This window comes from Mustela nivalis (assembly GCF_964662115.1).
Source record: "Mustela nivalis genome assembly, chromosome: 17".
NCBI lineage: Eukaryota > Metazoa > Chordata > Mammalia > Carnivora > Mustelidae > Mustela > Mustela nivalis.
In genome coordinates, this window is record NC_139036.1 from 22,982,379 (window position 1) to 23,124,890 (window position 142,512).

At 45.1% G+C, this 142,512-nt stretch overlaps 3 protein-coding genes across 11 annotated transcripts; 2 read left to right on the forward strand and 1 right to left on the reverse strand.

The window, feature by feature from the left end:
* Positions 1–7,225: 7,225 nt before the first annotated feature.
* RHBDL3 (rhomboid like 3) lies at positions 7,226–59,425 on the forward strand. 4 transcript variants are annotated; one of them, XR_014304889.1, is made up of 10 exons: positions 7,227–7,775; positions 9,294–9,317; positions 24,347–24,505; positions 28,689–28,913; positions 33,166–33,314; positions 36,834–36,946; positions 43,004–43,104; positions 51,944–52,004; positions 55,281–56,438; positions 56,477–59,425. XR_014304889.1 is itself a non-coding variant. In XM_082707357.1 (9 exons), exons 1-9 carry the CDS (start codon positions 7,665–7,667, stop codon positions 55,550–55,552), a joined length of 1,215 nt encoding a protein of 404 aa, XP_082563483.1. In that variant the 5' UTR covers positions 7,227–7,664; the 3' UTR covers positions 55,553–59,425. The 4 variants fall into 4 exon arrangements, 3 of the variants coding, with proteins under 3 accessions (XP_082563484.1, XP_082563483.1, XP_082563485.1); XM_082707357.1 differs by having other exon boundaries at positions 55,281–59,425; XM_082707358.1 differs by lacking the exon at positions 9,294–9,317 and having other exon boundaries at positions 7,226–7,775; positions 55,281–59,425.
* A 1,516-nt stretch (positions 59,426–60,941) lies between these two features.
* LOC309851727 (protein Njmu-R1) lies at positions 60,942–72,038 on the reverse strand. The gene is made up of 10 exons (XM_082707371.1): positions 71,706–72,038; positions 70,896–70,976; positions 69,926–70,051; positions 68,617–68,760; positions 68,310–68,367; positions 66,690–66,809; positions 65,708–65,772; positions 65,223–65,359; positions 63,644–63,747; positions 60,942–63,098 (listed from the first exon to the last, which is right to left on the reverse strand). The coding sequence occupies exons 1-10, from the start codon at positions 71,843–71,845 to the stop codon at positions 62,883–62,885; spliced, it is 1,191 nt and encodes a 396-aa protein (XP_082563497.1). The 5' UTR covers positions 71,846–72,038; the 3' UTR covers positions 60,942–62,882.
* A 4,445-nt stretch (positions 72,039–76,483) lies between these two features.
* On the forward strand, positions 76,484–92,969 carry ZNF207 (zinc finger protein 207). Of its 6 annotated transcripts, XM_082707347.1 has the most exons (12): positions 76,484–76,640; positions 78,140–78,267; positions 82,581–82,719; positions 84,092–84,259; positions 84,394–84,469; positions 84,975–85,022; positions 86,110–86,180; positions 88,661–88,818; positions 89,989–90,081; positions 91,072–91,314; positions 91,906–92,065; positions 92,227–92,969. In XM_082707347.1, exons 1-12 carry the CDS (start codon positions 76,601–76,603, stop codon positions 92,385–92,387), a joined length of 1,485 nt encoding a protein of 494 aa, XP_082563473.1. In that variant the 5' UTR covers positions 76,484–76,600; the 3' UTR covers positions 92,388–92,969. The 6 variants fall into 6 exon arrangements, with proteins under 6 accessions (XP_082563473.1, XP_082563474.1, XP_082563475.1 ...); XM_082707348.1 differs by lacking the exon at positions 84,975–85,022; XM_082707349.1 differs by lacking the exon at positions 89,989–90,081 and having other exon boundaries at positions 76,485–76,640; positions 84,089–84,259.
* The last annotated feature ends 49,543 nt before the right edge of the window (positions 92,970–142,512 follow it).

Sequence of the window (142,512 nt, forward strand, 5' to 3'; positions counted from 1 at the left end):
CCATCCAGCCTGGGTGGAAGGGGTGATGGGAAGTGAACGGGCTTCTGGGCAAGCAGCAGGAGGGAGAAGGGTCCAGGGGACCCAGCTGTATTTCAGGGCTGGGGGAGAGGTCACAGTCCATCTAGTCTGACGTCCATGCTCATGGATGAGACAATGGAGGCCCATGGGGTTGAGGTGTTTGGTCAAGGTCACACAGCAAGCTGATGGCAGAGGAAGGAAGAGAGTGCATGCCTCCGAATCCCCGGAAGAGTTGAGATGGCCAAGCCCTCCTGACCAGCCACTCTCCGAGGGGCAGGTCCCTGGAGTCCTCGACTCTTCTGGGCTTTTCTTTCCCTCTTCTGGTGGCACAGCACTTAAGTAGGGTGCATTCTGCATAAATAATAAAGAACACTTTCCTTCCAGGGAGGAAGGCTGCGTCTGGGCAGGCACAGTGACAGATGGTATTTACAATGTGCGCGGAGAAGTTCTCACACCGCCTCACTTGGGCCGCGGCTAAGAGATGGAAGAAACAGATCCGAGTGCCCACCGTCTCACTCCCCTGCCCGCCGTTCCCAGGCGGTGGCGGCTGTGGCTGCTGCCATGTCCCCATCATCAGAAAGCTTGCCTCATGAGCCCTAAGGCATTCTTCACTGCAGCCCCTCACCGGAGTAGGTGTGGGATTTACAACACTCCTTCCCAGAGGAGGCCCAGAAAGCCCTCTGAGGCCAGAGGCTGGGCAGACTTCCCAGGAATTCTGACCTCTGGGATGCCTGCCTTCGGCCTGGAGAAGTAGCAATGGGGCAGGCTTATTCCTTGAGCAACACTTTCGGAGAGCTTTCTAGGTGCCAGGAATTGTTCTAGGAGTCACAGCCACTGCTGTAAGTGAACAGAACCAAGTCCTTGCCCTCCTGGAGCGTACCCAGTGAGAAGGCTGACCCTGGGCCTTGGGCCCGGGTTCTGTCCGCACAGCCGGCTGGACACCCTCATGGGAGGCCGGCACTGTGCTGAGGCGAATGAAGGCAAACCGTCCCCCTCCTTCTGGCAGGAGATTGCACAGGCAGCTTAAGAGAAACAAAGCAGAGAAACAGACCGATGGCTTTTTCCCTAAAGCCGAAGCCACCCCCTGATGCATACTGGCCTGTGACAACAACGTGACAAGCCGTGCTTGGGCACCCCGGTTGAGCCCTGCCTGGCTGCCCTGGGGGAGGATCAGTAGTTGGGGCCAAGGACACTCACCATGTCGGCTTCCCCTCACCTCCTTTCACTCTTGAAATAAGAAGTTTGGTGAGAGGAATGGAGACCCAGACCTCCTCTGGCCCAGGGGTTTTTATGTCCCTGTTTGTAAAATGGAGGCAGTTGTACCAATTCTGCTTACCTCAAAAAAGCCAGCTTTGGGGGGACGAAATGAAATGACAGACCTAGGGGCACCCGGGTGGCTCAGTCAGTTAAGCGTCTGCCTTCGGCTCAGGTCACGATCCCGGAGTCCTGGGATTGAGCCCCGCATCAGGCTCCCTGCTCAGTGGGAAGCCTGCTTCTCCCTCTCCCACTCCCCCTGCTTGTGTGCCTTCTCTCGCTGTGTCTCTATCAAATAAATAAATAAAATCTTAAAAAAAAAATAAAAGAATGACAGACCTAGAAGTGCTTTGACATAAAGGCAGCAGGCATACGACTGTATCTTTATTATGCAGAAGGATCTTTTCTCCGGAACATCAGACTCCTTGCTTGTTGGGGGCTGAGAGTAATAACTCTGTAATTAGACTTCATGTCCTATCAACAGACATGCTCTGTTTTTCATTAAACAGACATTTGTTCGGCTCCTACGGTGCGCAATGTTGCATATTGTGATGGATGCAAAGCCGAACGGGCCATAAGAGCCTCTCCTTCAAGGAACAGACACTCTTGGAGAACGAAGATAAAACTTGGCTGGAGGAAGGAGTGGTCCCTTTGGGCCAGAGGGTAAAGGAAAGGTTTTAGGAAGGAGGGACGTGCCTCAGAGAGGGGCATGTGAACCAATGAGGAGATAGGACCTACCTCTCGCATAAACCAAAGGTCCCACAGAGCGTCAGAGGCCCAGAGAGAGTCCAGGGGTGGCACCCTGGGGACGAGCCATGCCCCAAGGAGACAACAGAGAAGGAAGCCAAGAGCCAGCAAAGCAGCAGACAGTTGCCCTGAACGTGCGGCTGGCTACCTTTTGGAGCTGGGAGAGTCTCCTCTGTGCCCTTCCGAGCTTTGCTTTTGGGAGCCCACGCCTCTCTTTGAAAGAGCTTGGTGTCTGTGAACCTAGACATCCTTCCGCAATGATTTAAGTGTCTCGGCAAATTGGGGGCCCCGGAGGGAGTGAGAAAGGAAGAGACGAAAGCAAAGCCGCGTCGTGCCTTGTGCTGTTTGATCTCCAAGACAGCGGGCAATAATGGAAGAATGGGGGAGCTAGGATGGAGGGCGGCTGGGCTCCAAGCGGCGGTCTCCTCCCTGAGCGGCGTCTGCTGTTCGGACTTGCAGGCTTCAAACATGACTGGGGGATTCCTGGAAGACAAAAGAATTCAGGGCTGGGGCTTGGATCTCAGTCAAAAATAACTCATGTCTTCATCTCAGGCAGGCAAGGGGCGGCCGCTCGGGGCTGTTTGCAGGTTTCTCAGAAGATCGGAGCGCCAAGTCATGAGAGGGGCCTGTAAGGGTCAGCTGGGGTTTGCTTTAGGGAGAGAAAGGGCCTTGAGGGCACCATGCCCCACTGAGGGAGACCTGAGAATGGGAAACTGCTGTGGGGGAGAAGAGACCCAGGCCAGAGAAGTTCTGGAGAAAATCACACCCTCTCTTCGCGCCCCCCCCCCCCCCCCCCCCCCCCGCCCCACTGCTCTGCATAAGCCATTGCTTTGGGCGGTAATTACAGCCCTTAATGTTCCTTCCCCGGCTTCTCATTAGCTCCTGTGGTCCACAAACTCCTTGGCTCCCCTCACCCTGTTTCCCCCTCCCAATGGCTCCCCCTGGCTTTCTGGGATCACCACTGGCAACCCATTGTTCTAGCCCCCGGGTTCAGAGCATCAGATCCTTAAAACCCACTCTGCCCTCCCTGGGTGGGTCCACTTCAGAGACTCAGCCCCCAAACAGCTCTTTCTCTTCTCTCCTTCCTTTTCTCCCCCAGCTGTCATTAGAAGATTATCTGATTTTTCTCCTGGGAGGCCAGGGCCTGGGTCTTCCTCCCTTTGTGTTCTCAGCACCTCGGCCAGGGTCTGGCAAATAACAGATTCTTGCAATGCCTTGGTGAATTGCACCCTTGAGCTGCAGCCAACTTAATCTTCCTAAAACGCTGCTGCTCCAGTCGGGAGCCATCCCTGCTTCTCCCATCGCCTGCTGAGCGAGGTCCCACCTCCTCAGCCTGGCACTCAAGGACTTTCAGGACTTGGTTCTCACCACCTGGCCACTTGGCGCTCACCCTTGGAGCTGTTCTCGACGCTGTCAGTGGCTTTCCTACCTCTGTGCCTTTGCTGCGGTGGTTTCCCTCCACCTAGAAATCCTTCCACACGGTCTCCCCTAAAGCTGCCCCATCTTTCGAGGCCCATCTCTGAACGGAGTTTGACTCTTCGGAGCTCAAACCACTCTTCCCCAGACTCTCATCCTGTGCTGCAGCCGCCTAACGAGACACGGTTCGGACCCGTAAGAGAGGTCACACGTGTGGAGCACTGACAAAATGAAGGGTAGGGTATGAATCAAAGCCAGTCAGCCCTGGTTTGCTGTCACCGCCCAGCAGACCTAGGGTTCTCTGAGAGCCAGGCCCGGAGACAGTCATCTGCCTGCCCCATGGCAGCCGCTGCAGCCGCTCAGTGAAAGTGGGCAGGCACCAACGGCCATTCCCTCCTCTGTCCCCAGTGTGACACTGACTGCACTAGTCCTCAGATCATCCCCATCTGGGGTGGCCCAAAAGCTGTCAGACAGCCTGGCCACTCCCATCCCTCTAAGGAGTCCCATTGGCTGCTGGGGAGCAGGGTGTCCTGAGCAGATTGCCTGGGCCCCAGGGGTGAAACAGACTGGCTGGAGAGGTGGAGACTACACCGAAGGCTAACGGAGGTTCACGGAGGAGGCTGGGTGTTCCAGCTCATCTCCAAGTCCATTCTCCTTCCAGCGAGGGCCAGGGAAAGGGGAACCATGTCCGGAAAGGAAGTTTCGGTTAGTGGTGCAGAATTCTTTCCCAGGATGCTTTCGTTGTGGGTGCAATGTTCCTAGGGCAGACAGAGAAACAAGACATCTTCCTGGAGACTTCTTGGATCCTCCCTCTCCTCTAATTGCGGCTGTGCTTGTGACCTCTTCCTTGGATGGCATCTCCCATCTTCCTATGCTCAAGCCAGCCTCTTCCTGTCTATCTTCATATTACAGCTGAAGATTTTTTTTTTTTGAAGATTTATTTATTTATTTGAGAGAGAGCGTGTGCGTGCGCAAGAGTGAGCATGCAGGGGGGAGGGGCAGAGGGAGAGACAGAATGTTAAGCTGTCTCCCAGCTGAGCCCGGAGGCCAACTCGGGGCTGATCCCAGGCCCCTGAGATCTTGACCTGAGCAGAAACCAAGAGCTGGTTGCTCAACTGACTGTGCCACCCATGTGCCTCTGAAAGGATCTTCCTTTCTTTCTTGGAGAGATAGGGAGAGAGACTGCATGTGCATATGAGCACAGTGGGAGCAGGAGAGAGGGTCCTTTTTTTTTTCTTTTTTAAAGATTTTATTTATTCATTAGAGAGAGAGAGCACACAAGCAGAGGAGAGAGAGAAGCAGACTCCCTGCTGAACAGGGAGCTGGATGCCGATGGTGAGCTTGATCCAAGGACCCCAGGATCACGACCTGAGTCCAAGGCAGACACCTAACCATCTCAGCCACCCTAGTGCCCCAGGGGGAGAGGGTCTTAATCAGATGCTGTGTTGGGTGCTGAGCCCCACGCAAGGCTCAATCCCAAGACCCTGAGACCATGACCTGATCTGAAACCAAGAGTCAGAGGCTCAACCGACTGTGCCACCCAGGCACCCCTGGAAGGATCATCTTGTATTTATTTCTGAGAGAGACTGAGAGAGCACCTGTGCTCCTGTGGGGGATGGGCAGAAAGAGAGGAAGAGGTGGGGGGGGACACCTCTTTTTTTTTAAGATTTTATTTATTTATTTGCCAGAGACAGAGGGAGAGAGAGCGAGCGAGCACAGGCAGACAAAGAGGCAGGGAGAGGCAGAGGGAGAAGCAGGCTCCCCGCCGAGCAAGGAGCCGGATGTGGGACTCGATTTCAGGACCCTGGGATCATGACCTGAGCTGAAGGCAGCTGCATAACCAACTGAGCCACCCAGGCGTCCCTAGGGGGGACACCTCTTAAGCAGGCTCCATGCCCAGCCCGGAGCCCAATGTGGGGCAGGGCCTGATGACATTGAGAACAGACCTGAGCCACATGCAAGAGCCAGAGGACTAACTGACTGAGCTCCCCACATGCCCCCCACGGGCTTGTCACACTAAGGCACCTGCTATCATGGACTGCCATGCCAGGTTGCTCCTACTAGCTCCCAGCCATACTATACTGCTTCCCAGGCCCCTAAAATGCCTTCTCTTCAGGTTTCTCACTTTCCTGGGTTCTGGGGACATATCCTTTAGGAAGCCTTCTTGGAACCTCAAGAACCCCATCCCCCCGGACTTCCTTTTCTCCAGTTGAACAGTTTCTGAAATGCAGGGTTCAGATCCTCTTTATCTCTGTATTCCCGAAGCTCTCTCACGGGCACTCAGAGGAGCGCCGTCCGTGTTCAGAGAACTGAGCCTGCCAAGGTCTCTTCCACCTGGGGGATGACAGAGTTGGATCTGTTGATAAGAGATGCCTTCTTCCCCTCACCCCACCCCAGGCTTTCTGGACAGCTGGTCCAGTCCCAGAGATCTGAGTCTTCCACAGCCAGCACCCACACAGGTCATGTAAATGGTATTCCAGAGCGTGGGGAGGAGGCATTGACATTGACCTCAGGGCTCCATGCTTCCTTTTGTCCTTCCAGACCCGCGTCTTTTCACAAAGAAGTAGACCTCTCTTCTGTCCCCCTGAAGGCTGTTTTCAAAATCACACCCTATGCAGACAGTTTTATTTACAAGGAAATCTTGGCAGGATCTTGACTTGTTAGTAGAGTAGGAATGGGGGAGGGTGGTGAGAAACAAAAATAGTTGAAATGATCACACTTTCTGAAGCCGAGATGAAAATCGGTGTCTGTAGCAAACTCACCTAATTAGAACGGAGTTAATTTCCTCCTCTGTGTTTAAGGGGAATAGTCATTGTTGGGTGAGATGGTCACAGGTTGGATTCTGGGGCTGGGTTGGGTGTCTGCTCTATGGTGATGAGAATATTAATTGCAACTTTCACTGTTGGAAAAGAGTCTCCTTTTCTGACAGGGAGAGAGAGGAGCAAAGACCAGTGAGTGGGTGGGTGTTGGGTGGTGGGAGAAGGACTGGTAGGGGACTGACTGACCAGGACTGAGCCCCTGCCCTCTTGGGAGAGGTGGCATTTGTCCTAGCTGACCACTGGACCAGTTTGCAAGCAGAGCTTCTGCTTCTGGTAGACAGTCTCCTGGGAGGGCTTTCCCACAGGGAATCAACACCCTTTTTTTTTTTTTTTTTAATAAGATCCCCTCTTTCTCTGATCTAACTTCAGTACTACTTGCTTTAGGTTCTTTACCTCCCTTCTCCCAGTTGGGGCACCTCTCTGGGCTTGCCTTTGTCAACCTGGTCAAATGAAGCCAGGGCACGGTCAGGTCACATAACTCTCTTGTAGAGAGGGAAAGATTTAGGATTTGGGGTCCCGACTGTCCCTATCTCCTGAGTTCTCCCATCCCTGAATTACTGGGCATATCTGGACCTCCCAGAATCTGAGACTGCGGGCAGGCGGAGAGATAGAAGGGTGTCAGGATCCCGTCCTCCCAGCACCCCGCCCCCAATTCACTCCCAGTTAACCCCGACGTTGCCAACTTAGGAAAAGCTTCACCCCTGCCTCCTTCGCGTTTCTGCAGCCTCCGAAGGGATCATTAACCCGGTGGGTTTGGGAAGTGGGCGTTGCACCCCACCCCGACCCCGAGGCCAACGCGGTCCCGGGGTGGAGGCTGGCGGTAATGGGGCCACCGACAGCGCAGCACTCCCCTCCGCAACCCCCCGCCCGGGGCGGTGCGGCCACTTACCCGCCAACCCAGCCGCAGCTCTGCCCCCTCCCCTCCCGGGGCCGCGCCGCTCTGACCGATTTGGCTCTGGTGGTGGCGCCCGGGGGCGGGGGACGGCGGTCCCCGGGAGCAGCCCCGCCCCCGCCCGCGCGCCGCCCCCGAGGAGTCCGCGGGGAGGAGGAGACTCCGGCGCAGAGCGGGGGCCGCGGGAAGCGGGAAGGGAGCGCGGGGAGCTGCGGGGCCGGGGCTGGCCCAAGGGCGCCCTCGCCTCGGAGCCGGGCGTGGGGGCTGGGGCGCAGGCGGAGGCCGGCGGGGCCGCAAGCGCGGAGAAGTTTGGCGGTGAGGGCCCAGGCGTCCCGGGGTGGCGAAGCGGCGGCGCGGGGGCCGGGGCCATGGGGGCGGGCGCGGGCGGCGGGGCCGGCGCGGAGGCGGCGCGGCGCGCACAGAGCCCCTGGAGCTGCGCGGCCGGCGCGGCGCAAAGTTAGCCCGGCGCCCCGGGACGAGCCCCGCAGCCGCCCGCTGGCCCTGGACCCCGCGTCGACATGGGCGAGCACCCCAGCCCGGGCCCCGCAGTGGCCGCCTGCGCCGAGGCGGAGCGCATCGAGGAGCTGGAACCCGAGGCCGAGGAGCGGCCGCCCGCGGCGCCGGAGGACGTGAGTGCCCCCTCCCCCGCCCGGGCAAACTTTCTGGGGGGCTTTACGGGGGAGCTGCCCCCGTCTCGCCCCCGCGGGGCAACTTAGAGGTTTCAAGGTGACGCGGGAGCGCCCCGGATTGGCCGGGTCCCCGCGGGCGGGAGGGGGCGGAGGGACCGGTCTCCCCCAAACGCGCGCGCGCCACCCCCCGCTCGGGCTCCGCGGCTTCCCTGCGGGACGCAGCCCAGCCGCTGCGCTGGGGACTGGTCGGCCGCGGGAGCCCCCACTCCGCGGCTGGTGCAGTGCCCGGGACACGGCGTTTTCCCGCAGAGGCGGCCGCGTCACAGCAGTGACTCCCCCTTCCCTCCCACTCGCGACCTGCGGGCTCTCTGAGCCCGGGGAAGGAGCGGGCGCCGCAGAGTCCCCGGAACCCGGCAGCGCTGACCGGTCTGGCGACCCCCTCCTTCGCTTCCGGATTAGCTCCCTCCCTGCACCTGCCCTGTCGCGACACTGATTGAAATTCAAGCCGGCCCGGTCCCTGAACCGGGCCGGAGGAGGGAGGGGAAGAGCGCTGGGAGCGGTGTTGCTTCCAGAAGAGAGCCTAGGAGTCCCAGACCGTGTCGATGCCAGCGATGGTCCCCCGGGCGAGGATGGGGAGGGGCTGCCCCAGAGGGCTTCCCTGCCATCTGCTGCTGGAGTCTCCTTCCCTTTGGTCCGGGGAGCCATCGGCGGAGCGGGCACTGGGGAGTCCTGGGAACTGGGATTGCTTAAGCTACTCCCTCCTGAGGTTAACCTGCATATAGAGGTGAAAAACTGGAGAGACACTCTGCCCTGCCCTAGCCCTCTCTCAGGCTAGGGAAATGGAGAAGCCAGGACCCTTAACCTACCAGTGAATGTACCCCAGGGGCGCTTAACCTCTTGCCTCCCCGCTGGCCCCCTTGGTTAAACCTCTCACCTGCTTCTGGCTCCGAAGCTCTGTACTCACCAGGCTTGTGCACTCAGCACTTAGATTCAGCCTTGGAGAGACTGTTTAGATTTCAGTGCATTTCGGAGACCCCTCCTCCCAAACTGCAGGCAAAGGTTTAGTGTTCATTCAGGGCTGAGTTTTCCTGAGTAGAGGGTCTCTGGCCCCCAGCAGGTCTAGACTGTTGCAGCAGGGTGGGTTCCCAGGTGTGGGAGTAGACGTGGACACGAGCTTTAGGCAGAAGTTATTAGAGGCCCTTGGATAGATTTGGATGCCTTTATTTAGTAATTGCTGAGAATCACCCTTGTTCCGCTTAGCTTATCCCTCCTCCTGCCTGCTGGTCTCCAAGAGAGGGATATCTCCCCCTCCCCAACCTGAGTTCCTTCACTTTGCTTAGTGCAGACTGATTTGGGGAGCTCTTCCCGGGTTCCACTGGTGTCCTGCGGCGGGTTCCTGAGTCTGGGCAGCAGCTGGGAAGCTATGTCAGGAATATCAGGGGGCTAGAGAGTCCGTGGTGATGTGTGTTTCTTTCTCTCTCTCCTCTTCCTCTTCTGCATGGCCTCCCTCTCTACCAGCACTGGAAAGTCCTGTTTGATCAGGTATGTGAGCGGTTAAATCCCCCCACTTCCTTCCACCCCTCCCCTCAATCAGTCTCCCTGCTTGCGTGGGCTTCCCTAGCTCTGCACTCCTGAGACGGTGACGTGTGGTGGGGGCGTGGCTTAGTGCATCTCTAAGAGTGATCGACAGTGCTCTCCACTGCTCTCCAGGTTTCAGGAGTAGGCGGTGGGCTCCCCTGAGAGATCCTTCGATCCCTCCTCCTCCCAACTCTGCCTCACCAGAGCTGGGTTTATAACATGTAGAAATTGCACAACGCATATCGAAAGCCTGGGATATTCCCTATACGCAGGCAGGGGGGTGTGTTGCAGCCCGGACTGGGGATGTGGGGGAAGGGCTTAAGTTACTCTTCCTCTCCTTTTTTACCTCCACGTTCAAAGATCCGTGGCCACTACTGAAGTCTACTCCGTGCTGTCCTTGGAGGGTGACTCACAGTATGGGCTCTTTTGCAGGCTGACTCTAACTTTGCGGCAGGGATGAGAGAGTTATGGGAGATGCATGTTATTGTTTGCAACTCCTAGCGTCTAGGTGTGGGGAGTGGAGGTGGGAATACCAACTTTGGAATCTGTTGATGGACATTTGACCTTCAGCAAGGAAACAGGTTCTTTGTTGCTTCCTGCCTGAGAGTTTTTGTGTATTCCCCCCTCTCTTTCCATTCCTCTAGCAGGGGAGAGGAGGCAAGGGATGTCCCAGCGTGGGGAGGGGAGTAGTGATGCGGTGGTCCTGCAGTAGGCATGATCGCTCTGTGAACTTTGGACAACTTTAAGTGCCCAGGCTGCTTGGGCCAGAGGGAACCTGTTGGGTTGAGCAAGGAGATGAAGCTGACAAAGTAGCTTTGGCCAGACGGATCCTGCTGTAGGCAGGGAAAGCCTTTGAAAGTCTTTTCAACAGGGATCCAAGCAATGCTTTGGAAAGGTCCTGTGTGCCAGTGGGATGGAGGTAGGGTGGATTGCAGGAATGAGACCGGGACCTGCTGCAGTGAATGGACGTGGAGGACGACAAGAGTGGGAAGGAAGAGGGCTGTGGCGATGGGCAAACGGGAAGATCTCCCTGGACCCGTGTGGATGGGCGAAAGGCACAGACAACTTTGAGATGCTGAACCTGGACGGCAAAAGGGAAAATCAGGGTGGGGTGAGCTGTTGGCAGAAATGACAGCTTTGGCGACAGACCAGTTCGATTCCAAGAACCCCCCCCCCCAAATGCAGGGACTCGAGTGGGACTGAGACCCAGAATTACAGCTGGAAAGTCATGGCAGGAGGGGGTGGGGAGGATTGGGGAGCTGCTTGCCGATGTCAACCGCGTTAGCAGGAGGCCTGGCTGTGGTTTGGGGAACATCCACAGGCTCCCGGCTCCCACCCCAGCGGGGCAGCGCAGCGCTCCCTCCGCTCCCACTCGCCACCCACTCTGCCTCCAGTTCCCGGGAGCGAAGCAGCTGCTGGCCTGCAGCCCTGAGGCAGGAGGGGCCGCCTGCTGCCACCGACACCAGGACCAGCAGGCTGCCAGCCCTTCACACCTCCCGCCAGATTTAGAAGCAGGACCTAGAACAAAGTGTATCCTTCTTTTTCCCTCTGTGTCTGTCTTTCTCATTTGATTAATTTTCTGTGTATGTTTACATTTTAAAAGGAGCTATTTGGGTGAATGGAGGAAAATTTTAACCCACTGAGCCACTCAGGCGCCGCCGGAGGAAAATTTTAGTAGGAAGAATTTGGAGCAGAGAGAGGAGAGAGTGTGTGGAGAGAACGTGTAGCAACTAATATTCGCAGGTGGTCTGTGAAGTCCACTTTCCTCTACCAAAGGGAGGTCCTTCGTGTCACAGGGAGCATCCCCCTGGTTCCGCGAAGGCCCGGCGGGAAACTGTGCTAGACACAAAATTAATTCTAGGAAAGAAACTCACAACATACTCTGGGCAAACCATTTTCTTTCACAGTAAGTTCTGCCTTATGTCTGTCTATTCCCCGCCCATCATGTGGTGTTAGAAGTCCATTTCTGGGGGCACCTAAGGGGCGCCGTTGCATATGTGCCTTATTCTAGGTTTGGGCTGAGGTCATGATCTCAGGGGGCATGGGATCAAGCCCCACGTCTGACTCGGCACTCAGCAAGGATTCCGCATGTCGCTCTCCATCTAAAATAATAAATCTTAAAAAAAAAAAAGAAGAAGGAGAAGCCTATTTCTGGCACTTTCCTTCCTATGGGTGATTTGTGTTTAAGGAGAGCTGCTCCTGAGCAGGGCTTGACCTCTGGCAGAGATCCAGTCCCTCTGTGTTCCTTGCCCCTACATTGTGAAGCTGTCCCCGGGACCATTCCCCAGAGGCACTAACTGGAGAGTAGCTATGAAGCTTCACAAAGGTGTATGCAAGTTCACGGGCAAGGGTGTTCAGAATTAGGAAGGGTTTTCCCCTTGCCTCTTCCCATGGGCCTACTTAACGGTAGGACTTGAGGATTGGGGACCTTGGGGCACTTAGGAAAGAACATTCGACTGGAGGTTGAGGCAGTCCCCTCAACCACCTTATCCAGAAATAGCCCTGACCAGTCCAACTGTGGTCAGTGGGATGGGGTTCATGACACCTGTTGGAGTCCCTGTGAGCTGATGTGTTCACCTTCCAGAGGTCGATGGGATGAGAAGCTGGCCCCAGTAGGTCCTCTTTTCCTTCCTCGGTCAAGGGAACCCCAGTGATTATCCAGTTTCCAACTGGGATCTGCTGGGACTTCTCCCCCAGGATTTAGAGAAGGTATTGCACCGTTTCCCTCTGTGCTGTCTGGTTCTTCAGCACATGGAGTAGCTTTGACGTAGTAGGAGGCTAATTAAAGCCCAAGAACTAGAAGTCATGACCTTGGCCTGTTGGTCCTGTATGGTCACCCCTCAACTAAATGGTCAGGATGCCTTTTGTGGGAGTTGGAAGCGAAAACAGGTGACCCCAGTCCCTTGGAGGCTCCCCACCCAATATTCTGGGAATTAGGCTGGCCTGCTCAAGCAGGAGAGTAGCGTGGCAGCCCTCCTTACCCCGCCTCAGACTTCATCCCCATCCCCGTGGTTCCTGGGACTTACCGTAGGCAGGAAACCTGGAGGTCATCACTTCAACCCCCAGATGGTCCATTATACATTTTGTTTCCTATTTCCACATCTGCTTGAAGGGATTATCTTTTCATGAGCTTGGGATCTGAATGGTTTTCCTAAATAATAGATTTTATTTGATCATTTTTTAAAAGATTATTTATTTATTTATTTGACAGGGAGAGAGAGAGAGAGAGTAAGTGAGCACAACAAGCAGGGGGAGCGGCAGAGGGAGAAGCAGGCTCCCCCTGAGCAGGGAGCCCGACACGAGGCTCTATCCCAGCACCCTGAGATCATGACCTGAGCCCAAGGCAAACGTTTAACCAACGGAACCACCCAGGCGCCCCGTATTAGATTTTAGAGTTACCCAAATACGAATCTGTTGTCAAAGTGTACTATCGTGGTACAAAATGTCTGATTATTCCGTAGTTGAATCTGTTGAGCTTTTCCGTCGTGATTCCTCCTGTTGCTTTGGATCTGAGACAGTTTTCATCCCTCTTTATTTTGTTTAGAGTTTATTGATTCATGTAAGCAATTTCTACACCCCACATGGGGCTCAAACACACAACCCTGAGACCAAGAGTCACATTCTCTTCCAACGGAGCCAGCCAGGCGCCCCAGTCTGCATCCCTCTTTAGATCTTATAAATATGCACTTCTATTTCTTACTACATTTTCTGTGGCTAAAGAAATCATCTAACCCTTTACTCCAACCAGACCTTGTTCCAATCCAGTTATGCCAGCACTTACTTTTTTTTAATATTTTTAAAAGATTTTATTTATTTATTTGACAGACAGAGATCACAAGTAGACAGAGAGGCAGACAGAGAGAGATGGAGAAGCAGGCTCCCTGTTGAGCAGAGAGCCCGATGAGGGGCTCCATCCCAGGATCCTGGGATCAGGACCTGAGCGGAAGGCAGAGGCTTTAACCCGCTGAGCCACCCTGGTGCCCTAGTGGTGCCAGCACTTATTAAGAAACATTACCTTAATGTGTTTGGAAAATTTAACACTTGGTAAAAATTTTTTTTGGGTGGGTCAGTTTATTCTTTATGTCTCATCTATCACACTGATGTTTGTAATTTCGCACAATGTGCCCTTCAGTCCTTGCTTTATGAAGTTCCATAGGATCCTCTTTTTCTGGCTATGTTTTGATAGTCTCAGTCCCTTCCCGAACTTCAGGGAGGGGCCAGCAGGGATCCAAGGTCAAGATCTAGGTTAAGCGCTTAACCCATCAAGGGCTTCCAGGGTGGGAAAGCCATTTCCAGGTTCACCCTTAAAATACCTTCAAGATCTGCCAATGTTTTTTTTTTTTTTTTTTTTTTTTAAAGATTTTATTTATTTATTTGACAGAGAGAAATCACAAGTAGTCAGAGAGGCAGGCAGAGAGAGAGAGAGGGAAGCAGGCTCCCCGCTGAGCAGAGAGCCCGATGCGGGACTCGATCCCAGGACCCTGAGATCATGACCTGAGCCGAAGGCAGCGGCTTAACCCACTGAGCCACCCAGGCGCCCTCTGCCAATGTTTAATAAGCAAAAGTGTTTGGAGCAGAGTTCTCTTAACAAAGCCCAGTTGCTTTCGAGCTCAGGTGAGGGAGAAGGAAAAGAAAGGATTAGAACTAATTTGTTGTTGTTGTTTTTTTCTCCCTCCCACTGGGAGTATGCATTTCTCAGGGCCCCCCATAACAGCCCCAACTTTGCTAATCTCCCAGCAGAGCAGACAAATTTTGACTGTCCCACCTCTGAAATTATAAACGTGCTACAGCCAGGACGTAGAGCAACTGAGAGGGCCTGCTGGGTACCGAACCCTGGATTTGGAGTCGGATGGACCTGGCTCCAAGCCTGACTGCCTTTGTGACTGGGGCCAAGTGGCATTAGCTCTCTGAGCCTTAATTTCCTTGTTGGTCAAACAAGGACAGTGCTCTAGAACTCTAGGAACAATGGTGGGAATTAAGTGGAAGTAGAGACTCTTTCCAGTGTCAGATACCAGTGGACATTCGACAGCCTCTTAACTGGGAATCAGAATTTGCTGGAAGACGCACAGGGCAGCTTTTGAGATCCAGGCCCCCCCGGGAAAGCAGCGGCCTCTCTAAACCAGCTCCTTCCCAGGGCAGGCTCCCGGAAAGAGAGCCACTTCCGAAACCAGAGGGTTTTCCTGCTGGCTTTCCCCCCAAGTGTCTCCCCTGCTCCGCCCCCTTCTTTCCAGCCGAGGTTTTCCCTCGACCTGACCCCGAAACCTACCTCATTTGCAGTTCTCCCGCAAGCTGGCTTAAGTTCTGGGAGCTGAAAAGAGGCTCACACGGGGCCATTGAATGGATTAGTGAGGGGCCACAGAGAAAACACCTGCCTGGGAGACAGGGCATTGACAGCGGGCCCCCTGGAACACATGATTAGCCAGCAGAAAGAGGTTCCCAGAGAAGGACAAAGCCACAGGTTTGACTGGAGCCCTTGCTCAGGCTCTGCCCTCAAGCTCTGCCCTCCAGGGCCCGTGGGCTGTGGATGTCCCTCCACCACAAAGCCAGCTTTCCTATCCTGCTCCTGCCCCAGTGACCTTGGCAGTCATGCTGAATTAACCCTTTTATCCCTGACCACTATGGATGGCAGTTGAGCGCTGGGCCAAGGGAGCCGAGATTATATGCCGCTTGCCCCATAATGGGCACACACGTGTTCAAGCAGAAGGCACGTCAGACGACAGTCTGGGGTTCCAACGTCTTTTCCGCATGCAGGCCCTGACCGTGGGGCCACCTCGCTCATGCTCGCCCCTCTGGGGCTGCTCCCACCTCGAAGACCCTAGGTTAGGAGAAGGCTGGTGGAAGCCTCCAGTCCAATCTGCTCATCTTGCAAACGGGGAAGCAAAGGCCAGCGGCCTTCTGAGGTCACTCGGTGCAGTCGTATCAGAGCTGGGACTAGAGCCCAGTTCTGTTTCCCTCTGACCTGTGTTCCCGCCACCAGGCCTTGCAGCCTTCCATTTGCTTACTTGGCGTCCTGAGTGACTAGGGCAGTGGGGAGGGCACACCCCTGGCTCAGGTCCCAGTTCTGCTCCCAGCTGTGTGGCAGCAGGCAAGCCAGGTGACCTCCCCAGGCCCCTGTTGCCTCATTTATGAGCTGCCCAGAGTACCTCCTTCCCCTCGGGGTTGTTGTGAGGCCTGGGGGATGGCATGTGTGTAGCACCAGCCATGGTGTTTGGAGAGCACCCAGTAAACATGGCCGTCTTGTCCTGCTCCTGGAATTTAAGAGAATGGATGCTGTCCTCAAAAGAACCTCGGACTCGTAATAGTTCTAGGTGGCAAATCAGTGTCCAGATCTCCAGTCTAGGGTTCCTTGTACCCTGTCTAGCTGGCTTCTTCCACATGCTTCCCGAAATTTCTGTAGGGAGAGAAGGGAAGTGTTGGGACAAAGGCTGCCTGGGATGCGAGTGGCGCCCAGGTGTCCCCTTGGCTCACTGGCTGGATGCCTGCATGGCTGAGGGTGAAGGGTCCGGCCATCAGGAGCCCAGAGCCAGGCTCCTCCTCCTGGTGCCCCATTTGGCAGTTCCTGGTGGCCTCCCGTGAGCATAGGGCACTCTTCTGTGTTACAGAAATGAGCCCGTGTATATCTTGAGTTGTGAACAGTTAGGGGTAGCCACCAGCTCTGTCCCACCAGCTTTTCTGAGGCAAATCACAGGTTTGAGTTGGCAAATATTTCTTTCAGGGAGCAACTGTTGAGTACCTACTGCATGCACGTAGGTCCTCATCTCATTTTGATCTTTCAGCAGCCCTGTGAGATGAGTGGTGCTATTCCCTCTTTACAGAGGAGGAAGCTAAGGCCCCAGGGGGCAGGGCTTGCCCAGAGACACCAAGCAAATGAGGGCCCTCTGCGGAGGGACTGTATAATTTTGTCCACATCGCCTCGGGTGGCTTCTGGAACAGGGTGGAGGGTCCCAGGAGGCGAAAGTGTCTGATGACCGTTTATCCTACCTGGCCAGCTCCCACTCCCCTCCTCCCTGGATCTCTTAGCCCGATCATCTCTGGGGAACAAGGGACCCTTCTGTGGTTTCCAGAAGAAGCAGCAGGAGGAAATGGGTATAGGCTAAAGGGAGGGGATGGAGCAGGTGTCAACCCCCTGCCTTCTGCTTGCACCCAGTCCCACCCCTCCCTACCTGTCTCCCCCCATCCCTCCAGGGCCTGGATGCCTGCCTTTGTGGCTATGACTCAGCTTTAGTCCCCAGGCACTGTGATGGTTGTGCCTGGATGAGTCAGCGGGCAGTTCGTCTGCTCTTGGGGACCCAAGGGACCTGCCTCTGAGTCATAGCCCCCAGCGGCCCTCTAGAGTCTCCAAGGTCTTCTTTGGGGGGCTCTGGGAAAGGAGCAGCAGGGTCTTCTAAGAGGCTCTCAGGGTGGAAAGAGACAAAGCCCGGAGGAAAGAGCTGGCCCCCACTCCTCACTGCCCACCTAACCCCAGCTTCCTGCATGGGGTTGGGGAGTCTGGGAGCTCTTCCTCTCCAGCCCAGGTGTTGAGAGAGTTGGGTGGTTTCTGGAAATAGGCCCGTTATCCAGCCACTCAGCCTGGACTCAAGCCAGGATGCCCGCTTCTCTGCTGAGGGAAGGGTGTTCTGACTCCCTAACCAGCCTGCCGACCTCAGAGCTGGCTTCAGCTATTTGACTTAATGGGGAGGAGGGATGCTCGGGTGGGAGAAGCCTCCTGAGAGGGACGAGCTGCCTCCCCCCAGACCAATTCCATGGGAGCCCAAAGAATAGAAATACTACAGCTGGGAATCCTACAACCCCGGAAGCTTCTCCAGCTGTCAGAGGCCTGGGCTGGCCCTATCACAGGGGAGCCCAAGGCTCCCTCGTGCCTCCATGTGGGGAGACCCAAGGACAGGAGGGTCAGAACCTGGTTTTCAGGAACTGCTCTCTCTTCTTCCCAGGGAGGCTTGAGGTCTGAAAATCCATTCCAGCCCCAGCTTGAGCAGGCCGGATGGTGCCCTGCTCCACTCACTTGGGAGAGCCTCTGGGCAAGTTGCTTAACTTTGTGTACCTCAGTTTCCATATCTGATACATGAGACCAATCACACTCACTCTAGGGTCGGTGTGTGAGAATTAACATCATAAGATATTGGCCAAAAATCTGTGTCTCAGAATCAAGGGGGAGAAGTCAGGGGACTGGTGAGAGATGGTTTTCTCTATGGGAAGAATTAGCATCCTTATTTGCAAGGAAGGAGTGCTGGAAGAGAAAGCTGCTACTCCCATAACCTCACCTCCTGACCTCAGCAGCTGCAGGCCTGGACCTAATTTATGGGGCAGTAAATATCCATAATGGGCCAGAGCTCCCTGGTGGGCTCTGGCTTTTGGGTGGGGACAGCTCTGCTGAGCCATAAGCTGCTGGGTAGCCTCGTTAATTCATCTCTGTTCAGAAGCTGGGTAATGATGCAAGGACCCAGCAGATGAGGCCGGGTAACCATCCCCAGAGTGGGGAGGGGCAGCTGCCTGTGCTTGGCCCGCGCCCCCGCCCCCCATGCATGCCATGTGGTCAGTTCCCAGGGCTCCTTCTGTCTTGGGAGGACAGAAAGAGGACACTGGGGCCAGGGATGGGAGCCTTCCTTAGATCCCAGGTCCAATCTTCTGGACTGGGCAGTTCTCCACCACAGTGGCATTCCAGGTACTGCCTACGGGGGTCCTTGAAGGTCCCCACCTTCTTCACTGAGATCCTGGGCCTCTCTCCATCAAGGAGAGGGAGAGCATGGTCATGGGAGCTAGAAGAGAAATCGAGTGCTGGGAACAAGGATCAGACGGGCAATTGTCCTGGAAATGCAGTTTGTCCAATTCACACATACATAATTGATGTAAAATAAGTGTGTTCCTTTCTTCTTTTTCATATGCTTCACTGCTACTGGGTAAACTCTGAAGCTTGGCCTGGCTCCCTGGCTGGCAGCGGTGACCGGAGGTGGTGGGGAGGTGGGGGCTGGGGGATTGGGGAGAAGTGGTGGCGCTGTCCTGGGTGCTGAGCAGGCAGATTCCTGGCTCCTGCAGGGCTGTTCTCTGTGAGCTCAGCCCAACCTTCCCTGAGGCCAGTCCCTGATTCTTCAGTCTCTATGGAGAAGCATCCCCCTCAACTCTTGGGCTGCAGCTGAGGTCAGGCAGTTTTCTAACTGTGGGAGGCCTCCAGACAAAGTATCAGTTGGACTTGAGGGTCTTTGCCACTCAGACAATGGAGGGAAAAGGCTGGTTTCGAACCATGGACAGAGGGGCCGGGTTCCACAAAAGGCGGAAATGACTCTATGGATTCATGCATCTTTCCCAAAGAGTGTTTGACGGTGTGTTGCTGTAGAAAGTAGGCTGCTCAGAGGCCCATTAAGTTTGGGAAATGTTGGGCTGGACAAAATCAGACATGTCTCTTCACCGTAAGAATTCGTAGCACGCTTCCTATGGTTTTATGCATCAGACTCTTGCAAAAGGGTTTCCCAAACTTATGGGACCTTGGAAACCTTATTTTAGACACCATCTTGGGGCTGGTGTTCCACAAAACACACATGGGGAAACTCTGAGCCAGGGGCCGTATTTCATACACAGGCAGGACAAAGAAAGACAAGGAAGGGCAATACTGGGGCAGGTTCCCATGGAGGAACCTAGAACCATTCCCATCTTGACCACTAACTTGTGTCCTCACCGTGGGCTAGTTTCTTTTGCTCTCTGCACCCGTTTCCCCGTCCAGAAAATAAGGTGCAATGCCTGGCCTGTGGCTGATCCTTAGTAAATATTTGTTAAGTAAACGAAGGACCAGATTGGATGGTCCTTCAAACCATGTTTAGCCAGTCTCTCAAATCATGTTTAGCCACATGATCCTAATGATAGGAGAGGGCAGGCCCTGGGCCTGTCTGCCTGGATGGGAATCCGTCCGTCTGCACCAATTGCTGGCTGTTCAGACGTGGCCAAGTCAGCTCTCCATGCCTTGTACCCCTCCCCCCGAAAATGGAGCTCATAATAGTGTCTACCTCAGAGTTTTGTTGTGAAGGCTAACCATTTTTGAGGGGGGAAGGGCTCTCGTAATCATCATGCTCAGGCAATAGGTCTCCAGCAAACCAGGACATGAGCAGGGGTTTCAGTGAGGTAATGTCTGAGACCAAGAGGCCATTCTGCTTAGGTAGTTTTTGTCATGTCGTTCAATTGAGTGCTCTGCAGAAGGCCAGTTTGTGGAACAGCTCCCCAGTGGGGCCTCCTCAGCAATACCCTCCCATCCTCTCAGGGTGTCAGAGCCCCTAAAACTCTACAGAACAGTTTGAGAACCACAGAGATTCTTTTCAGCTCTCCTGGACCACAAATTCTGATTCCCTGGTCTGCTGCCCGTCTCCCCGCTGACACCGGAACCCTCTAAGGGCACAGACCTCACCCCTGATGTGCATCACTTTATCCTGATCCCAAATGTCCCATCAGCCCCTTTGACCAAGGAGAGAAGATTGGCAGCCCCCCATAGGCTGTATGGGTTGTGGATTTCTTTTCTTTAAAAAAAAAAAAAAAACCACTTTATTTGTTTGAGATGGAGCGTGCACACAAGCAGGGGGAGTGGCAGGCAGAGGGAGAAGGAGAAGCAGGCTCCCTACCGAGCAGGGAGCCCAACATGGGGCTTGATCCCAGGACACTGGAATTATGACCTGAGCCTAAGGCAGACGTTTAACTGACTGAGTCACCCAAGCGCCCCTGGGTTGTGGATTTCTTTCCCCAGCCTCCCTTTGCCTATGTGTGCTTATGTGTGCAGGGACAGGGATGGACCCCCTTACATCATCCTGAGAAGGGAGAGGGCCTACCATGTGATTAGAAGAGAAACTGAGGCAGTGTGGTTGATGATCTGCCCACGATGGCCCCGCAGCCGGGGTCCGGGTTCTTTTGGAAACCCTGCCCCTCGTCCTTGCCCCAAAGAAGGGAAGCATCCCTAGGTGTCAGCAGTATGGAAGGCGCCGGGTTCTTTCCCCAGTCTAAGCCATGAGTGCACCAGGAAAGGGGGTCCAGGTCCGGAGGTGGGTTATGTGACAGGGTGAGTGTGGGGCCCCAGGCTGGGGAAAACTGGCGACCTGGAGGATTAAGGGGCCAGAGGGCTGGACAGTGCTGGGATTAAAGGTCCCTGAGGAGCCTCTGGCAGCTCTTTTTATGGTGGAGGCAGGTGGGCGGGAGCCCAGGGAGGGTCGGCCCTCACTCTGTGCCTCTCTCCTCCCCCTGCTGCCAGCCTCCTCAGCTCGGGCTGAATGTGCACTTGGCCTGCCCCCTCCCTCCACGGTGCTGGGCCCTATTCAGGAGGCAGCTGGGAGGATGCTCCCGACTCCCAGCTCCCCGCTGGGCCCCTGCCTGAGGCCCTTTCACAGCCCACTCCCCCCCCCCCCAGCCCCCATCAGGCTGCCTGGAGCCCGCCCAGCCCAGACCTCATCCTGAGAGCGACCCACTGCTGAAACTGGATGAATCCAGGGCATGGGGCACGTGGCAGGGGGGCGCTTGGGGGCCTTCCACACATTATTAACGAGGAAAATTGCATTTGTAGGGTTTCTTTTCCCAAAAGCTCCAAACCACGGATCTTATTCTCCCCCACCCCCATACCCGGCCTTGAAGGAGTCCCAAAGGCTGGATGTGTGTCCAGGAGGGCCAGCCAAGCCCCTGCGTCAGGGATGCTCCCTGCTTCGCTTTGCATGAGGCGAGAGGAGCCAGACAGAGTCCCTGCCGCCCTTCGCCCTCAGCCCTGAGAGCTGTGGCCCCGCATTTGCTTGATCCCGCTGCAACCTGAGGGGACGCTGGGCATGCCTGATAGAGGAGGCGATTACGGCTTAAGACGGTTACTCTAAATTATACGAACTAGTTAGTGGCTGAAACAAGAGTGCGGTTTTGCCTTGCTCCATGCAACCTCCTTTAGAAGCCCTCAGTTTTCTTCTGGGGCAAGGGACCTACCTCTGTCCATCTTCTGCTCAAGTTCTCTCTCTCTGATTCTCTCTCCCTGGGTCTCCCTCCCTCTGCCACCCCCACCACCGTGCCCATGGTCTGCCTCTGCTCTGACCCTCTTCTTCCCAGGTGGTGGGCTCTGAGAGGGGTGTAGAAGGCGTCCTATGCGAAGCCAGCCCCTTTCCTGCCTCTCCCTCCCCACTAGGCACCCTCTGTTATCCCCAAGGCCTCATTATTAGGGTAGTGATGACCCCCATTGTCTGGCCTGTCTGGCTCTGGCACGAAAGGTAGAGTTTTGGCAGAGAAGGGAGACTCGGCCTGTTTCCAGCTCATTCTGCATAGTCTGGAGCCTGTAATGTGCAGGTCTGGGGTGGGGGGAGGGGGCGTGAGCCACAGGGCAGCCCCTGTCACTAGGACAACAGCAGGGAGCCCTGGAGTGGGGGAGGGAGAGCAGGGGAGCAGGTGGTTCTTTGTCTGGAGCTGGAACAAGGGCGAGGGGCCCTTGCCTGATCCCAGTCCTCCACCCTGCTGCCCTCCCGAGCCTCTGAGGCAGCCCCAGGGAGGGGATTGGTGTCCCAGCTCTTGATTAAGAGGCCATGGGGCTTTCTCCCCCAGACCCGGTCAGGAGAGACTCCACACTGTGGGCCTGTCACCGCCCCTCCACCCCCCCCCCTCCCCGCAGTGCTCAGGGCGGGGTGGCATAGGGGAAGACTGGATTTTCCCAGGACTCGGACTGCTTCTCCACCCCCTATGCTCACCCCCAACCTCAGCCCACTCAGGACAGGGGGTCCCGTGAGGCCAGGCCAGTAAGTCAGGGGGCCTGTGTCAGCCTGTGGGAGTACAAGGGGTCCCAGGTACCAGAAATGGACCCTCACTGGCTGTCATTGCCACTTTCCCATCCAGGCCTCACTTTCCTATCTGAGCAATGGGCGGAGGGGGAGGTTGGGCAGGGAGGGCATGTCAGAACTGTTGCCATGTGCAGCTCTTGTCTTGCTTTCAAAGTCTGTGGTGTGGACCATGAGACTCCTCGAGTCCCCCTCCTCCCCCCCCCTCCTCTCCTCTCTTTGATCCTTCACCTTTACTCCAGAGCCCCAGAGCAGCCCCTGGAGGCTGAAGGTCAGTGACCCCCCCCCCCAGGTCTAAGCCACCACGATGCAGAATGCGGCTTTCCAGGCACGTCCCCTAACCTCTCAGTGCTCCTTTCCCTGTGCCTCAATTTCCCCAACTGTAATATGGGGCTAGGAACAGGACTTGCCTCATGAAGTTGTTGTCGGGGGTCAAAGAAATTACAGACATAAAGTGCTTAGAAAGGTGTTTGGCCCCATGAAAATAGCAAATTTTTATTCCTTTTTTTTTTTTTTAAGATTTTATTTATTGATTGACAGAGAGAGACAGCAAGAAAGGGAACACAAGCACAGGGAGTGGGAGAGGGAGAAGCAGGCTCCCCGCTGTAAAGGGAGCCCGATGCGGGGCTCAAGCCTAGGATCTGGGGACCATGACCTGAGCTGAAGGCAGATGCTAATGACAGAGCCACCCAGCTGCCCCCAGCAAATTTTTATTCTTAAAGATCTTTTTGGTGCAGGGAATTGCTGAGTTTCCTGAAGTACTCAGTGGTATGAATCAAATGGGTGTTATCCCTGGAACCTGGTATTTGGAATGGAGGGTGGGGACACATGTTTTTAAATAAGCCTCTTTGGGGATGGCTTTCCTCCTTGAGTTCTGGGAAGAATTTAAACAGCCCAAGACTTGTGACTCTTGGCTATTTCTCTTGGGTTGTCTTAGAGGTATTGCACACTGAATCAGCCTTCCTAAAATAGTCTCCATTGACCTTCTCTAGCAAAGGGGGGAAATGCGGCCTTGGTCATCTGGGTCCCCCCCTGTCCCGGCCACAAGGACATCCATGGCGTCTGTTGGCCTTTTCAAACCTCAGCCGCCCACCAAGGTGTGTGTGGGCTTGGCAACTTCGCGTGGGGCGGGGGTGGGGCACGTGGTGAACAGGACAGCTGCTGACATTGGCGAGAGATCGTTCTCGCCGCTTTCTAGCAGGGTGTGTGCTGGCGGCAGGGCAGATCCTGGGTTAGGGGGAGCTCTGTGTGGAAGAAGGGTCTGCAGAAGAGGTACAGGAAGTCTGGGAGCTTCTCTGGGAGAGAGGAATGAGATCCTTTTCTGCTTGAACCGATGGTACTTTCACTGGAAGATTGGTATCCTTCTGTTGGTCCCAGTACCCACCATGTATCTATCTGCCCAGGAAAGGTTTACAGAATGCCAGTCATGCCAGGCGCCTGCTAAATCCTGGGGTCCGCCATGCCACTGGCACCTGAGACTCGGCAGCCCAGGGAGGAGCCCCAGGTAGGAGATCAGAGGGCTGGGCAGGCTGGTGGCCAGAGGTCTGCCTGACGCACAGCAGGGAGCAGCCAGGGCAGCCTCTGTCCTGGGGAGTCCCAAGACTGTACAGAGTTGCTGGACAGGGTGAGTCAGAGTCTTCCCGGGAGACGAGGTTGGCAAGGGGTCCCTGGGCAGAGGGACGCAGATATGCAAAGCTGCACAGTGTTTCTGGGGAGCCTCACTCAGGCCCGTGTGCATGGCTGTGGGTACATGAGAGTGTGGGTGTGAGAGGCGCCAGCAGCCATGCGTGGCCAAATTTGCAAGGCTGGGACCCTGATCCCTTGAGCCTCAGGGCCTCAGCAACACCCCTGGGCTCCTCTGGGCCACACCTTGGCAGTTTCTCATCTTCCTCCCCTCACTCTGCCTTTTCCTTCCTGCTCTTCCTCTTGTCCAGGGTTAGGACTGGGGTGGACAGGAGAGAGCTTAACCTCTCTGAGGCTCAGCTTCCCTGTCTAGGCACAAGGTGGTTGGCTTGGGTGATCTCAAAGGGCTCCAGGGCCTTCTGGGTCTTTAAGTGGTTGTCCATGCCCTATGCGGGTTCTCCCATGGGGGCCTTGGACACATCGCAGACTCGGCCTAGGCCTGTGTTGGCAGAAGGGCTGGGGACAGGAGCCAATGTGTGGTGATGGAGATGGGACACCTGCAGGGCCCTACTGACCCCGCTGCTGTCTGTGCTTCTCCCTCAGTTTGACCCTGGGAACACAGGCTACATCAGCACAGGCAAGTTCCGGAGCCTCCTGGAGAGCCACAGCTCCAAGCTCGACCCGCACAAAAGGGAGGTGCTCCTGGCTCTCGCCGACAGCCATGCAGATGGGCAGATCTGCTACCAGGATTTTGTCAACCTGGTGAGCACCCTGGGGCCTTCACCGCTGGGAAGGGGCCTCTTCGGGGGTTATGGCTAAGAAGACCTTTTTACAGAATTAAAGGGATCTGTTGGTGCACAGCGTTGAAAATGTCCAGGCTTCAGAAGGTGAAAGGGCATCACTGAGGAGCTGGTTTCTCTGTGTCTCTTGGTTCTGCCTTCTGCAGTGTCAACATGGCCCCTGACACCTCCAGTCTCCCCCATGTGGCAGCAAAGTGGCTGCAGCTGTTCCGGCCCTTACAACCTTGGGCCTCAGCATGCTGGGGAAGAGATTGGGTCTCCTGTATGGTAGTCCCGCCCCTTGGGTTAATTTGGGTCTGGTGGGATGTGTTGATTGACTCAGGCCCATCAGTTCCCATCCGTGGAGCCGGGGGTGGGGTCAGTTTCCCAGAGAGGGAGGGCTGGGAGTAGGAGGTGGGAAGGAGGGGAGCTGGGGAGTGGATGCTGGGAGCCCTGGGGACATGGGTCAAGAGCTCCTCAGACCTGCTGGCTGGTCCTGGGTGGTCGGAGGGGCTGAAGACAGGAGGCCTGTGAATCCTGCCCAGGGGTCCAGGGTCTTGGAGCAGGGATTTCCTCCTCACTGGGGGTTACTGCTGTGCTGTCATGGGGGCCATTGTGGAGGGGTTGGGGTGGGGTTCGGTAGGGTTAGCAGGAAGCATCCCACCAGGGATGCATGGGACATGAGTAGAAGCTAAATGATCCAGCAGGATGAATTCAAGGCCAGATGATTCCCCTCAGATTCCCTGGTGGCGAAGCAGAGAGAGTCACTCCTTTTCTTGTCACCCGTGGAGGAGCAGGAGTAAAATGATCTGTGTGAGGTTGCCCAGGCTCCTGGAATTCAAAGAGACTGGTAATGGGGGTGGCCAAGTGCCAAGTGAGCTCTCTGATGTGGGTGTCCAGGCTTTGGAACGGTTCTCATTGCCTCTTGAGGGAAGCCTGCCTTTGCCCAGAGGTTAGTATGATTTCAGGGAGCAGCTGTAGCACTTTTAGGGGTGAAGAAATCTGCTGTTCAGAGTGGACCCAGAGAGCAGACCTCCTGGAAGGTAGGGGGACAGAGCTGAGCTAAGTGGGGGAGTGGGGACAGTCAGGGTTCATGGGAGGAGGGGCAGTGAGAGTGAGCCCTGTGACTTGGAGCCCAGCAGTGCCACCCAAGACCAGGTCACAGGTTTGAGCCTGCATCAGCTCATCCATAGCCCAGCATGCCCTGGGCCTGCCCGGCTCAGGCTCGGGGCAGAATGAGGGCTTTGCTGGGCCAGTGAGATACTTTTGTCTAGCTGCGGGTCTATGGGGTCTCCTGTGTGAACTCCACTAGTGAATGGCTTTTTCCTGTCAGAATGTCTGTATTCATGTTGTAAGCTGGAGCAGCAAGCCAGAGCCTGGATACGCGTGAGGTGGGCTATCCTGCAGACTAGGACTAAGGAGGGGCCCTCCAGGAGGGAAGCTCTCAGGAAGGCAGAGTGCCTAGGGGCTGGAGTCAGGTAGACCTCAGTCCCTCTACCTTTGCCTTTCACAGAGAAAGATCTCCTGAGGGTTTTCTCATTTGTAAAATGAAGCCAAAGGAATCCCTCTTCAGAGTTGTCCGAGGATTAAATACCATGGAGTATTTGAAAGATTTTGTTATCTCTAATGCTCTTCCCCCAGGTGAACTCCCCTGCATCCTTTGTGAGCCCTTCCTCAACCCAACCCAGGCCCAATGAACCAGCCTTATCCAGAACCCCCACAGTGCTTTGCCCAGGCCTCTCTTAGAGCACAGACCACATTGTATTATAGCTGGGTGGCCAAGGTTGTCATGTACAGGTGTGTAGGTTGTGTACTGTGCCAGGAAGCATGCCAGTAAGATGAATGGGGTCTGAAATCTGGTCTGGGGTTTTTTCACCAAAGCCTATAATGGGTGCATCCACCTGCAAGAGAAGACTCCCTTATCTCATGGCACAAGAGTACCCTTCAGGCTGGCATGGGCTCTGCAATCAGATGTATCTGGAATTGAAGCCTGACTCTTTGGGTCCTTGAGAAAGTTGCTCACCTTCTCCAAACTTTAGTCCCTATCTTTGTTCTGGTTTTTTTTTTTTTTTTTTAAGTGTATTTACTTAAGTAATCTCTGTGCCCAGTGTGGGGCTCAAACTCACGACCCCAAGATCAAGAGTTGCGTGCCCTTCTGACTGAGCCAGCTAGGTCCCCCTGGTCCCCATCTGTATCATGTGAGGATAGTGTTATGCACCAAATAACTAGCATTTGCCTCTCCTTGTAAGCCCCAGGAGGCCCGAGACTCAGCTCAGTTCTAGGCACATCAGGCTGCAGGCGAATGGTGGGTGTCCGTGTGCACATTGCTTCCCTGTCCTTGTGCAAGCCCGCCCCTGGCGTCAGTCTTCAGGGTGTGGCCAGAGCTGTGTTGTGAGTAGGCTCTGCTTATTCCGGGACTGGGAGAGAGGGTGGTAAGAGTGGCTGCCAAACAGGTTGGCAGGGGTGCCTGAGCAGCTCAGTCGACTAAGTGTCTGACTCCTGATTTCAGCTCAGGTCATGATCTCAGGTCATGAGTTTGAGCCCCGTGTCGGGCTCCACTCTGAACGTGGAAGCTGCTTAGGATTCTCTCTCTCTCTCCCCCTTTGTCCCTCCTCTCTGTGCACTCTCTCTCTCTAAAAATAAATTTAAAAATCTCTAAAAATAAATTTTAAAAAATTTATAAAAAAGGGAAAAGATAACTTTGACAACGTGATCCTGTCTTGAGCTTGCAGTGAGTGAACATGGAGGCCCAAGGCCTGCTGGTGTTTCCAGAACGCCTTCTGCACCACCAAGAACCAGATCTGAGCTTTGTAGGCATGGAGAGGATGAGAATAGGGATCAATGGAAGGGGTTCATCTGGGAAGGCCTACTGGAGGGGCCGAGCCTTTAGCCAGATTTTGAAGGTGAAAGACTACAGAACCGAGGAAAAAAGAAAGAGGACTGAAGACAGAGGCTGATTCCAGCCGGCCTGCTCTGAACACAGACCCTCTGCAGCGACTCCCTCCCGATACAGCTTCATCCCCTGTGCCTTGGTCTGGCCTAATTCATCCAGCCAGCCCTCTCTGGGCTTCTGTCATTAGATTTAGCCAAATGCCCCTGCTAAGGCCACAGCCCCAGGATTATGTTGATAGTCTCCACCTTAGCTCCCCAGGCAGCCCTGTGGCCCTGGGGCTGGGAGAGCTCTGTCTCCCCATAAGAAGGGTCTAGAGCGTGGTCGTAGAGGACAGGTGTGAGGCTAGAGAGGCCCTGGGAGGCTGGAAGGCAGCAGAACCGGCCACTTGGTCTCTGGGAGTTAGGCTGGCCACAGAGTGAGGCCTCCAGGACTCCAGTGCGGATTCATCATGGCAGCTTTAGGCTGTTGGGGGTAGGACCGGTCTACAGACAAGGTTCTAGAACCAGTTCCTGGGCTTGCCAGGCATTACAGGCCCCTTAAAAGGCCCTCGGGAGTGATGGCCTCCCACAAGCACAGCTTTGGGATTTAGTTCTAGAGACCTCTCTACAAACTCGCCCATCTAACCAAGGTCTGCTCACCTCTTCCCAAGGGAGGATGTCCTTCCGTTCTCACTCAGTTACCACCTCCTCCAAGAAGCCCTCCCTGATCACCACCACAGGACCTTGCTGGGCTTCTGCCTATTTGCTCCCTCAGCAGCCTGCACTGGGAACCACGATTGCTGCTTGCGAGACCAGTGCTCTAACCCCTGAGCTACGGAGCTGATTGCTGCTTGCTTACTTGTCTTGAGGGTGCATCCCTTGTGTCTGGCAACATACTGACACTTAGTCTTTGTCCCATAAGTTGTGATGGATGCTGACGGATAGGTGCATGGATGGGAGGAACGGCGCACATGACTATAGGTTCTGGAGCCTTACTGGGTTTGAATGTGGTGGATTCTTAAAACTCTGTGATTTAGTAGAATGGGGTTATTCCTAGTCCTCGTTTAACAGGTAGGCTAGTTAAGACTATCCAGTGAGCCCAGCACACGGGAAGAGCTTAGAACCACCTCGGCTGTAGAAGAGCTCAGTGAATACTGTTTCTTGCTATTACAGAAGACAGGGGAAGGCAGGATGAGGCCTGGTAGGCCCCAAGGAATGTGCTGGCCAGAGAAGCGGCTCAGGGCTCAACTGAGACCCCCATTCTGACCCTTCGCCCCACTGTGTGTCCCGCACAGATGAGCAACAAGCGGTCCAACAGCTTCCGCCAGGCCATCCTGCAGGGAAACCGCAGGCTCTGCAGCAAAGCCCTCCTGGAGGAGAAGGGGCTGAACCTCTCCCAGCGGCTGATCCGCCACGTGGCCTACGAGACCCTGCCCCGGGAGATAGACCGGAAGTGGTACTACGACAGTTACACCTGCTGCCCCCCACCCTGGTTCATGATCACCGTCACATTGCTGGAGGCAAGGACTTGGATGGGGGAGGTGGGTGGGGGGAAGGGCGCTGCTCAGCCTTGGCCTGAAGAAGGGGGGCGGGAGGGGGAGCAGGAGGCTCTTGGAGACCCCTGGCAGGGGGCAGGGGGAGGGCTGCATCTTCTCCCAGTGGCTGAGGATCCATTGTCATTTGCCAGCCAGGCCCCATGATAGTGCCTGCAAGTGTGGCTCCAACCCTTGGACCACAAGGACATCCCAAAGATTATTACCAAGCAAGCCTCCCCACAGCAAAAGCCCCATATTTCCACCTCTACCTTAAGCGAGGCAACACAGGCTGTGTAATAAGTTTGTTGATTTGTGGGTAGTTAGCCAGGCTAAGTCCTTAAAAACCAAGTTATTTTAGTTCCTCCTTGAGTGGGTAACGCGGCCAAGTTCTTTGCTCCCCCGGCACTCCATCTCCCACCTGTAAAGTAGGGGTAACCAGACGTGCCCTTCTCCCATAGGACTCCTCTGTCTCAAGCCAGAGTGGCTGGCAGTGCCTTCGGAACCCAAAAACATTACAAATGCACATGGGAGGGGTTGTTTATGAACAGGTAGATGTGGGCTTCACATATTTTGAAAGAACACTCTCCCCTTAGGGAATCATCTCTAGCTATTGTTATTCTAAACGTCTTCTGCTTATGCAGCAGAATCTGAACAGAGGACTTTCTGAATCAGTGCCCAAATGTGAGAAATTCTGAATTCTTCCGGCTGTTCAGCCTAGAACCCTGTGGGCCCCCAGCCCCAGGTCCTGAACGGTGTGCTGTAGTCTGCAAAGGTTTCTCTTCCAGAGCCATGGGCTTAATTACCACCCCCCCAACGCATATGTTCTTGTAAAGTTGATGCCGAATGCGGATCCTTAAACCCCGTGGCATCCTCCTTCTTTTTTCCTAAATCAGACTAGTTGGTCTGTATCCCCGCGCGCCTCCGTTTGTTGTTATGGCTTCACTGGAGTCCATGTTGAAGATGCGATTTTTCTGAGATATTCTTGGAATCGTTCTCCAAATGCTTTCTGTGTTGGTCTATTTATTAAGTTCTATTTGAGGACCAATAATAATGAGCTGCCTCGGGAGCTGTATTTGCTGCCAGGCCACCCGCATTGTGAAAGATGGACAGAGCGGTTCCCCCGGAGAACCCAGGGGAGTCCTGCTGGGGGGCCCGAACCCCACACTAATTATAGCTTCATTTGCTGCGTGTGTGACGGGCACCCGGCCGGCTCTCCATGAGCTTTACCCCATTCAGACCTCACAACCACCCTGGAAGGGTAGGCGTTGGCATCCCCGTTTCCAGATGAGGAGACCAAGGACCAGAGAGTTCAAATAACGTATCCAAGGTCATCCAGAGAGGCCAGATTGAATGTCCAGATTGGTTTCAAATTTCCAGAAACTTCAGCCATGTAAATGCAAACCACCCATCTGGAAGATAATACGGAAATAACTATTTCCAAGTACTTGTACTAAAGCCCAACGCTTTTGTTTTACATGCAGTTCTAGGAACTTGGTTTTCTGGTTCCATAACAGAGGCTGGAAGGGACACAGTAGGAAGTTACTAGAAGGGACTCACGACTAGCCAGCAGCAGGAAGTAAGAACCCAGTTAATAACCTGCTGACAACCTGGCAATATGGGAGAGAACGAAAAATGTAGCAGCAGACCTGAGTCTTAAAGAAACAGGAATCTGGGACTATTGACTGTAGGAGTGAAAAACCCCATGCATTGCTGGAGAAGACTTCACTCCCACAGTCCACATTAATACCTGAGACGGCTTTAGAGGAGCACGCAGACCCTGTGAGGAGGAACACAGGGATATGGACGATGCATTTTATCTTATTTTATTACTTTTTTTTTTTCCGATTTTATGCATTTATTTGACAGAGGGAACACAAGCCGGGGAGTGGGAGAGGGAGAAGCAGGCTTTCTACTGAGCAGGGAGCCCGATGCGGGGCTCCATCCCAGGACCCCAGATTCATGACCCGAGGCGAAGGCAGATGCTTAATGACTGAGCCACCCAGGTGCCCCTATTTTATTATTTTTTAAGAAGTTTATTTAAGTAATCTCTACACCTAACACGGGGCTCGAACTCACAGCCTTGACATCAAGAGTCATGTGTTCTTCCAACTGAGACAGGACCCCCTGAATGATGCATGTTATTTTTTAATTTTAATTTTATTTATTTATTTATTTTAAATTAAATTTTATTTTTTTCTCAGTGTTCCAAAATTCATTGTTTATGCATCACACCCAGTGTTCCATGCAATACGTGCCCTCCTTAATACCCACCACCAGGCTCAGCCACCCCCCTCACCCCTCCCCTCCAAAACCGTCAGTTTGTTTCTCAGATTTATTTTTATTTTTTAAGATTTTATTGATTTGGTTGGGAGAGAGAGAATAGGGGAAGAAGCAGAGAGGGAGAGAGAGAGAGCCCCAAGCAGACTGCAGACTGAGCACAGAGCCCAATGCCGGCCTCAATCTCACGACCCTGAGACCATGACTGGAGCTGAAATCAAGAGTTGGCTGCTTAAGTGACTGAGCCACTGAGGTGCTCCTGAATGGTGCGTTTTAGAAAAGAAATAAATACACTTTTAGGGGTAAACAAGGATGCCTCAGTCATCTGCCGAATTAGTTCATGTGGAGTGTTGGTGACGAGGCAGAGAGACGGGAACCCTGGGACACTGTGGTTGGGAATGCAAAATGGCGCAGCCATTACTGGAAACAGTGTGGAGGTTCCTCAGAATATTACACAGAACCACCATGTGAGCCAGCAACCTCACTTCTGGGTATATACCCCCAAAAATCAAAAGCAGGGACACAGAGAGATACTGGTATGTCCATGTCCATGGCAGCATTATTTGTAATAGCTAAAATGTGGAAGCAACCCAGATGTTGGATGAATGGATAAATGGGTGGCAGACTGTGGGATGGAATTCAGTGGGATACTATTCAGCCTTAAAAAGGAAGAATTTGGACACGTGCTGTAACATGAGTGGACCTTGAAGACATGATGCTAAATGGAGTAAGCCAGCCCCGAAAAGACGGCTACTGGGTGAGTCCTCTTAGATGGGGCGCCCAGGGGAGTCAAGTTCATATAGATAGGAAGGAGAATGGTGGTTGCCAGGGCTGGGGGAAAGGGGAGTGGGGAGTTGGTGTGTAATGGAGACAGAATTTCAGTTTCACAAGATGAGGAGACTCCCGTGGCTGGTGGCAGCGACAGTTGCTCAACGGTGTAAATATATTGAATGCTACTGCGCTGTACGCTTAAAACTGATGAAGATGGCAAATTTTATCTTACGAGTATTTTTGCCACAGTTTAAAAAAATCTACTTATGTGGAATTTCCTCCTCCCACAAATGGGTACATAAGTTATTACTGCAATTAGGTTTTTTTGTTTTTTGTTTTAAGATTTTATTTATTTGGGGCTCCTGGGTGGCTCAGTCATTGAGCACCTGCCTTTGGCTCAGGAGTCCTTGGTATCCTGGGGTCCTGGGATCGAGTCCCATGTCGGGTTCTCTGCTCAGAGGGAAGCCTGCTTCTCCCTCTCCCACTCCCCCTGCTTGTGTTCCCTCTCTGGCTATCTCTCTCTCTCTGTCAAATAAATAAATAAAATATTTTTAAGAAAGTATTTATTTATTTGAGAGCAAGGGAGAGCAAAGACAGAGAATCTGAGGCAGACTCCCCGCTGAGCACAGAGCCTGACGTGGGGCCCAATCCCATACCATAAGACCATGACCTGAGCCGAAACCAAGAGTCTGATGCTCAACCGACTGAGCCCCCCTTGGCGCCCCCCAGCAGTTAGTTTAAATCCCTCTGAACCCTTCCTGGCTAGCACCAAGGAGGTGTGGGCAGAGCCCATGGGGCCATGTTGTGACCATTTAATACAAAATAATCAAACAGAGGGTCGCCTGGGTGCTCAGTTAGTTAAGTGCCTGTGTTGGCTCAGGTCATGATCCTGGGGTCCTGGGATCAAGCCCCACATTGGGCTAAGCAGAAGTACTGCTTCTCCCTCTGCCTTTACCAGCTTGTGCTCTCTGTCAAATAAATAAATAAAATCTTAAAAAAAAAAAATAAAGAGAAGTGGAGGGAGAGGTGGTAGAAAGGGAGGCTGGGTCCTGGCCATGTGGGCGTCCCTCGTCCTCAGAGGAGGAAAGGGGCCAACTGCCGGCAGGGATTCTGAGTGTTAGCGCCAGAGGGGCTGGCAGGCTGCCTTTCGTGTAGTGACAGACCCTCGCCATCCTGTGTTTTAATCCAGGTTGCCTTTTTCCTTTACAACGGAGTGTCGCTGGATCAGTTTGTGCTGCAGGTGACCCATCCGCGATACCTGAAGAACTCACTGGTTTACCACCCGCAGCTCCGCGCACAGGCCTGGCGCTACCTGACCTACATCTTCATGCACGCGGGGTGAGTGCCCGCCTTGTTTTGCCCTCGTCAGCGTCCCTGTGGGAAAGTAGGAGGGGCAGAGAGCCTGGACTGAAACACGTGTTTTCGTTTATTTTTGTCTTCCTAGACTCAGCACTTGAGGTAGTTCCTTGAAACTAACCTAATACCAAAACAGAGGAGTTAATTATTGACAGTGTATGGGAAAGGGGAAACAGATGGATGACGCTCAGTTTAAGCCCCTGGTGAGAGCAGCATAAATGTAGGTTCTGCATTTGTTCTGAGATTCCTAGCAGCCAAGGCAAAAAGGGAAGTGCAGTTAGTAACCAAGTCCGTTGTCCGCAGACTCTGTGTGGTATGTGTGTGTGTGTGTGTCTTTTTGCATGTGTGTCTCCGTAAGTGAAATGAAGAACAGATTTCTTGAGAGTGCCTGTCTCCCAAGGTGGTCTCCGTAGTTGATGAGAGTCTTTTTGAGGAATTCTAGAAATACTGGTAGTTTCTGTTGACAGATCTGTGGCCTCTTTGGGGGCTGGCATACAGTCAGTTCTCATGGGTGCCTGTGAGAAGGATCTACTGTCTGGCCCCATGAGAAGGATCTACTGTCTGGCCAGGTGGCCACCTGGGTCCCAGGCCCCTGAAGAACACAGTCTTGGCTGGAGACTGTTTTTGCACCATAAAAGCGCTGAGGTGGGAAAGCAGAGTCCCCTGACCTTTGTGGTGTCTTCTACAGCCTCTCCAGAGAGAAGCAAAAGGGCTCACAGTTCACCTGGGAAAAGCTCTGGGGGTACCTGTCCCTGGGGTTGGAAATGGGAAGAGGATCACACTGGTCTCTGTGCTCCATCATTCCCATTCCCTAGCAGAAAAACCCACAATGGCCAAGAGGGAGCCACGCTGTGAGCCTCCCCTCTCGCCGAGCTTCCAAAACAGCACAGGTGCCAAGCCCCAGTTGAGGGGTTTTGGGGTGAGGAGGGATGTCAGTGGTTATCGGGGGATATTTCCACTCCGAGCTGGGAGAGGGGATGATCCGTGCAGGCTGACACTTTGCCTACCGTGTCCCGGCTTTGCTCTCACAGGACTGAGAAGCAGAATGAGGGGGGTTCATCCGGCATTGGCCTTCTTGTGAACCAAGGAATTGGCTTGGGGTGGGGGTGGGGAGGCTTCCCAGCCTCTACTGCCCATGGGAGGGAACTGCCTGTCTTGTTTCCAGAACTGCCCTCTGGCCTTCCCTGAGCCTTTGCGGTGAGGAAGAAGCAAGCACAAAATCTCCAAAGCCTCCTTGGCTATTTCCTGCCTCCGGGAGATGAAAGCCTAGAGGCCAAAGTGAACAGAGCACAGAGGCTCTTAGCTGAAGCCCAAAGAGGTGGCCTTTTTCAGGCTGGTGCTTCTACTGGGGCAGTGCCTGCCTAGGGGAGCCCTGGGAGGAGTCTCCTGGTGTGTGATTTTGAGAGGGGTCCTCTTGGATGGTGCCGCAGCTGACCGGAGGTTGGGATGGTTGGCCAGCATGTGCGGCGAGCCCAGCAAGGTGACCTGTGATCGGGGAGGAGGACACACTCTGGACTGGTGAATCCAGAAATCAGTGTGGTAGAGGGGAAGGAGTTCAGCTTGGGAAGCAGGAGCTCTGGATTCCTCTCACCTGGCATCTCCTTGTCTCCGGCTCTTGTCTGTGAACCAAGGACTGGGTCTGATGCTACCACCTGGCTCCTTTCCAGTGCATTTGTCTGATGCTTCTAACCATTTGGCGGGCGCAGTCAGTATGACTAGAAGACTCCAGGCACAGTGGGAGTTTTGGACAGAGCCCCATCTGTCTGAGCTACCTTGCAGGCGCTTTCCTGGGCAGGCAGGGGCCCACGTGGACCTGAGTGGCACAGCATTTGGCCCCTGCACACCAGGACCGGGGCTGTGACCCAGGCCAGGGTTGTCCCATGGTAACCTTTGTTACCCTATAGCTTGACCATTGCCAGTGCTGTGGGCACAGTTTAAATGAGATAATGGATGTTAAAGTGTTCGGTAAACCTAAAAGCACATATGTGATGTATAGATAGTAATGTTACAGTTTTTCCTAGTAACAGGTGCACTCAACTAGATACCATTTAGCAACAAGAGCTGGTCACAGGTGTATGATAGCATAAAAAGGGAAGTATTCCCAGAATAAGAAAAGCCAGCCCTGGGGCGCCTTCTTGGCCCCGTTGTTAAGCATCTGCCTTCCGCTCAGGTCACGATCCCAGTGTCCTGGGTTCAAGCCCCTGCATCGGGGTCCCTGCTCAGTAGGGAGCCTGCGTCTCCCTCTTCAGCTGCCCCTCCCGCTTGTGTTCCCTTACTTGCTGTCTCTGTGAAATAAACAAATAAAATCTTAAAAAAAAAAAAAAAAAAAAAAAAAGAAAGAAAGGAAGGAAGGAAGGAAGAAAGAAAAGCCAGCCCTGGGATTTGGGGAGTAGGGTGGGTCCCTTCTGGCACCAAGAGGGAGAAGCTTCCCCTATGAGATCTTAAGGGATAATTTTGAATTATTAAGCTCTAGGGGCACCTGGGTGGCTGAGTCGGTTAAACGGCTGCCTTCAAATCAGGTCACGATCCCAGGGTCCTGGGATGGAGCCCTGCATTGGGCTTGCTTCTCCCTCCTGCTCCCCTGCTTGTGCTTGTTCCCTCTCTCTCTCTCTCTGTCAAATAAATAAATAAAATCTTTTAAAAAAAGAATTAAGGGGCGCCTGGGTGGCTCGGAGGGTTAAGCCTCTGCCTTCGGCTCAGGTCATGATCTCAGGGTCCTGGGATCAAGTCCCACATCGGGCTCTCTGCTCGGCGGGGAGCCTGCTTCCTCCTCTCTCTGCCTGCCTCTCTGCCTACTTGTGATCTCTGTCTGTCAAATAAATAAATAAAATCTTTAAAAAAAAAATAAAAAAATAAAAAAAGAATTAAGTTCTAAGAGATATCACTAATGCTTACATTTGTTCTGAAAACGTCTTTTTTTTTTTTTTTAAGATTTTATTTGAGAGAGAGCACAGGCGGGGGAGGGGCAAAGGGAGAGAGATAAGCAGACTCCTTGCTGAGCAGGGAGCCGCTCGATCCCAGGACTCTGGGATCATGACCTGAGCTGAAGGCAGACCTTAATCCACTGAGCCATCCAGGGGCCCCGAAAACATCTTTCTCTTTAAATACCAGTATCTCTTACATATACACCAGTGAGCCAGGGCAGCCTTGTGGCCTGGGGAGTGGAGCAGACTCGGCAGATCAGGAACCTGAGCTGTGTGACTTGAAGCCAGGCAGTGCACCTCTCTGAGCCTTGACTTCTCATGTGTCAACCAAGGGATTTGCCAGATCTTCCCCATGGTTAGCACCCCCCCTACACTGTGGCAGGTGCACACACTGCCAAACATTGTTGAGGCCTTGCACTATTCCTGTCCCAGGCAGTCGGTAAGGTGTGATCTTTCTAAGGTGGACTGTCTGCTCTGTAATTCTGTGTAACTCATTGCTGGATTCCCTACGTCTTGACATACAGTGTTTGTTGAATGAATGAATGAATGAATGATGGAGTGTGGTCTTTCTATATAGGATAGAACACCTGGGACTCAACGTGGTGCTGCAGCTCCTCGTGGGGGTACCCTTGGAGATGGTGCACGGAGCAACCCGTATTGGGCTTGTCTATGTGGCTGGTGTTGTAGCAGGTAAGCAGGTGGGCCACGAATCCACAGGGGTAAACTTCCCCAAGGCAGTGAGGAGACCCCATGGCCTTGGGCAAGTCCCAGGCTTCCATGGACACCGGACTCAGTCCCTAAGGCTCCTAATCATGAGGGTTGTCTTCCAGACCAATCTCCCTACCATCCGGGGGGCTGGAAAGGGGACTGCCGTCCACAGGGAGAGGCATGTTATGGCAGTGGGAGGAGACTTTCCATCTTCATGCTGCCATGTTGAAGCTGTGTGAGCTCGGGGAAATTCCTTAACCTCTCTTGGCCCCCTTAGAGGTTTTAGGAAGGAACTAATCAGATTTGCCTGAAGGGCATTAGGAGGTCAAAGGGAGGGAACAAAGTGGAATAGGAGGGGCTGTGTCAATCCTGCGGGCACAGTGAGATTCCTGCAGGGACTCCAAAGTGTGGGCGGGGAGCCAGGTCCCTCCTCAGCCAGGCCGGCCCCTGTGCTCTTTGCTTGACCCACTGCTGACAGCAAACAGTCTGGCCTGAGAGGTGGTGAACACCTATGCCAGCTGAAGTAGACTGGGGCCCCACTGATCCTGCTCACGTGGCGGAGGACCATGACCTTGAGGATAGCTGGGGAGGGGGGAAACTGCAGCCAGCAGAACTCCCCCTCTCCCCTGCTGGTGGAGGTGAGGCGGGCTGGGGTGAGCTGGGGAGAGCAGGCTGCATTTCTGCTGGGAAAGTCTGCACCAGCCGGGTTTCCGAACAGAGGGATCTCCCTCGTGATGTTTCCAACTTTATAGCTGGCCTTTTTTTCTTTTTTAAACAAGGTTTGCCGCCTCAGCTCTTCACCTTGACAGCTGTGCCCAAGGGAGCTTTGTGTGTATGTTTAAGTAAGATCTTAATCCTTTCTGAGTGGCATTGAAGTTGTCATTAGGAGAGCAGGGCGCCCCTGACCTTGTAAACAAACAACGGGCAAACAGGGACCCTGGGAGTAACTGACATAGCTTCAAGAACCCGGGAGGGAAGGGTCCCACCCCACCCCACCCTACCCCACTCCATCCACCCCTGTGAGGCCGGTCTGCTAGTTCAGAAACCCTCAGCATGGAATATCGGCCGCACAGCTTCTTCATTTCTCTGTGTGTGGAGGGTTAAAAACTTGGCCACCTTGGACAGCACCCGCCACGGGAAGCCCTGCATCCTGTACCTTCCCCATCCTTGAACAAAAGGTTCTGTGAGGAGCTCTGTGTGCCAGACTTACTCGGCCACCCACGTGCCCCCCTTTCCCCCAAATCTTGACATCTGGAGATTTATAGCCACGTTTCCTCCACCTAGATACCCAGAGACCCAGATGGTTAATGGCGAGGAACAGGAAAGACACTCTTAACGCTTGCAGTTAGTAGTCAATTGGATGGGAGTGCAATAACCCAGAAGACAGAAACCAGATTCGAGATGACTGAGGCCTCACCCAAACCAGATGACACACAGCAGGCGGGCCATGCTGGTGACACTGGCCAGGGACACCGGTGCAGAAGGGGATGGTGCACTGACAGAAAGGGACTTGCCAGCTCACCAGCTGGATGTGGGGTTGTATCATGCAGCATGTAACGTGTGCGATTCTGTCTGAGGCATTGATTCAGAGAGGGCACCCTGGTCACCATATAGCGTGTCATCGATCGCCAGGACACGATCTGCCTGCACCCCTTCTTCCCTCTCTACCCCGTGTGCATCCCAAGTCCGCAAGTGGGGCCCACTCACAGACAGCTAGATCCTGACTGGGTACCAGGTGGTTAGGAAGGGCCTGCCTTCCTAAGGCACACACGAGCACTTTCCAGTTGTCACAGGTTACAGAACCTGTGTGTTAGGGTACCTCAGTGACTTGCCCAAGGAGACTCAGTTGTATGGGGTGGGGCTGGGCCCAGAGCCAGGCCACCTGCCCCCAAAGGCTGCACTTCAAACCACTACCCTGTGCAATGAGAACCAAAAGGCAGGCCTTTCCCTTTTGTGTGGATAATTTATTGTCAGAAACTCAGGGAGGTCTTTTTTTTTTTTTTTTTTTTTAAGATTTTATTTATTTATTTGACGGACAGAGATCACAAATAGGCAGAGAGGCTCCCTGCTGAACAGAGAGCCTGATGAGGGGCTGGATCCCAGGACCCTGGGATCATGACCTGGACCAAAGGCAGAGGCTTTAACCCACTGAGCCACCCCGGCACCCCCAGGGAGGTCTTAATAGACATCAGGCCCCCCACCCCCGATTTAGTTCCTGCAGGTGGAAATGTTCCAAAGGCAAGGCCATCACAGTTTGCAGCAATGGCGGCTGACCTCTGCCAGGTGCGTCTGGTACTCTGCCTGCGATAGAGGGTTCTCATACCTTATGTTGAGTATTCACCAAGTCTTATGAGGTGGGTCCTGTCACCCCCATTTCGTAGGTGGTCCAGAGAGGTGAAATGACTTGCTCAATTTTCTCAGAAGGACTAAGAGGTACTAGAAGCGAGTGGAGACCCTTTCTCTGCTCCATGCTTCTAACCAGTGCTTGAGGCCAGTGCATCTCTTGCTTCTAGCTGACAGTTTCATGGCCGTGAAAGCCAGTATTTTAAGTGCGTTTGCAAGCTTTCCTTATAGATTATCTAGATTATAAGCCATGTGCACATCCCCAGAGCCTCACACAGGGTCTGGCATACGTTAAGCAACAAATATTTGTAGAACAAATGGAAGACTGCATACATAAATAGAGTTAGAGTGCTTAAAGGTAGATGTTCTGCTGATTTTTATTTGGATTTTTTTTTTTTTGGTAATGGCCAAGGGAGACATTGGAAAACACCTGCTTTAAATATTTCAGACTAAAATTAACACAGCTGTGCATGATGATACAGTCTCCAATTTATCTGCGTGCTGGTGTGGACCCAGAATTTTTTTGAGAAAGTACATAGCTCCTAGAGGCACCTGGGTGGCTCAGTGGGTTGAGCCTCTGCCTTCGGCTCAGGTCATGATCCCAGAGTCCTGGGATCAATCCCCACATCGGGCTCTCTGCTCAGCGGGGAACCTGCTTCCCCCTTCTCTCTCTCTGCCTTCCTCTCTGCCTACTTGGGATCTCTTTCAAATAAATAAATAAAATCTTTAAAAAAAAAAAAAAAAGGAAAGTACATAGCCCCGACTAGAACTAGTCCTTGGGCCTGGTGCTGTGCCAAGATGTGTCTCCCCCTCCAGCTTGCCATTCTGTCCCAGTCCTCTGTCCCCATGACCTCTGGGGAATTCATACTGGCCTTATGGAACTGTCCTATGGAACTATGAGGTTAGGTTCCAAACAGCTTGTCAAGAATCCTGCTTGGGGGGCACCTGGGTGACTCAGTGGGTTAAGCCGCTGCCTTCGGCTCAGGTCATGATCTCAGGGTCCTGGGATCGAGTTCCGCATCGGGCTCTCTGCTCAGCAGGGAGCCTGCTTCCCTTCCTCTCTCTCTGCCTGCCTCTCCGTCTACTTGTGATTTCTCTCTGTCAAATAAATAAATAAAATCTTTTAAAAAAAGAATCCTGCTTGGCCCAGGCTTCCTGCCATCCCCCCACCCCCCAGGGTGGCCTTTATGTGTCTGTTGACTGGCACACATGCCCCCGCTTGTACTTGACCTTTCCCACTCCCGAGTCCTGGGCTAACCTGTAGCCGCTTGAGGAAAATCTTTCCTCTACCCATGGAAGACCCGTGACTCCAGAGAGTTCCGTTCAAGATCCAAACCTCAGATCCAGGATCTCAGGCCAAGGTTCAGGTCGTTTGAATCTGTGATTTGGAAGGTCCCCTCCTGTGGGTGGCAACTCTGACTTCCCAGGCCTCACCCCCTTTCAGCCATAGGCTCCTTGGGCTCCTCTCCATGGGGTAACATTGCGGGTAAAGTTTCCTTTGAAAAGAGGGTTTCACATCTCAGAAGTTAGAAAACCTTAGACCTTTTTATTTCACAGATGTGAAAACTGAAGCCCAAAGAATTCAGGGGCTGTGCCCAAGGTCACAGGACTAGGCAGCCACACCCCCATTCCCAACTGCCGCCAGAATCCCAAACTGACCCCTGACCCTGGGGTCGGGACTCCTATCCATGGGTAGGGTGAGAGAAGGGTCAGTGTGGGGAGGCTGGACCCTGGACCGTGCGGGGTTCCCTGCGGCCTCCCTGCCGCTGGTCGCTCCCACTGCATCTGGGAGGCCCAGGGAGCAGAAGGTGGACGGGTTTAGTGGGACTTGAGAGAGGAAAGAGGCCAGCCTCGGGAGGCTGGGGCTTCCTCTGTCCGCGAGGTAAGGTAATTAATGAGCTGCTTGGGCAGCCAGCCCTCTGCAACCCTGCAATGCAGCCTTCCTTGCTGTGCGGGCCTCCAGGAGAGCGTGGGAATCCTTTGTCATGCAGATCCCACTGCCTGCCTGTTTGCCATCCTGGGAAATTTTTTTTTTTTTTTTCTGTTATATATGGCTGACCCTTTGGCTAGGCAGTAAAAAAAAAAAGAAGAAGAAAGAAAGAAAGAAAGAAAGTTATCTGACAATAGATCAATACCTAATTAAAGCCAGAGGGAAGGCATGAAAGGGGAGAAGAAAGATTTATAGTTACCCTGGGAAGGGAGAAGGACTTGGGACTTCTCAGTTCATGACAGCGCTTTTTCCTGGGAGATCACATCCCTCTTGAGGCCCAGAATGTGCTGTGGGGATCTCTTACTTGAAGGATCTCAGGGAGCCCCGGAGCCTTGAGAGAAGTCCAAGGGGGCCTGTCGGGGAGAGAAGGTGGGTGATGGTATGGGGGTTCACCATGCTCAGGGTGTCAGGTGTCCTGCGCTGGGCCCAGCCTCCTCCTAACTAGCAGACCCCCCACATCTCTAGCAGCTACAGAGTTTGGCCGGTCTCTCCTGTCTCCACCCAGGCAGCGGCTAATTGGCTCTCCAGCCTGCGGGCATTTTCCAGTGGTGGTTTCTGCACACTCACCCAGGCCGGCCACCTCCCAGCCTCTGAGCCCTGGGCTCTACCTCCTGGTTATTTTTAGTCTCCCGTGTCCTTCCCTGGAAGCCAAAGCATTGATCACACTTAAATGAGACCAGAACAATACATTTCCCTTCTCCTCTCTGCCCGGCTTCCCTCCCAGCACAAAAGTTTGTCATCCCCCAGACCACCTTCCTCTCCCCCCAGAGGGTATGACATCATCTCTCTCTTCCCTGGGACTTTCCAAGGGCATTTTTCCACCAGAGAAACCCCCGCCCCCACCCCACCCCCCAGCTCTGGAGATTCTGTTGGTCTTTTGTGATTTCGATTGGAGGGAGTTTGGAGGCCATGTCAAGAAGCAGGTTTCTAGATGCCAACGTGCAGCCGAGGGAGCAATAGTGGAGGAGGTTGACCTCTGTACCAGTTTGGGGAGTGGCTGCTGTCGATCGAGGCCAAGAACACGGGCCTTGTGTCCACAAAGCTGGACAACATGCTTCCAGCCCTTCTCACTGAGTGGCTCTGGGCTCAGTCTCCTCAACTCTGCCGGGTAGCCACTACCATTCTCCTCCAAGGGTTAAAGCAGTCGATGTGCGCAAAGCACGTGGCCAGTGTCTGATCCGTGGTGCTCCTCCGTGGCAGCTGCTTCTGCTACTTCTTCTTTATTTTTTTAAGATTTTATTTATTTATTTGAGAGAGAGAAAGCACGCGTACAGGCAGGGGGAACAGCAGGCAGAGAGGGAAGCAAACTCCCTGCGGAGCAAGGAGCCTGATGCAGGGTTCGATCCCAGGACCCTGGGATCATGATCTGAGCCAAAAGCAGCCGCATAACTGTCTGAGCCACCCAGGCTCCCCTCTGCTACTATTTATTATTGCCCAGAACCCTGAGGTGATACCAGGTGAGGCAGAGGCTGCACTGACAGACAGGTGATAGCTCCTGTCCACTGAACTCTTCTAAAAGGAGAGGTCTGAATAAAATGGTTCTTTTCCCCATAAGTGAGGCCTCTAGGGGGCTCCAGGACAACGTGGGATGAAGGGAAGAGGACCTGGAGCCTTTTGCTCCGGAGCCTTACCCCCAAGGCTGCCGGATGCGAGGGCCTGGGGCAGGGGCAGGGAACACCCTTAAATAACCGATCTCTCTGTACCAGGGTCCTTGGCGGTGTCTGTGGCTGACATGACGGCTCCAGTCGTGGGCTCCTCTGGAGGGGTGTATGCGCTTGTCTCTGCCCATCTGGCTAACATTGTGATGGTGAGCACCTCCTGTCCCAACATCCCAACATCTTGGGCATCCCTTCCGCGCCTCAGTTCCCATGTGCTCCCCAGCTCAGGCCCAGAAATGCCAGGCAGACCTGGCTGATAGCAGGGGCACAGACACTCCTCACTTTCTGCAGGCTTATTTCAAACAGAGCCCTTCCATATTTGGTTCATGGTTTTTCCTTCTTAGCTATGAAATTACCCATTTCTCTAATTCTATCCCTTTCCCACTTGACTTTAAAAAGTGTTACAGTAGGGGCTCCTGGCTGGCTTCGTTGGTAGAACACATGACTCTTGATCTTGGAGTCATGAGTTCAAGTCCCACTTTGGGCCTAGAGTTTACTTAAAAAAAAAAAAAAAAAAGAGGGCACCTGGGTGGCTCAGTGGGTTAAGCCTCTGCCTTTGGCTCAGGTCATCATCTCAGAGTCCTGGGATCAAGTCCTGTGTTGGGCTCTCCTTGACAGGGAGCCTGCTTCCTCCTCTCTCCCTGCCTGCTTCTCTGCCTACTTGTGATCTCTCTCTGTCAAATAAATAAATAAAATCTCTAAAAAAAAAAAAAAAAAAGAAAGAAAGAAAAGAAAGGGAGGCAGGGAAGATATCAACTCTTTTTTTTTTTCTTAAAGATTTTATTTGGGGCGCCTGGGTGGCTCAGTGGGTTAAAGCCTCTGCCTTCGGCTCAGGTCATCATCTCAGAGTTCTGGGATGGAGCCCTGCATCAGGCTCTCTGCTCAGTGGAGAGCCTGCTTCCTCCTCTCTCTCTGCCTGCCTCTCTGCCTGCTTGTGATCTCTGTCTGTCAGATAAATAAATAAAATCTTAAAAAATAAAGATTTTATTTATTTATTTGAGATCGAGCACAAGTGGGGACAAGGGACAGGGAAAGGGAGAAACAGACTCCCCGCTGAGCTAGGATCCTGATGTGGGGCTCGATCCCAGGACCCTGAGATCATGGCCTGAGCTGAAGGCAGACACTCAACTGTCTGAGCCATCCAGGTGCCCCTTAATATACAACACCTGATCTCAGTTCAGATTGTGATCTTGGGGTCATGAATTCAAGTCTCTCATTGGGCCCCATGCTGTGCGTGGAACCTACTTTAAAAAAACAAAACAAAAAAACAACAAAAAAAACAACTTTAAAAACTGTAACAATCCTTGACTCTAGTGGCAAAATCAGGACTTGAATCGGGCTCCTGACAATGATTCGAGTGTCATTCCCTTACACCAGCCTCTCACTGTGGTGGGACACTGCCTCTGCCTTCCCCATGCTCTTCTTTGCCTTTTCCTGAGAGGCATTCTAGGGTAACGGTTAAGAGCGCAGGCTCTGAAAACGGTCAGCCTAGATCTGAATCCTGCCTCCCTGCTTCCTGAAGAGGGATCTTGGGCACCTTACTTAACTGTGCTATTCCTCAGTTTCTACATGTGTGAAATGGGATGATAGGTGATAAATGAGATAAAGTAAAGCTATATTGAAATCAGTCTGATAGTCTCAGAGGAGGCCATAGTCCTCGTTTTAGAGGCAGTTGGAAGGAGGGGGCCTCTAGGCAGGGTCCAGATCTTACTCATCCCCAGTGCCTGGCACAGGGCTGGACAAACGGTAGCTGGTGCTGACTAAAATTTTTTCTTATTTGAAGCAATCTCTGCACCCAGCATGGGGCTCGAACTCACTACCCAGGAGATCAAGAGTCAGGTGCTCAGCTGACTGAACCAGCCAGGCGCCCCCTCCCCCACCATCCTCGGAGTAAACTTTGAATGAAAGAAGGAAAGAATGAATGAACAGTGTCTGGAGAAGGCGTAGCTTCCCGCCAGGGTCCTCCTGTTCTCACCTCCCTCCCCCGTCGCTGTGTTCACCCACATGGCGGATGTGTGAATGCTGAGTTACAACAGTCTGAAGTTCCTAAATGCTCCCGTTTCTTCTTTATTATTGCCACTGTCACCTGCCTGGTTCAACACACCATCCCTTTCTTTTCATCGGAGTCCCTTTTGTACTTTCAGAGAGAGAGAGAGCAGGAGAGGGACAGAAGGAAAGAAAAGGGGAGGAGGGGAGAGACGGACAGACAGACACGGACAGCCCTTGCTACTTGTCTGACTTTTGGCAACTTCACGTGAGCACTTGGAGAGAGCCAGCAGGTGTGGGAAAGCTCGCGTGGATCAGCGAATGTGTATTTGCGCACGTGCGATTACACACGCGTGTGCGATTACACGCGCGCGCGCACACACACACACACACACACACACACACGCGGCTGGTCTGCTGAGGAACCTGACAGCACGGGGCTGCCTCACATGGCCCTTTTTAAATGGGTCATTCTGTATCAGTGCCACAGCTTTCCCCAGACACAGCTTTTTCCCTGAATTCCACCTCCTCCGCTCCCCCTCCCCCTGCCCCAGTTCCGTTCTGTAGGGGCCAGCACCGCTCACACACCCTCCTTCCCCCCAGGACCTGTATGTGTGTGAGGGGACGAGCAGCACAACTAAGAAACGCAGACACGAGTTTGTGAAGGCGCCCTGTCTCCCTGCCCTTCCCTGCCGCGTGGGAAACGGCCCTGAGGCCTCCCACGTTCCCGCGGTGTGGGCAGAGCACCCCGAAAACCGTGGGGTGAGGCCTAGCGGTTGAGGAGGGAGAGGTGAAAGCCGTTTTGTTCCCTTTTATGCGTCTTTCTGGCAAGTAGTCCGTGGCCCGTGGTGGTGGAGATGAGCAGCCCTACCCGAGAGTCCACTGCCCTTCTAGAAGGACACAGCTTTCTTTCCCTGGCCCCCTGAGAGCTTGGCCATCCCCGCTGCCTTTACCCACATTAGCCCAGAGCCCAGTGCTTCAAAGAGGTGTTAGGACAAATGCTAAAAGATGGCCGTTTCTGTGGGCCAGAAGCAGTCAATTCCGTGGGGCTCCATCTAAAAGATATGCTAGTATCTTAAATTGCCAAATGAAGATTTGGTGTGCGTGTGCGTGTGTGTGTGTTTGTACATGCACACACAATAAATTGCCATGTCAGAACAGACGGGAGAAAGAGCACAACAGTCAGAAATTCTGGATTTCAGTCCTGCTGTCACCATCTTAAGAGCCATGAGTTCCTTTGCTTCTCCCTCATCGGCAACCTCTTCTCCACAAGGTCGTTGTGAGAAAGACATGAAAAGGAGAGATGCCCGGAGATGCCGTGTGTGCCCACATCTGCATGTGCATATATGTGTGCATGTGTGCATAGATCCTTAAATACATGTAATTTTTTGTATTTATCAGTGTTGCCTGTTATCTGCAGAGAACAATGAGAAAATGTGTCCTTTTTACTTCAGATACAAAATAGAAATGTGTTGAGTGTTTCTATTCTCAGGGCTGTTTGAGAGATTCTGCCTTAAATGAAAGCATGTCTTATTTTTGATAAAAATATTCTTTTTTTTAAAGGTTTTACTTATTTATTCATGAGAGACAGAGAGAGAGCGAGCGAGGCAGAGGGAGAAGCACGCTCCGCAAGGAGCAAGGAGCCTGATGGGGGACTCGATCCCAGGACCCTAGGGTCATGACCTGAGCTGAAGGCAGATACCTAACCATCTGGACCACCCAGGCACCCATTCATAAAAATATTCTAATGGACGCCTTGGTGGCTCAGTTGGTTGGGCGTCTGTCTTCGGCTCAGGTCATGATCCCAGGGTCCTGGGATGGAGCACCACATCAGGTTCCCTGTTCAGTGAGGAGCCTGCTTCTCCCTCTCCCTCTGTCCATGACCCCCAATCCCACTTGTGCTCACACACTCTCTCTTTCTCTCTCTGAAATAAATAAATAAATAAATAAAATCTTTTTTAAAATGCCAGAAGTATAAAGATACACAAATTGAATAATTTATTAATTGCTTTTTGCTAGGTCCCACAGGCCAGAGTTCCAGTATTAAATATACAAGATGTTTACTTACACTTCGCTCCATATGATAGATGTTTCCCTAAAAATGTTTGAGATCTTAGTTTTTGCAACAGGACCCTATCGTCAGAGCACCAAGAAAGATGGTTGTCTAAAAGACAGCTGAGATCTCTATGTTGTAAGGCTCATTTTGTTAACAAAAATCCTCTGGTAGGACAAGTAATCATTCCCTAATTTATCTGTGTCACGCTCTCCCTTTCCTTGTGCTGGGTTTTCTGGAAGTCGTTTCTACCAGGATATATAAAGCCATTAAGCTCCCTGCCTGGGTTTCAGCCTTTGCTCTCTTAACCGGCCTGGTGAATGAGATCCCAAGATGCCTAGGGGACTGGTCACCACCTTGTTGGCTGAGGGTGGGTTCTTGCTCATCCTGCCAGGCTCTGGGAGAGAAAAACAGGAAAAGGGTTTGCAAAAGATGTGTGTTCCCTGGGGCTTCCCCTTTTATAGCAGCAGTGCTGGCTGTGGGGAGATTCTCTTTTCTCCTGTTGTTTCACGGCAGTGCATTTTATTGGAGGGAATAATGGGTCGGGGGGAAACGAAGCAGCTGGTGGGAAGGGGTGACTGTGGTGTAGCCCTTCAGCCTCTGGGAGACGAGTCATTGACTCACGTTCACTCAGCTTTGGGAGCAGCTGGAGCAGCCAGCAGGGACAGGCAGAGCGTGATCCTGTCTCCAAAGTGGGGGCAGACTGAGCCCTGGGCTGAGGGCCCTACCCATCTCAACATTAACTTACTGTGACCTTGAACCAGCCCTCCTGGACTCTTGTTTGACTGAAGTGCAGGGTTGGAGATGGGACTGAGTTCACCCTGGCCAATTCCAATGCCTGTATGGCCAAGCAGCAATTATAAAAGGAGCTGGCTGGCCTGGAGAGCCTGGTGAGGCCGGAGCTGCCCGGCTAGTCCAAGGTCATTCAGAAGTTTTCAGAAGTCCTTTGACCTTTGAAAGGCAGAGCAAACCCACTGCCTTTGCCTCAGGTCTCAATGAGAAGACCAGACATTTACCTGATGCTTTCCCCATGCCAGGCAATGTCCTTGGTGCTTTTATGCGTATGAATTCACTTTACTTTCACAACCCATTGAGGTAGGTAGTTGAGGTAGGTACTAATGTGACCCCAGATTTGCAAATGAAGACACCAGCCAAAAAGGAGTTCTGAGCCTCCTCACCCGTGGCCTTACCAGACCAAAGATATGGAGGCTGTTTTTTTTTTTTTTTTTAAGATTTTATTTATTTATTTGACAGAGAGAGATCACAAGTAGGCAGAGAGACAGGCAGAGAGAGGGAGGGGGAAGCAGGCTCCCCGCTGAGCAGAGAGCCTGATGCGGGACTCGATCCCAGGATCCTGAGATCATGACCTGAGCCGAAGGCAGCAGCTTAACCCACTGAGCCACCCAGGCGCCCTGGAGGCTGTTTTTGAAGACAGGCCCCAGATAGGGCCTGAAGGGGGCATGGACCCCAGCTGAAGGACAGAGCAGCCAACACATTCTAGACTGACTTTGCCTGATATTATCACTCAGAACACAGTGAAAGAGACATTGTCTTTAGGGAAGATAGATGTTCATTTAGAGGGTTTTTATGAGGAGGAAAAGGAACATTGGAAACTGTATCATGGTTGATTTTAATGGTGGTAAAATACACCATAGCATCAAATGGACTGTCTTCCCCATTTTCAAGGATACAGTTTGGTGGTGGTGAGTACATTCTCGCTGTTGGGCCGTCATCACTACCGTCTCTCTCTAGAACTCTTCCCCTTGCCAAACCGAAGCTCTGTATCTTTTAAACTCCCCATTCCTTTCTCCCCCAGCCCCTGGCAAGCTGTCTCTGTGATTCCCACCACTCTAGGTGTCTCATAGAAAGTGGATTCATACAGACATTATTTGTCCTTTTGGGACTGGCTTATGTCACTTAGCGTAATGTCTTCAAGGTTTGTTCGTTACAATATGTCCTTATTTCCTTTCTCTTAAAGTGCATCCTATTCCCTTGAATCTCCATTCACCGATCTGTGGACACTGGTTCGCTTCTACATTCTTTTGGTTATTGTGATTCATGCTGCTATGAACGTAGGTGTCACTTTGAGGAGAGACTTAAGATCCATGGGTGGACATCACAGGGAGGCAAAGCCTGGCCGGACCGTAGCAGGAAGGATTTTTCAATGGTTAGACCCCCCTTCCCAGGGCTGCTCCAGGGGTACCCCAGCAGTGGGAGGGCCATTTTGTCTGTGGCTTGGCAGCAGGTGTCACCTTTGGGAGGAGACGGTCCGGCAGGTGACTCCCAAGCACCTGCCCATCCTAGGGTTTCATCCTGGGGGAGCTGAGGGGCCACCTGCCATCCGTAGGCTGAGCTGGGTTCAGCTGGTTTGCCAGATCCAGTGCAGGGAATCAGCCCCTGTTTGGTTCCCCGTCTTCTGGTGGGGCTTCTCTATGGACAACCACCAGTAGGTGACAATGTTGCCCGCCATCTGCTTGTTAGCATAGAATATGTCAGCAAGCCAAGATGAGACTTCCCCACTTGAAGAGGGGCCGCATGTCGCCCACCTCACCTTCTGTGATGAGGACTTGCTGGTCAGTGATAAGTCCTGGGGAAAAGGGAGGCGATGGGACACCGAGCATCTCCTGCAGGACCTCGTCCCCCTTTTGGCAGCTGCCCTGCATCTTGCTTGCTCCACCAAATCTCCCATAAACATTACTGTATGTGCCAGGGTGCAGGGCCCCGGGAACGTTGAACACATGTGTTGCCCCGACATCAAAGGAGTGCGAGAGGTGCCCTCAGCTGGACCTGGGACAGGCGCCAAAGACTGAGTGGGTGGGTGGGAGGGAGCAGAAGCCCCTGGCTGCACACGCTTGCCTCCCTCCCTAGGGCCGAAGTGTTCCAGGAAGATTCCAGACTGGATCTGTGTGTGGGGGGGATCTGTATAAAGGGAATGGTGCTTTGAATTCGCTGCGGGAGAGCTCCTCAAAGGAACCCCGTGGAGAAGTCTTTTGTAAAGTGAAAAATCCTTTTGTAAGGTGAATAATTGTCCTGTTTATCTGCTGTGGAGGTTCAAAGTGTTCTGAGGTTCTCAGGGGAAAGAGGGGTTTGTCTGAAGGCCATCTGGCTCCCCCCTTTTCCAGTGCCTTGAAAGAAGTAGAGCATCTCCTCCAAGGGATGTCAAGCCCCTGTTTGAACCGCTCAGTGATGGGAAACTCGCAATTCCTCAAGATGGAATGTTCCATCCCCTAATTAGAAATGGAAACATCCTGAGCTTAAAAAAATCCCTGAAGTTTTCATCTATGGAGTTTTCCGCTTACAGGTTACACTGAATGTGCCCTGTCCTTACTGTGACTCACTTGATACTCTGCAGCAGTGAGCTTGACCCCTGGTGTCTTCTCTCCATCCATGTCTATAGGCCAGATTTTGATTTCTTTTTTTTTTTTAATTTATTTATATTCAGAAAAACAGTATTCATTATTTTTTCCCCACACCCAGTGCTCCATGCAATCCGTGCCCTCTATGATACCCACCACCTGGTACCCCAACCTCCCAGCCCCCCGCCACTTCAAACCCCTCAGATTGTTTTTCAGAGTCCATAGTCTTTCATGATTCACCTCCCCTTCCAATTTACCCCAACTCCCTTCTCCTCTCTAACACCCCTTGTCCTCCATGATATTTGTAATACCCAACTTTTGTAGCAACATGGACGGGACTAGAAGAGATTATTCTGAGTGAAATAAGTCAAGCAGAGAGAGTCAATTATCATATGGTTTCACTTATTTGTGGAGCATAACAAATAACAGATTTTGATTTCTTTATCATCCTGATGGTTCTGCTTTGACTTAGCTTGGTTTGCTGCGCTGCATCCCTTCTGCAAATGTGGGACCCAGTAATCACCGCCGCTCTCGGGGGTGGTCTGCCCACGTAGAGGGGACAGGGCCCTCTTCTCCTCAGGATTCTCTTACTCCTTTACTAGCTCAAGCACTTTTTAAAAAAATTAATTAATTAACTTATTTGACAGAGAGATCACACGTAGGCAGAGAGGCAGGCAGAGAGAGAGGAAGGGAAGCAGGCTCCCCGCTGAGCAGAGAGCCCAATGCGGGGCTCGATCCCAGTACCCTGGGATCATGACCGGAGCTAAAGGCAGATGCTTTAATCCACTGAGCCATCCAGGCTCCCCAACTCAAGCACTTAAAAAAAAAATACTTTGCGCGCGCCTGGTGGCTCAGTGGGTTAAAGCCTCTGCCTTCGGCTCAGGTCATGATCCCGGGGTCCTGTAATTGAGCCCCACATCGGGCTCTCTGCTCAGCAGGGAGCTTTCTTCTTCCTCTCTCTCTCTCTGCCAGTCTCTCTGCCTACTTATAATTTCTGTCTGTCAAATAAATAAATAATCTTAAAAAAATACTTTATTTATTTGACAGAGTCAGCGAGAGAGGGAACACAAGCAGGGGGAGTGGGAGAGGGAGAAGCAGGTTCCCCTCAGAGCAGGAAGCCTGATGTGGGACTCGATCCTAGGACCCTGGGATCATGACCTGAGCCAAAGGCAGACGCTTAACAACTGAGCCACCCAGGCTCCCCTCGAGCGCTTTTTGTCAGTAATAAATAAGTTCATGATTGTCTGAAATCTCATGCTGGTGTGATCTGCTCACAGCAGCCTCATTCAAGACTTAATGGAGACTTTTTTTTTTTTAAGATTTATTTATTTATTTGAGAGAGTGAAAGAATGTAAGCATGAGTCAGGGGAGAGGGGCAGAGGGAGAGAATCTTTAATCAGACTCCCTGGTGAGCCAGGAGCTCTGAAAAGGGGCTTGATCTCAAGACCATTGAGATCATGATCTGAGCCCCAAAGCCATGAGTCAGCCCGCGGAACCGCCTGAGCCACCCAGTGTTCAGTTTTCGGAAGTCAGATCCATCCCTAGAGGTGTGGACCAATCTGGAACTAACGGCCTTTTCTCCTTTTCCCCTAGAACTGGTCAGGCATGAAGTGTCAATTCAAGCTGCTGCGGATGGCTGTGGCCTTGATCTGCAGTAAGTGCGGGCAGGGCGGGCCCGGGGGGACGGAGGAGCGCCAGGCCTGGAGGATAGCACTGCGGTGCAGTCCCGCCCTTGAGGCCTTAGTGGTCAAGAAAAAAAGGCAAACGTGCCATCAGAGTGTGACTAAGTCGGGATGGTATGAGAGCAGTCTGGCCCACTCTGCCACCGCTTCACCTTTCTTAAACTGCATGTTGACGTATACTAAAATATAGGATGGGTGTCCAGCCCGGTGACCAGCACCCCGCTCAAGAAAAATAGCTTCTTTTAAAAAATTTTTTATTTAAATGCAATTATTGAACATACAGTGTAGTATTAGTTTCGGGAGGAGGTCAGTGATTCATCAGTTGCATATGACACCCAGTGCCCTCCTTAACACCCATCACCGAGTGACCCCTCCCCCACCCCCTCTCCTCCAGCAACCCTGTTTGTTCCCTGGAGTTAAGAGTCGCTAAAGGTTTGTCTCAAGACAAATAGCTTTTTTTTTTTTTTTTTTTTTGAAGATTTTATTTATTTATTTGACAGAGAGAAATCACAAGTAAATGGAGAGGCAGGCAGAGAGAGAGAGAGAGAGAGAGAGGGAAAAGCGGGCTCCCCGCTGAGCAGAGAGCCCAACACGGACCTCGATCCCAGGACCTTGAGATCATGACCCGAGCCGAAGGCAGCGGCCCAACCCACTGAGCCACCCAGGCGCCCCAACAAGTAGCTTCTTAATAACCTTTTGGGTCATGGAATCTGTCCTTTGAGATCTCCTGTTAGAAGCTAAAAGCTCCTTCCCCAGATAAACCATGGGCGTGTGCGTACTTGCACACGTGCGTGCACGCGCACACACACACACACACACACACACGCTGTTCAGCAGGTAAACAGACTGTAACTAATCCACAAACCCCCGTGTACAGGGTATGATGGGCCCCTAGATGGGAGAAGTCAGTTCTGCCTGCAGAGGTCATTTCGAGTGTCAAAGACAGCCAGGTGTTCACCACAGAGACAAGGTACAAGAGGAGATATTTCGGGCAGAGATGCAGCAAGAACAGAGACCACAGGTGCGGGAAAGGGTCATGGCCGTGGCTTGCCAAGGCAGCTGGCAAGACTGATGTGAGGTTTAGTACTGTGTGTGTTAGTGATCAGAGATCATTGGAGTCAGGTCACGAGGGCATTAAAAGGCAGAGAAAGGTTGGCCTTCATCCTGGATGCATTGGGAGGGCGCTGGAGGGCTTTAAACAGGAGAGTCACTGGCAGATTTGAGTTCACGAGACTATTTGTGGAGTCGCTGGAGGTGGGGAGTGAGACCAGAGGCTTTACAAGAGGCTCATTCTGAGGTGGGAGGAGGTAAGATGCCATGCAGGCAGAAAGAGAGGAGGGGACCCACGATCTCTCATTCAGTCTTCGGGACATGGTTGTAGAGAGGGTGTTTTCTACAAGGCTGGATTTGCAGGTAGACACTGGAGCTCATGTTCCTTGCCCACGGCCACCCAGCTGGAGGTGACAGAGGCAGAATTCAGAGCCTCCTGTGCTGTTTCTCATGCCCACACTTAAGCCAGGCTGGGCCGGAGCCCCTGGGCTGTCTGTCCCCATCCACCTGTGACCACCTGGAAGAGGAAGGTGAGCCAGAACAGCCACGGGCAGGGGGATGGCATGTGCGGACCGCACTTCCATCCTCATGCACACCCCTTGCTCTGAAGCCCACAGACTCTCTGAGCCAGGGTGAGCATAGTTTCCCTGTCTGCTCAGACTCTGAATTTGTGTGCAAGGAAGGGAAGGGAAGCTTGAGTCTTGATGGTTTATTTATTTATTTTTTAAAGATTTCATTTATTTATTTGACAGGTCACAGGTAGGCAGAGAGGCAGGCAGGGCGGCGGGTGGGGGGGTGGGGGGATGCAGGCTCCCCGCTGAGCAGAGAGCCGGGTCGGACGAGGGTCTCTATCCCAGGACCCAGGGATCAGGACCCAAGGTGAAAGCAGAGGCCTCAACCCACTGAGCCACCCAGGCGCCCCATGTCTTGATATTTAAAAAACATCCAATTTAAAGCATCATAAAAACTAGAATGCTGTTTTGGAGCAGGGGACCAGTGTCTTTCAGACCTCCTTTGTGGCCCCCAGGGCTTGCTGTGCAAAGGCAGAAGGATCGCCCAGGGCCTGGGGAAGGGTCAGGGAGGCCTCAGTGCTCCCTGACTGCTACTCTCCTGCCATCTATCGGCCATCCTTGGACTTGCAGGGCCCAGGCCAGAAGATTAGGCAAGCCCCAGGGAAAAGAACATCCTTGGAGGTTCTTGGGTGTCCCCTAGGTGGCCACAGTGGAGAGAGACACGCTGGTTAATTAAATGGTTAACTGACCAGTACAGAATTCCCTGCAGAGGACTTTCTTTCCCTTGTCAAATTTGCCTTGGTTTGTGCATCTGCAAGATGGGGATAAGAATGCCTGCCCCTAGTGTTCTTTGGTGGTGGGGGGTGAGATGGCCGTTTCCAAGCCCCTGTCCTTTGGAGGGAGTGCGTCCCATGGGACTGGCTGACCCAACAAGTTCAGGCAAGAAGAATGAACTGGAGGTTAGGATGGGGGCATTTTAGCATCTGTTAGGAGTTAAATTTCAGGATTTTGTTGGCGTTGTGTGTTCCCATTTCTTTTTTGCCCTTTTCCCCCTCCATCCCTTCGTTCCAATCACAAAAGCACTGGTTCTGAGGGCTTTTCTAAGGGTTTTGAGAGAATACATGAAAACATTGTCCAAACTGTAACATGCTAGCCCATATGGGAGTCATTAATGTTCCCACAGTGTAGCCTGGCACTCTACAAGTGGGGAAACTGAGCCTCCCGTACTCAGGAACGCAGGGCCGTCAGGGTCTCTGGGTTTCTGCACAAGCTCTCCCGTCTGCCTGGACTTCTCTTCTTAGGGTCCTCTCTTGATAATCATGTCTCTGCTCACACTTCCCGTCTCTAGGGAGAGCTTGCCTGATTCCCCAAACTAAGGAATCCCCCCTCCTCACACCCAGCATTGATTTAAAATTACCTAATTTTTTTTTTTTTTACCCCCTTTAGAATTTTTCTTACTGAAATTATCTGATGTGTGTAATTGATGCTGGTTGATTGCCAGACCTGTAAGCCCTGGGAGAACAGGGGTTCGTCTGTCTTTCACTTGTCTGTCTGCAGGGCAGAGAACAAACAGTGCTCGGCCTAGTGGGTAGTGAATGAATTCACGGGTGGATGGATGGCGTGCAAGCCCTCTCGCCCCTGCCCAGCGGCCCTGCTGTGACTTCCCTGTGCTTCCTTCCCTTGCAGTGAGCATGGAGTTCGGGCGGGCCGTGTGGCTCCGGTTCCACCCATCGGCCTACCCTCCGTGCCCTCACCCAAGCTTTGTGGCACACTTGGGCGGCGTGGCTGTGGGGATCACACTGGGTGTGGTGGTCTTGAGGAACTACGAGCAGAGGCTACAGGACCAGTCCCTGTGGTGGATTTTTGTGACCATGTACACAGTCTTTGTTCTGTTCGCTGTCTTCTGGAACATCTTCGCCTACTCCCTGCTGGACTTAAAGCTGCCACCACCTCCTTAAGGCACCAGGGGCCCGAGGTCTGGGAGGGGAGGGCCGAGCCGCAGCAGGAAGGAGCGCGTACGGACATTCTCGTTCTCAGCACCGTGGAGGCCGGGGAGGACAGGACGTGAGGCTGGGCCACGGTGAGGCTGGTGTTCAGGTTGGGACAGTGGGGCTTCTTTTCTGAAAGGCCCCTCTGGATGAGTTGGATGCAGCTACTGTTTTTCTAGACTGTTCTGAGGCCACCAGGCCAGGGCAAAGGCAGCCCTCCCCTGGGGCTCAGCTTGTTCCACGAGTTCAGGGGACGCCTCTCTTGTCACGGATTGACGGCAGCCCTCCTCCCTCTTCCTCGTCCTGAGATGTCAGGAGGATCCGAGCATTGGGTAGGGAGGCAGGCCCTTGTCCAGCTCAGAGGTGCAGTTATAGGCCGGGGAGTGTCCGCTCTACAGCTGTTGGGTTTGGAGCTCCGGAGCGGAGGAGGGCCGTGTTGGGTTTTGGTATAAGCGAGCCCAGGGTGTGCTCCTGGTGCTGGGCACTGAGGCACGGCCTCTAGTGCTTGGGGCAGGCAGAGAAGGGAGATGCTGTAACTCCAGGCCTCACTCTTTCCCTTGGGGGTGTCCAGTGAGAGAAACGCAAGCAGGAGGGAATAAACTTTGTCCCAAGTGCTACCCTAGGCAAGGCCCACGACCACCTTTGGATTTCTCCCTCCCTGTCCCCCAGAATGCTGACATCTCATCTCCGTGCCTCGGCATGCCAGGCCCTGCCTTGTTTTTAGCGCCTTTTCCTTGCCTTCCATTGCCCTGACCCTACATTGTGCCTCCCCTTTGGTCATGGGGACACTGTGTGTGTGTGTGTTGTGTGTGGTGTGTGTGTGTGTGTGTGTGTTGTGTGTGTGTGTGTGTGTTGTGTGTGTGTGTGTGTGTTGTGTGTGTGTGTGTGGTTCAGTGGGTAAGGACACCCATGGGATGGGAGGAGAGGCCATGGAAAGAACGTGAGGCAAGTCAGAGACTGCAGAGAGGCCCCACATGGCAGTGTGTGGAAGGGTCTTCGTGAGAGGGGAAAAAGGTGCAGAGAGGTGTGACGCCTGAGGACCTGGCTTTCAGCAAAGCTACCGCCTTCTTTCCCATTCCTCATCCTTTCCAGGCATCTCCCTGAGAGCTACTGACCAGTGGGAGACTTGTCTGTGGTAACGGGGGATGCTCAGGACGCCTCAGCCGGCCTTTGCCAAGTTCCCATCTTGTTTGCCTCTGGAATGACCTTCCTGTCTAAGATAGTTCTCTTTTCCTCAAGAAGGAAGGAGCTTTGGGGGTGTAAGAGAAGCTGGGGCAGGAACACTGAAGCCCTGCGCCCACCGAGTAGCGGGGACAGGAGGCCGCAGTCAAAGAAATTCCAATTTAGAGGAAGACGGCTTCTAGAGAATTGTTGGGTGTTTGGAGGAGGGTCAGAGGGGAGGGCAGCCCCTACATGCAGAGGCTCAGAGCTTGGCAGAAACTTGGCTATTGTCAGCTTTATTCCCCCGCCCCTGCAAGGCACAAGTGGGAAAACAAGGCTGAGGGAATGAGTTCTGAGCTGGAGCTGATACAGCCCCTGAGGAGAGGGGGAGGGGAGGGTGGCCTTTGACAAAATATGAGATTCCCTGTATACTGCTCTTGGAATTCCCAAGCACTGACAACCCAGAAAGACAACTCCAGTCCGGGAGGCAGAGGGAGTGTGTCCCTGCAGGGTGAGAGCAGGAGCCTAGTCTGGAGTCAGCCGGGCCAGACAGCTAGGGGGTCTTGGGCCACTGTGGCTTCCTGTCCTCAGTGATCACACGTGAACGGGCAGGGTCTCCTGCAGCCACAGGCCACGCCAAGCCCTTCCCCATCTTTGCCTGGTGCTAGACAGATTGTCTCGGTGCCCCCCACATGTCTCTCCTGAGGTCATGCTGCCCTTGGGCTGGCACGGCACTGAGGATGGCCAGGCCAATGGGGGCTGAGCTGTGTCACCCCGAGGCGTCTTGTCTCTGCCCCTAGGGAGGGAAGGGGGTAGCTGGAAGAGTCCGCTTCCACGGAGAGGAGAGCAAGTTGGAATAGGGGTCTCAGAGGACTTGGGTCAGAATGGAGAGGGGGGCCCTGGCCATGGGCTGCAGCCGCCTAACCCTGAGTGGTGCTGTCCCTCCCTGGAGGAGCAGAGGCACCCTGTGCCCTATGGGGAGGCAGGGCATCGCTCTGTCCCCTACCCCCCTGCACCTGGTGTTCTGGGTTGTGAGTGGAGGGAATAGAGAGTCTCTCCCACCTTCATCTGGTGCAGCCTGGAGAGGGGTTTGCCTCTCGCAGGGGTGAGAAGACTGTGAACCAGAAGACTCTAGAAAGGCCCCAGAGAAGCACCCAGTTCCCTCAGGGCTGCAGATGGAAGTTTGCTACCAAGAAGGACTACCTAAGGCGGACATCCTACATGCCATCCTGTCTGAGACGCACCAAGCGACCCACCTGTCGGCAGGTCCCAAAGGAACCCAGAAGTTCTTTAGTCCGCTTCACGCCACACCTGCCCAACCATCAGCTCCAAACGGGGCCACCCACTGGGGCTCCACGGTCACTCCTCACAACCCAGGTCTCCAAACCAGGGCCAGAGATCATTGTCTGGTAAGAAAGGTTTCTGTTTTGGTGTCTGGCTTTCACCGCAGCCGGTCCATGCACCCTCACCCCGGCGCCCTGCCAGCACCCTCGTCCCCTTCACCCCTCCTTTCCCGGGCCCGTACAGCCAACGGCCTGGGGTGCCTCTTGGGGCTGTGGAGGGTGGCTGGCCTTCATCCACAGATACAGAGACTGAAAGCTGGGGATTCCCCGAACAGCAGCCGTAGACTTGCTTGCTCGTTAAACGGAAGAGGAATCACAAAAACTAGGGAAGGGAGAACAGATCTTCAAAGGAGAAATTTGGCTTTAATGACACCATTAATCATTCATTTTTTTAATTAGGAAAAGCTCCCTAATGAGGTGTTTTTGCCAGCTAATAGGACTCTCCATTTCCATGAGGACCCTTCTTACCCAGAGGATTAGGGGAGTCATTGCTCACCAAGCCCAGATATTCCCCCAGGGTCCAATTTCGTTTGCAAATAATGCAGATTCCCGGGTGCAGCGGAAGCCCTTTCCTGGAGTCCTTCATGCTGCTCCCAGGGCTGGCCAGAAAGCACTACACTCCTCTGCCTTAAAAAAACAGTGCCCAACATTGAATATCCGCCCCACCCCCACCCCCAGGACTTGAGTAAGTGGGAAACAAAAGGAAACACAAGCTGCAATGTTTGTTTCTAAATATTTTTGTATTGTGTACATTCTGTATATTTTTGTTGTAACATATTATTTGAACACAGATTCCATTAAAGATTTTTTTTTTTTTTTAAAGCCAACAGTGACTCGGAAAGTGGCCTGAAGGGCTAGCACTGGAGCCTGTTTTGTCTCGGTCTGGGTCAGGGAGGTGGGAGGCGATGGGCAGCAGTGGCGCTGGGCCTCTGATGGACATACAGCACAGCTCTGGGAGTCGGTGAGGGCGCTGGTATTCCTAGCTCAGTGGTTCTTAACTCTTCTTGAATTGCTGAACTCTTTGAGTGGTTGATGGAAGCTGTGTTTTCTCTTGCCCTAAAAATGTGCAGATAGACAATTTTGTGTACAATGTGGAGGGGGGAGGTGGTGTGTGAATAAGGAAACTGGTCCATGGCTTCAGGTCAGGAACTTCTCTGCCTGCTGTCCTGCTGGGCGCCCCGTCTTGCTCTTCTCCTCTAACCTATATTCTAACGGGAGATTAATATCCTACTATCATTGGAATGATCTTTGAAATATCTAGGAACTTCCTTCTTTACCCCAGTAGTCTATTATTTAGGTCTTTCGAGGGGCAGTCAACGCCTGAGGATCTTGAGGAAGGGATAGGGTAAAAGAACAGTTCGCAAATGGAAGAGGAGAACAAGAGGGGCGTAAATGCCTGGTGAGTTTAATAGTCAAATGGGCTTCAAATGGACATGGTCTGAGAAAGTGAAGGTTTTCCCCCAGCTTTTCTAAACCGACGGCTGCATACATGGGTTTGCTATTCATAACCGTTAAATTTCACTGGGGGATTAAACAACCCTGTTACACGGAGCACGGGAGCTGTTCCCCATAATGTTGTCACATCGGTTTCCTGTAGGTCATTGCAAAACAGTTCTAAAAGCTGCAGAAGGCATCCCAGAGCCAACTTAAGAGTACAGCTCAGGCTCAAGATCAAAGAATTTGTTCCTGCTTCACATCCCCGGAGGGAAAATCAGGGCCCTGTCTTATGTGCCTGCTCCCTGGACAGCCAGAAGCTGTTTAGTAGCTTTGCCTTTGGCTTCCTATCACTTCCCCCTTAACTTTTCTGCTTCCTCCTTCCTACCAGAGCCTCTTTCTCCGGTAACTTCGTGAGACAGTGAATAGGTAACCCTAAAGACAGTTTACGGATTACTTAGTATGTGCTGGGCATTGCAAAAGTAAGGCATTTTCCGTGGAAGATCCCCATTTAGTGCATGGCTACTTGGTGTGAAATGGTATCAGTATGCCCATATTTACACGAGGGGCAGGCTTAGAGAAGTGTAGTGACTCACGGGTACCTTGTGGCATAGATTGATTCGCACTGTGGTTCCCAAGTTCATGTTCTCACCCCTCGGCTGTTTGTGTTGGACTTTCAGGGCACTAAACCTGTGGAAGGGCCAGGGCGTTCGTTTCAGGACCCAGTCTCACTGCATTAGTAAAGTAATGGATGTTAGGAACATTGATTTGGTGCTCACTTAACAGGATCTCTGCTTTATCAGCCCTTCTAGAATAGTTTACAAGCAAATCCATAGCTATTAATTCATGGCTGCTCCCTATCACCACTGACTTCCGAAATCTAGCATTTATGCCAGCTCAGAATGATCTGAAGTCTGGGTCACATTTAGGAAGTTTAGCACTTGTGGGACTAGAGCTGCCCTCTTACACCTCCAAGTAGAAGGACTTCACTGATGCCAGGGTGTGCGCGGGTGGGGGTAGATCTCCATCACTAAGAAGACACATGGTTAGGAAAACGTGGTCCTCGTCTTGTTTCCCGGATGCCTGCAGGCTTTCCTAGCATCTGGTTTAAGTGCGTCTCTGGTGAAGGACAGGCGTTCTGTCATGGTTAATAATGAATGAGAGTGAAGGGAAGTGATTTGGGTTATTGAGTTCTAGGTGTGTAACTTCCCTGGACAGTGAATAAAACATCATGATGGAAATTGCCCTCACACCCTGCCTGACGCCTCCTGCCAGGTGCCAAAAGGTGTATTCCAGGAGGGGATGTGATTGTCTTCAACAGATTCCTTAGCGTGACAAGTATGATCTCGCCCCAAACTTGCCGCACCTTCATAAAAATGTCAACTTGAGAATGGAGCTTGTTAAACAAAAATGACTCTTGGTGAGAAGCTAGAGTGGTTTATTATTATGATGATTATTGTTACAAATATAATTACAATTAAACTGAGGCCATTTTTGAGAACATGACGAACATATATTTCCTGTGTGTAGAGCACACAAATAATACATGAATATATTCCACACCTGAACAAGTCCTTTTTAAAACTCTAAAAGTTAATACATTAGCTTATTAAAATTTGAATACAGTCCATGTTTCTGGTCATGAGCTCTTTGGGTTTCTTCTCATGGCCAACAGGATACTTGATTCCACGTCACCATTTTCCTCACCTACAATAGTGATGGTATGTCACAGACTTGTAAAAAAAGACTATATGGTAACACAGGGTATTGAGCCTGCATCACAAAATATATATTTAGAAGCTGATGTAAGGAATAGCTAATGAAACTTTGACTATATCCAGAAATGGCTTGAAGCAGGTAATACATTTACCTTAAAATGCCATTTACATCATGGACTGTTGAATGAAACGTGAATTTGAAAATGAAAAATATGTTTTTTTGACTCCAAATGTTGATGTCCTAATGTTGTCTATTAAAAAATTGATTTCTAAACCGAGTACATTAGAAAAAGTCAGATTCAAGTGTAGTGCCTTGGAATTGCTTATTTCCCGTAGTCATTCTGAATTTAATGCTATAAAAAGTGCTATTTGGATTTTGTTTTCTACACTGCCTACAATCCAAGTTATTAAAATTTAAAACCATATGAGAGCCTTTATGAAGATCCTGAATTGTATTTCTCATTAAAGGAAAAGAAATGGCTTGGTGAGTCATGTCCCCATACTTCTGTAGAAGAGAAAGCATTGGCCATTGTCAGTCATTTTCAAAGTTAAAACTCAGCACTTATGTATGAGTTTAGGAGAGGATTTTTACGGGCTAGTGTTCCTCTGAGCATTCTGAGGGCAGTGAGAATAAGACTTCTGATCTTCTAAACAAAAATCATTATCAAATGGATTTATTAAAGAGCTTTGCAGAACAAACTGCCATCACGAGTGTAGCTACAACTGGCTTCCTTGGGAATTATAAATGGCTCTAGCTGAGGACCCGTTCAGTTGATTCAGAGTAAAACAATATGAGGCTTGTAACAAATACACAGAAAAACCTAAAATCAATGAGTAACTCTGATATGAAGAATCTGTTTGCATTCTTTGTTACAGTTTGCTTGTAGAATTTAAGTACCTGGTTTCTTTTTTAACACTCTTGTTGGGAAACTCCAGCACTTTCGACAGAAAAAGAGAAAAGAAAATACAGGCTCCTGGCAAGTAGCTGTGAACAAATGAATGAAGAAAGGGGCTGGGGGCCACTTTGGCAGTAGCTTTCTGTCAGAGATGATGTTTTGTCTTGAAGCTTATGCATCTAATTTAATGCCTTACACACTCATGATTTGTGTATTGTCTTCCAAGCTGGCTCTGTCATCCATGCCATAATCAGACAAAAAAGAAAATCTATCCAAGCACCCACAGGATGCACAAATCTGTCTCTGAAATGGTGTCACAGCGCTAATCTGTCCTGAGACTAGGAGGACATTTTTTTTTTTTTTTTAAAGAAGCTATAGTACACAGAGAAAGGAGTATGACAATTTTTCTGGGAGGAAAAATTGCTAAATACTGCAGCCAACTCTTTAGAGAAGCCACAAAATTACCTTTCAAGACTTCTGAGCCTCAACCCCCTGAAGCCTGGAATTTATGGGGCCAGCAGTGCGCTAAAACGCCACGACTCTAACACACACACATCTAAGGCTCATTGAAAAATGGTCCTCGGATTTTTATGACTAAGTTAAATTTTAAAATTACAGAATGAAGACATCTAGAATGTGTTTGAAATAGTCTGAATTAGCAATCCTATGGACAATTATAATGACCGCAGTTTCAAACACCAAGGCTTGAAGGTGCATCTTCACAATACAGTTATCTTAAAACATGTGATCAAAAACTTTGAGCAAGAGCTTCTTTCATAAATTCTTCAAGGACAGCCACCACGTTTTTGGCTTCAGGCATTTCTTCATGTTCCACTTTAACAATCTTCAAAAGGATATCTCCACTACCACAGTTCTTTAGGAACATGTAACATTTAAACAAAGCATAATGATTCATTTCTGCCTGTCGGATAAATCTCTTCAAATTATTTGTGTCTTGTATGGCCTAGAAAAAAAAATACCCAGTTAAATATGTGTTTAGTGAGATAATAATGAAGCCTGAAAAATCTATCCTATCCAGCTGAGAGCTTGACATATGTTGCTGAGATGTTTTCCTTTTATTTTAAATATTTCCATCATTCTTAGGGCTAATATGCTTTGCCCTTGGGAGAACACAATTTCTTAAATACCTTTAAAATCACCTAAATAAAGTAACAACACTCCTCTTCATCAGAATTTTGAACCCTTAGGCATTGAACCATTTTTTTTTTTTTTTGGTGCTTTCCAACTAAGATACATCACAACTTAGAAGATAATCCCAAGATACAAGCAAGCATTCAACCCAATTAATTGGAAATGCAATGATATATAAGCAGAAGCTCCTGGAAAATATAGTAAATAAAGTAAATGCCTTCTGGGGATTCTAGTTTTGAGAATGTCCTATTTAATAGACATCACAGCTGTAAAGCAGATTTGTTACTCTGTCATTGGTACTAACGAAAATTGAGACAAAAATGTTATGTGGCATTTGGCACGTAGCCAATTAATTACCTTTAGTTTAAAGTTCTCCAGTACTTGTCGAAAAAGAAAAGGGTTACCTCCTTCAGTGCCATTCAAAAAAGCCTGCATCCACTCCTCACAAAACCGGTTGCTTCCTATGAAGTATTTTAGAAAAATTAAATAAATAAAACTGAAATTCTACCAATACAAAGGTTCCTCCTTAAAAGCATAAGACATTTATTTTCTATTTGTTACTTATTTATCTTTAATGGAGGTGTAACTGACATCCAACTTATTAATTTCAGGTGTACACCACACGTATCTATTATGATTTTCTTTCTTTCTTTCTTGGTAAAAACATTTACACTGTATTTTTTTTTTTAAGATTTTATTTATTTATTTGACAGAGAGAAATCACAAGTAGATGGAGAGGCAGGCAGAGAGAGAGGGAAGCAGACTCCCTGCTGAGCAGAGAGCCCGATGCGGGCCTCGATCCCAGGACCCTGAGATCATGACCTGAGCTGAAGGCAGCGGCTTAACCCACTGAGCCACCCAGGCGCCCATACACTGTATTTTTTTTTTTAAAGATTATTTGAGAGCGAGACAGAGAGAAAGAACACAAGCACATACAAGTGGGGGAAGGGGCAGAGTGAGACTAAGAGAATCTCAAGCAGACTCCCCACTGAGCGAGAAGCTGGACACAGGGCTGGATCTCATGACCCTGAGATCATGACCTGAGCCAAAATCAAGAGTCAGACGCTCAACCGACTGAGCCACCGAAGCGCCCCACTTAAGAGTGAATTATTTAAGAGTTCTGTAATGGTCTAAAAAAATAGTCTATTTACCACCTGGCTAAGAAATACCAAATGGTTGAAGCCCTGAGTTGTGTCTTCCCCATCATATCCCCCTCCTTTCCCATCAGAAAGGATTATCATTCCCACATATTTCTTTCAACTTTTGTCAATTTAAAAAAAAATCCCTAAGGCCTTTATAGTATTACTTTACATAGGTTAAACTTAATGTGTTTTTCTTTACTGGCTCTTTGACTAAATAGTATGCTTCTGAGCTAGTCCGTGCATTTTCGCTGCTATATGGGACTCCACTGTATGACTACAGCAGTTTTTCAGTTTTCTTTTTTTTTTTTAATTTTAAAGATTTTATTTATTTATTTGACAGACAGATCACAAGTAGGCAGAGAGGCAGGCGGGGAGCAGGGCGGGGGGAAGCAGGCTCCCCGCCGAGCAGAGAGCCCGATGTAGGACTCAATGCTAGGACCCTGAGATCATGACCTGAGCCGAAGGCAGAGGCTTAAGCCACTGAGCCACCCAGGCATCCCACTTTTTTAGTTTTCTTGATGATAGACATTTGCTTCCATTCTTTGCTATTTAAAACAATGCCTTTCTGAATATTTCTGTACTTGTCTCCTTACATACAAGAGCTTCTCTATATACATAGGAGTGGAACTGCTAGGCATAATGGGATTTCTGTGGTTCTAGAATTGATAACTGTTTTTGGTGAGTGTGAGATAAACAGGTACAAGTGTACAAGGCAAGGGGGATAAATCTGTATGATGTGTTCTCAGGGCAAAAATAGGCTCCCACCAGGAAGGCTGCCTTGGGCTGTGGCTCACCTGCATTGTAGAACTGAGGCTGGGAGCCGCTGCAATCGATGACCACAGGTTTATGTGGCTCCTCGGTCATGGCTATGCACAAGGAAGTCATGGTGCCTTCATGAATAAGGCCTTGAAGACTGGCCACACTCAGAAACCTGCCGCATAAACACATACAGTATTGCAGGGTAGGAAGGAGAAAACAAATACATTCTGTAGTGGGTGGGAGGTTTGAACCTGTACTATCAGGCTTGCAGTGAAGAAGGTTCCCTCCTTATAAAGCCTTTTTTTTTTTTTTTTTTTTTTTTAAGATTTTATTTATTTGACAGACAGAGATCAGTCAGGGAGAGAGGCAGTGAGGGAGAGAGGAGGAAATAGGCTCCCTGCCCAGCAGAGAGCCCGATGCAGGGCTGGATCCCAGGACCCTGGGATCATGACCTGAGCTGAAGGCAGAGGCTTTAGCCCACTGAACCACCCAGGCGCCCCATTACAAAACTCTTCTTTACCTGTTAATGTCTCTCTTTGTCTTTTCATCTGATTCTTTAACTTCAACAGGAGTATAACTCAGAGCCTATGGGAGAAAAATAAAGCCTAATCAATACAGGATTCTACTTTTCCTTATGGAGCAGCTACTCGACAGTAAAAGTCAGCTTCCCCAATCAACACCACACTGGAACATTCATGATGGGCACTACGCAGTGCTCTCCAGAGCCTTGTTCAGTGGCTGCCCAACGGACAGCCTAAAACCTGGCTTTATCACCCTGGTCTCATGGGACCTTCCAGTTGCATCTGAATTTACCCACCACATATTTGAATAAAAACCTGTCCATGTACTCTAGCCTTCCCCCATTGTCTGGATATTTTGTGAATTTTTCATTTTTTATCCGGACCTTTTTTTTAAGTAATCTCTACCCACAATGTGTGGCTTGCACTTACGACCCCAAGATCAAGAGTTGCATGGTTTACTGACTAAGCCAGCCAGACACTCCTCTCTAGACTTTTTATATAGTTAAAATTCACTTTGGGTTTTTGTTTTCTTTCTCAAATTGTTTTGGAAATTACGCCTCTCCCAGATCACTTCAAAAGTATTATTTTAAAATATTTTATCCTAGGGGCACCTGGCTGGCTCAGTTGGTTAAGGGTCAGACTCTTGATCTCAATTCAGGTCTTGTTCTCAGGGTTATGAGTTCAAGCCCTGCTCAAGCTGGGCATGGAGCCTACTTTAAAAAAATAATAATAATGTTTTACCCTATTGGGAAGATTTAGTATTTGCAATTCTACCTGAGTAATGGAACTTTCTAGATCTCAGTAAACAGAATGTGGTCTAATCTGATTACAAGCATAGTTTGAATGAATATTCAGCGGCGAGGGGGAGTGTGTGTATGTTCAGGTGTTCAGAGTGTTGAGAGAAAGTGAGTATGTCTTTAATCCAAACTCTGCCAAAGTGACTCTCTATTAAAGAAATGCTTTTGTTTAGGCGATACTTACAGCATGTAGCAGAAAGGTAAGCTTCTCCTGAAAGAGAAGAACCACCCTTTGGATTGGGCATACAACATCCTCAAACCAGCTGCTCAGGTAGGATTTTATGTGGTTCTCCAGGCCTCTTTCCTAGATCAAGAAAGAATTGTCATCGCCTTTAATATAAGCATTCATTTTAGTAGACTTAACATTTTCTTCTTGATATTCTTGAGATTTTTTTTTTAAGATTTTATTTATTTATTTGACAGACAGAGATCACAAGAGAGGCAGGCAGAGAGAGAGGAGGATGTGGGACTAGATCCCAAGACCCTGGGATCATGACCTGAGCCGAAGGCAGAGGCTTAACCCAGTGAGCCACCCAGGTGCCCTGGAGATTTTTTTTTTTTTTTTAAGATTTTCTTTTTAAGTGATCTCTACACTCAAAGGGGGCATCGAACTCATAACCCTGAGATCAATAATTTCATGCTCTACTAACTGAGCCAGCCAGGTGCCCAAGGAGATATTCTTTTAATAATCTCTATCACCCCAGCCCTTGGTAGTGCCTGAAACACCCATGCACGAGCTTAGAGGGGACCTGCTAAATGGCTGAAGGAGACAGCCCACTCACATTCCAATAGGATCAGAGAAGGACACACCCTAATTCATCAAAGCACTCCAGCCCACTCCAGCTGTCAGACATGCTGCCACGATTGCTGCCACGAGCACACCTGGCTTTCTAGGCTATACGGCTCACTGGGGACTAGTAGGAGAGCTCTACTCTGGGAGAGGAGCAGCTCCCCCTAGACTCATTTCCCTGGCATACTCCTATGCTAGCCTTTTTTCTCCCACAGAATCTTGTAAGCACATGACAAGTAAAAGGAATTGATACCACATGTAATGGGTAGTAAAGTTAGAAGAGTTACGACTTAACAACTACTACACGCTGAATGTGTAGTTTTTTAAAAAGGTATGGATAATTTAATCAATATGGATGTGACTAGTTTGCGAAAGATCGACTAATAAAAAAAATGGAATTTTTCTAAAAATCTTTGATATTGGTTCAAGGACAGTTATACCGTTGTATAGCATGTCTTTGATGCCAGAGGCTTTGTGGACAATAATTCTGACCAGAGCCTAAGTCATGTGAGCCTAGAAATCAGGAAAAGAGCATCCTCTTTCTCACTTGGCATGTTACCACATACCCTGAATTGAATGGAATCCATTTTTCCTGGATACAAAACATTAGAAGCAGTCTTGTGAAACTTAGAGCAGTTACAGGACTATGTTCCCTGCTTCCCTTAACCAGCACCCTCCTATTAGCCCACAAAGCAGTACATTTTTAGAATTGGGGTGTCTTTGTGTCCACCTGTGTGATTTTTTTTTTTTTTTAAATTTTATTTATTTACTTGATAGGCAAATCACAAGTAGGCAGAGAGGCAGACAGAGAAAGCTGGAAGCAGGCTCCCCACTGAGAAGAGAGCCTGATGCAGGGCCTGATCCCAGGACCCTGGGACCATGACCTGAGCCGAAGGCAGAGGCTTTAACACATTAAGCCACCCAGGTGCCCTACACCTGTGTGATTTAATAAGTAGAGCAGTTATACTGTGTTTATCCTCTCAGTATTACCAATTACATCTTCGATCCCCTTACCTCACGGTTCATGTCATTTTTCAGTCCTTGAATATACTTGTCCAGTTCAAGCCTGAAAGTACGTTCTTAAGGAAGCAATAAAGGGTGCATCAGGACAATGTTTTGTCTCTCAATAGGATACATAAAATCTTTCAAATGATGCAAACTGTAAATTAAAACATGCCGGGACAAACTGGTGGTATGAAGGTATGAAATGAAGTAAATAGAGAAGGGGTAGAAAAGCTCTTTGGAGGTTGGGAGTAGTACTCCTCCTCCTGGCTTCCCATGTTTTCCTTCCTGATGTCCTCGAAGACCAAAGAAAGGATATAGCTCAAGTCCTTTTTCAGACCCTCCTAGAAAACAGACCACATACTCTGAAGCGTTATGTTCATAGTCCACTGTTGCTGCTTCAGGAAGCAGTTTTTCTTGCTGGAAAAGACAGTAATAACAACCAACCCGGGATTCTGGAATCCTAGAAAAGACAAGACAGTGAAATGTATTATTGTGCTAACTTGTGCATCTAGTTGTTTGTTTTTTTTTTAAACACCATTTATAGATTTTATTTATTTATTTATTTATTTATTTGACAGACAGACAGCACAAGTAGGCAGAGAGGCAGGCAGAGAGAGAGGAGGAAGCAGGCTCCCCGCTGAGCAGAGAGCCCGATGTGGGGCTCGATTCCAGGACTCTGGGATCATGACCTGAGCCGGAGGCATAAGTTTTAACCCACTGAGCCACCCCAGTGCCCCTCGTGCATCTAGTTTTATGGAATGCTCCAAACCCTGGTCATCTTCATTTGGCAATACTGTTAGATTGAAAACTAGGTCAGAACCTCCTAGACTTCTCCTTGGTTTGCTTGAAACAGCAGAGGAAAATTAACACGTACCATTATGGGCTTTAGCGAAAGCAGCACCTGGAATTTTAAACGTGCCATTTCTTTGAGTTCTCCTCTCTTACGTGAAAAACTTGCGCAAGTCTTATTCTCATTCATAGTATATCCACGTTTACATAAATATAAGCATGTTCTCTTTCTCCCCCGAAGCTTCACAGATCACTTAAGCTCCAAGCAGATAGGACATGTTAATCCTGGGGCTTTATCTTTTGGCTGTGGCTTCATACTCCTGAGGGGACTTGGTGGCAAAACCATACTTCTAAAGTGAACTACAAGCAAGGGGTATGATGGAAAGATGGCTGAAGTGAATGGAGGACTCCTATGACTAAGCCTGAACTCCATCAATGTGACCAGCTTTGTGACCTTAATGTCTTTTTTTTTTCTTTTTAACCTTCATGTCTTCTAATTTATTTGCCCATCTAAAAATGGAAGTAAGAGTATCTGCTCTATGGCCCCTTTGTAGAGAGAATGACATCAAAGTTTGTGAAAGCACTTTACCAACTTTAAAGTATGCACTTTTAGTTTTGGTAATGAACTTATTGTCCCAAGTACAAGACTAAATAAGTACGCTTAGGTGGCAGAGTCTGCCATTCACCAAATTCCATTCCACAAATGTGTGTGTGAGACCCAGCTCGGCTGGGCCTAGCTTTACAAGCCTAGTAGGACCTGATCTTTTGCAATTTCTCCTTCCTTCTCATATTCAGCTCAGATTAAAAATTCCAGACACAGCACATTTTACACTTACCTCAGCTCCACAGATGCAACATTACCCAGCCCTTCAAAGACTGCTCCCTTAGAAAGACGCTTAGCAATGAAACTGCGCAGCTCTGGTTCCACTTCCGATGGCAGATTAGTATCCACCAAGGAGAGGCTTGACAAATGAGAGACACACATTCCTTATCAGTGGACTATACATTCACACCTCGTAAGTCAGAATATGACTAACAGCCAGAATCTCTTTAAGGGTTTGACAAAGCTTTTTATAGGACTCCTGTTGGTGAGGCTTCTAGATGTGTATGTCCCCAAGTATGATCTACCTCCTCAAACAGTTTAAAGTAGTCCTATCTTCCCAGCTCATTCTCTCTAGTATTATGACTCTACCAGGACCCCTAATCAGCCCTGACCTTACCTCCTTTTCACGTTACCATCACACTATTAAGACACCTAAAAAATTCCTTAAATCATCCATCATCCAGTCAGTGGACATATTGTTGTATTATACCCTACTTAGCATCAAGTGCTAAGGTTCATTCATTCATTTACTAAATATGTACTAAACGTCTCCCCTAGTTATCTCTCAGGGTGCCAGGTAGGGAGACATCAATGAACCAAAGAGACAAAAATCTCTGCTGTCCTGGAGTTTACATTCCAGTGTGTAGCAACGCAGCTCTGAAAGAAAACTGAACGCAGGGAAAAGGAGCATTTTAGATTTCTTTATACTCATATGACGTTGAATATTTAATGCAGTTCCAATCAAGGAACTAAGATCGACTGCTTCTGGCTCATCACCAGGGGCACTACGGGTATTTGGATCTGCCCAGCCTTGAGTGAATGAAGGAAGGAGGAAGTCCAGATGCAGTTCCTAGGGGACAGGTGGGCTCGGTGGTTTGAGTCGGGGAAAGCTGAAGGGAAATAACGTACCCACTAATATCTACAAGACAGAGACGCACAGAAGATCAAAGCACACACGTGGGTTAGGGGCGAGCTGTTTTTACCTGAAATCATCACCAGAGGGCGTTTCTGCATTTGTGCCGCTTGCGCTTCCCTCGTCACTGTCCCCTCGCTGTTGCGCCGATCTGCACATCACAAAAGCAATGCCGCTATGAGTTATGGGCTCTAACTCAAGCGCGGTATGGCCCCCTCCCCGCCGGCAAGCAGGGTGAGAGGCTACAGTCCACTGAAAATGCTTCAAGTTAGAAGGGCGTCGATCCTCCACTGCCTACCCTGATGACAGGGAGAACCCATGCAACGGTGCGGACAAGAGCCCCTTCTCTCTCCAGGCCGTCTAAGGGGTGGAAGAAAGGCTAAATTAAACATCCACAAGAGTCGAGGGAATTTCCTCTAAAAAACCAGACTTTCCAGGGCCAAGAGAGCCCCAGGAATGTCTGCCCCGACCGAGGAAAAGGGGGCAGCGGGAACAGAGGGCAATCAGAGGGTGGGGTGGAAGTGCGGATGCGTGGGGTTAATGGGAGAAAGTGGGGCGGTACTGACGAGGACGGGGTGGAAACTGACATTAATGAGTGGGCGAGGCGCTGCGCCCAACAAGGGCAGGGGCGACAGGAAGGGGATGAGAAGTCGAGAGGGACAGCTGGAGCGCAGAGGCTTAGGAGGGGCAAAGTCCAGGCCGGTGGCTCTTAAGAACGGCGTGAGGTCAGGGGGCCCTTAGGGCCAGAGACTATACAGCTGGGCGAGGGGAAGGTCTTTGCGAGCTACCGGGGTTGGGATGCGGGGCCGGGGCGCAGGGTTGGGATGCGGGGCCCGGTGGCAGGGCCAGGACGGGACCCCAGGGACGCTGGGTGCTGCACCTGCTTCCGCGGTAGCTGTAGAGACAATAGTGGCTGCTGGGTGGCGGCTCGAGTCTCCGCTCCTCCGCGGAGCCTCCCTCCTCGCTGCTCTCTAGCTCCTTGTCATCCCCATCCAGAGATTCCTGCAAGGAGGGGAGCATCGCTGCGGCGGCTGCAGCGGCGGCCTCCGAGCGGCCCTGTGTTCCCGCCAAACCGCTCCCCCGCTGCCGTACAGTCCTTCCAGGCCGGGCTCGTGCGGATCCAAGCCTTCGTGCACCTGCGTTCCGCCGGTTGCCCGGAGTCGCAGGCCGGGAAGCTGGCGGCCCGGGGCGGGAGCGCTTTACTCCCTGCAGGGGCTAGTCGGGGCGCCAAATTACCTCCCGCGACTCTTTCACCGTTTCTCTTTTGACTCTCTTTTCTCCTCTGGCTATCGTCTACGACGTCCAGGAGACGTAATAAACATAGTACAATTAGCTAGCCACCCCAGGGAAGAGATGAATGGGCCCTCCGATGAATGAGTGCGTGGACACGTACTCATGTGCACCAGATTGATTAAAGATAGAAAAATTTATTTTTAGGGGCGCCTGGGTGGCTTAGACGGTTGGGCGCCTGTCTGCCTTCGGCTCAGGTCACGATCCCAGGATGCTAGGATTTTGAGCCCCTCATCTGCTTCCCTGCCTTGCGGAGAGCTTGCTTCTCCCTCTCTCTCTGCTTGCCCTTCCTCCTGCTTGTGCTTTCCTTCTGTGAGAGCACACACAGGCAGAGAGAGGGACAGAGGGAGAGGGAGACAAGCCGGGACTCCCTGCCCAGTGGGGAGCCTCACCCCTGGGTTGACCCTAGGACCCCAAGATCATGACTTGAGCCAAAATCAAGAGTCAGAGGCCAAACTGACTGAGCTACCTGGGTGCCCCAAATGATATGACTTTAAAATGCCCACTTCCAGGTAAGAACATGGGAGAACTTTGAAGAGTCTTGACAAAGGCCTCTCTAAATATTTAAAACACTTAGAAACCACATGGAAAAAGAAAAATCTTTTAGGTAAAAACTAAACTTCTGTGCCACCCAAAGTCAAAACACAAATGACCACCCAGGAAAAATATTTGCAACATATATAATAGATGAAGGCCTGTCATTTGTCAATAAAAAGAAAGACAATAGGCAGTTCATAGAAGAAATAAAAATGAGTATATAAGCAAATAAACTGTTCAATTTCTTTTTATTTTTTTAAAAAAGATTTTATTTATTTATTTGATAGAGAGATCACAAGTAGGCAGAGAGGCAGGCAGAGAGAGAGGAGGAAGCAGGCTTCCCGCTGAGCAGAGAGACTGATTCGGGGCTCGATCCCAGGACCTTGGGTCCATGACCTGAGCCGAAGGCAGAGGCTTAACCCACTGAGCCACCCAGGTGCCCCTAAACTGTTCAATTTCAAATGAAATTGGTGACATATTGTACTACTTTTCACCTGGCAGATTAGCAGGGATTTGAAATACCTTGTGCTGAGGTATGTAAAGAAGCATTCTCCTAAGCTGTTGATAGGAATAAAATTAATACACATGGTTAATTTTATTTCGTTTATTTTTTTCAGACTTTATTTTTTAAAGTAATCTCTACATCCAACATGGGGATTAAACTCATAACCCTGAGATTTAAGAGTTGGATGCTCGGGACACCTGGGTGGCTCAGTGGGTTAAGGCCTCTCTGCCTTTGGCTGCTGTTGGTCCTGATCTCAGGGTCCTGGGATTGAGCCTCCGCATCCAGCTCTCTGCCCAGCAGGGAGCCTGCTTCCCCCCACCCTCTCTGCCTGCCTCTCTGCCTACTTGTGATCTCTGTCAAAAAAAGAAAAAAAAAGAAAAAGAGTTGCATGCTCTACCAACTGAGCCAGCCGGATGTCCCAATATACATGATTTAGAAAGGAATTTGAAAATGTCTATCAATATTTCATTTTTTTTCTGTCAATATTAAAATATATATTTTTTTAGGATTTTATTTATTTGACAGAGATTACAAGTAGGCAGAGAGGCAGGTGGGGGGGGGGAAGCAGTCCCCCCACTGAGCAGAGAGCCCAATGAGGAGCTTGATCCCAGAACTCGGGGACCATGACTCGAGCCAAAAGCAGAGGCTTCAACCCACTGAGCCACTCAGGCGCCCCTCTATCAGTATTTTAAATTCACATACCCTTTGGCTTTCGGTGCAAGACCAGGATATCATCAAATGGATACATTTAAGTGTGAAAATACAAGTCCAAAAATATTCCTTGCAACGTGGTTTAAAATGAAAAACTAGATAATCTGAATGTTGGTCAATAGAGTACTGATATAAATTTTGGTATATGCACTGGTAGGAAGAATCATCTCACACACACACACACACACACACACCCACGCACACACACACCCTGCCAGCATGTCCACATCCTAATCTCTGGAATCTGAGAATATGTTACCTCGCATAGCAAAACGAGTCTACAGGTGTGATTATATTAAGGAACTTGAAATGGGACGATTATCTTGGATTATCCAAGTAGGCCCAGTGTAACCATAAGAGTCTCTGTAAGGAGGAGGGAAATCAGAGAGGAGGAGGCAGTTGTGATGTACAGAGACTGAAGTGATTTGGGACCACAAGCCAGGAATTTGTGTATCCTTTAGAGGCTAGAAAAGGCAGTAAGTGATTCTTCCCTAGAGGCTGCAGAAGGAATGCAGGCCTGCCATTTCAGACTTCTGATCTCCAGGGCTGTCATATAATAAACTTATGTTGATTTAAGCCACTAAATTTGTGATTTTTGTATGGCAGCAATAGGAAACTAATACACATACATACCAGAAGACTATGCACCCATTAAAAAGAATGAATCAGAATGAGAATATGTGCACATATAGAAACACAATCCAGTAGTTAAGTTTTTATTCTGGCAACACAATCGAAGGAGACAAGGCAGGCACGTGGGAAGGGCAGAATGTAATTACTGACAAGAAACTAATGCAGACAGATGATCTTAATGGAATCTCATTACTGACTTCTTTTTCTTTCTTCCATATCTTTTGTTTTTAAAGATTTTATTTATTTACTTGCCGAAGAGAGAAAGAGAGCATGTGGAGTGCACAACCAGAGGAGTGGCAGAGGGAGAGGGAGAAGCAGATTCACTGCTGAGCGTAAAGGCAGACTCCCACTCCATCCAGGACCCTAGGATCATGACCTGAAGGGAGGGCAGATGCGTAACCTACTGAGCCACTCAGGCGCCCTGATCAATCTATAATCTTAACTGTTATTTTATATTGTTTTCTCCGCCTTCAGTCTTAGGAACCACTGTAAGAAAAAGGCACTGGGCGTCTGGGTTTTTCAGGTGGTTAAGCAACAGCCTTCAGCTCAGGTCATAATCCCAGGGTCCTAGGATCGAGTCCCCTATCAGGCTCCTTACGCAGCAAGGAGCCTGCTTCTCCTTCTCCCTCGGCCTGCTACTCCGCCTGCTTGTGCTCCCTCGCTGTCAAATAAGTAAATAAAACCTTAAAAAAAAAAAAAAAAAGAAAAAAGAAAAAGGCTCTGACTGATGTGCAGAAGCTTTCATAGGTTGGCCTCTACCTCCCCCTGTGACTTCATTTCCTATCACTCTCTCCCTTGCTCACTCGGTGCTGGTCACATTTCCTGCTGTTTCTCAAACACTTCAACCCCCACCCCCGCAGTGTAACCGTCTTTTAATTTGCGCTTCTGTCTGGAATGCCCCCAGATATGTGCATGTCTTTTTCTTTCTTATCAGTTTTCTACACACATGTCCCTCCTGAGACGGAAAATGCCCTGTACAAAACACATCCCACACAAACCTCTCCTGTCATCCCAGCAGGTCTCGATCGTGTCCCCTAATACTGTTTTAGTTCTTTTCCCGGGCACTGAATCACTCCTGACATTATGCATTTGTCTGTTTCCTCTACTAGAGCGTCAGCTTGCGCACCGCTCAAAGTCTCCTTCGGAGGTACTGAGGGTTTGGACTTACTTTTACTTTGAGGGGGACTGCGTGGGGTGGGGGTGGGGGGACACACAAAGACACAGTTCAACCCGTAACATTGTGCTGTGAACACGGTTTTACTTCTTCCCTTCCAGCCTAGATTCCTTTTTTTTCCCCTCCTCCCTACGATTCTCTTGCCACCAACCAGCCCCATCACTAGGAGCTCCAGCCCCAACACCATCAGCGTATTTCAGGCGCTCAGGCTCAAAGACTTGCGCTTTTTGCTCCTTCAAAGAGACTCTCTCTCTTCCACTTCCCTTGCTCCCACGGAGCCTTCAGAAAACCTTTCTTGACACCCCAATGACCGCTAAGACCCTTGTTAGTGCTCCCCTCCTGAGGTCTGCAGCACCTTGTCACCCATCTGTGAATTACAAGGCAGAGACTGACACTTTTTTAACAAAATATGTGATAAGCAAACGCCCAACACTTACTACAGGAAGGATTAATTCGAGCAATGAGACATAATGAAAAGTTGGGCGCTCTTTCAGTATTTTTTATTTGTAGTCTGTCCTTAATTACAATAATCATCCTTTCAGTTTTTTCCCCCCCTCCTTCAATTACGAGTGTCTCGGCGTACCTCCGTAGCCAGCTCTCTTACAAAACAACCGGAGGGATCGGCAAACACAAGCAACGAGGGCCGGGACAACTTACACGAACAAGATGGCGGCTGCACCTCAGCCGCCACGAGTCTCCACCCACTCAGGGAGGCGGCCTGCGTCATGTGACCCTACCCTGCCTGGCACCGCCTCCGGCCGCAATGCCTGACGGGAGCAGAGCGGCGAACGAGGGCGTCGGCCATTTTGTGTCTGTTTCCTGTGGGACGCGGTGGTGGCCGTTGGGTCGGGAGAGTGAGCGGTATTTGCCTCGTTTTTCTTGCTTGTTTTTCCCCCCCCTTATACTTTGTCGGTAGAGCGCGGTTATGGGTCGCAAGAAGAAGAAGCAGCTGAAGCCGTGGTGCTGATATCCTTTACCGGTTTGAAGTCGAGGCCGAGCGGGGGCGCCGGTTGGCGGTGACTGGGACTGGGCGGCCTTGCTCTGGCCTGTGGCGGAGAGTGTCTGGGATCTAGGCCTCGAGGTGGGTGGCTGGATGGCCCGGAGCCGGATTTGGGAATACTTCGCAGAAAATGAAGTTCCTAGGGCGACAGGCTCTCTGGCAGTTGGGGGTCGTGGGACTCCGTGACTCAGGAGGTTCTTGATTTGGTGCGCTCGTGGACCCAACCGCTGGGAGGCGGCTTGGACCCCTCCACCAAGGACAGTGTTCCCTAAGGCTGTTGGGCCACACTCCGTTGTTTTGGTGACGATTTAACAAAGGGACTTTCTTCGAGTATAATACGCCGATTGAGTCTATGGAAGATTAGGGGAGAGCTTCGGAGTCTCTCAACCACTTTTCCCGTTTTATTGTAGATTCGATGGCTTAGTAAAGGCTTGTGTTCGTCAACCCCGGTTTCGAAACACCCCCCCCCTTTTTTTTTTGACCGGGGTTTGGGGGAACTAGTTTCCGCGTCTCACCCAACTGGCGCCTTAATCTTCAAGAAGCGTTCTCTTAAAGGGTGGAGTTTTTCGTCTGTTACCTGGCTTTGTAAGTCTTAAAAAAAAAAAAAAAAAAAAAAAGCTTCCTATTGCTTACTAAAACGTGGCGTCTTTTTAAATACTTTTTCCGGAAACGCTAGTACACTTCACGATGAAATTGGTTTTGCTTAACTGTTTTGTACTAAAAAACGAATCTGTTACAGAATTGCGTTTATTTCCATGCTAATTGGAAGATGGTCACTAATTTTCTTAAATATGCATTTAGGAAAATCTGACGAGTGAGATAAAAATTCTCAGTCTTATTAATGTGATTTGTGAGTTTAAATACACTCTATGGCAACATAAATTTAGAAAGAGTTGCAAACAACTTCATAGGGATATGTTTTTATTCGTTATGAGCTTATTTTTGGATCTAAATAGTATATTCTCAAATTCCAGATATTAAGTAGATTTTTAATATTTCAGTTATTTTTGTTCGTCTACTTAATGATTTCTATTTTGAAATTCAGTCCCGTCATAAACTTGGGTTGGTTTGTTTGTTTGGTTTTTTTTTTTTTTACATTGAACTGTCCAGTCTACAGTGTGCATTTCAAATGTTGAAATAATGAAGAAAAAAGTCCTTTTCACTTAAATCTCTTTTAAATGCAAGAATTTGACAAAAGTATGTTGCTGATTACTGAGATGTGTTCATTTAGAGATGGTGGAGAGAGATAATGGATTTCTGGGAAACTTTAAAGAGTAGAAGTACATGGCAAGATAATTCCGAATTATATAGTAAATACCAGAAACAAAGTTTGTATAAATTATATTTTTGGTTTTAGCTGTTTTTACATTTTAATATTCTTCCTCCTGTTCTCTAATGTATGACAGATTTTATTATAAGCAGCGTCAATATTATGCTGGTTTTGTACCTTAACAACATTGATCAGGTATTGTAATAGAGATTTTGATGATGAGAAGATTCTTATACAACACCAAAAAGCAAAACATTTTAAATGCCATATATGTCATAAGAAGTTGTACACAGGACCTGGCTTAGCTATTCATTGCATGCAGGTAAGGATTTATTTTTTCATTTTTTATTTTTTCTAATTTAATTTTTACCCCCTTACTTAAACCATGTGAAAAAATTTTTTGAATTTCTCTTTGACAGTTTTGTTTACTGAGAAAGATCAGATGTGGTTAGTCAGCTTTAAAAAAACACTGTTTTTAGCCATTAAGAAGATAAATAATTGTGTTTTTCAATGTTTAAGGAAAATTTATGTTGCTGATGTTTATTTTTGAATTATTGATAGTATTTCTTATCCTAGGTTAGATTGGTGACAAATTGAGGTCCAAAGTATCTGTACTTGGGTTAGAGAACAAGGATCAGTGATTTCAATTCTGTGGTCAGTCTGACCAGTTCTAATCCTATGAGAATTAACACATAATTAGCTACCATTACTACTGCCCTTGAAGGATTTGTTATAATATGTTGCCTGAGGATAGGTTTACTTCTTTTATTCCCTGGACCTCTTTTGGAATGGTAACGTTGTGTTTCATTAGATAATTTTTGGGTTTCTTGAGTTTTTTCACTGCTAGGTAGGGAAAGCTTTGCAATTTATATTTTTAAAGATCTAGTAAGTGCCTTTATGTCTTATTCAACGTTATTTTTTCTACTTTTGCCAATCCTAGAGCTGCCTGAATTTTTGCCTAATTGGACCCTAGAGAGATGAGAGCTGAGCAAATCCTTATTCATTGGAAACTACTGTTGGTAGGAGGCAGGGAGGTAAATTAAAATAAGATGTTGTTTCCCCAAGTTTGAAAATAAGTTTATAAAAGAAAATAAGTTTATATTGATATTTTCCATTCCAATTATATAACAATAACAATAATTTAATATTAATTCAAAAATATTTTAGATTTTGCTACATGCTAGACCCACAGTTTTCCACTGTGGCAATCACTAGTTACATGTGGCTACTTAAAAGACTCCTAGGGGCACCTGGCTGGCCCAATTGATGAAGCACCTGCCTTTGCTCAGGTCATGATCCCCAGGGTCCTGGGATTTCAGTCTCGAATTGGGCTCCCTGCTCAGTGGTGAGCCTGCTGCACCTCCCCCTGCTTTCTTGCTCTCTATCTCTGAAATAAGCCTTTTTTTTTAAGGGGTAATTTAAAAATTAAAAATTTAATATGTCAGTCATGTTATAGCCACATTTCCAGTGCTCAGTCACGTGTGGCTGGTGGATGACTGTTGTATTGGGTAGTTTTGATACAGAATACTACTATTTCTCACAAAAAGTTCCTGTGAGACGGTATTGTGTTAGACAGTGTTTTAGGCACTAAGTATACAGCTGTGAAGAAAAAGTCACCATTGTGGAGTTTAGATTCGTGTTGTGGAAGAAAATAAACTGTAAATACTTAGTTTTTAAATGATAAGTGATGGAGAAGACTAAAACTAGGTTGGAGGAGGTATAGGGAGGGCCACAAGATGGAGAGAGGCCTGGATGAGAAACTGACATCTGAACAGAGATCTGAAAGGAAGTGAAAGAGCCATGGAACAGCGAATGAAAGACCCTCACATATAGGAACATACTCCTGTATTGAAGGAAGAAGGAAAGAGTAGCAATGTTTTTTATATAGGAGGGCTTACTGTAGGACATTTTCTTCAATTCTGAATGAAATGGGAGGTTTGAGTAGAAGGAGAGCATGCTGATGCTCTTTCTTTCTTTCTTTCTTTCTTTCTTTCAAGAATTGTCCTGGCCAGTAGACTTGAGATTAGACAGGCTGCAGAGTGCAGTGAGAACACTTAGGGTGACTAGAGTATTCCAGGCAAGAGGTGAGGGTTGGCAGAGACCAGAATTTGCTGGTGGATTTGATGCAGAGTATAATAAAGTGAGGAGTTACAGATGATCTGAAGGCATTTGATCTGTGAGATACGGGTTACCATGTACTGAGATGTAGAAAGCTGCTGGAAGAATAGGCTTAGAGATGAGGACATCATGTTGGTGTTAGGTTAATTTTGACAAGGTCTGTTGAATATCCAGATGGAGATGTCCTATAAGGAGTTGCTTGTGTCTACAATCCTGGAGTTCAGAGAGGTGGGAGCTGGAGATAAAAGTTTGGAAGGATACCGTATAAGGACAACTATTTTATTTAACTCATAATATTAGATGTCCTTTTTCCTTAGGGAATAGAATATAGATAAAAAAGAGGTGCAAGGACTCTACCTTAGGCCACTCCCAGCAGTTAAAGGTTGGAAGATTAAAGTAAACCATTCAGGGACATTGAAAGGGTAGGGAATCCAAGAAAATAGTGTCTTGAAAACCAAATGAAATGTTCCAAGGAGTAAGTTATTTAACTGAGTCAAATGCTGGTGGTAGGTCAAGGAAGAAGAGGACTGAGATTGAATGATTTCCTAGAACAATGGGGATGAAAGCTCGATTGGAGTGCTTTCAAAAGAAAAGGAGATAGAGGGACTCTTTGAAGAGTTGTACTATACAAGAGCAGAAAAATGGAATGGAACTAGAAAGAGATTAGTTGAGAAATTATTTCAGTAACATTTTTAATGGACTAAGTGCTTCTATTTTTGTAGTCCTAGTGTAGTTGCGTAGCAACCTGTGAGATAGGCATGGCAGTTTAATCAGATACAGCCTCCAATTTTATAGGTGGTAAACCTAAGACATTAATAATTTAGTTGGTTCATATCAGTGCTTTCTCTTGTCTTTTCAGCCAAGACCATACCAACTTCTAGGCAGGATTTTAAGAAATTTAATTCTGGCTGGGCTATTGTGAGGTAGTTAGGTAAATCATGTTCTTTTTCCTTTCTTAGCAACAGCTTTTGAAATGTTTATTCTTGGCATTATCATTTAGAAGTAGAACAAAGAATAGTTACTGTGTATGTGAATGTAATTTTATTTTGGGGGGAAAACGTGAATTAATTCATCTACATTTGTCAAGAATAGTAACATTCCAAAAAACTTAGAAAACGGTGATTAAGTTGCTTGTTGAGTAGCTTTATTCGTGGATCTTTTCATCACAGTGAGGAACAGTGGTTAAAAATTTATAAAAAATTACAATTTTTGAATTTGATTTTGCATGTCGCTGTTTAAAATCTTTGAGATACATATCTGAGAAGAAAATACTTAGCTTCCTTGGGGTACCTGGATGGCTCCGTGGGTTAAAGCCTCTGCTTTTGGCTCGGGTCATGGTCCCAGGTCCTGGGATTGAGCCCCGAATCTGGCTCCCTGCTCAGCGGGGACCCTGCTTCCTCCTCTCTCTTTGCCTACTTGTGACCTCTGTCTGTTAAATAAAAAAATAAATAAAATCTTAAAAAAAAAAATACTTAGCTTCCTTGACCTTCCTTACCTTTCTATTCTTACATGAAAGTGTCTTGGGAGGAAAGGAAAATTGAGTATGGACAAGTATGTCCAAGTTATTATTAACCTAAATCAGGGATTCTCAAGCTTTTGAGCATGCCTCAGAATCACCTGGAGGGCTTGTTAAAGCACACATTGCTAGCCTTACCCAGGAGTTTCTGATGGGATAGAGAGTATATTGAGAATTTGTGTTTCTGATAAGTTTTCAGGTGATGCTGATAGTCTGGGCAAGAATACGTTGCCATTTTTTAGCATAAGTGAATGCAAGTGGCTTGAAGAAACAGACTGACAGGAATTTTACCATATTGGCAAGAGAGACCCATGTTTGAGGGTTGGAAACATCTGTTCTAGCAAAAACCATAGTGGAAAAAAATTGTAGATTTCCAGTGTTTTATAATAGCACTTCCTCCTCTTTGTGATCTACCAAATAAGTTTAGGATAATGACGGGATCACTGCTGTGCAGTGTTAAGTGTCTCAGGTAACTCCTTAGTTACCGGTAATGCTAACTGTAAATGTCACTTTTATAATTCGTAACTACAGGCTTGTCTCAAGATCCATTCTTGGAAATTTTAATTCTTGATAAAAGAGGACTGTTTCCTATAAGTTTTATTTGTCAGACTTGAAACTTCTCTGATTTGAGTGGAATTACTAGTTCATTGCTGATACTCCAAGCAAGTAAGATTACATAGTAAGCTTAAATTAATATTTATTGAGTCCTTACTATGTGTTAGACGTCCTGCCAAGTGATAATTTATATTCATTGTGTTTTTTAATCCTAAAAATGATCCTAGGTGTGTTAGGTACTATGGGTGGAGTAATCTTAAATGATTTGCCTAATCCACATACCTAGTTAGTGAGCAGCAAAACAGGATTGAGTCCAGATAGTCTCACTATAGAGCCAGTTATGCTTAACCATTATATAGTGAGTGTTTGCTAAGTAATTTCAGATTACTCTTAAAGGACTTTATGAGCACTTTAGTCTATCTAATGGAAGTTTGTTTTAATGTTAGGTGCATAAAGAGACAATAGATGCTGTACCAAATGCAATACCTGGGAGAACAGACATTGAATTGGAAATATATGGTATGGAAGGTATTCCAGAAAAAGATATGGATGAAAGAAGACGACTTCTTGAACAGAAAACACAAGGTAAATGCTGAGATCTTTGTTTTTTCTTAATTGAGCTTCACTAATGAGAGTATTAATAATTTGACATACAGAGTTAATAGTGGATGTTAGATTTATTCAAAACTCCCAATTTTGAGTTTTATTTCTTATGTCTTAATGTTTGAAGTTGTGTATTTGATTTGTATATATGTGATTACAGGTGGAATTAGCAAGTGTTGAGATTTTTGAAAACAAAGATTGCTTGTTACGATTTGATTGTATAACTACTAATAGTAAAATATTTTTTTAGTGCTGTTATTTGTCTTGGAATTTGTGATCATTATCCAGATAGTGGAAGTTATTAACCACCTATGAAATTCCTTTATTTTTAAGATTTTATTTATTGTGAGAGATCACGTTCAGGCAAGGGGAGGGGCAGAGGGGAAGAGAGAGGGAATCTCAGGCAGACTCTGTGTTAACCACCCTGGCTTGATCTCACAATCCTGAGATTGTCACCTGAGCTGAAACTAAGAGTTGGATGTTTACTTGATTGAGCTACAGTCAACTCTTTTACTTTATGTCTTTAAGGTTTACCATTTATTTTTGAGAGGGAGGAAGAGAGAGAGTGAGCAAAGCTGGTGGGGAGCAGAGGAAGAGAGAATCTCGACTCTTCACTGAGTGGGGAGCCTACACTTGGGGCTCAGTTTCAGGACCCTGGGATCATGACCTCAGCTGAAACAGTCAGACTCTCAATTGAGCGAGCCACCATGCGGGATCCCCATGAGTTTTTTCATTTGTTTGTTTTTATTAAGTAAGCTCTACACCCGATGTGGAGCTTGATTGCAAGACCCCAAGTTCTAGAGTCACATATTCTACTTACAGGTGCCAGCCAGGTGCCCTGAAACTTTGTTTTAAGAAGCATCGAGGAGAGGTCACACCTCTTTGTTATAGTTTATCTTTATGGATGGAATAGAAAGTAATTTTTTTAAATAAAACTGATTTAGGAAAAATACTTTTACCTGTCATAGAATAGGGAAAGTATGTTAACCTTCTTATTTAACGTGGATTGGAAACCAATTTGAAGAGTAAAAACAGTATTGTGGGTTTTTTTTTTTTTTTTTTAAGAAAAATCTCATGAGCTAATTGGATTGAAATAATTATTATTATTTTTAAAAGATATTTTTTGAGAGACAGCAAGCAGGAGGGGCAGAGGGAGAAGCAGACTTCCTTCTGAGCAGGAAGCCGGATACGGCCAGGACCTTGGGATTATGACCTGAGCTGAAGGCAGACTCTTAATGGACCAAGCCACCCAGCTGCCCTTAAATTATTTTTTTAAATGTTGAATGTCAGACATGCTGAGTTTTTCTTTTTTTTTTACTTTATGGGAAAAACTAATTAAAACTTTTTTTAGCAGAGAGTCAAAAAAAGAAGCAACAAGATGATTCTGATGAATATGATGATGATGACTCTGCAGCTTCAACTTCATTTCAGCCACAGCCTGTTCAACCTCAACAAGGCTATATCCCTCCAATGGCACAGCCAGGACTGCCACCAGTTCCGGGAGCCCCAGGAATGCCTCCAGGTATTACATAAGATTTCTTAAAATTAGCATTTTAAGGAAGGACTTTATGGATGTGATGTAGAAGTATTAAAATCTTTCTCTTACCATTTCAATATTTGTGATTTTTTTATTATTGTTGAAATTCTTATTTATAGGCATACCTCCATTAATGCCAGGTGTTCCTCCTCTGATGCCAGGAATGCCACCAGTTATGCCAGGCATGCCACCTGGGTAAGAGAACTTTTAATTGACTTGTGGGCTTATGCCTAGTAATGATCTTTTTCAGCTTGGGTGTTATATGAATTTTAAAATGTTACTTTGCCCCCCCCCCCTTGCTAAAAGGTATGGGCTCCATAAATACTAAACTAGTCAAATAAAGGGGTCTACCAATCAATTAAAGGAATATAGATTTGTCTCTGAAGAGAATCGATTTTTGGGTTTTAGGATGTCTGTAGGCAGCCATCTGCTTCAATTGCATCTGATGTAATTAAAGTAGTTGGTTGTAGATTTGTATTTCTAAGATTCAGAACTGTCCATGACACTTTGTAGTTGTGACAAGAAGCAAACTCTGTAAATGATTTTATTTGTCAAATCATCAAGAACTAAAATGAATATGAGGTGCTCGTGCCTATCACTTTTACTTAAATATTGTTGGATGTGAGAGGTATACAATACACTTTCCCACTGTATTTTGAAAATCACAGTTAGATTTTGATTTTGTCATACATTTTCACAGATTGCATCATCAGAGAAAATACACCCAGTCATTTTGCGGTGAAAACATGTAAGCATCTCATTCATAATGTAATTCAGGAGGTATAATCATAATGTCATTTTTTTTATGTGTTTAATGGTATCTATTCAATTGACTTCAGAAATATTCTAACCTTCCTCACTAAAACTTCTAAAATGTGCAAGCTGGTTGACACAGGTCTCTTAATGGAGGGAAATAAAACATCTGTGAGGAAATTGTAATAGACCCATATAAAAAGCATTTTTTAAATGTAGCTCTTTTTCCCCAAACTGCTAAAGTAATGGAATTTAGTTTAAAAAAAGGGTTAGTTAAGAAAGAATAGATACTCTTTTCAAAAATTACATGCTTTGTTATTATGGAAGTAATTCAGTTTTCTTACAATGAAATCTGTATAAAGAAATTTACTTTTTGATAAAGTTCTCATTTAAGAATTCACAAACTTGGAATTGTTTTAAGTGAATTGAATATTGTTATGTGAAGGTGAGCTCTTTTAGGGGAAAGAAAATAAATGTGGGTTATGTTTTTAAGTCATGGTTTAGTGTTAGGTAGCTATTACAAATAGAAATTAGGCAATTGTGTGAGTTTACTTTTGACTCTCTTTAATTTTGGTGGTAGTGTTTTTGTTTTTTTTTTTTTTTGTAACCCTCCAAAAGAAAAAAAAAAATCTTTACTCCACAGTGTACATTCAGTATTTTCCTTTTGAAAAATCTGATGACTCCAAAATAATTTTTTAAAATTTACATTCTGTATGGATATTTTCAAGTGAGACAAAAGGTGATTTTGATTTCTAATTACACGTATTTTAGATGAGGCCTCTTTTATATATTAAGGAGGGTATAATTGTTTTTAGTGACTTTAAATGTATGAAAATGATTTGTCAGCAAAGACTGATTTTTTTTTCCTTATTTTACTGGCAAACCCAAGAAATTGCTGGGTTTTAGAGGGTTTATTTTGATAGAATTGTTTTAGTGTTGTATATTCTTTCAGCTTGATTTATTTCAGTATTAAAGGTCAAATTCAAGTCTTATCTGTTGTTTCAGGCTTTAGCCAAAATATTTTCTGATGTTTTATACTATTAATTAACTTGGTTTGTTTCTTAAAATTTGCTTTCTAATAGAATGATGCCAATGGGTGGAATGATGCCACCTGGACCAGGAATACCACCTCTGATGCCTGGTATGCCGCCAGGTATGAAACGTAGATGGTTTCCTTTTAATATGATTGGCATGCTTTATTTTTCTCTTTTGAAGAATAGGTTTGTGGATTTTAGTGCAGTTGTAATTTATAATTACCATAGTTTGCTGATTTCACTTTGAAATTACTTGGAGAAGTGTTGGAATGGACCATGGCGGTTTTTTGAGTCTTGAAATGGATAATACACAGGTTTCAAAGCACTCAGAATGAGTCACAGAACCTTTGTACCAAAGCTCATAATACCTAAGATGTGTTGAATTTGTGGGTTTGTTGTTGTTTTAAAGATTTTATTCATTTGAGAGAGAGAGAGCATATAAGCAGGGGGAATAGCAGAGGGAGAGGGAGAAACGGGCTCCCTGCCAAGCAGGGAGCCTGACGTGGGGCTCGATCCCAGGGCCCTGGGATCATGACCCGAGCTGAAGGGAGGTGCTTAACTGACTGAGCCACCCAGGCACCCTGAGGGGTAGTATTTGTTAGAAATATTATAGATGAATAATGGAGACTTTTGGCAAGTAATGGAGAAACCTGTCATGCCATATTTTAAAAATGTAGTCATTTATTGTCTCACTCAACAGAAAGAAAAATGGTGGCTTCAGTGGCTGGTGATACCAAGAACCCATGTGTTTTTAAATATTCTTCTTTGCTAACCTTTTTTGCAGTCCACAGCAGCTTTATTGATAGTTGTAAAAGAAACAGGAAAAATAAGGCAGCAGTAAAATTTGCATCATTGCCAGTGCAACCATTAATTTATAGACCGTAGTTCCACATATGTTATTTCTGAGATACTTAGGCAAAGTTATGTTGAGGAAGTTTGAAGAATGCACTCATGATGGATTTTAGGAAATTTTATTTCTTTTTTTTTTTTAAGATTTTATTTATTTATTTTTTTGACCTAGATCACAAGTAGACAGAGAGGCAGGCACAGAGAGAGAGAGGAAGGAGGCTCCCTGCTGAGCAAAGAGCCTGATGTGGGGCTCGACCCCCGGACCCTGGGATCATGACCTGAGTTGAAGGCAGAGGCTTTAACCCACTGAGCCACCCAGGCGCCCCAGGAAATTTTATTTCAAGTGCTTAAAGGAGAGGCGCCTGGCTGTCTCAGTCAGTAGAGCATGCAGCCAATTTTTGATCTCAAGTTTTAAGCTTGAGCCCTGTATTGGCTGTAGAATTTACTTAAGAAAAATAAAATCTTGGGCGCCTGGGTGGCTCAGTGGGTTAAACCTCTGCCTTCAGCTCGGGTCATGATCTCAGGGCCCTGGGATCGAGTCCCGCATCGGGCTCTCTGCTTGGTGGGGAGCCTGCTTTTTCCTCTCTCTCTCTCTCTGCCTGCCTCTCTGCCTCCTTGTGATCTCTCTCTGTCAAATAAATAAATAAAATCTTTAAAAAAAAATAAAAAGAAAATCTTTAAAGTGTTTTCAGGGACAACTTAGTTTTCTAGAAAATTTTTTGTGAGTATATGACCTATCAGTGTTTCTACAGTAATTTGAATTTGAGTTCAGAGAGCATCCAGCTGTTGGATGATTGCAGTAATTCTCTTTTGTGTTTCAAAAAGTTAGCCAAATCAGTAATATTAGTAAGCTTAATTGCTACTTTCTGCATATATAGAATCTCCGGTATTATCTTTTACTTCCTGGAGTTCTGAAATACCCAAAGGAATAGAAAGGTTGAGGCAAATGCCTAGGTTACTCAAGACTTCATTGAATTGACCAGTTTATCAGTAATTTTGTAGTAGAGAAGTGTTATTTATTTATTTATTCTTATTTTTCAAGATTTTATTGATTTGGGGGAGAGGGAGAAGGAAACCCTCTCTCTCTCTCTTTTTTTTTTTTTTTTTTTTTTTTTAAGGAAACCCTCTCTTGAGTGGGGAACCTGACCTGGGGCTGGATTTTAGGACCCTGAGATCAGGACCTGAGCTGAAGGCAGATACTCAACTGACCAAGCCACCCAGGCGCCCCTTGATTTTATTTTTTATTTTTTTAAAGAGACCCCATGGGAGAGTAGAGGGAGAGGGAAAGAGAATCTCAAGCAGACTCCACACCCAGCACGGATCTTGATACGGGGCTTGATCCCATGATCTGAACTGAAATAAGAGTCAAGAGGCCCAACCAACTGAGCCACCTAGGTGCCCCTAGAAGCATTTTTTTTTTTTTTTAGATTATTTTATTTATTTACTTGACACAGAGAGAGAGAGAGAGAGAGAGATAGATCACAAGTAGGCAGAGAGGCAGGCAGAGAGAGGGGAGAAGCAGACTCCCCGCTGAGCAGAGAGCTTGATGGTGGGGCTCCATCCCTGGACCCTGGGATTATGACCTGAGCCAAAGGCCAAAGGCAGAGGCTTAACCAACTGAGCCACCCAGGCGCCCCGCCGCCCCCAGAAGCATTTTTAATATGGTATATTTTAACAGTTTTGGGAAAAAATTTTTTCTGAACTTAAATGTTTTGACATGCCATGTCTTCCCAACATTTCTTCTCTGTAGGTATGCCCCCTCCTGTTCCCCGTCCTGGAATTCCTCCAATGACTCAGGCACAGGCTGTTTCAGCACCAGGCATTCTTAATAGACCACCTGCACCAACAGCAACAGTTCCTGCTCCACAGCCTCCAGTTACTAAGCCTCTTTTCCCCAGTGCTGGGCAGGTAAGGTGAAATTCCTAAAAAGGAGTGCACTTAGATTTAAAGGTAAAGTGTAGTCGTTTATAGAAATTCTTGAGGTTGTCATTAGGCTTGCTTTTTGTTTCTAATCTTTTTAATATAATTAAATACAGAGAAGTGTCCTGTTCTCTTCCATGTTTGCACACATTGACTAGAGCCAGATAATGTAGTTTGCTAATTTTTTCATAGCTTATGAACTCTAGTTATTCTTAGCTTTAGACAGAAATGAAAGCTTTAATTTCTGGGTACTTAAATACATGATAATGTTTAGAGGTCCTCTTATGTCCTCTTGAACTATGAGTGGAATGAAACCAAAGTCAAAGGAGAAAATCCTAAGACCTTAGCAAATCATTTGTTGGACTCTTAGAACAGTGAGAAATGACAATGCTACACTATTGCAGGAGGGGCATCATTTGACCTAGTTAGACTTAATCTTTCCCACTAAACTTGTGTTTTTTAGAACTCAGAAACTAAAGATGTTTTTGTTTTTTTGATATATATTTACATACATAAGTATATATATATAGAGTGTGTGTAATGGTTGTTACTTTCTCTATTTTTTTCCCTAGTTATATTCAAAGTTAAATAGAAATATTTAATTGATTCAGAATTAAGATCAGGATGTGTGTTATTTTTCACTTTAACATTATCCCATAGAGGTTTTTTCCCTCAATTTTTTTGTTTATAGTTGGCGAAAATAAAAGCTTTACTTTTAAAGTCCCCTGTAAGCATATATCTTGTGTTTTTGAGGTGGGTGGGGATTTTATTTACTGAGAAATGTCAAGCTTTTGGTAAAGATCTTGTGGAGTCATTGATAGAGAATTGGAATGAAGTGTCTGTAGTAATGCATCTTTATTCTCGATTGAAGGTATCTTTTTTCAAAATCACAGTGCAAAAACACATCCCAGTTTTAGGAAAGAAACTGGTTAACTAGGTTTATTGGTGTAGAATTAAAAAAATTTTTTTTTGAGGCTCATACTGTCACTTTGTTTATTGTAAATGCATTAACTGCCTGCCTCTTGAAATAAGTCAGATTTGATTGCATTATATTTTGCATTTATAAAAATGCAATCTAATACTAAAAGTCTACCACATGGCTTATTTTCACCCATTTGTTTGGAGACTTTTCATTGTTTCCTTTCTTTTATGCTACAGATGGGGACACCTGTAACAAGCTCAAGTACAGCTTCATCCAATTCAGAAAGTCTGTCTGCATCTTCTAAAGCTCTGTTTCCTAGCACAGCACAAGTACGCAGGAAGTTGCAGTTTAAAATTGTTAAATGGCTTTATAAACTTAACCCTTTGGACCCTACTTTAAAACTAAATTTTTCCCCCCAAAAATACACTATGTTTAATTTTTTTAAAGTTAATGGTACAAATATCAATGGTATTTCAAAATTTGAACTCATACTAATAGAAAAAAATGTACTCCAAACTCCTATGGTTCTAAAGGGTTAAAATTAAGCATGTAAGCAGTAAATGCGTTATAGTAGCCACTGGTTAGCCTGATGCATGATTAAGCTTTTTTGATTTATGCTATTGAATCTAATGCATCACATACAATGTAAGGAAATATAGTACTCTGCATTTGGTTCTTAAGTTGGCCTAGTGTTCATGTTTCAGATGTTTGGAATTTTGAAAAGTAACACATTTATTACTGGTAACTTTATGCTTAAAAGATCCTACTAAGCCCTTTTGTCCATGGTAATCACCTAGCCATTGTTAATTGGGAGGACACTGTATTATCTGTATAAAGAGATCTCTGAAGGGACATCTTTAATGTGTCACCACTGATACTGTTTATGCTCTGCTTAGTAACTAAATTTATTTGTATTTTGTAATTTCTTTTTTTTTGAGGTGCTTAGTAGATTGATTGAACAACTAATTTAGAATAGAGTAGAACACAATATTCCAATACAATGTAGTTCATTAGTTTGAAATAAATACAAAGCTTTGTAAAGCAAGTAAATTTTGGTGATAAAGGTAGATAATATCTTTGAAGTTATATGCAGTCTTGTTTCCACTGCTGAGTCTTGGATGTGACTTGGACTCCAGGGTCTTTTGATATTTTTACATATTATCTTGATGTTTTGGCATTTTAATTATGTTAACTTTGTTTTAATTTCATTTAAAGTTTGGTCCTTTATTGAATGTTAGTATCTCACTTTTAGGTTAACTATAATAGATACATTCAGCTTGGGTTTTGAAGTTTCCTTAATGAAAGATTGTGTTTTCCAGGCTCAGGCAGCTGTCCAAGGACCTGTTGGTACAGATTTCAAGCCCTTAAATAGTACCCCTGCAACAACTACAGAACCCCCAAAGCCTACATTCCCTGCTTATACACAGTCTACAGCTTCAACCACTAGTACAACAAATAGCACTGCAGCTAAACCAGCGGCTTCAATAACAAGTAAGCCTGCTACACTTACGACAACCAGTGCAACCAGTAAGTTGATCCACCCAGATGAGGATATATCACTGGTAAGTTTTTTACAGGTTTTTACTGGCATAGTTTGAATCCCGTTGTAGTAACGATTCCTCTTAAAGTATTAATTTGTACACCAGTGGTTTTGTAATCTGATCTAATGCTGTGTGGTTTTCATTCTGGTTTTTTAAGAACCACAAAATAAAGTGAATATTGTGTGTTTTGATCTTAGACACACGCTTTTCCCTACACCCAGACTATTTAAAAGAAGACAGTAAGTTGGGTTCTTAACTCTGAAAAATCATTTCGGTTACACATAAATTTGTAAATGATGAAATGGATAAGTGTGAGGTAGGATACACAGATCCTTTAAAGCTTATCCACTTTCTTCACTAGAGATTTTCTTATGTAGGCAGTATTTAATTCCTGGAAAGTTATTAGCCATTTTTCAAATATAAAAATAGGTGAGGTTTTCTTGAGGTATTGAGATTTTAAGCAGTTGGACTGGTTTGTGGAGCAAAAATAATGGTTGGGAAATAAGGGTACATTTTTACAAAGTTACTCTGTAATATTTTGGGTGATTATCTTTTATGATTAATGACTCTCTGTATTCAAATCTTTAACATTGTGATCATATTTATTTGTAGGAAGAGAGAAGGGCACAGTTACCTAAATATCAACGTAATCTTCCTCGACCAGGACAGGCTCCCATTGGTAATCCACCAGTTGGACCTATTGGAGGTATGATGCCACCACAGCCAGGCATCCCACAGCAACAAGGAATGAGACCCCCAATGCCGCCTCATGGTATTTTTTTTTTACATTCATTGTGTTTATGTTTATTGTATTTACTGTATTAAGTGGATTTTCTGAGTATACACAAATTTATTTGCAGAATACATTGCATTTAACAGCATAATGCACAGACCAACTCAATCTATTTTTTGTGTTTTAAATCTGTTTTTTAGGTCAGTATGGTGGTCATCATCAAGGCATGCCAGGTTACCTTCCTGGTGCTATGCCACCATATGGGCAGGGACCGCCAATGGTGCCCCCTTACCAAGGTGGGCCTCCTCGACCTCCGATGGGAATGAGACCTCCTGTAATGTCGCAAGGTGGCCGTTACTGATCTTACTTCATCCAGTCTAATAGGTTTGGAGATTAAACCTTTTCTCAACTTGTGCTGTTTATATAGCCAAGCTTCCGTCAATAAGGCTTCATTGTGACTTTAACAAACATTATCTTCCCACATACCAGGAACTATTGGACATTTATTTTACATGGGAAAAATTATTTGGAATAATAAAGCAGGAACTTTTCCTGAAGTTGCAATTTATACTGTATGGCTTCTTTTTCATGTTTCATCTAGGTTTTTAGAAGTGAAGTATAGTAAATTTGGTTCGTTATATTGTGAAGGCGCTGGAATTACATGAACATACCACCTTAATAAAGGCAAGTTCTGTAAGCTTACATTGCTATTTGTAAAGTTATGCCTTCACAGCATTTCAGATGCTGTTGGACTTCACGTCCCCAACCTAGCTTGGTGAGGGCTGTAACTGTTACCGAGACCTGTACATTGGAAGTCTGAATGTATAACAATATTTAATGTATTTAGAGTTCCTCATGTTGCAGGGTTTAAGAAATCTGACCCACCAAGGTCATGTGACTTTTCTGTACTGTTAAACTTCATTGTAATAAAATGAGAGAAAAACTTACGCCTTTTTATTCATAACCCAGCTGTGGACCACTGCCTGAAAGGTTTGTACAGATGCATGCCACAGTAGATGTCCACATAATAAAATTCATAGTTACCAATGCAGTTTTGATATATCTTTGGATTCTGTCTTTGAATTGTAGGATGTTCCTTAGCTGCATGTTTAAAAACTGGACAATATATATAGAATTGTATGTTAGTGCTTAAGTTGAGAGAAAAACTTCAATACATATGAGTCATTACATAGTGGATATGAAATCTTTATATTGTGTCACCTTTCCATGCCCTTGGTGTCACTACATGTTAGGTGTCTTAGATATTTAAAATGTAAACCTTAGTATTTCCTCTTCACTGCTGATGAAGTTTAGAGCCTAGTGCCAGACCCATTCATTTCCCTCTGATCATTTTTGAGACTGCAGTACTGCGTGGACCTCAGAAGCTTTTCAGGTGCAGACTTCTAGAAGCTTAGGTGCATGCAGTAATAGCTTTTTGCTGTTAATGGATTAGAATCTTTTCTGAGTGTAATGCCAAAATAAGTGTACCTCTGTTAGGATGGCTAACAGATGGATTCAAAATTTTATTTTATGTTCCTGGAAAATTACATTATTTCTTTGATTAAGATGACTATCTTCTGTTATTATAAAGCCTAAATGGCTTTCCTGTTAACCTTTTCATTCTTGGAAATTTGAATGTTACTGTGTCCTGTGAAGAAGTTTTCTGTAGAGGTGACACTGCTGTTAGTGTTTTGTGTTGCAAGTCTCCTACAATAATAGCTCTTGTTAACCTTTTTTTGGCATCCATTTTTTAAATCTTTATTTTTGCAAGGTACTTTTATGATTAAGTATCAGATGATCTACACAAAGCATGATTATTAATGAACTCAAGTTGAGTTTTTCTCAACGTAAAGTTAAGATTTGTAAGAAAATGGTAATTTTTTATAACCTACATGTGAAGGTGTAGATAATGATATGAAATCTGAGTTTTTGTTTCCAAAAAAAAGTTTTAACCTTGTAAGAAAACACTGAAAATTTTCAGTCATAAAAGAGTTGGTATTTAAGTGACAAGTAAAAGTCATTGATTCATTTAAACAAAACATTCAGCTATTTACAACGCTGAGTGCTGTTTTTATTCAGATATTTTGGTCCAGTGAAATGTTTTATAGCTCTTTTCTTGTACCATTGAGGTTCAGAAAACTCCATAGCTTGAAAAGACAACATCTCTGTATCACCAGGAATGCGTTTCCTTCTTCCAACAGCTAAGCCCCATGCCACTACCCTTTCCCTCACCAAACACCTGCCTGTTCAAGGAATTTTGGAATTAACTTAGATTTGGCAGCACATTTATCAGACTGCCAAAGAAGACCCTGTGTAAAAATCTGTAAGGTAAAAATGGCATGATTTAATTTAGAATGATTAAATAGGAGAGGAAGTGTTTTCCCAAACCAAATGTGTTGAAAGCATTTCATGTAATGTACAGGCTTATCAACAAAGTTCAAATGGGTTAGTGATGTTTCAAAACTTATGCAAAGCTTTATTTACATTTAATACAAAGATAACTGATATTTTATATCAAGGTTTGTTTTCTGAAGTCTGAAGGGGAAAAATTACTTTTAAATAAGTTGTAGAATTTTAATTTTAATTAAAAGTTAATCCAAAGTGTTAATGCATGACACTTAAGCATACTGTCTCCTGTGTTGTGTTAGATATGGCCCAGGTGGTGCCCATTTGGTATATTTAAAGTGTAATTTGTGCATGCATCAGCATAATTAAGCTTCTAGAAAATACGTTTTACCTAACTGCTTCTGGGGTCCATAGTGTGGTTACATCATTAGTACAAATCATATTGAGATAATAAACTCTTACTTTGACTTATGCTTCCCTAAAATAATAGATGGAGTTGAGTTGAAGTAAACTTCCATTTGCCCTCACTGTAGACATCCTTTAGGACTTGCTATATTCAGGCAGGCATTGTGATTGCCATAATTTAGGAAGTTGTAAAATTAATGGGACTGCCAGCTTTGGCTCTCCCTTAGTCCACTCCTATGTTGCCTTTTTAAAACAAAACAAAAAAACTAAACTGACGTTTTGTCTGGCACTAGTTTCTATTGTGTATAGATTTTACCTAATGTAGGACAGAACAACAGCAGCAGGTGAGGATCAACTTTTGAGTGGCTGCTGGAATTACTGTTTAATTTGAATACTTGTATTTTAGTAATAATTGCACCCATTTACCATTAGGAATGGGGAAAATATTCCTAGTGTACTCCTGTTCCACTGATCAAGTTACATATTGAGCTTAAACTCAGCTTAATCGAACTTAGTTATTTGCGGGGGAGATCCCCAACAAAAATAAGTACGGGTTCAGAGTGGAATTATAGCAGACAGTAGTTTTTTTTTTTTTTTTTTTTTTTTTAAGAAAAAAAAGCTCTTTTTTTCCTTTGCTTGCTTGATCATTGGGATTTTTTTTTTTTAATGCATGTCTTTTAAATTAATTGGGTAATGTTTTTCTAAAATTAAAATTTTCTTCTTCCTATAGCCCTGCCATAGGACAGGCTGAGGCTGAGTCTCAGTGTTGCCCTGTTCAGTCTGAGGCAAGTGGGATTTATTTTATTCCTTATAGGGGCTTTCACAGCTTTATGGCTGTTGGATATTTATGTCCCCAAACTTGCAGCAAGTTTGGTGAAGGCCCCTAAATTTAATTAAACTTAGGATTTTTATACTCTTTTGGCAGAGAAGGCTCTATATTAATATTCACGTTTGACTGTGGTGTTAATAAACAAAAGTATTTGATATATGTAATTTTATGTAATTTACTTTGTGTTAACAGCCTCAGTAAAGCTGGTATTGCTATATTGCTCTTTATTAGTAAATTGACAAAATTTGACGTTCTTGATTTGGAGGCATGAAATGTTTTGTTCAAATTTTCCACTTTCACTTTTAGGAAAAAGTTACTGGTCATTTTCTCTTCAAACTATTAAATTTAACTTCATGGATAAGTTTGATCATTGGAAATGCTACAGGACACTGAAATCTGCATTCTTAATCCCAAAGTTATGCATTGAACATTAAGGTTGCAGGGTCATGTGGAAATGCTTGTGATTTTTAATATTTTCAAACTTCACCACATTAGAGCAAATGTTAATGTAGAGCCCTTGTGAAGAGTGGGAAGATGGTGTGTGTGTGGTATGTATGCATATACACTACACATTTGATTAGATAAAGGGATAATAAAAGAGTTTGGGTATTGCAAACCTGTCAGTATGGATAGATTCCTAATTTTCAGGTAGCCAAACTGAAGTTGAATCGTGGTAAACTTAGTACATTGAACTGTGGTTTTGGAACTATTTTGAGGTTTGTTTTCAACCTTACTGAACAATATTTTTTTATACAATATGCATACTTGAAAAGTACCCACATTTGATTCCAACAAAAATTCGCTTTTATTTGGTGAGAAACGTGGTTATGTGTGTATGTTGTGAAGAGTAAAGAAGGAAATGGAACAGAGGCCAAAACATAAACCTGGATGACTTTTCTTTCTCTCTGTGTTTAAGTAACACATCTGTTCTGTTCAGATTGCATTTTCTTTTGAACAGTAACAACATACAGTACAGTGTTTAGCTAACCTAGGATTGTTTTCAGATGGTTTTAATTCTTGGAAGCATAAGGAAGTACACATTAAATGAATTCCAAATTTTCACCTGTGCAATTAGAACATAAGATTTTCTCTGTAACTGAATCATGGAAAAAAGGTTTTAGTGTTTGAAAAAAATTTTGTCACAACAAAAGAATACATTTATAAACTGTTCGGTAATTATACCTCTTAAGTCTCCTTAATTGGAGATGTTTTCTGTTGCACCCACCATCCCCCAGTATAGTGAAGCTGCTTGTCCTAATTCTAATAGTTAATAGTTGAAAAAATTGAAATAGGCTCTTAAATACTTGACTGCTGGGGGGTTGGAGGGATTTTCTAAGGGTGGCATAATTTGTTGAAGTTAATTTTCTTGATATCTCTGAAGTAGAATGATTTTGAGAATTACATAATTGTCAGGTGTCTGTTACTTCCACTGATAATACTTGGTAAATAAAATGTTGAACTAGCTACTTTACAGAGATAAAATTTTGTTTTGAGTAAACAAAACTTGGACTGGGTAGGGGATAAAAAGTATTTAAAATATAAAAAGTTTGTATAAATCAGGTATGTCTTTTTAAAGAGGCAGTATTTACCTGCCTGATACTAAGTAGGTTTCGTATGTTATTCCAAAACAAGGTTGTTTTTCTCTTACTGTAACTTTTTACGGAGAACTCTTCTAAAAGGAGGGATTGAGTTCTAAGACTATTGACTCTAAGGCAGTTTTGTAAGTAAACATTCCCCCTAGTTACCCTTCTGCTTGCTGTCTCATCAGTTGAATATTAGTGAAGGTTACTTTTTCTGTTTTTGTTTTTTTTTTAAACACTTTATCAGTATTTTGTTTTCTGTCATCTGAATCATTTTAATTAATGACTTTGTTTTTCTAGCACAGAAATCCTCTCACTTCTGTGTGATATGTCTTGGCAAAATGAGAAACAGTTATTTGAATGGTGTTGTATATAGTATTGTGCATATAGTGATTATTCATAATTTTGTGATTAATGTTGAATTTTCAGAACAATACTTTTTAACCCATTAGGCATTCCCTGTTATGGGATCTAAATCACACTAACGTGTACGAAATGGGGAATGTGGGACTTGAGTTTTAGCTCCCTAATTCTTAAAATATCTCCAACTTTTCCCCCAGTATCTTCATGATATTACTTGGCATTTTTGATTAGAAATAATAATATTTGACAGTAGCATTAAAAAATAAGAATAAAGCTCAGAAAAGAATTGCTTTTTCTAAGTGCTATTGTTTCTGCTCTGAGCTGTATATGTTCTTGTTCAATTGGCCATAAAGGGAGTAGCCTTTCATTTTCTTTCTAACTCTGGAAAAATAATAGCTTGAAACTATATTAATTTGAATTTTTAAAGTATGTCTCTTTAAATCTGTTCAATTAAGCTCATGTATCCTCAGAGGAAATACCTTTATTCTACTAATAAGCAGGATGTAGAAGTCATATTAAGATAGAAATTGAAGGCCTAAAGGAGCTCTTCACTGAAGCTAATTGGAACTATTACTATTTGAAGCAAATTGAATCCTGTATAAGTCAAGATTGTTCATGGTTAGGTTCTTTAGAAGGCATATAATCAGATATATTAGAATATGTTTGTGTATATGTTTTAATCTTGATCAAATTAACCACAGAGAAGATACATGTGAGTAAACTTTTAATGATTGATAACTTGGACCTCATCCATTAATTTTAAATGCTGTGTAAAGTTGTGTTGTGGCACAGCTTCAGTAATGTGCTGTGTGTTTGGGCAGGGGTTTGTGTAATGCTGTGTAAAGAGGGGAAGGCCCTTTTTGGGATTATCCTGACCCTTCGGCATTCTTACCGTGTCTGGATTTTTGTGGGGGTTTTTTGTTGTTGATTTGTTCAAACCATCGTTATTGATAAAGAATCTGTATGCCTTTACCTTTGGTTAAATTTGAGGAGCTGGCAGTGAAATTATTGATGCCCAGCTTGGATAAAAATGAAGAGTGTTTCCCCAGTTTACTACACACAGACCAGTATTATCTGAGGTAGAGGTCACTATATGATGTTAGGCTTAAGAACCTTAAGTGTAGTGAAAGGTACAGCATTCCTACTTGCAGTTTGCAGTTGTGATAAAGGTTTCACCAAATCATTTATTATAATGTAGCTTACTCTTAATATTTTGTTCATAAATATTTGAGCAGTCAGATGAAAATAAAATTTGCAGCATCATTTCCTTTCTCTTTAATAAAAAAAAAAAAAACACTTCTTAACCACCCAAGTGAGTCAAGGGAAGTTACTGAAATTTCTGTAGGTTTGAGTTAGAAGAGTATGGGGCATATATTTATTAAGCAAAGCTTCCCTTTTAGTTAACTAGTTTATTATGTATTTACAGGAGAAACATTTATCTTTCAGTCCATGTTTTAAATCTGTAATAACATGAAATCAAGTGTTTTGAAAATTGAATTTTAAACAATTAAAAGTTGCTTTCCTCTGTGGCATATGTCTGCATATACTTAAATTTAGAAATTACCATGTTGAGCTTTTCCCCCCAATACATGCCCCCCTTTTTTAGAGGAACCAGAATTTCCACATAATACACATATTGGAATACCTAGTTTTTATTAAAAGTGAGGTGTGTCCAAGAGATAGTGTTTTTAAGTCATTCTCATAAGGTCACTAAATTTAAGAATCAATGTAAGGTAACTTTTGTAAGACTTAGGGAAAAAGTTTAAAATGTATTTATGTCAGGTTCTGAGGAAATTTAATGCACATTGACTTTTTAAACTATGGATTGAACTCCTCAGTTTAATACAATTTGTGTTTTTGTTAACTAGCAGCAGAATTTCAGCATTTGCTACTTACTGGTAGAGAAGAAAATTCCCACAGCCCTGCCAGTACAGGTTAGTTTAATCTGTAAGTACCTGATGTTCCTATTTTTTTCAAACATATCCATATAACCCACACAAGGAAGAAAGCTGTGCAGTTACTTAAATGTGAGTATAACTAATAACAGATCCATTGGACACTTTTTAAACACTCAGTACTTGGGCCAAAGTAGCTAGGTTTGCTAACCTCAGTTGTGAGAAAGGTATAATACCGCTCCTTTATTATCTGGTTGTGGTTGACCCTAAGTAGATATGTTGTACATAAAAGGAAAAGATAGTGACAGTTTTGATTGGCTATACACACATGTTGGTATATAACAGAGTGCAGGGCTTTGGGTCCAGGCTCTTTTACTTAAGCCTCTCACTTGTGGTACTCATATTTTACCTTTTAACTTTTTACAGTATATATATCAACCCAAGAAAATCAAGTTTCCTCACCTCTAACAGTGACAAATGGTGTGCAGTCATAAATTAGAAAATGTTTTCATACTGTTTTTTTTTTGTTTTTTTTGTTAAATGTTTCAGTAACTCTTGCTGTAAAGAAGTACTAATTTTGTTCATCTTTTTTGTAAACTATAACCTATTTTGTTGGTGCACCACCACTGTGTGCTCATTTTACCTTGAATTAAGAATAACAAAACTGACTTTTTAATATTCAGATGAAGACTGACCACTCATCAAGAAACCTAGACAGAGTCCTTGTGTATTCCTTTTGAGTGGCAGTGAAGTATACGGCTTGTAAAAGATCTGTTAAGGTTTTTATTACTGTCGTTGGTTCTGCCAGAATTCATTGTTGTCTTCGACCATCTTTGAGACCTTTCTTTTAATCTTTAAATATTATGCTCTTATGTTGATAAACATTTTAAATACCGAGGAAAAAAGAATAAAGCTTACAGTTTGGTTTGTATAAACCTGAACCATCCTTCCATTCTGTAGCATTGCATGCATGGCTTCCTTCTCTATACCCTAAGTACCCTAAGTATAATGATGTCTAATTGAGACAGTCAATACATAAAACTAGTTGATCTTGTATTCTGTTAAATGGGGATGGTGATTAGCCACTGAAAAACAGACCATCTTAATGTTATTTGATATGAAAGTCATGCACTTAGTTAATTAAAAATTTCGATATATCAACTGATAATAAAATTATTTTGTAAGATATCCACCTGTTTTTTAATATAAAATTGCCTAAGGGCTTAAGTTTCATTGCCTTTCACAGTTTAATCTGTATAAGAAATGGCGTAGATACAGTGGAAATGGTTTTCCTTAAAACCATCTCTATAAAGCTGCTTTTCTGGTGAGTATTGTTTTATACTTCTATGTCACAATTTTTCCTTTTAAGTTTAACTGAAATGGGATACTGATTGCAGAAGTGAGCAGTCTGAAATTTTACACTCTTTAGATAATACCTGAATTGGAAATGTATTTTAAAAGTTTATTTCGCCTTCTGACATTTCCCTAATAAACCAGGATCACTTTTCTGACTTCCACTTAGACTGTAACATGCAATTTTTTTCTTTTGGTAAGATGGAAAAAATGTTTTTACTCCAAACTAGTGCTTTTTAAAAATGTTTTTAAGCGTAAGATTTTCTTTTTAGCTGACAACCAAAAGTTTTGTCTCAGTGCTTTTGGTTCCTAAACTGCACAGGTGTAAAATTTAAATATCAGAATTTGTCCCTTCTCTGTGGAGCTGTTGTTGCAGTGATTCGTGAACAATTAAAGCTGAGGGTAGGCTTGAAGAAGGACTTGGCCTGAAATGCTCCTGCAGACTAGTGCCTATAGGATTCTCTCTGAATGAGGCTTGAAAATTTCAAGTGTATCTTTAAATCTTTCTAACCTTGCATGGAAAACTTGGGTTAAAAATACTGGTTTCTGGTACTGTGTATACCAATAGAAATTAGCCTCTGGGTAGATTTCTAAACATTTTATGCCCTGTTTAGTACTTTCCTTCAGAGAGAGACATGGATTTTTTTCTTTCTCATCCTAGCTGTGTCAAAATATTAGCTAAGGATGTTTTCACATTGTATTTCTTGTTGTAATATTTGTAAACCAGCAATGAACAGGAAGCTGCTCCTAATGCTTTTTTAGTAAGGAAAATAATAGTCTTCTAAAATAAATCTGAAAATTGATGTTTTGAGTATGTGATAATGGTGATGTATTCTTCTAGATAAACACTAAACAAAGTATGGACCCTCAATTTATGTCTTTAAGATTTAAAGTGAAGTTAATTTCTAAGGAACTCTGTCCTTTCCTAGCAAGGATAAGCAGACATTGAAAATGTGGTAAGTATGTAACTCTAAATGCATGTAATAGTGGTGAGAGTAAGTAGTCAAATTTCCATAGTTTAACATTTAGACGTGAACAAGAATTCTTGAATTTCCTTTGCGACTTAATGTATGTGTCTAGCATTTTTACAAATTTGTGTGCACAATGATTAAATTGAAATGTACCTTAACTCCTTTGTCTGGTTTGTTTTCTTTTTATTTTGTATGGTTCTTTAGACACTAATTGTATTTCAAGCTTTTTTCAGGGAAGAAATAAGTGGCTGATAAAGAGAATTTCAAGAAGAAATATTTAAATGTCACTATTTTAAAACCCAGTGATGACTTTTCAGTTTATATAAAGCCTTTTTTTCAGCTCCAGTTAAAACTGACAATAGATAGCTGGTCAGAAATGGCAGGGTGGTGGGGGAGCCAACCTTGTGCTCTTTCTGGAATATTGTAGGAATCATTATCTAATGGTAAAATGTTGTGAAGCTGGTATTTGATTTTCATTTAAGCAGTGCTTTATAAATTAAGAGAAAAGGTGGGATGTTGTATTTAATAAGATAGTTTATGGAACTTCCAAGTGAAAACATTTAATTGCTATACTGGGGAAGGTGATTTATTTCTGAGTAATATGTCCATTACCCTCCTAGGAATATCCTTCCTAGGATAGCATTATTTTATGAAATAGTTGAAGATTCCAAAAGGTTTTAGGAAAGAGGGGACCCTTTTCAGTTCAGTCTACAGTCTTCACACTAGCATTGTACTGGCAGGGAGGGGAATGGAAAAGCAAGTTAGTTATACACGGGATAGAGGATGGTGAGGAGGGCCTGAGCAAGCAAGAGAGAATAAAGGACGAGTCCCTTTGTATGGCTAAGTGATCTAGCTAAACAGAAAAATGTAGCTAGTAGCATACATTTTCTTACAGGGCATCTGGGTGGCTCAGTTGATTAAGTGCTGGACTCTTGATTTGGGCTAAGGTTAAGATCTCAGGGTTGTGAGAACAATGTTGAGCTCCATCCTAGGCTTGGAGCTTGCTTGAGATTTACCTGCTTACGATTACCCTTTCCCTCCCCTACCCAGTTAAGTAAAATTTTCTTGCACGAGTATTAGTAATGTATTTTCTCACTGTGATGTATCACTTGGAAGCTAAGGCAAAAGAAAGATGAAGTGAATGACCACAATTACAGTATTTACTAATGTTGAATTTTAGCCTGTTCTTAGGGTTTGGGGGAAGAGATGTTATCTTAGTATATAGCCATACACGAAGACTGAAACTCCAAAAGGCACTGAAATTTGTTTCTCTTTAAGGTAGTCTGGGGGTGTTTGCTAGGCTTTAAGAAAGCTAAAACTATCATTTGAGAAATGTTTTATTTTTATTTTTATTTTTATTTTATTTTTTTTTAAGATTTATTTATTTATTTATTTATTTATTTATTTATTTGACAGAGAGAGAGAGAGATCACAAGTAGGCAGAGAGGCAGGCAGAGAGAGAGAGAGAGAGGAGGAAGCAAGCTCCCTGCCGAGCAGAGAGCCCGATGCGGGACTCGATCCCAGGACTCTGAGATCTTGACCTGAGCTGAAGGCAGCGGCTTAACCCACTGAGCCACCCAGGCGCCCAAGAAATGTTTTATTTTTATAGCCGAAGCAGTTTTCAGTTTGTGTTTTCATCTAAAAGTTGAAGGATTTTTGCTCCTGCATTATTAAAAGTAAGCTTCTTTGTCCCTTGATTATGGTTAACCATTAATATTTGAGCACCTGTTATTTACAAAGATGAATAAAATCTTTCATTTATTATTTATGATACTTGTCTGAGCCCATTTTATTAAGTGTATCCACAACAATTTATATTGGGAATGATTAAAATAATAAGCACCAGCTGTCCTGGGCAGTTTTTGGTGTGGAAAAGGCAGTTATTTTCATTAAAAATGGAAATGTCTTTCCGGAGAAAGACGTAAGTGAGGATGTTTAGACTGGATATATGCGTTCTGTGATCAAGTATTGAGGTTGAACAGGTAGAATGCACAATGAATCAGATACAGCATAGTGGCTAAGCATAAACTTAGATCCTGCCATCAAATCTTTATCTATTTGTTTAGTAGTTTTATGATCTTCAGATATTTCTCTAAAACAATGTAATTATAAATTTTCTAGGCTTGTGAGAAAAAGTTTCTATATGTAAGTGTCACACTAGTGGAGATTACAGGGGTTTTAGTTTTAGCCAAATCAAACCAAAACTTAAAATACTTTCTTAGAGTCTAAGAAGGATGCTAATGTAAGGAAGTAAAAATGCTCTTAATGGAAGTTAAGTTTGAAGAAAGGTATTTCCACCTGCACTGTGTCAGGGAAAAGGTGGCATTTGAACTAGGTCTTGAAGGATTGTTAGGATTTGGACAAATTGAAAATAATGTTCAGAGAAAGACTGGAAAATCTAACAGTGAATGAAAGTTGGAGAGAAGGGGATATGGTAATTTGAGACTAACGTGTAACGGTTTTTTTTTTTTTAAGATTTTATTTATTTATTTGACAGAGATCACAAGTAGGCAGAGAGGCAGGCAGAGAGGAGGAAGCAGGCTCCCCGCAGAGCAGAGAGCCCGATGCGGGGCTCGATCCCAGGACCCCGAGATCATGACCTGAGCCGAAGGCAGCAGCTCAACCCACTGAGCCACCCAGGCGCCCCACATGTAATGGTTCTTGAATATCACATTTGGGATACACATTTTCTCTAGGGATTGGAGAGATTTTCATTCTTAATATTAAAAAATAACAGTGACTTGGGGCATTTGGCTGACACTGGAGGGTCTGTGACTCTCGATCTTGGGTTGTGAGTTAAAGGCCCCACCTGAGGTGTAGAGATTAAATAATTTACTAATACTGGCTAGAACTGTGGTTTTGGACTTCACATCTCTTCAGAAATGCCCCCAAGACTCTGCTCCTGCATTACCCAAGACTGCCACCATTTCCTCATCACTGTTGTCCTGGTGATGTGGGGTAGTAGAATCTTTAGGAACTGTAATTGGTTCTGACTGCTACTGAGTTGGTCAAGTTAAGAGAATTTCTCCAGGCGCCTATCTGGCTCACACAGTTTAGCATGCAACTCGATCTCAGTCAGGGTCATGAGTTCAAGCACCATGTTGGGTGTAGAACTTACTTAAAAAACAAAAACAAAACACAAATTTCTGTTCACCAAGGCTAGCTTAAAATGTTTTTAGAAATCCTCTATACCACACGCCTTTATTTTCCCTGGTCGCCTTCCAGTAAATACCTCAATTTTTCTGCCATTTTTCCCAATGGTAAAACATTGCTCTGTCCCTCAGTAACCTTTTTGTTATGCCCACATAAGTCCCATTGCATATAATTGAACTCCTCTAATTTCTGCATAGAATCTTCCTGAGACCTTGTTCTCCACAAAGGTACAGTTTCTAACAGTTGTTTGAAGTGAGTGTGATACTCATTCTTCCAGATTTTTTGTACCTGTAGTGTGAGAGAATCTGCTCTCGTTGCTCATTATCTAAAATGAAATGAGCCATTTATAAATAGCTTTGTTCCATTTGTCCTCAAGACATCTTTGTCCCTCTGCCTTCGACCCACTGACATCTGAAGTTCCCCTTCAATGAAGACTTTAGTTATATTACTTAATGTAGTAGGTGCTCAGTAAATTGTTTGAGTAAATGGTTAATCTTTCTTTTTGAATATTGGTTGTATAGTGCTGCACTACTGAGGACAGTCATATAACCTTGCAGTTTTATGTGTTAAGTGTATAATCACATTTTAGTGTTTGCTGGATTCATGATACTGCAAAGCAATTCTGTGTAAGGATATAGTCACCTTTCCCTCATCTGTTCAGATTTTTTGTGTGCTCCCAACAGCACCCTGTACCACTTAAACATGCGCTTGTCTGATGACTTTTTTGCTCCCTAATTCGTGAAAATAGTAAAAGCCACAGCCCTTAACTTTTTAAATTTTTTAAAAGATTTATTTGACGGAGACACAGCCATCTTGACACAGCGAGAGGGAACACAAGCAGGGGGAATGGGAGAGGGAGAAGCAGGCTTCCCACTGAGCAGGGAGCCCCCTGCAGGCCTCAATCACAGGACCCTGGGACCATGACCTGAGCCAAAGGCAGATGCTTAACCAACTGAACCACTCAGGTGCCCCAGCCCTTAACTTTTTGAAGATTTTTTAAAAATTTATTTAAATTTAGAGAATGAGCACAAGCAGGCAGAGAGAGAGGGAGGGGAAGCAGGCTCCCTGAGCAGAGAGCCCAATGCAGGGCTCGATCCCAGTCCTGGGATCGTGACCTGAGCCGAAGGCAGCGGCTTAACCAACTGAGCCACCCAGGCGTCCCGCCCTTAACTTTTTAGATACCATCTCTATGAAATAACCCATAGAAACCTACGACTATGACTACGACTACACTTGCTTTGGATTAGGTACGTTTTGTTTCTTTTTAAGTGGCTAACCCCTTTTACTGTGTTCTGGAATACTACCTCCTGCTTTATTTTTTTTTAGATTTTATTTTTTTAGAGCAGTTTTAGGCTTACACCAAAATTGAAACGAAGGCACAGGGATTTATCATATGTCCTCTGCCCCCACATATGCATAGCCTCTCCCATTATCACCACCATTGACCAGAATACTACAAGTTTTACTAAGAATGAACCTATGCTGACATATCAGAATCATGCAAAATCCATACTTTACCTTTGGGTTTGCTCTTGGTGTAGTGCATTCTGTGGGTTTGAATAAAAGTATGATGGCATACATCTGTCATTAATACAGCATGTTTTCATCATCCTAAAAACCCTCTATGATCTGCGTATTCATCTCCACTCCGATGCCAGGCAACCATGGATTTTTTTTTTTCTTTTTTATTGAGGAACAGTTGCTGTATTAAATTCAGCAGTACAAAAAAAAAAACATAGTTATAAATTCAGCAGTACAGCACAGTGACTTGACAATTGTGTAAACATGAAATGCTCACCAAGGTAAGTGTTATCATCTATTACCATACATTTACTACAATTTTACGGGCTATATTACTTGTGCTGTACTTTTCATCCCCATGGCTTACTTATTTTGTAACTGGAAGTTTGCGTCTTTTAAATCCCCTCACCTATTTTGTTTATCCCCCTCCCACTTCACGTCTGACAACCTCCAGCTTGTACTCTTACACAAAGTCTTATTTCTGTTTTTGTTTTGTAGATTCTACATATAAGTGAAGTCGTATGGCATTTGTCTTCCCCTGTCTTTATTTCACTTAGCATAATACCCTCTAAATTCATCCACCATGTAAATGCCAAGATTTCATTATTTTTTATTATGACTGAGTAATATTGTATATATGAACACTATCTTTTCACCTGTTGATGAACACTTAGGTTGCTTCCATATTTTGGCTACTGTAACTAATGCTACAGTAAACATAGTGGTACATAAAGCTTTTCATATTAGTGTTTTCATTTTCTCTGGGTAAGTACCTAGAAGTGGAATTACTGGCTGTGTGATATTTGTTTTTTGTTTTGTTTTGTTTTTGTTTGTTTAGAAATCTTCATACTCTTTTCCATAGTGGCTGTATAAACTTACATTTTTACCAGCAATGCACAAGGGTTTCCTTTTCTCAAGCGCTCTTCCTTAAGCGCTGGTGAGAGCGCTTATTTTGATTTTTTTTTCTTTTTTAGATTTTAATTTGTCAGAGAGAGATGGCATAAGTAGGGGGAAAGGCAGGCAGAGAAGCAGGCTCCCCATTGAGCAAGGAGCCCGATGTGGGACTCGCTCCCAGGACCCTGGGATTATGACCTGAGCTGAAACAGCTGCCCAACCAACTGAGCCACCCAGGCGCCCCTATTTTGATCTTTATATTGTCTCTATTTTTCTTTTTCCACGGTGCCATAAAGTTGGAATCATACAGTATGAAGCCTTTGCAGATTGGCATAAGCATTTAAATTTCCTCTATCCTTTCCTGACTTGTTAGCTCATTTGTTTCTGTCTATTAATGTTTAAAAAAGATTTTATTGGACAGAGTGCGTGTGCACAAGTGGGGCAGGGGGAGGGGCAGAGGGAGAAGCAGGCTGCCCCCTGACCAGGGAGCCTGACATGGGACTTGATCCCAGGACCCTGGGATCATGACCTTGAGCCCAAGGTAGACGTTCAACCAACCAAGCCACTCAGGCATCCCTAGCTCATTTCTTTTTAGTGCTGAATGATGCTCTGCTGGATGTACCACAGTTTATCACCTGCTGAAGGACATCTTGGTGCTTCCAGGTTTTGGCAGTTATGAGTAAAGCTGCTATAAACATCCATGTGCAGGTCTGTGCGGACATAAATATTCAGCTTCTTTGTGTAAATGCCAAGGAGCACAATCTAATTGCTGCATTGTATAGTAAAGATATGCTCAGTTTTTTAAGAAACTACCAAACCATCTTCCATGGTGGTTTTATCGTTTTTCATTCCCACTGACAATATGTGAGTTTCTATTGCTCCACTCCTTGCCTGCATCTGGTGTTGCCAGTATTCCAGATTTTGGCCATTCTAATAGGTACACTGTGGTGTCTCATTTTAATCTGCATTTCCCTGATAACAAAGTGTGGAGCATCTTCTCATACGCTTACATCTCACTTGGTAAGCTGTGTTCAGGTCGTTGGTCTGTTTTTAAATTGGGTTTCTTGCTGTTGAGCTTTAAGAGTTTCTTTGTGTTTTTTTTTTTTTTTTTTTTTAAGATTTTATTTACTCATTTGACAGAGATCACAAGTAGGCAGAGAGGAGGAAGCAGGCTCCCTGTTGAGCAGAGAGCCCGATGCGGGGCTCGATCCAGGACCCTGGGATCATGACCCAAGCCGAAGGCAGAGGCTTTAACCCGCTGAGCCACCCAGGCGCCCCTCTTTGTGTATTTTTTATATACACGATCCTGTATAAGGTGTAGGTCAACTATTTTCTTCCAGTTTGTGGCTTCTGATTTTCTTGATAGTTTTTTTACAGAGTGACTCTTACCTTAGTAGTCTCTAGATTATTCCTTATGGAGTTTTTTCAGCTACTTTTCCTATTTCTCTTTATTTTAATGATTCCTCTTTCCCTCAGGATAAAACATGAATGATTGGAAGTAACATTAGGGGTAAGAATTAATGAATGACACTCATGTTTTACTTCTCTCTTTGGCTTAGGAGACTGTTCATAATCTGACTCCTGCTTGTCTTCCCCTCATTTACTGCCATTTCCCCGTGGTCCTCAGCTCAAGCTTTTTTCTGTCCATATTTCCATATCTCCTCCCCTTAACTCTTTGGTTTGGTAACTTCTGCTTCCTCAAATTTTAATTTAGAGGTTATTTCCTGTTACAAATCCCTGAGTCTTCTTCAGACTTTCATATGTGCTTTCATTGCTCCAGCTCTTTAACCTTTATGTTGTCTGGAGTAGGAGGCAGGAGTAGGTCTTGTTCGTTGCCTCTCTCAAACCTAGCATTAAAGACAGGTACTTAGGGGCAACGGGGTGGCTCAGTGGGTTAAAGCCTCTGCCTTTGGGTCCTGTCATGATCCCAAGGTCTTGGGATCGAGCCCCACATCGGGCACTCTGCTCAGCAGGGAGCCTGCTGCTTTCTCTCTCTCTGCCTGCCTCTCAGCCTACTTGTGATCTCTATCTGTCAAATAAATAAAATCTTTTAAAAAAGTAAAAATAAAGACAGGTACTTAATGCTGAATCCAACTAACTTGCAGGAGTGGGTTCATTGATTTCATCGAAACAGACTAGAGGTCCAGATAAGCACATGCCTTTATTTGAACATTGTGCAATTTAGATGACTCAGTCATGCTGTTCTTTTAAGGAGGATCTTTAGAAGGTACTTATTGATTGGCTAAGTAATAACCCTTTTAACTGCAAAGTTCTCTTGGATATAGTTCTGAAAAACAATTTGTGTTTTTGCAGGAAGTTTGGAAGGATATATATATTTTTATAAATATAATAGGATTATATTTTTTTATTTTAAAAATAAAAATAATATAAAAATATAATAAATATTTTATACTTATTATATATATATATATTTTTTTAAAGACATCATTTTTCCTGTATGATATCTGCCAGAACAAAAATTCCCATATCGTACATGGTGAAAGATAAGCGCTAGGATAAAATAGAGGTAGGCTAGTTAGGGAATGCAAGCTTAAGATACCAACAAGAGAGGCACCTGGGTGGCTCAGTCAGTTCAGTTAAGCCTCTGCCTTCAGCTCAGGTTGTGGTTCTCCGAGTCCTGGAATCGAGTCCCACATGGGGCGCCTTGCTCAGCAGGGAGCCCACTTCTCTCTCTCCCCCAGCTTATGTTGCTCGCTCTCTCCCCCATCTGTCTATCTCTCCCTGACCAATCTTAAAAAACAAAAACAAAAACTGCAGGAACCAGATAGGTAATGGATACGAATCAAGCCAATTGGAGAGTTCTAAACAAGGTTTTATACCATGTGTAATGTTTAGTCAGGGTTGCCAAATCTCATTTTTCTAGGGAATTTAGAAACCTTTTCAAATTTGGCAAAAAGATAGCTTTGTTTAAGAATTAAAATGAAACATACTTGCAGGCCAGTTCTGTGGGCTACCAGTGTTGGACTCTTGACAAGAAGCTGATGTTTGTGGGAATTTAGCAGCTATCAATAGCAGGAAACCCGGTCCTAGAGAGAACGATTTGATTATGGACAAGGGCCAAATGATCTGTCAGTATGACAGAGCATGATGTCGGGGGGGATCGAGACTGGTGCAGTTGAGCCAGTAATTGGCCAGTGTGGTCCAGCTACAGGTTGTAAGTGGGAATAAATACAGGTGTTTAGTGTTTAGCATCATTTCAGTTCCTTGGAGGATTTGGGGGGCAATGCAGTACACGAGTATTGAGATCACAAAAGCAAAACTTGAGAACAATCAATGAATGTGTCTGGGTGGGAGAGAGCTTATCTTGGAAATAGTCATAGTAGGTGACTGAGTTTATTACTTTGGTATGTCAAAGCAGTCATTCTACCTGTGGTTCACAGTGCCTTTGCACATGGCACTAAATGTTTGTTGTATTGAGTTGGTTTACTTGTATGATGTCATCGCCAAATCAAAAAAGCTCTGATAACAGGGTGTTGACAAAGGATATCTTGATCCTCTTTCTCAATCAGCAAATAATGGTGAGACAAAGTATTTAACTCTAGAAGTTCATAGTTACAAAGGGCACATAGTCTTTTACCTGGTCCCTGGAAATTTGTAAAGTTCCTACTGTCTTTTTTCTTCTTTTTAAATGAATTTTTATGGGATGCCTGGGTGATTCAGTCATTAAGCGTCTGCCTTCAGTTCAGGTCATGATCCCAGGGTACTAGGATCAAGCCCTGCATCGGGCTCCCTGCTCAGCGGGAAGCCTGCTTCTCCCTCTCCAACTCCCCCTGCTTGTGTTCCCCCTCTTGCTCTCTCTCTCTCTCTCTCCCGGTCAAATAAATAAATAAAATCTTTAAATTAAAAAAAAAAATTTGCTGTATTGCATCACTTTTTTTTTTTTTTTTTTGAGATGTTATTTATTTGGCAGAGCACAAGTAGGCCAAGCAGCAGGGAGAGGGAGAAGCAGACTCCCTACTAAGCAGGGAGCCCGATGCTTTCCATCCCAGGATCCTGGGATCATGACCTGAGCTGAAGGTAGACGCTTAAATGACTTTGCCACCCAGGCACCCCTGCATATCACTTTCATTTTTATTTTTTAGAAGATTTTATTTATTTGACAGATCAGAAGTAGGCAGAGGCAGGTAGAAAGAATGGGGGGAAAGCAGGCTCCCTGCTGAGCAGAGAGCCCAATGCTGGGCTCAATCCCAGGATCCTGAGATCATGACCTGAGCCAGAGGTAGATGCTTAACAACTGAGCCACCCAGGCACCCCTGCATAGCACTTAAAAATCAAATGTGGATTAAATAAAAAGCCTTCCCTGGGAAGTAGTTCCCTGCCTCATCTTTGGTCACAGTCCTAAGGAAGAATTTTTTTTTTTAAGATTATATTTATTTATTTGACAGAGAAAGAGAGGGAACACGAACACAGGGAATGGGAGAGGGAAAAGCAGGCTTCCCGTTGAGGAGGAAGCCCAGTGGCGGGGCTTCATTCCAGGACCCTGGGATCGGGACCTGAGCCGAAGGCAGACGCTTAATGACTGAGCCACCCAGGCACCCACCAAGGAAGAATTATTTTTAAAATACTTTATTTATTAGGGGCGCCTGGGTGGCTCGGTGGGTTGGGGCCTCTGCCTTCAGCTCAGGTCATGATCGCAGGGTCCTGGGATCGAGCCCCGCATCGGGCTCTCTGCTCGGCAGGGAGCCTGCTTCCCCCCCTCTCTCTGCCTGCCTCTCTGCCTACTTGTGATCTCTCTCTGTCAAATAGATAAAGTATTTTAAAAAATACTTTTATTTATTAGACCAAGATTACAAGTAGGCAGAGAGGCAGGCATAGAGGAGGTTGCAGGCTCCCCGCTGAGCAGAGAGCCTGATATGGGGTTCTATCCCAGTACCCTGAGATCATGACCTGAGCTGAAAGCAGAGGCTTAACCAACTGAGCCACCCAGGTGCCCAAAGGAAGAATTATTTTTAACAATATTTCTTTTGGCTTCACCTTAGTGTTTGAATAATATCCTTACATTATTGACTTGTTAACATCTGTTGATATCCACTATCTTAGGTAAGGATTTAGCTCATTTGTTCTGTCTCTACCACAGTTTCCTCTTTATGTATGTAATTATATCACATATTTTTGTTCTGCTGTTACCTCTATAACTTACATCTGTTATTCCTGTTCCATCAGTTGAAGACAGTATCTCAAACCCCACCCCCCAGCAAAGGTATCATCATCCTTTACTCTTCTGTTTTTTTCCACCTTTCACATTGTACTTTTTGCAGTGTCATGGTTGGGACATTTTGCATTTTGTTCTGTAAACAAGGTCTTTTGTCTATAGTTTGATTTCTAAATTTGAAATTGATGAAAATTTCATGATGGTAAATAATACTTAAAAGGCCAGGAAATGTAACGTGATTGCATTTCTTTTTTTTTTTTTTTTTAAAGATTTTATTTATTTATTTGACAGAGAGAAATCACAAGTAGACGGAGAGGCAGGTAGAGAGAGAGGAAGGGAAGCAGGCTCCCTGCTGAGCAGAGAGCCCGATGCGGGACTCGATCCCAGGACCCTGAGATCATGACCTGAGCCGAAGGCAGCGGCTTAACCCACTGAGCCACCCAGGTGTCCCGTGATTGCATTTCTTTTCCAGCAAAGCTTTTAAGGAATAAAAAGATTAATTTTAGAGAGAGCACACATGGGTGTGGGAGGGAGGGCAGAGGGAGAGAGAATATCAAGCAGCCTCTTCGCTGAGCACAGAACCCAGTGCGGGGTTAAACTCAAGACCCGGAGGTCATGACCTGAGCAGAAATCAAGAGTAAGATGCTTAACTTACTGAGCCACCCAGGCGCCCCTCTGTCTATTTTTATTACATCCTTTAGTCCTCAGTTTTTCAAAGACAGTGTCAATCTATGGAATCTTTTTGTGTGTGTGTGTGTGTGTGTGTGTGTACTTTTTATAAGAAAGATCCGTTATGTATTGTAACAGAAAATTCTTTGCAAATTCCAGATGCAGAAATGAGAGGTGTCTCCATATTCAGTACTGAGAATTGTGTTCTCCGCCTTCTCTAAAGTGACACATGCTAAAAGCCATGTTAACCTTCTTGTTTGGCAGTTGAGAATACTGGGGTTAGGTCAGGAAGAAGCAATTTACAATGCATATATATACAGAATATTTAAAGTTTTTAGTTGATGAGAAAAATATCCAGTGGAAAAAAGGGCAAAAAGTATTGACTGGAACAAAAGGCTAGAATGACCAATATATATGAAAAGTCGACTCCTAGTCAGGAAAATGCAAGTTAAAACAGTGAAATACCATTTCAAAAGCCTGTCAGTTCGGTAAAAATTTCATGATAGGGGCGCCTGGGTGGCCCAGAGGGTTAAGCCTCTGCCTTCCGCTCGGGTCATGATCCCGGGGTTCTGGGATCAAGCCCCACATCGGGCTCTCTGATCAGCAGGGAGTCTACTTTACCCTCTCACTCTGCCTGCTTCTCTGCCTACTTGTGATCTCTCTCTCTCTGTGTCAAATAAAAAAACAATCTTAAAAAAAAATTTCATGATAACGTTGGCAAAGATACAAAACAAAATACACTATTATGTACTGCCAATGGGAATATGTTTTTGTTAGGGTACACATTCTGGCTGTTGTAACAGAAACCCAGCTCTTATAAGGTTTAATAAAGTGGAATTTTTCTCTCCTGTAATAGTCCAAGCATGGGGCTGATACAATGTTTGTGACAGATCTGTCAACTTCAATAGGCATCTTCATTCTCTGGTTCAGGATGGCTACTCCAGCTACTGTAGTTATGGTATCTGCATACCAGCCAACAAGAAGGGGAGGGTCTGTATCATCTGTTTAAGGTATAATCTAGAAATGGCCTAGTTATTTCTTGTCATGTACTGTTGGCCAGAACTCAAGTATGTGGCCACAGATAGTTATAAGGAACAATGAGAAATGGTGTATATTCTAGTTGGCTACACATCCGTCTAAAATTGGGAGGACCGGGGCACCTGGGTGGCTCAGTGGGTTAAGCCTCTGCCTTCGGCTCAGGTCATGATCCCAGGGGCCTGGGATCGAGTCCCACATTGGGCTCTCTGCTCAGCAGGGAGCAGGGAGCCTGCTTCTCCTCATCTCTCTCTCTGTCTGTCTCTCTGCCTATTTGTGATCTCTCTCTCTGTCAAATAAATAAATAAAATCTTTAAAAAAAATAAAATAAAATTGGGAGGACCTGTTTATAAATGAAGAGGAAAATTAATATTTTGGACCTCTCAGCAGCCGGTGCCACATGCAGTAAACTAGTTCAATCATTTTGGAGAACAATTTGGCAAGTTGTAGATGTGCATATTCCTAGACCTTCTGTATAAGGAGATGCACAAAACTTTATTATGGTATTATTTGCAATTGAAAAGTTGGAAATAACCAAAATGTTCATCAGATGGACAATGGATCCATCAAATGGGTATCCATCAAATGGATAATTTAAGTATATCTAGAAAAATATAGCCATTAAATATATGCAGAAAAATATAGCCCTTAAAATGAGCCAGGCATTGGATGTATCGCTATGGTAAACGTGAAATAACATTGTGCAATGAAAGGTTAGGTAAAGGTGTGTACAATATTACGCCATTTCAGTGTTGGAAAACATGGAGCATGATAGTATTTATGCATATGTACATGTGTAGCAAAAGTCTGAAGACTCGCATGGGAATGATAAATACCAAATTAAGGGTAGAAATTCTCTTGTGGAGTAGGGTGGATAAACAAAGTGCTTCAAGTAACAGCAAGGTGCTAAAGCTGGGGGTGGGTGTATAGATACACTAAATATCATTTTATTATTAAGAAAATAAGACATGCTGTCATGGAACACAGAACTCTGAAACAGAACTCTCTGGCACTTTGAGCATTCAGTCTATGCTCATTTTATGGAGATGCAGAGAGATGAACTGCTGGGAACAGAGGTAGGATAGGGCAAATTAGAACCTGTAACCCAGATTAGCAGCAAAGGTTTAGTTCTTTAAATTGTAACATTGTAGGCTACTGTTTCTTTAATAACACAGGGCACCTGGTACCTGGCTGGCTCAGTTGGCAGAGCATGTGATTCTTGATCTTGGGGTCCTTAATTCAAGCCTCACATTGTTTGAAGAGCAATGTTATATATGTTATACATATATAACATATGTATATATATATTATATGTATACATGACATACATATATATATATATTTATATATATTTATATACATATATATATTTATATAAAAGTGAGCTCTTCAGACAATGTGTGAAGAAAACAATGACTTGTTTTTTTCCTGACTCGTAAATGTAGGTATATATGTTTCTCACTTTTTAAAAAGCAGATTTTATTTATTTCAGAGAGCTAGAAAGAGCATGAGCAGAGGGAGAAGCAGGCTCCCCACTGAGGAGGGATCCCAACACCAGGCTCTACCCTAGGATCCCAGGATCATGACCTGAGCCAAAGGCAGACACTTAACCAACTGAGCCACCCAGGCACCCCTGTTTCTCACTTTTTGGACTTGTTTGCTTGAAATTCATTTTAGAAGTGAAGGTAGGTGGGGTCATATGGTAATACGACATTTCATCTTTATACTGGGAAATTGAGATGTAAATTTCTAAAATATTTAGTCATCAGAGCTGTAATAAATCTCCATTTTATCTTAAAAGTGTTCCTTAAATTTGGGGGCATTAGAGTTTTATCAAGAATTCCCAGGGCGGGTGCCTGGGTGGCTCAGTGGGTTAAGCCGCTGCCTTCGGCTCAGGTCATGATCTCAGGGTCCTGGGATCGAGTCCCACATCGGGTGCTCTGCTCAGCAGGGAGCCTGCTTCCTCCTCTCTCTCTCTCTGCCTGCCTCTCTGCCTATTTGTGATCTCTCTGTGTCAAATAAATAAATAAAATCTTAAAAAAAAAGAATTCCCAGGGCGCCTGGGTGGCTCAGTGGGTTAAAGCCTCTGCCTTCGGCTCAGGTCATGATCCCAGGGTCCTGGGATCCAGCCCTGCATGGGGCTCTCTGCTCAGCAGGGAGCCTGCTTCCCCCTCCTCACTCTCTGTCTGCCTCTCTGCCTACTTGTGATCTCTGTCTGTCAAATAAATAAATAATCTTTTAAAAAAACTTTAAAAAATATTTTAAAAATCTTAAAAAAAAAAAAAAAGAATTCCCTATTTTCCTGAAAATGAAGTCTGTCTTTTCCAGTGTATTATACTTTATTTACATCCCTTCAGTTCTTTCACTGATAAGCTGTGCCATGTGCAACCAAATGGCATCTAGTGATTTCCTTTCTTTTCTCCAACTCAATTAGTGCTATACTTTTTACACGTTTTCTTGAAATTAAGATCTGCAAAGAGTACCAGGTACTATGTTTTAAATTGACATGACCCTAAGCAATACATTTCACTTAATTTTATTGGGGACAGAGTGAATCTACGTGTTAAAGAAAAAAGGTGATGCCTCTAACTTAAGAAATTAATTACTTGCTTACTTTGTATTGAAAAATGTGTTCCTGTAAGTTTGTTTCAGTTCACTCCTCTCCAAAATGTTTTTCTAATCTTGGACTCTCTAGGGCCCAGGTAGGTGCTCTCTTTGTAATCTCCTAGAATTTGGGATAAAATGGAATTTAAATTTACCTCGTAAGATTATTGGGAAGATCAAATGAGGTACTTCTGTGAAGTCTTTACAACAGTTCCTAGCTTAATAAAAATAGCTGTTTTTCTTAATAGTGCTTTGAATATGTATCACCTATCATCCGCTGAGCAGTATGTATTAATTGAAGACCTACTATGCCAGATACAGTTGTGAGTAAAATATGGTTGGCTTTAAGTCAGAACCCTCATGTAACATTTACAACTTCTTAATTTTAGAACTAATATATCCTTTTAAAAAGAATTTATTGTTTCTAACCAAAATTCCTAATAGTACAGTATTTATATTTGAAAAAATAGATACGATCAGCTCCAATGGGAGGTCCCGCTTTTTCTTTTACTTTTTTTTAACATTATATTTGATACATACAAAAGAATACATGAATGTGTTTGTTGTACTTCTGCTTTCTTTAAGTTGACATATACTTGCTTTTACTTTGCTTTTAGAGTTTTATTATACATCCACTTACATCTAAACAGCATATCGTATGGTGCTGTTTCTCTCTAAGGTTTGTTAGATTGGAGTCCTGGGACGATAAGTCATACTAAGGTTCATCTGTATTGTTTTGTGTGGCTGCAGTGCATTCATTTCCACTGTTGTATAGTATTCCATTTTGTGACATCAGAATTTATTTATTTGTTTATTTATTTATTAACATATAATGTATTATTAATTTATTTAGATAAATTTAGAAAAATTAAATTTAGAATTTATTTATTGATTTTCCTTCTGATGGATATTTGGGACTCCTGTCTTTTGCCTTTACAAACAGTTGCTGTAAGCATTGTAACCTACGCTTCCTGGTGCACGTAGGAAAGTTTCTCTAGGAGTGAGTAGAGTTGATGGGTAATAGGATACATAAATGATAAACCTGATAAGAGGATGTCAGATTGTTTGCTAAAGTAGTCGAGTCAGTTTATACCCCACCAGCAATGTGTAAGGTTTCCCAAGGATCAATATCCTCTTCAACATTTAGCATTCTCACATTTTTGTTTATTTTTAATTATTTCCCTCCCTCCCCACTCTGGTTCTCATATTTAAAATTTTTTTTGCCATTTAAGTGTGCATAAATTACCTTCGGTTTCATCTTTCACTTTTTTTCAACCAGCTTAGTCTCTTTGCTGTTCTTTCTCAAACGAAAATAGGGTTTTTCTTTGTTCGGATTATAAAATTGTCTTACGCATATTAACTTTTTAATGAATATTATGTGCCAAGATGTGCTTCATGGTCCTAAGAGAGAAATAAAGACAGAAGGGAAACAAAATAGGCAAGCCTCTCTCCTCATGGAGTTTTCATGCTAGTGTGGGAGGTTAGCAAGATAAAAAAGATAATTTTGAATTTTGATCCTGTTAAAGTGCTGTGAAGGCACTTCACAGGGCAATAAGGTAATAAGACAGGATAAAACAATAGTGGTTGGTGGGGAGGGCACTGCTCTAGGCTGGACAATCAGGGAACGTCTTTCTGAGGAAGTCTATTAATTATACATGAGCTGTATCTAAGTCATGAGGATATACCCAAGCAGAGGAGGAGTTAGCCATGTGACGATAGGCTGAGAGTGTTGTAGACAGTGGGAGCAGTAAGTCCTAAGGCCACGAGGTGAGGAATCAACTCTGGCAAAGCTTAAAGAAGAAAATGGAATTTATCCTCAATCCACTCATCCAGACAGAGCATGTTACCATTTTGATGCATGTTCTTCCAGATATTTCTCTATGTGTTATGGTATTTCTCTCTGGCTTCTGGTATATTAAATGGTAGAGTCTCTGCCATTATGAGCGGTTACTTTTTTTTGTATGTTTAAATAATGTTCATATGTATCGATTTCATCAAGAATGAAATTGATTCACTCTATTAAATGTGAGGAAATTATCATGCTTTTATTTCTTCCCATCCTCTTACCTAATCTGCTGTGTGTGTGTGTGTGTGTGTGTGTGTGTTGACATGTTAGTTAATATTATTGTGGGCTTATTCATGAATTGTGGCATATTTAAATTGAGCTTTGTAGCCATAATTACTATACTTACTTAGCTTTAAAAGTTTAAAGATTAACTCTTAGTCCTTTAATATGAGAAGTTCCTTGGGACATCTGGCTGGCTCAGTTGGTAGACCACATGACTTAACCTCAGGATCGTGAGTTCAAGCCCCATGTTGGGCATGGAGCCTATTTAAAAAGTCACATAACTGACATTTCCTTTTGTAGGCTAACTCTTCATTCTTTGCCCTGTAAGCGAGCCAGGGAGCCAGGACATCATGCCCAAGACACAGGGGTTGACTAAGATGTTAGCTTCAGTATTTGCTTCCTTTCAATTTGCTACTCAGCCTTTTATTCCCAGATCACATGTTCTAGATCATTGAAAGTCTGACTTTTTCCTATTTCAGATTCTAAAATTTATGTGGAAATGCAAAAAACTTAGAAGAGCAAAAAAAAAAAAAAAAAACTTTGGAAAAAAGAATATAAAGTTGAGGGAATTGTAAACAAAATAAAAAATTCCAAATAAAAAATGTGTTTTCTTTTTTCATTAGTTGGTTGGCTGGATGATAAATTCAGGTACATTTTTGAAGAAGGTGTATATAGTTGGTATATTTTTTGACTTTCCATATTTGAGAACAGTTTTTTACTGCCTTCCAACATGATCAACAGTTAGGCTGGATAAAGATTTCCCATCAGTACTCTAAAGGTTTTGTACATACTGTTGTCTCATGTTGCCAAGGGGAGACCAAAGCTCCCCACCCCATTTGTAGATAAACTAATTTTTGTTTGTACTTTAATATGATTTTTTAGAATGAGGTAAAATTGGTATATAACATTGTATAAGTCTAGGGTATAAGACTTTCTTTTGAGAATTTTTTTGAAGATTTATTTATTTTGGAGAGAGCATGTACAAGCGGGGGGGCAGGGACAGGGGGAGAGGGAGAATGAATCTGAGGCAGACTCTGCACTGAGCATGGAGCAGGATGCAGGACTCAGTTCCACAACCCTGAGATCATTACCTGAGCAGAAACCAAGAGTTGGACGCTTAAGTGATTAAGCCACCTAGGTCTCCCTCCCCCCCCTTTTTTTTTTTTAAGATTTTTATCTTCCTTTTTAATGCAGTCTCTACTCCCAAAGTGGGGCTTGAACTTAAGACCCTTAGAGTAAGGGTTGCATGCTCTACTGACGGAGCCAGTCGGGAGCCCCATATATGACTTACTTTTAATCCTTGAAGTTCACTACCTTAACTAGGAACTACATACTTTTTGTAAGATTTTTTTTTTCCCTTGGTGTAAGTTGAACCTGTGACTTAGTTCAGCAGCATGAAATTAAGTTAGAACTCTTAGGGTTCCTGTGCAACCTTTGGAGCATTTTTAAGCTATATTGAAGAGATAGGTACTGGTCCCAAGGCTCAGGGTAGGGATATGACAAATCTCTGCAATTAGTAGAGTCTTCCTGGCTTCCTGGAAGGCTATTTTGAGAAGTATTTTGAGGCAGACTAGGCTTATTGGGGAAGAGTACTGTGATTGATTAGTGATGTCTGCCTCAGGTGAGGGAGAGCATAGTGGCATCTGTGATGCCAGGACGCTGCCATCCCTAAAAGCTATCTTGGATTGTGCCCGTGAGAAGATACCAAGACATGGCTGGAGATCAGTGGAGATCAGTGAGGGCCCTTTAAATCTGGTGATGCCCACCAAAAGCACTGGAGACCCAAGTCTGCTAAGACTAGGGATCCAGAGAACTGGTTCTGCTTTTTCTGTTACTAGTTCAGAAGCCCTAGAAAACCCCGTGACCTACAGCATAATGTCCAAATGCCTCCTTAGCCTTTTATGGCTTGCCTGTCCTCTTTGATATATCTTATGGTGTAGTTACCCCAAACTAATCACTATTCCCTATACATTTCTATAGTTTTTTCTTAGCATTTGTCTACTTTACCATGGTATATGGAATGTTCTTAAAGAATTAAGATGTCAAATTTTGAAGAAATCTTGGTATCCTGTCAGAGGCTCTTAATCCTGGGTATACACCAGAGTCACTGGGAAAACTTTATTTTATTTTATTTTTTCTTAAGACTTTATTTATTTGACAGAGAGAGCTAGATCACAGGTTGGCAGAGAGGCAGGCAGAGACAGAGTGGGGAAGCAGGCTCCCCGCTGAGCAGAGAGCTGGATGCGGGGCTCGATCCCAGGACCCTGATACCATGACCTGAGCCGAAGGCAAAGGCTTTAACCCACTGAGCCACCCAGGTGCCCCAGAAAACATTTTTTTAAAAGGATTTTATTTATTCATTTGACAGAAACACAGCACAAGCAGGGGGAGCAAGAGAGGGAAAAGGGCTCCGCCCTGAGCAGGGAGCCTGATTCAGGGCTCCATTCTAGGACCCTGGGATCAGGACCTGAGCTGAAGCAGACACTTAACCCAACTGAGCCACCGATGCGCCCCTCACTGGGAAAACCTAAAAATATGTATTTTCAGGTCTCATCCCCAGAGGTTTTTACTTTAAGAGGTCTGGGGAACAGATTTGGTACTTGCATTTTTATTTTGCAAATTTTATTTCTGTATATTATCCTTTACTCTTTGCTCATATGTATATCTGTGATAGTGCACATAATTTTATAATTTGCAGTTCATTGCATTTTTCTATGTTGCTGCAGTCTCCACAATTACTGTCAGGAAAAGCTGAATAATTGAGTTATTTACTTATTTATTGATAACTTAAGTTCCCTAGATTTTACTTTTATAAATGATTATGCTATGAATATCTTCCTGCATCTAACATATGATATTTTAAATGAACCAAACTGGACATTTGATATATGAATAAGCTAAAGCCTAGAGAGGTAAGTGGTTTGCTTCTTGTCACACAGCTAAGAAAGGGAGGAGTGAAGGTCAAACCTGATCTTCTGACTCTGGGAGTTGTGTGGCTTGTACAGGACACATTTCTTTTTAATTTTTTTTTTTTTTTAAAGATTGTATTTATTTGACAGAGATCACAAGTAGGCAGAGAAGCAGGCAGAGAGAAAGGAGGAAGCAGGGTCCTTGCTGAGCAGAGAGCCCGATGCGGGGCTCGATCCCAAAACCCTGGGACCATGACCCGAGCCGAAGGCAGAGGCTTTAACCCACTGAGCCACCCAGGCACCCCAGGACACATTTCCTATACCTTGTCCTTCTGTCCTTTCTCTGTACAACCAGATCCTGGTCATCCCACAAAAGTTTGTATAAATATCATTTGCTTCGAAAGTCTTTCTTCACTCATCTGCTTGGAAGAAGTTAGTCATCTTGGGTGTCCTTCCTTAATTATCTACAGCTCTTTTTTCCTTTTTCACTTTTGACCTATGATAATGATACTTCTATGTCATAGTGCTGTTGCTAGAGGCAGTACATGCAGTGCTTAGGATTTGGGACCCCAGAACAGTTCAGAGTTCTAATTTCAGCACCACTTCCTAGCTATGTGAACTTGGGCAAGTGACTGACCCCTAAACCTAACTTTCCTCATCCTGAAAATGGGATTTAGTGAAACAGCAAGTGTAAAACAGCACAGTGTCTGGCAAACAGCATGCAATTTCTTTTAATATTTTGTTGATGTATTTATTAATATAATTTATGACAAAATATATATTTATATCTATATACATATATACACATATATATATATATGTGTATATATATGTATATGGCAAGCTTCTTGAGACCCGAATCTAGTGCTTGATATAGTGTGTAGGTACATAGTGTGGGCACTTAAAATAATGATTTTAAGTATTTAATATAACATTGCTGGTACCTTCCTAAGCGAAAGCTAACCTCACATTGCTGGCAACCATCCTAACTAGCTAGTACCTTGTACCTTGTCCATAGTGCTTGACCTCTCAAAACCTAGCACCTTGGGGTTATGTATATTCTGATTGGGCATTTCTGGTCCAGACGCAACCTTTGTGAAGCCAACTCATTAAAAAAAAATTTTTTTTGGAGTTGTAAGAAACTTTTATTTAGAAGTTGAGACTGGATTTGTTTCTATAATTTAGTGACCAATCACTTAGTTTTTTTTGTATTTTGGTTTTTTTCCAAGCCCTGAGTTTTACTTGACCAAGAAATTTGGATCTGAAATAGATGTGTTTCGCTTTTTTTTTTTTTTTTTTTTTTTTTTAGTTAATGTTGGGCATATTGTTTAAAAGTTTTAATATTGGGTTGCCTCAGTGGCTCAGTTAAGCGTCTGCATTCAGCTCAGGTCATGATCCCAGGGTCCTAGGATCAAGCCTCACATTGGGCTCCCTGCCCAGTGGAGAACCTGCTTCTCCCTCTTTCTTCTGCCTGTTTCTCCCTCTTTCTTCTGCCTGCTGCTCCCTCTGCTTGTGCATGCACGCTCTCTTTCTCTCAAATAAAATCTTAAAAAAAAAAAGTATTAATATCTTAAGGAAATTGACAGGAGAAAAAGGACTGAACTTGTCTTTAAAACACCTTGAATTTATATTTGTATCTCTGTATATACAAATTGCTTCTTTCTTGGGAAGCTCGGCAGGTTTCTGTAATTTGCTGTTTGTGAATTAATGTCCGCTTCTTATACTAAACAATAGAACTAGAGCATAGCACTAAGATATCTAAGGCTTAATTTCTTTTTTTTTCTTTTTTTTTTTTTAAGATTATTTATTTATTTATTTGAGAGAGAGACAGTGAGAGAGCGCATGAGCGAGGAGAAGGTCAGAGAGTGAAGCAGACTCCCCATGGAGCTGGGAGCCTGATGGTGGGACTCGATCCTGGGACTCCGGGATCATGACCTGAGCCGAAGGCAGTCGTCCAACTGAGCCACCCAGGCGTCCCACTAAGGCTTAATTTCTTGGATCTTCATCCATGTTGGTGATAGAGTCTGTCTTACCCCCTGAATGCTTGGACTTACAGATATGGCTTCCTGTCTAACTTGGGTCCCTGATCTCCACTGCTGGGAGACTGCCCCTTTTTCTCAACCACAGACCCCGCTAAAACCTCAGGCTCCGGACCAATGTCTTCCCAGCCTTTAGCTGTTGAACTCGTTCTGACTTGGGATAGTTTGAGTATCTGAGCCCCTGTCCTATGTCCACCTTCTCTGCCATAGCCCTGCTCTCAGAACTGACCCTCTTTTTTTTGGCCTAATTGATGGGAAGTTTGTTCTGCTTCATTCTCACCACTGCAGTCTCTGACCCCTCAGCCATTTGATATGGACTTCCCCATCTGCTGTCATATCTCTCTTTTGATTCTTAAGAAACTGCTAACCTGGCTCAGTTTCCATGTACGACAATAGAGCAGACCAAAGAGCCATAGGCGGAAGTAAACTGGAGTTGGTATTTATGCCCCTCCCCCCACCGCCACCGCACTGCTGCCGCTTCATCCATGATGGGCTCCCTCTGCCCAGTGCTGCATCACTGATCTTTTCTTACGAGCTAATTAGGTGGGCCTGGACATTTGTTTCCCTTCTTCCCTTCTGGTTCCTGTGAATCCATAGAACATTTTAGGATGCTGGCAAATAAGTGATTGGAACGTGAAGCCTTTCCCAGCCCCCTCTATCAGAATTTGGCCTTTCCTCCTCTTGGCATCCATAACTCTTGTTATTTATTTGCCTCTGTTATGGTACATATTTAGTGGAGAGTAAATATAAAAAATAACTTAATCCTGATTTTTTTTTTCTGATGACAAGATTCCTCGTTTTTTAGAAATGTGAAAATAAAGTGTGACCTGTGATTGAGATATTAAAGTGAGTTCATGCTTCAACATAGTTCCTCTGCCTCAGACACCCAAGAGTAAGAGAAAATGGTTTTTTATTTATTTTTTAAAGATTTTGTTTATTTATTTGACAGAAGGAGATCACAAGTAGGCAGAAAGGCAGGCAGAGAAAGGAGGAAGCAGGCTCCCCGCTAAGCAGAGAGCCCGATGAGGGGCCCGATCCCAGGACCCCGGGATCATGACCCGAGCCGAGGGTCAGAGGTTCTAACCCACTGAGCCACCCAGGCGCCCTGAGAAAATTATTTTTTTAAAAAACAGATAAAATTGTGTGACAAAAATGTAAGAGAAGGCCCTAGTGGTGAGTGGACCTCACTGTGGGACTCGGGTTCCAGGTCTAAACCAGGGTGGGCAGGAGTATTAGCCTTGTTGGTAAAACCAGACTTTGCTGAAAGCTCTGTGATTGAGGCCGATGAGCTAGAAGAGGGAAGTGAAGCCGGGGCCTGGAATGTCAGCTTGTGAAAGCAGACTGATAAAATGGTTGGCTTTATGCCTAGCTCTGTTGCTTTTCGAAAAACGGGGCCCAGGGACAGTGAGGAAAACATGGTATTTTGTTTTGTTTGTTTTATTTATTTATTTTAATGAAGATACTTCAGTTGCCCAGTGGCACAGTAACTGGACTTGTGATGAGGGCATCAGAACACAAGGCTCAAAACACTAAGACTTAGCTCTTGATTGAAGGCTCAGGAGGAACAATTAGAGACACCTGCAAGCCTTCCTGGTAATTTGGGATAAAAACAAAGGAAAGGAAGAGATTTTAAAAACCAGCAGACTAAACCTTAAACTCAAGAAAAACCTATCATTTGAAGATCTTGGGACACTTGATAGTAAGGACAACCAAAAACCAAAACAAAACAAAAACCAGAACGTGAATTACATCAGTTGAAAGTAATTTATAGGACAATGATATATGCTCAAAGAGATAAAAGAATCATTCCACTTGAAAAGAACAAACGTGGGGCGCCTGGGTGGCTCAGTGGGTTAAGCTGCTGCCTTCGGCTCAGGTCATGATCTCAGGGTCCTGGGATCAAGCCCCACATCGGGCTCTCTGCTCGGCAGGGGGCCTGCTTCCACCTCTCTCTCTCTCTCTCTCTCTCTCTGCCTGCCTCTCTGCCTACTTGTGATCTCTGTCAAATAAATAAATAAAATCTTAAAAAAAAAAAAAAAGAACAAACGTTATGAAACAAAACAGGGAGTAATACAATAAGTTCTTATAAAAAAAAAAAAGATCCTAACAGGAATTTTGGACATGGAAAATGTGATTACTGAAATAAAACATGGAAACTCTAACATGGACATGTTGAAAAGAGAATCAATGAATTGGGAGATTACCAAAGAATTTTCCTTGACTGGAGCAAAGTCGGTAAAAAGAGTTAATTAAAAGATTCCAACATGTATCTACTGGGACTTCAAGAGCAGGATCTCTGAGCCTCAACGCTACTGACATTTTGAGCCAAATAATTCTTTGTAGTAGGTTCCCTGTGCATTGTAAGATATCTAGCAGCATCCCAGGCTGCTGCCCCCTGGATGCTGGGGACCCCCTCCACCCTTGCCGTGACCATGAAAAGTGTCTCCGACACTGCCAAATCATCCTTGATTGAGAACCACTGTTCTAGAGGAGTAGAGTGGAGAGAACAGCAGACAAGTACTATCTGAGAAGACAACCACAGAAACTGTTTTCTAGAATTCAAAAATATGCATGAGTTTTTAGATTAGGTGTGCCTCCTGTGGACCAGGGTGGATAAAAGGTAAGTCACATGTCATTGTGAAAACTGCCCTCTGGTTAAAGATAATGAGAGAAAAGACATTATCAATGAAGGGCTACCCGTCGGTCCGCTGACTTTTCTGTAACAAAGACTGGAAAACAAGAAAGTAATGTCTCTCAAAAACTGAGGAGAAAATATGTCAACCAATCTCACAACCCATGAGAAAGAGTTGGACACTTAACTGAATCATCCAGATGCCCCCAAATATAACCATTTTTAGACATGACTTTAATACAGACCCTCATTTCAAAAATTATGAAAAGATTCACTTGTTGAAGAACAGTGAATCCAGAGGCAAAATGTGGGAGGCAAGAAGCAAAGGTAATTTCTATGATGGGAGAAGTGGCAGCTTAAAAAGTAATCTGAACATAGAAATTGACTTACAGGGGTGAATGGATGGCTCCGTGGGTTAGGCCTTCAGCTCAGATCATGATCTCAGGGTCCTCGGATCGAGCCCCACATCGGGCTCTCTGCTCAGCAGGGAGCCTGCTTCCCCTTCCTCTCTCTCTGCCTGCCTCTCTACCTACTTGTGATCTCTGTCAAATAAATAAATAAAATCTTAAAAAAAAAAAGGAATTGACTTACAGGTCAGTGTAAATCAACTATTTCAACTATTGACTTTACATTTGTGAATGATAAAAGGCTGACAGAAAAATTTAAAGCAACAGTTCTCTAATGTGTTGATCTTAGGATCCCTTTATACTCATAAAAACTGTTGAGGGCCCAAAGAACTTTTTTTTATGTGGGTTATGTCAATATTTACCATATTAGAAATTAAAACTAACATTTTAAAAAAGTACTTAGAAGTAATAAATCCAGGACAAGTAAATAAAAATAATGTTTCCAAGGCAAAAACTTAACGAGTGGCATTATTTGTACATTTTTGCAAATCTGTTTAGGATTTGGTTTAATAGAAGACAACCAGATTTTTATATATTAATCATTCTTTTCATTCATATATGTGTATATCTATGAATTACATTATTCCTAAACTCTTATTTCTGACTTAAAATACATAGAGAAAATTCAGCCTCACACAAATACGGAATTGGAAAAGGATTATTTTGATAGCCATTTTGCTTAAAAGTTACATTGGTGGTGGTTGTTACAACAAATACTAAGTTTTTCTTGAAGTGACAGGCTTGCTTTGTAAGGAAAGATCTGTCACATATCTACTGTAGAACCATGGTTTGTCTATCAGCTCTTTAAATAAAATGATGTTCTTAAAAAAAAAAAAAGTTCTTTGAAAAAAGTGGCTAATTAAGTTCAACTCAAATGATCACACAAGTACTGATCCATGAGACCACCATCGTACTTCTGTGTTTGGGAAGAGTGCTTTATGCACATTTTCCATATCACTGAGAATTTTTAAGATATGTATTTGTGGGTCAAAATTTAATAAGATTAGCAATTTGTACTGCCTTGGCCCAGGGCATTCTTTTTTCTTTCTTTCTTTCTTTTTTTTTTTTTTTAGATTATTTATTTATTTATTTATTTGACAGAGAGAATGATCACAAGTAGGCAGAGAGGCAAGCAGCAAGAGAGGAGGAAGAAGGCTCCCCATGGAGCAAAGAGCCTGATGTGGGGCTCCATCCCAGGACCCTAGGATCATGACCTGAGCCAAAGGCAGAGGCTTTAACCTACTGAGCCACCCAGGTGCCCCAGCCCAGGGCATTCTTAAGTGTAATTGGCTTTTTTTTTTTTCTCCTTTTCGATGAATGCATGACAAGAATACAATGACCCCTGGGACAGGTTGGTACCTGTGCCTGCATTCATGCTAAGGCACCAGCTGTTGTACTCATCACTGCTTTTCTATCATCAATGCAGACGTCAACAGAGTGGAAAAAAGCAAATTCTTAGTATTACAAAAATAGCCTTAACCTTGCAAATTCTTGAAATGGTCTTGGGAAACATACTCTGAGAACTGCTTTAAATTGTGACAAAGGACTTGTTCAGTGGTGTGCTAAGAACCTCTTAGTGTCTAGGAAGAACACAAAGATAGCTATACAACATTCAGAATAAATGTTGAGTGTGTCCTTTAAGAACAAGAGTCATGGGGCGTTTGGGTGGCTCAGTTGGTTGAGCGTCTAACTCTTTTTTTTTAAAGATTTTATTTTTTTATTTGACAGAGAGAGATCACAAGTAGGCAGAGAGAGAGAGAGGAGGAAGCAGGCTCCCTGCTGATCAGAGAGCCTGATGAGGCACTCAATCCCAGGACCCTGGGATCATGACCTGAGCCGAAGGCAGAGGCTTAACCCACTGAGCCACCCAGGCGCCTAAGCATCTAACTCTTGATTGAGGCCCCCCATGGGCTCTCTGCTCAGCAGGAGCCTGCTTGTCTCCCTGTTCTTCTACCCCTCCCTCTATTTGCATATGTGTGTGTGCATGTTGGCGGGCGCTCTCTCAAATAGAGAAATCTTTTTAAAAAAGTCAATTCTGGGTAAAAACATCTATGGTTTGCAAACAAGCAGAGCTATAAAAGAATATAGAAATCTATTAATTCAGTAGAGGTCAGGAAAACTGAAAAAGAGGGATATGCAGAAAACAGTGTATAATATGGGGACGTAAGCCCAGGTATAGGAGTAGTCACAATAAATGAATTAACTCCTCCATGAAAGATCATTGGAGTTAAAACATTTATATGCTGCTTAAAAGAGCTAAAAACTAATATTGAAAAAGGTAGAAAATAAAATGAAGGCTACTACTAATTAAAAGCTTGCACAGCAATATTATTAGACAAAATAGCTTTAATTTCAAAGATTAGAGAGAGCACAGGAAAGCATGAGTTGGCAGGGGGCAGAGGGAGAGGGAAAAGCAGGCTCAAGTACAATCTTTAAAAAATCAATTTTAAAGGGCGCCTGGGTGGCTCAGTGGGTTAAGACACTGCCTTTGGCTCAGGTCATGATCTCAGGGTCCCGGGATCGAGTCCCGCATTGGGCTCTCTGCTCAGCAGGGAGCCTGCTTCCTCCTCTCTCTCTCTCTGCCTGCCTCTCTGCCTACTTGTGATCTCTCTCTGTCAAATAAATAAATAAATAAATAAATTTTAAAAAATAAATAAAAAAAAATAAAAAATCAATTTTAAGAAGATACTATATTTAAAACTATGCATTTTCCAATGTATTCACTGAAAATTGCAAAGGGAAACTGACATATTCCCCGCTCATGGTGGAAAATTTTGATGAAGTCCTATCAGAAATTGGTATAGCAGACTATAGAAGAAAAATCAGCTTACCAAAAACAAAAGCATTCTTTTTTTTTTTTTAAAGATTTTATTTATTTATTTGGCAGAGACACAGGAAGAGGGAATACAATCAGAGGGAGTTGGAGAGGGAGAGGGAGAAGCAGAACAGAGAGCTGGATGCTGGCCTCGATCCCAGGACCCTGGGATCATGACCTGAGCCGAAAGCAGAGGCTGAACGACTGAACCACCCAGGTGCCCCCAGGAGACTTTATTTTCTTGTCTAGTTTTCCTAACTAGAATTTAAGTTTCGTGAGGGCAGGAATATTTGTCTGTTTCCTGCTGTTTTTCCCAGAATCTAAAACTGCCTAACACATTACAAGCATTCAGTATTTGTTGAATGAGTAATTGAATGGAAGTTCCAACATCAGAAGATTTACCAATAGGGGCACCCAGGTGGCTCAGTCATTTGGGCGTCTGACTTAGCTCAGGTAGTGATCTCCAGGTCCTGTGATCCTGCTACGAGGGCGATCCTGCTCGGAGTCGGGCTCCCTCCTCAGCAAGGAGTCTGCTTCCTTCTCTCTCCCCCTCTGTCCCTCCTCCTTATTTGCACGCACTCTCTCTCTCAAATCTTAAAAAAAAAAAAAAAAAAAAAAAGATTTACCAACAGATTAAAAGAGAAAAATCATATGATAAGCTCATATGCAGGAAAACAATTCGATAGAATTAAGATAAGAATGCTCAGTAAAGTGGCTTCTGGGTGCTCAGTGGGTTAAAGCCTCTGCCTTCAGCTCAGGTCGTGATCCCAGGGCCCTGGGATTGAGCCCAGCATCGAGCTCTCTGCTCAGCAGGGAGCCTGCTTCGTCCTCTCTCTCTGCCTCTCTGCCTACTTGACAGATCTCTGTCTGTCAAAATCCTAAAAAAACACAAAAACCTGTTCTTAGAATTATTAAAAATTCTATTAAAACAAAAAGAATGCTCAGTAAATGAATAGAAGAGAACGTCTTTAACCTAATGATAAGAAGCCTAGACTTGACATCATATGTGATAATGCGACTTTAGGAACATTTCCATTAAAGACAAAGCCAGAGCAAGGAAGTCTCTGCTATTACCTCTTCAATTGTGTGCTAAGACAAGAAAAAATACTAAGGGGTATAAAATTGGGAAATGAGAGCCAAGCTATCCTATTTGCAGAGGGCATCTACCCTGAATAATCAAAAGGATCTACAAATCGTTAAAACTGTTAGTTTGAAGAAGTGGTTATTATATAAAGATCAGCATTCTCATGCACAAGTCACAGTTAGTACATGTAATAGAAAAATCCAATTTATAATAACCTATAAACTACTCAGTGTGATAGGCCTTTTTAAGGAAAATTTTTGGAAACGTTAAAAATACTATCAGGAGATAAGTCCTGACTAAATGGAGATGTATTTGTAGATGGGAAGACTAATATCAGAAAAATATCAATTGTCCCCAAATAATCTATGGATTAAATGATATTTGTAATGATTTTCACTGGAACATGACAAGCTTACCCTAAAGTTCATATGAAAAAAGCAGAAAGCTCTGAATGTTAAGACACCTTTAAAGAAGAGGCATCTGGGTTAAGGGGCGCCTTAGTTAAGCATGTGCCTTCAGCTCAGGTCATGGTCCCAGGGTCCTGGGATGGAGTCTCCCATCGGGGCTCCTTGCTCAGCGAGGAGTCTGCTTCTCCCTCTGCCTGCTGCTCCCCTGCTTGTGCTCTCTCTCTCTCCCTGACAAATAAAATCTTATATATAAAAAAAAGACAACTTTAAAGAAGACTGTGAGGAACAACACTATAAAGCCATGGTCATTCTTCAGTGCCGTGGAGTACCTGACACTGGTACCCAATGAATGTTTGCCAGGTAGACTGATTACTAGGGGATGAAAGGACTTTGCAGACACACAGATGTCAAGATAACCCTGGGTCCTACCTGACCTTATATTACCTTTTGTCTGGGGTTAGGATAAACTCTGGAACTGGTGGGGTTGGGGTTGGGGGAGGACTGAACCCGAAGGTGAGGGCCACTCTGATTGCAAAGACCAGGGAAGGTGGGCTCTGACAAAGGGCTCAATTTGTACAGGGGAAGACTTGCTTAAACGTATCAAAGATATCTGTAGATAAATTGAGTATGGGGTATCAAATGTGGTGTCTAGTTGAAATCTGTTTTAATCTGTTTTCTTTCCCATTGTTTATTCAATGGGAAGGAAGTCCATGATTTGTCTTGGACTACAGATTATGAAATTACGTTGGGAGGGTTTGTATTACATTACATACATGATATGGAAACTATGAAAATGTTCCACTGCATTGTTAACCGTAACATTTTTTGAATTTGATTGTTTTATTTTATTGTTGCAGATTGTATAGGGAATATCTTTGCAAAAATTCAGGGTGACTTTATGGTCAGGAGATAATTTGGCAGGGGTGCCTGGGTGGCTCAGTGGGTTAAGCCTCTGCCTTCGGCTCAGGTCATCATCTCAGGGTCCTGGGATCGAGCACCACATTGGGCTCTCTGCTCAGCGGGGAGCCTGTCTCTCTCTCTCCACCTGTTTCTCTCTGCCCGCCTCTCTGCCTACTTGTGATCTTTCTCTGTCAAATAAATAAATAAAATCTTTTAAAAAAATTTTTGCAAACACCATTTTGTTTGTAATTGATTTTTGTTGAATTATTTTGACTTCATGATTGAAAGAGCAGTATTTTAAACTGGGGCATCTCATTGTTTGGAAAGGAATTGTTTGGAAATGCCAAGTGAAGGCTAATGATTATGCTGTTAATTTGGCCACACGTGATACAGTCCTTAGTGATACTCTGAATTCTATGTGTTAGTAACATTTCTTACAGAGGTGTTAGCCAGTAGGAAGATGCTGTTTCCTTGGTAGCATTCTAGCAATCAAGTCTTGTATGGTACTTTGTATTTTCTAAAGTATATTTAATTTTAAAAAATTCTTTCAGTAGGCTCCATGCCCAACACGGGGCTCGAACTCATGACCGTGAGATTAAGAGTCGCATGCTCTACTGACCAAGTCAAGGCACCCCTGATTTTTTTTTGAACTCTTAAAACATTTTTCATTGAGGTAAAAGGCACATGACATAATATTTATCATCTTAGCCATTTTTTAAAAAAAGATTTTATTTATTTATTTGATAGAGACACAGCGAGAGAGGGAACACAAACAGGGGGAGTGGGAAAGGGAGAAGCAAGCTTCCCACTGAGCAGGGAGCCCGATGCGGGGCTCGATCCTGGAACCCTGGGATCATGACCTGAGCCGAAGGTAGACACCTAACGACTGAGCCACCCAGGCACCCCGTTTTAGCCATTTTTAACTATACAGTTCAGTACTAAATACATTCATAATGTGCAGCTGTCACCACCACCCATTCACAGAGCTTTCTTCGTCTTGTAAAACTGAAACACTATACTCATTAATTAACAACAGCCCCCCCCACCCCATTTCCACACCTCTCCCCCAGCCCCTGGCAACCACAATTCTACTTTGTCTCTACGATTTTTGACCAAGTACCTCATATAAGTAGAATCATGAAGTACATGGTATTTTTTGGTGGCTTATTTTACTTAGCATAATGTCCCAAGATTTATCCATGTTACAGCATATGTCAGAATTTCCTTCCTTTATAATGCTGAATAATAGTCTACTCCATGTATATACTGCATTTTTCTTATCTAATTGTCCATCGATGGACACTTGGGTGTGTTAGGTCCATTATTAAACGAAACGAGACTGAGACAATGTGAAAGTTATTGAAAGCTTTATTTTATGACAAGTATTAGAAGTCAGACTGTGGCCAGGGGAATGGGATACAAACAGTGAAAGTTAGGCAAAGTTCTATTATGCTAAGCATTAGAAGTCAGACTGACTGGCCAGGGCCTTCTCCAAAGAGGGCGACCCCTCCCCATCTTACAGGCTACCTTTTATAGAGCAAAAGTCTGGCCAAATATAAGTGGCCAATGAGATTGTAGTCATGTTAGGTCACACGCAGGTGGCCAATTGAATTACAATTTACCCTATAGTAGCTGTTTGAACTAACCTATTACTCTGGTCAAAATTGGTGCTCAAGGTTGGCGCCCAAACGGCGGGGTTTACATTCTTTGGTGGTCAGGGAAAAAATGTGTTTGCTTCTTACCGATTGGATGTCTCCACCTGGCCCGACTCGTCCTTGTATTCTGGGCTCTGTCATCAAGAACTGGCTGACCTTGGGCGCCTGGGTGGCTCAGTGGTTAAGCCGCTGCCTTCGGCTCAGGTCATGATCTCAGGGTCCTGGGATTGAGTCCCGCATCGGGCTCTCTGCTCGGCAGGGAGCCTGCTTCCCTCTCTCTCTCTCTCTGCCTGCCTCTCCGTCTACTTGTGATTTCTCTCTGTCAAATAAATAAATAAATAAATAAATAAATAAATAAATAAAGAACTGGCTGACCTGGCCTTGTATTCAGGGCTCTGTTATTAGGAACTAGCTGACCATATTTTACTGGTTTCCCAGACTTGCTTCTAAGTTAAGTTTCTCTTGGGGGGGGGGCAGGGTCAGTTTAAGTTTTACTGCACAAACAACAAAATGGCTTTTAACCAAATGGAGTCGCTCTGGCTAAATAGGTCCTTACAGGGTGGCTTCCATGTTTTGGCTGTTGTAACTTATGCTGCCTAAAACATGGGTGTACAAATATCTGTTTGAGACACTGCTTTCTGTTCTTCGGGGTATATACCTAGAAGTGGGATCGTTGGCTTAAATGGCAATTCTGTTCTGAATTTTTGGATGCATCACCATACTTTATGACACAGTGGCTATACTATTTTACATTCCCACCAGCAGGGCACCAGGATTCTAGTTTCTCTACGTGCCTGCCCACTACTGTTATTTCTGTTTTTGTGATAGTGGACATGCTCATGGGCATGAAGTGGTCTCTCATTGTAGTTTTAATGTGCTGGTCCACAATGATTAGTGATGCCTAACATTTTTTCATGTACATTGTTGACAAAGTATCTTCTCTGGAGAAATACCCTGTGCCCATTTTTGAATCAAGTTGTGTTGTTACTGAGTTTTAGGAGTTCTCTATACATTCTAGATATTAATCTCTTATCAGATATTTGATTTGCAATTAGTTTCTCCCATTCTGTGGGTCGCTTTTTTACTCTGATAATAGTATCTTTTGTTTTTGTTCCCCCGCACCCCAAGTTTTTATTTAAATTCCAGCTAGTGGAGTAGCTGGATGGCTCAGTTGGTTAAGCATCTGACTCTAGATTTCAGCTCAAGTCATGATTTCAGGGACTTGAGATCAAGCCATGTGTCAGGCAGCATGCTCAGCATGGAGCTGCTTGGGGTTCTCTCTCTCCCTCTCCCCTGCCCATGCTCTCAATCTCTCTCTCTCTCAGTTATTTGATTATAAATTCCAGCTAGTGGGGTGCCTGGGTGGCTCAGTGGGTTAAACCTCTGCCTTCGGCTCAGGTCATGACCTCAGGGTCCTGGGATCGAGTCCCGAGTCGTGCTCTCTGCTCAGCAGGGATCCTGCTTCCTCCTCTCTCTCTCTCTCTCTCTCTGCCTACTTGTGATCTCTGTCTGTCAAATAAATAAATAAAAATCTTTAAAAAAAAACATAAAGGAACTAGCCAATAATAATACAATAATAGTAGGGGCATTTAACAACACACTTATATCAGTGGAAAGACAATCCAAACAGAGGATAAAGAAGGAAACAATGGCTTTGAATACACACTGGACCACATGGACTTAACAGATAAACTCAGAACATTCTCTCCTAAACAACACAATACACATTTTTTTTCAAGTGCACACAGGATGTTCTCCAGAGTAGATCACATATTAGACCACAAAACAGGCCTCAACAAATTTGAGAAGAGTGAAGTCCTACCATGCGTCTTTTCTGACCACAATGCTATGAAACTAGAAGTTTACCACAAGAAAATATTGGGAAAGACCACAAATATATGAATGTTGAAAAACATGCTATTAAACAATGAATGGGTCAACCAAGAAATTAAAGAAGGAACTAAAAAATACATGGAAACACATCAGTTCAAAACCTTTGGGATGTACCAAAATTGGTCCTAAAAAGGAAGTATATAGCAATACAGGCCTACCTTAAGAAACAAGAGAAATCTCCAACAACCTTACACTTAAAGGAGCTAGAAAAAGAACAAAGGAAGCCTAAAACCAGGAGAAGGAAGTAAGTAATAAAGATTAGAGTGAAATAAATAATATAGAAACAAACAAACAAAAACCTAATAGAACAGATCAATGAAACCAGGTGCTGGTTCTTTGAAAAAATTAATAAAATAGGTAAACCTCTAGCCAGACTTATCAAAAAGAAAAGAGAAAGGACCCAAGTAAATCACAAATGAGAGAGGAAAAATAATAGCCAACAGCTCAGAAATACAGTTTTAAGGGACTATTACAAAAAAAGATACGCCTACAAATTGGATAACCTGGAAGAATAGAAAACTTGAAGAGTTGGATAACCAGCCAAGAAGTTGAATCCTTAATCAAAAAGCTTCCAACAAACAAAAGGCCAGGACCAGATGGCTTCACAGGTGAATTTTACCAAACACTTAAAGAAGAGTTAATATCTATTCTCAAGCTATTCCAAAAAAAAAATAGAAAAGAAAGGGAAACTTCCAAACTCATTTTATGAGGCCATCATTGCCCTGATATCAAGACCAAATAAAGACTCTACTAGAAAAGAGAACTACCAACCAATATCCCTGATGAACAGGGATGCAAAAATTCTCAAAATACCAGCAAACTGAATCCAGCAATGCATTAAAAAAGTCATTCACCATGATCCAGTGGGATTTATTCCTCGGTTGCCAGGGTGGTTCAATATACACAAATCAACATGATACACCACATAAATAAAAGAAAGCATAAGAATCTTATTTAAATAGATGCATAAAAAAATTTGACAAAGTATAACATCCATTTATGATTAAAAATCTCAACAAATTAGGTTTAGAGAGAACATACCTCAACATGTTAAAGGTCCTATATGAAAGACCCACAGCTAATAGCATCCTCAATGGGGAAAGACTAAGCTTTTCCTCATGCTCAGGAACAAGAAAGGGATGTCCACCCACACCACTGTTATTTAACATAGTGCTGGAAGTCCTAGCCACAGCGGTCAGACAAGAGAAAGAAAAGGCATCCAAATAGATAAGAAGATTTGCAGATGACATGATACTCTCTATTAAAAAAAAAAAAAAAAACACTGAAAGACTCCACCCCAAAATTGCTAGAACTAGTAAATTCAGTAAAATTCGCAGGTTACAAAGTCAACATACAGAAATCTGTTGCATTTCTATACTCCAATAATGAAGCAGCAGAAAGAAAAATTAAGGAATCAATCCCATTTACAATTGTACCCTAAATAATCAAGATATCTAGGAATAGGCCTAACCAAAAAGGTGAAATACCTGTACTCTGAAAACTATAAAACACCGGTGAAAGAAGTTGAAAATGATACAAAGATATTCCACGCTTATGGATTAGAAGAACAAATATTGTTAAAATGTTTATGCTACCCAAAGCAATCTACACATTTAATGCAACCCCTATCAAAATACCGCCAGCATTTTTCACAGAGCTAGAATAAGCAACCCTAAAATTTGTATGGAACCATGAAAGATCCTGAAGAGCCAAAGCCACCTTGAAAAATGAAAAAAAAAAAAAAAAGGGAGGCATCACAATTCCAGATTTCAAGTTATAGTACAATGAGATAGTAATCAAAGCAGTATGGTACTGGCACAAAAATAGAAACATAGATCAATAGAACAGAATAGAAAACCCAGAAGTAAACCCACAGTTATACGGTCAGTTAATCTTTGACAAAGCAGGAAGAATATCCAGTGGGAAAAAGACAGTCTCTTCAACAACTGGTATTGCGAAAAGTGGACGGCAACATGCAGAAGAATGAAACCGGACCACTTACACCACTCACGAAAACAAATTCAAAATGGGTTAAAGACCTAAATGTGAGACCCGAACCCATGAAAGTCCCAGAAGAGAATGCATGCAGTAACTTCTTTGACATTAGCTGTAGCAAATTCTCTCTAGATATGTCTCCTGAGGTAAGGGAAACTAAAGCAAAAATAAACTGTTAAGGACTACATCAAGGGGTGACAAGGTGGCTCAGTCAGTTAAGCACTTGACTCAATTTTGGCTCAGGTCATGATCTCAGGGTTTGGGATCGAGCCCCGAGTTAAGATTCTCTCTCTCCTCGTCCCTCTGTCCTTCTGTCCTTCCCCTCCCTGCTCACACATGTGCACGCTCTCTCTCTCTCTCTCAAAAAAAAAAAAAAAAAAAAAAAAAAGACTACATCAAAATGAAAAGCTTCTCCATAGTGAAGGAAACAATCAACAATGCAAAAAGGCAGCATATGGAATGGGAGAAGTTTTTGCCAATGGTATATCTCATAAAGTGTTCGAACCCAAAATATACATAAAAAACTTATACAACTCAAAACCCCCCAAAATGAATAATCCAATTAAAAACAGGCAGAAGACAGGGGCGTCTGGGTGGCTCAGTGGGTTAAAGCCTCGCCTTCGGCTCTGGTCGTGGTCTCAGGGTCCTGGATCTAGCCCCGCATTGGGCTCTCTGCTCAGCGGGGAGCCTGCTTCCTCCTCTCTCTCTGCCTGCCTCTGCCTACTTGTGATCTCTCTCTCTCTGTCAAATGAATAAATAAAATCTTTAAAAAAAAAAAAAAAAGAAAACAGGCAGAAGACATGAATCGACATTTCTCCGAAGAAGACAGATTGCCAAAAGACACATGAAAAGATGCTCAGCATCACTCATCATCAAGGAAATGCAAATCAAAACTACAACAAGATGTCACCTGACACCTGTTAGAATGGCTAAAATCAACTACACAGGAAACAACAGGTGTTGGTGAGGATGTGGAGAAAAGGAAACCCTCTTGCACGGTTAGTGGGAACGCAAACTGGTGCAGCCTGTTTGCTGGAAAACAGGATGGAGATTGCTCAAAAAGTTAGATCTAGAACTACACTATAATCCAGCAATTGCACCACTGGTATTTACCCAAAGAAAACAGAAGTACTAAGTCAAAGAGATACATGCACTCTGATGTTTATAAGAGCATTATCTGGAAATTATGGAAAGAACCCAAGTGTCCATTGACTGATGAGTGGATAAGAAGTGTGTGTATGTGTAGACACACACACACGCACAGAGGAATATTACTCAGTCATAAAAAGGAATGAAATCTTGCCATTTGCCATAACATGGATAGGACTAGAGAGTATAATGATCAGTGAAATAAGTCAGAGAAAGTCATGCCGTATGATTTCACTCATCCGTGCAGTCTAAGATGCAAAACAGAAAAGGGGGAAAAAAGAGAGAGACAAACTAAGAAAAAGACTCTTAACTACCGAGAACAAACTGATGGTTACCAGACGAGAGGTGGGGGAAAGAATGGGTGAAATAAGTGATGGGAATTCAGGAGTGCACTTGTGATGAGCACTGGGTGATGTATGGCTGTGTTGAATCACTATACTGCATACCTGAAACTAGTATCACACTGTAAACTAACTGGAATTTAAATAAAAATTAAAAAAAAAAAAAAACCATTGGGATGCCTGGGTGGCTCAGTTGTTAAGCGTTTGCCTTTGGCTCAGATCATGATCCCAGGGTCCTGGAATCGAGTTCCACATCGGGCTCCCTGCTAAGCAGGGTGCCTGCTTTTCCCTCTGCCTGCTGCTCCCCCTCCTTGTGTGCTCTCTCTCTCTGACAAATACATAAAATCTTTAAAAAAGAGAGAGAGGGATAGAGAGAGAGGAGCAGGGGTCTGAAGTACTGAGGAATTTTTAGAAGTATGAGTATGAAGGATAATCCCTGTAAATCTGCATGGGGAATTTACCTGATGGCTGTATTTTGAGGATCGGATGATATTTTATTCATTTTTTTAAAGATTTATTTATTTTAGAGAGAGAGCACAAACGTGTGAGTGAGCACCAGGAGGGGCACCAGGAGAGGGAGAAGAAGCAGACTGCCTGCTGAGCAGGGCTTGATCCCACGACCTCCACCCAGAACCCTGAGATCATTGACCTGAGTGAAATCCAGTCAGGCATTTAACTGACTGAGCCACCCAGACGCGCCAACATTCTATTCATTCTTTTTTTTTTTTTTAAGGACTTTATTTATTTATTTGACCAATAGAGATCACAAGTAGGCAGAGAAGCAGGCAGAGAGAGAGGAGGAAGCAGACTCCCTGCTGAGCAGAGAGCCTGATGTGGGGCTCCATCCCAGGACCCCGCAGGCAGAGGCTTTAACCCTCTGAGCCACCCAGGCGTCTCTATTTTATTCATTCTTAAAGACCTCTTTCAGTTGTCATTTCCTCTTGAACTCTTCCTAATAAGGATCCTTACTAGGGGGTTTGGGTGGCTTTCATTCATACTTCTCTTATGAGAAGTTATGCTATAATTGCATCATACTGTTTCATGTGTCTGTCTCTTAAATCATGGTGTAGTAGGAGAGCATGAGTTCTTAGATGGGAAATACCTGGATTTGGATACTAGCTCTGATCTTTTCTAACAACGTGTCTTTTTGTTACATATTTATTTTCATATATTTGCTGGGAGGATTAAATGGAATAATGTAGGTAGAGTAACTTTCCCATCTGCTGATCTGTAGGCTACAGACTAATGGCATAGAAATACTGTTCTTTGCTTTCTGCTTAAAATTCTTAGGAGATGGTTTGAAAAGGTGTAGTTACCATATGGGACCCCCAACCCCAGGTGTACAAGAAGTCCTATATAAGACCTCTGTCTTTTAATCAATTAAACTGAGGGATGAAGAGAAACTGTGCTATCAGGGAAAGCTGTCATTAGCCATTTGGATTATAAACACATTTACATTATATATATACACATGTATGTATGTGTGTGCGTGTGTGCATATGTATATATATATATATGAGAAACTACCAATTGTACCAGAAATAATATAATAATAATATATAATTGTGTATAATTATATAATCTGTATGTAATATTATTATTTATTAATTATATATTATATTAATCATATATACTATATATTTAATGTAGAATAATATATAATATATTCATATATAAAATATATATTGTGTATTATGTGTATAATATGTATAATTATACATTATGTATACCATGTATACAATATGTATAGTTATATTTTAAACATATATACATATTATAATACAAAATAATATATAATATATTACAAAATAATATACAATATAATTATATATAAATATATTACATATATATATGTGTGTGTGTGTATATATATATATATATATATATATGAAACTACCACCATTTGTACCAGAAATAATTTCTACCAGGAAGATTCATTCTGACATCGGAAAATTCCTGTTCAGAATTTGAGCACCTACCTGTATTGTGGAATTAGCCAAGTCAGGAGAGAAACATTTTTAAAATCTAGCTTGTGGTTTACTGGCTAATACAGAAGGCTTATTTGTCTAGTAACCATGCGGATGTGTCAAGCATTTGCACTTATTAAATGTGTTAATCATCTACGTAAGATGCCGTGTGCAGTAATGCAGAGTAAACCTGAGGCAGAAGTCAGGAGAACCAGGTGTAAGTCATCTGAAGACCAGCCTTTCTTATGGGGGTTTCCATCTTGTGTGCTGATCAGAAGCATTGTGCACAGTCCAACCTTGTAACTCTGTGTGTGTATATCAGTGTGTGTGTGACGGAGGTAGGATAGTGGTCACTAAAGATGGCCCGAACTGATGGAAGCAATAAACTTTATTTTATAAAAAACAACAGACTCCCTTTAATTCTTAAAAATAAATGTGGGTTTGAAAGACCCTCACTGAGGGGCACCTGGGTGGCTCAGTGGATTAAAGCCTCTGCTTTCTGCTCAGGTCATGATCTCAGTCAGGGTCCTGGGATCGAGCCCTGCGTCGGGCTCTCTGCTCGGCAGGGAGCCTGCTTCCTCCTCTTTCTCTGCCTGTCTCTCTGCCTACTTGTGATCTGTCTCTGCCAAAGAAATAAATAAAATCTTAAGAAAATAAATAAAAAAATAAAGACCCTCACTGAGATAGACAAGACCCTGGCCAGACTTTGGAGCCCTAACAATGTGCTGGTAGTTCTGTGTTGCCACACTTTGAAGAAATGTTTACCAGGTTCCGAAAAGCAAGTACAGAGACGTAGTACCTGGAATTTTCTGGCTGGCACCAGGACCTCAGGGAAAGACAGGAAAATTACCTGGCTAAGAAGGTTCTTCAAAAACAGACAGCGAAATGCTCGTGGGATGAATCCAGGTAATGAAAAGGTCAGGAAAAATTGTCTCTGAAAAGAAGAGTCAGGAGAAATGGTGACATATGGAGAAGTAAAGCTGCCACGTGCCTAGGTGATCAAGGTGCTGCTGAGAACATGGGCACAGAGGGGTGATAGCTCAGTGCGTTGCTTTGTTTTTTGGATGTGTCCCCAGGTGTTAAGTCTTTACCTTGTCCGTCTCCTTGACTCCATGATCGTGGGTTTTTGGCAAATTCCTTTGCTTTTCTAAGATAGGCTCAGTTTCCTCATCTATAGAAACACAGATCTGTAGAGCGAGCTAGTAAAGGTTGCTTCGTGGATGAAGTGAAGTCATATGTGGGAAGGTTCCCCTATCACTTACTTGATGAGCAGAAGCTCCTAAGATTGAAAGGCAGGGCATAATGTCCTTTACCGCTAGCCTCTAACTACAGTAACACCAGCACTTCCAGTCCTGTTCTTTTGATCCTTATTTTTACCATTTTTTAAAATAAGATTTTGGGGCGCCTGAGTGGCTCCATCGTTAAACATCTGCC

Excerpts from the sequence above, each read along its gene's own strand:
- RHBDL3 (XM_082707357.1), top strand. The coding sequence starts at position 7,665 with ATGGGCGAGCACCCCAGCCCGGGCCCCGCAGTGGCCGCCTGCGCCGAG. Across the intron at positions 24,506-28,688 it reads ACCAGGATTTTGTCAACCTG|ATGAGCAACAAGCGGTCCAA; the intron begins GTGAGCACCCTG and ends TGTCCCGCACAG. Across the intron at positions 28,914-33,165 it reads TCACCGTCACATTGCTGGAG|GTTGCCTTTTTCCTTTACAA; the intron begins GCAAGGACTTGG and ends GTTTTAATCCAG.
- LOC309851727 (XM_082707371.1), bottom strand. The coding sequence starts at position 71,845 with ATGCTCCCCTCCTTGCAGGAATCTCTGGATGGGGATGACAAGGAGCTA. Across the intron at positions 70,052-70,895 it reads CCCTCTGGTGATGATTTCAG|CCTCTCCTTGGTGGATACTA; the intron begins GTAAAAACAGCT and ends TCATTTGTCAAG. Across the intron at positions 66,810-68,309 it reads AAAATGACATGAACCGTGAG|GAAAGAGGCCTGGAGAACCA; the intron begins GTAAGGGGATCG and ends TTCTTGATCTAG.
- ZNF207 (XM_082707347.1), top strand. The coding sequence starts at position 76,601 with ATGGGTCGCAAGAAGAAGAAGCAGCTGAAGCCGTGGTGCT. Across the intron at positions 84,260-84,393 it reads AGCCCCAGGAATGCCTCCAG|GCATACCTCCATTAATGCCA; the intron begins GTATTACATAAG and ends TCTTATTTATAG. Across the intron at positions 85,023-86,109 it reads TCATTTTGCGGTGAAAACAT|AATGATGCCAATGGGTGGAA; the intron begins GTAAGCATCTCA and ends GCTTTCTAATAG.